The sequence below is a fragment of the Hyla sarda genome, chromosome 7 (assembly GCF_029499605.1).
Source record: "Hyla sarda isolate aHylSar1 chromosome 7, aHylSar1.hap1, whole genome shotgun sequence".
Classification (NCBI taxonomy): Eukaryota; Metazoa; Chordata; class Amphibia; order Anura; family Hylidae; genus Hyla; species Hyla sarda.
The window spans coordinates 54575354-54710126 of record NC_079195.1 but is presented as its reverse complement, the minus strand read 5'-3'; the positions used below and the strand labels follow the sequence as shown (position 1 = coordinate 54710126).

General features: G+C 43.4%; 2 protein-coding genes across 6 annotated transcripts in view; one reads left to right on the top strand and one right to left on the bottom strand.

Moving 5' to 3' along the window:
* Positions 1 to 11273, top strand: part of ZRANB1 (zinc finger RANBP2-type containing 1) — a 79213-nt gene extending 67940 nt beyond the window's left edge. For all 4 annotated transcript variants that reach the window (XM_056528981.1, XM_056528977.1, XM_056528979.1 and 1 more), the window contains exons 5-10: positions 2025 to 2096; positions 2182 to 2380; positions 3927 to 4047; positions 6455 to 6584; positions 7388 to 7617; positions 10526 to 11273. In XM_056528981.1, coding sequence (XP_056384956.1) covers positions 2025 to 2096; positions 2182 to 2380; positions 3927 to 4047; positions 6455 to 6584; positions 7388 to 7617; positions 10526 to 10744 — 971 coding nt within the window. In that variant the 3' untranslated portion in view covers positions 10745 to 11273. The remainder of the gene's footprint in view (positions 1 to 2024; positions 2097 to 2181; positions 2381 to 3926; positions 4048 to 6454; positions 6585 to 7387; positions 7618 to 10525) is intronic.
* Positions 11274 to 13962: 2689 nt separating this feature from the next.
* On the bottom strand, positions 13963 to 63860 carry CTBP2 (C-terminal binding protein 2). 2 transcript variants are annotated; one of them, XM_056529048.1, is made up of 10 exons: positions 61103 to 63859; positions 48669 to 48823; positions 44540 to 44684; positions 38750 to 38956; positions 34438 to 34652; positions 31645 to 31775; positions 30716 to 30843; positions 27022 to 27139; positions 26061 to 26116; positions 13964 to 15054 (listed from the first exon to the last, which is right to left on the bottom strand). In XM_056529048.1, the coding sequence occupies exons 1-9, from the start codon at positions 62889 to 62891 to the stop codon at positions 26077 to 26079; spliced, it is 2928 nt and encodes a 975-aa protein (XP_056385023.1). In that variant the 5' UTR covers positions 62892 to 63859; the 3' UTR covers positions 13964 to 15054; positions 26061 to 26076. The 2 variants fall into 2 exon arrangements, with proteins under 2 accessions (XP_056385022.1, XP_056385023.1); XM_056529047.1 differs by lacking the exon at positions 26061 to 26116 and having other exon boundaries at positions 13963 to 15054; positions 61103 to 63860.
* Positions 63861 to 134773: the final 70913 nt, after the last annotated feature.

Here is a 134773-nt window from a genome sequence, read left to right as displayed (position 1 = left end):
GTCAAGGAGGGGCTGGCAGGTAAGGGTGAGCGAGGAGGCATGCCGGCCTGTGGCACTTGAGCAGCTCCTCCACACTTCCATGACACTTGGCTAAGCAATAAAAGATGATTTTTTATTATTTTCCAACCACCATCAGCTCCAGGAAAGGTCCCATTGCTTTTATACCCGAACACGTAACCAGTGGTGTCTACAGCTCGTCAGGACAAATACATCCGACAGCTGCCCATTAAGGTAATCTGCCTAAGCCTGGCTCAGCAGTGTTAGGAGCTCAATATAACAGAAATAAAATGACTTCCTGACTGACGTTACCTGGCTGGATCCCAAGTGTTAAATGTAAGTATTCCTAATTAGTGTTGAGCGCCAATGTTCGAAATGCAAATTTGTACCGCGAATATTGGCACTTCGCGATTTTGCGAATATTTAGAATATAGTGGTATATATTTGTAATGACAAATGTGTGTTTTTTTTTTTTTTTTTTGTGAATATGCAAATATTTGCGAAAATCGGCACTTCCATTCAGAGGACACTGATCCCTCCCTTCTTTTAGGTGAAAGATATAATAGGCATGCGCACTACACAAATTTTATTATGAATTTTCACATTGGAAAGAAAAAACAAACATAGCGAATATGCGAATTCCGCGAACATAGAACGAATATTCGTCCATATATTCGCGAAATATCCCGAATTCAAATATGGCCCCTGCCGCTCATCACTATTCCTAATAACAGAGCTCTCAGGCTGCCCTATTATTCTGCTCCTGCTCTAGTATAGTCATCGCTCCTATACAAGCCTGTGAAGTATATGTGTTCAGACCCGTATACTGAATTGGTTTCAGGACAATCTTCATATGTAAGCAATGGATTTTTTGTTGTTGTAATAATAACAGATCTTCCTAATGTAGACATAAAGGGGTACTCCGGTGGAAAACCTTCTTTTTTTTATTTTTATTTTTTTTATCAACTGGTGCCAGAAAGTTAAACAGATTTGTAAATTACTTCTATTAAAAATTTTTTAATCTTTCCAGTACTTATTAGCTGCTGAATACTACACAGGAAATTCTTTTCTTTTTGGAACACAGAGCTGTCTCCTGACATCTCTGTTCATTTTAGGAACTGTCCAGAGCAGCATATGTTTTCTATGGGGATTTTCTCCTACTCTGGACAGTTCCTAAAATGGACAGAGATGTCAGCAGAGAGCACTGTGCTCGTGATGTCAACAGAGAGCACTGTGTTCCAAAAAGAAAATAATTTCCTGTGTAATATTCAGCAGATAATAAGTACTGGAAGGATTAAGATTTTTTTTTTTAATGGAAGCAATTTACAAATCTGTTTTAACTTTTTTGGCACCAGTTGATTAAAAAAAAAAAAAAAAAAAATGTTTCCACTGGAGTACCCCTTTAACCTAAAACAGTGGTCTCGAGTAGAGATGAGCGAGCTTACAGTAAATTCGATTCGTCACGAACTTCTCGGCTCGGCAGTTGATGACTTTTCCTGCATAAATTAGTTCAGCTTTCCGGTGCTCCCGTGGGCTGGAAAAGGTGGATACAGTCCTAGGAGACTCTTTCCTAGGACTGTATCCACCTTTTCCAGCCCACCGGAGCACCTGAAAGCTGAACTAATTTACGCAGGATAAGTCATCAACTGCCGAGCTGAGAAGTTCGTGACGAATCGAATTTACTGTAAGTTCGCTCATCTCTAGTCTCGAACTGTGGCCCTCCAGATGTGGCAAAACTTCAACTTCCAGCATGCCCGGACAGCCAACGGCTGTCCGGGCATGCTGGGAGTTGGTTTTGCCACATCTGGAGGGCCACAGTTTGAGACCACTGCCCTAAAAGCTTTCAGTACTAGTGACCCCTTTTTTTTTTTTTTTTTTTTTTTTTTTTACAAAACCTTGTAATCCAGTGCCCTCTTGTGACTGTTTCCCACTGTTATTTTTACAGACTGTTATTGATTTTTAGGATCATTATGTAGCGCTGCTATTATACGGTGTTGCCGACTCACTATTGACTTCTCTGTCTGCAGACATCGAGGATCTGCCTCCCTCTGTTCAGGAGAAACTGTTTGATGAAGTTCTGGACCGAGATGTTCAGAAAGGCAAGTCTCCTGCTGACTGCACACAATTGTCCATGGTATCTAATGTTAGGCTGAATTATTCACTTATCTTCCTGCTCCATTGCAGAGCTAGAGGAGGAATCTCCTATAATAAACTGGTCCCTAGAGCTGGGGACCCGTCTGGACAGCAGACTTTATGCACTTTGGAACCGCACTGCAGGGGACTGCCTGCTGGACTCTGTACTACAAGCAACTTGGGGCATCTATGACAAGGACTCGGTGCTAAGGAAGGCTCTGCATGACAGCCTCCATGACTGCTCCCACTGGTAAGACCACCAGAAACGCCAAACTGAGCAGAGAAAAAGATCCTTTAGAAGTCACCCTGCTTATTAAAGGGTACCTCTCATCAAATAAACTTTTGATATATTTAAGATTAATGAATGTTGAATAACTTTCCAATAGCATGTTAATGAAAAATATGCTTCTTTCTATTGTATTTTTCCCGATCAGTCCTGTCAGCAAGCATTTCTGACTCATGCTGGAGTCCTAAACACTCAGAGCTGCCAGCCTGCTTTGTTCACAGCCAAACAGGCTGTGAACAAAGCAGGCTGGCAGCTCTGAGTGTTCTCCTTTGTCAACAAAGCAGACTGGCAGCTCGTAGTGTTTAGGACTCCAGCATGAGTCTGAAATGCTTGCTGCCAGGACTGGTAGGGAGACCCCTAGTGGTCATTTCTTCAAAGTGGAAAATTAAATAGAAAGAAGCATATTTTTTAATAACATGCAACTGTAAAGTTATTCTGCATACATTAATCTATAATATATCAAAAGTTTTTTTTGATGAGAGGTACCCTTTAATGTGAACATTTTTATAAAAAAAAAATTTTTCTCTCAAATTTGTTTTTATAAGGCTGGGTTCACACTACGGAATTTCCGTCTGCAATTCGACGTTGACATTGCAGGCAGAAATTCCGCTTATTAAAATGTACTGTATTGGGAATGGGTTTCCGTTCACAAATACACACTTTGGCATTTGTGAACGGAAAATCTGCTTTAAAATTTCCGCCTGAAGAATGGCGTTGCTCATTCTTCAGGCGGAAATACTCGCCGAACACAATGCAGTCTATTGGAGACTGCAGTGTCCGCTCGGTCCTAGCGCCGACTGATTCAGTTGGCGCTGGCCGCACTTGGAATCTCCAGGCGAAAATGTTCTGCCCGGACATTCCACAGTGTGAACCTAGCCTAAAAGTCACAATTAGCTGTGTCTTTACCATGCAAATGCATAACAGTCTTAAAGGGGTACTCCGGTATAAAACTATTTATTTATTTTTAATTTTTTTTCTTTCTTTTTTTTAAATCAACTGGTGCCAGAAAGTTAAACAGGTTTGTAAATCACTTCTATTAAGAAAAAAAATCTTAATCCTACATATCAGCTGCTGTATGCTCCACAGGAAGGTTGTTTTCTTTTTGAATTTTTCTGTTTGACCACAGTGCTCTCTGCTGACACCTCTGTCCATGTCAGGAACTGTCCAGAGCAGGATAGGTTTGCTATAGAGATTTGCTCCTACTCTGGACCGTTCCTGACATGGACAGAGGTGTCAGCAGAGAGCACTGTGGTCAGACAGAAAGGAAATTCAAAAAGAAAAGAACTTCCTGTGGAGCATACAGCAGCTGATAAGTACTGGAAGGATTAAGATTTTTAAATAGAAGTAATTTACAAATCTGTTTAACTTTCTGGCACCAGTTGATTTGAATAAAAATGTTTTCCACTGTAGTACCCCTTTAAGGATATGACTTGAGTAGATGATGCATGTTCTCTATATCTCCCCCACAGTTTTTGTTCATGGCCCCATTTTTCCCCTTGTATGTGTTCAGGTTTTACAGCCGTTGGAAGGAGTGGGAGTCTTGGTACTCGCAGAGCTTTGGTCTACACTTCTCTCTAAGAGAGGAACAATGGCAGGAAGACTGGGCTTTTATTCTTTCACTAGCAAGCCAGGTAAGTAGTGGTACCTATTAGAAAAAGACAAAAAAGAGAGGGCCCGTGCCTCGATTTATATAAAACTGTGTCTGTCTGCACGAGAGTAACGCAGGCTAACACAAGTTTTGTTCTTTGTTTTCTGTGAAGTCTGTCAATGAACACAAATTTTGCATTACTCTCCTTTAACCCCTTTACGCACCAGGATGTACATTTACGTCCTGTACGTGACCGTGGGCATCGGACTGATGCTCGGGCCATGTGCAGCAGGTCCAGGCTGCTGTCAGCAGCCAGAGACCCGCCGGTAATGGCCGTCATCCGCGATCGCGCTGATGTGTGACATTAACCCCTCAGATGATCAATACAGATCATGGCATGTGCGGTCACCAAAATGGATGATCGGATGGCCCGCAGTGCTGCCCCTGGGATCTGTGAGCGATCTGCCCTCACCTGCCTCTGACTGTCTCCAGGGGTCTTCTGCTCTGGTCTGAGATTGAACAGACCAGAGCAGAAGATAGCCAATAACACTGATCAATGCTATGCACAGCACTGAACAGTATTAGCAATCAAATGATTGCTATAAATAGTCCCCTATGGGGACTATTAAAGTGTAAAAATAAAAGAGAAAAATCCCCTCCCCCAATAAAAATGGTAAATTGTCCCTTTTTCCCATTTTACTCCCAAAAAACTAAACATATTTGGTATCGCCGCGTGCTTAAATATCCGTAAAATATGTTAATGATCCCATATGGTAAACGGCGTGAGCGTTAAAAAAAGGCCAAAATTGCTTTTTTGTAACATTTTGTTCCAAAAAATTGCTAAAATTTTTTTTATAAAGTTTAATATACGCACATGTGGTATCAATTTAAAAGTACAGATCACTGCGCAAAAAATGAGACCTCGCACCACCGCTTATACGGAAAAATGAATGTTATAGGTCGTCAAAATAAAGGGACTTTGAACGCACTAATTTGGTAAAAAAGTTTGCAATTTTTTTTTTTTTTTTTATTTTTTTTTTTTTTGCGGTACCATAATAGAAATGTATGCAATCATGGGTATCATTTCAATCGTATTGACCCACAGAATAAAGAAAACATGTAATTTTTACCCTAATTGTACAGCGTGAAAATGAAACCTTCCAAAATTAGCAAAATTGTGATTTTCTTTTCAATTTCCTCACACAAATAGTATTTTTGGGTTTGCACCATACATTTTATGGTAAAATGAGTGATGTCATTACAAAGGAAAACTGGTCGGAAAAAAAAAAAAAAAAAGCCCTCATACCAGTCTGTGGATGAAAATAAAAAAAAGTTAAGATTTTTAGAAGTTGAGGAGGAAAAAAGGAAAATGCAAAAATAAAATTGGCCGGGTCCTTAAGAAGATTAAGCTATGTGGGGCTCTCTATTACTGGCCTCCACCTCACAACCCCTTAAGCTATTTTCACATGATGGACTTTCTGTGCGGAATACTGCAAAGGAATTCCACACGGACATCCCGCAGCAGCAGAATACCATTGATTTCAATAGGATTCTCCTGCACTGTTCACACGGCTTAATTTCCAAGCCAGATGTTTCTGGCACAGAAATTCAGATTATGGCGTATGCAGAAAACATAATCCTGTCTGTTCTTTCTGCCAAGATGCATTGAATTCCAGGTGAAGGCATTCCACCTTGTGAACATAGCCTTAAAGGGGCACTCCGGTGGAAAACGTTTTTTTTTTATTAATTAATTAATTTATTTTTTTAATCAACTGGTGCCAGAAAGTTAAACAGATTTGTAAATTACTTCTATTAAAAAATCTTAATCCTTCCAGTACTTATTAGCTGCTGAATACTACAGAGGAACTTTTTTATTTGGAACACAGTGCTGTCTGCTGACACCATGACCACAGGGCTCTCTGCTGACATCTCTGTCCATTTTAGGAACTGTCCAGAGCAGCATATATTTTCTATGGGGATTTTCTCTTACTCTGGACAGTTCTTAAAATGGACAGAGATGTCAGCAGAGAGCACTGTGTTCCAAAAAGAAAAGAATTTTCTCTGTAGTATTCAGCAGCTAATAAGTTCTGGAAGGATTCAATTTTTTTTTAATGAAGTAATTTACAAATCTGTTTAACTTTCTGGCACACCAAAAAAAAAAAAAAAAAAAAGAGTATCCCTTTTAATCTGCTGCTAAAAGGTTGCTAAAGGTGTAGTTGTGGGATTGGCAGCAAAACATTGAACACTTGTGTTACTTTTAGACACGGAGGTGTTACCATCTGCCATCTTTATGGTGCAGTGCAGCAAGTATGTTGTAACAAGATCTGTCTGTGTGCTCAGATGTACATTGATGTGTATGATCTGTTCTACAAATTATTGATTGACCTGTCTTATAGAAAGCGGCTTATTGATCCAGTATGTTAAGTTTTTATCTTTCTTTTTGGTTGTAGCCAGGGGCCAGCCTGGAGCAAACGCACATCTTTGTTCTCGCGCATATTCTCAGAAGACCAATCATAGTATATGGAGTAAAATATTACAAGAGCTTCCGTGGGGAGACATTGGGATACACTCGATTTCAAGGTATCATGCTGTGTCACATACTATTAGTGAAATCTATCTAGAAGACCCCCTACCCTGCTGAAGGATTTAGGTTATTATACTTAGTCAGGCTGGAATTTTGCAGTAATATAGGTCCAAGACACCCTCTGTATAAAATAACCTTTAAAGGGGTACACCGGTGAAAAATAAAATATATATATAAATATATATTTCTTTTAAATCAACTGGTGCCAGAAAGTTAAACAGATTTGTAAATTACTTCTAAAAAAAATCTTAATCCTTCCAGTACTTATAAGCTGCAGGATACTACAGAGGAAATTGTTTTCTTTTTGGAACACAGAGCTCTCTGTTGACATCATGACCACAGTGCTCTCTGCTGACACCTCTGTCCATTTTAAGAACTGTCCATAGCAGGAGAAAATCCCCATAGCAAACATAGGCTGCTCTGGACAGTTCCTAAAATGGACAGAGGTGTCAGCAGAGAGCAACTATGCTTGTGATTCAGCAGAGAGCTCTGCGTTCCAAAAAGAAAAGCATTTCCTCTGTAGTATTCAGCAGCTAATAAGTACTGGAAGGATTAAGATTTTTTAATAGAAGTCATATACAAATCTGTTTAACTTTCTGGCACCAGTTGATTTAAAAACATGTTTTTTTTCCACCGGAGTACTCCTTTAATGCCAATTTGCATGTAATGTAAAAAGAAGTATCCGATTTGTGTGATAGTATAAACCTGTATTTTGATGGTGTCACCTTTTAAAGATACCTAGAGTATTGTACTTGGAGCAGATCACCTTGACCTGGATTCTTCCCTTTTTTTTTATTAGGAGTGTATTTGCCACTTTTGTGGGAGCAGAGTTTCTGCTGGAAAAGCCCAATTGCTTTGGGCTACACAAGGGGACACTTCTCCGCCCTAGTAGCAATGGAGAATGATGGCTATGACAATCGTGGGGCTGGTGCGAACCTGAACACAGACGACGATGTAACGGTTACATTTCTGCCTCTGGTGGACAGTGAACGGAAGCTCCTGCACATTCACTTCCTATCGGCGCAAGAGGTAAGGGCTCGTTCACACGCCCGTTTGCCCCCATAAATTTATGCCTGTTCTGCAATCCGTTTGATATTTTTTAAACGGGTTGCAAATGGCTGTAAAATAATTCCATTGATGTCAATGGGATTTTTTTTACAATCCTTTATCACCCGTTTGCACCCGTTTCCTTCCTGTTCCGTTTTTTTTTTTGACGGGGAAAAAACATTGCATGCAATAATAACGGAATAGAAACAGATATTAAAAATTTTACATTGAAGTCTGTGGCAAATGGATGAGCATATAATGTCATCCGTTTGCACCCAGTTTTTAATATCCATTTTTCAACCGTTATTACTTCTGAGAATGCTTAGAAGAAGTGAAATCAGCAAACTCTTGCTGTGGGATTACTACTACTCCCATCATAGAACAGACTTGTTTCCTTGATGGGAGTAGTAGTTTCCAGGTTGCGGGAGTCTGGGGAGGCTAGATTAATGCTTGTACTACTACCCCCATCATGGAACAGTCTGTTCCAATTTGGGGGTAGTATTCCAGGGGCTGAGGGATTGATCGCACTGGGTCTCACGTCCGAGACCCCATGCGATCAAAAGTTATTAACCAGGGGAGTGGGCGGCATGGTCTGCAACCCTTCGATGTATCGTGTGGGTTTTACTTTCATTTTCAAATACCCCGCGGGGAGCCCTGAATGGCCGGCACCGAGGGCCATTCAGGGCTCCCTGTGGGGATTTTAAGGTCATTATTATGAGGATTGTAATGTTGTACTACACTGCGCTGCGTTCCCCGTCTGCCCTGATCCACTGCAGGAGGGCAAGATCTATAGGTAGCGCAGCAGTGGGGGGGCCAGACATATAGCGCTATATGTATAATGCCCCCCCGCTGCGCTAGCTATGTATAATGCCCCCCGCAGACCTAGCTATGTATAATGCCCCCCGCTGCGCTAGCTATGTATAATGCCCCCCCGCTGCGCTAGCTATGTATAATGCCCCCCGATGCGCTAGCTATGTATAATGCCCCCCCCGCTGCGCTAGCTATGTATAATGCCCCCCCGCTGCGCTAGCTATGTATAATGCCCCCCGCTGCGCTAGCTATGTATAATGCCCCCCGCTGCGCTAGCTATGTATAATGCCCCCCGCTGCGCTAGCTATGTATAATGCCCCCCCGCTGCGCTAGCTATGTATAATGCCCCCCGATGCGCTAGCTATGTATAATGCCCCCCCCCGCTGCGCTAGCTATGTATAATGCCCCCCCGCTGCGATAGCTATGTATAATGCCCCCCGCTGCCCTAGCTATGTATAACGCCCCCCCGCTGCGCTAGCTATGTATAATGCCCCCCCGCTGCGCTAGCTATGTATAATGCCCCCCCCGCTGCGCTAGCTATGTATAATGCCCCCCCCGCTGCGCTAGCTATTTATAATGCCCCCCCCGCTGCGCTAGCTATTTATAATGCCCCCCCCCGCTGCGCTAGCTATGTATAATGCCCCCCGCTGCGCTAGCTATGTATAATGCCCCCCGCTGCGCTAGCTATTTATAATGCCCCCCCGCTGCGCTAGCTATGTATAATGCCCCCCCGCTGCGCTAGCTATGTATAATGCCCCCCCCGCTGCGCTAGCTATGTATAATGCCCCCCCCGCTGCGCTAGCTATGTATAATGCCCCCCCGCTGCGTTAGCTATGTATAATGCCCCCCCCGCTGCGCTAGCTATGTATAATGCCCCCCCGCTGCGCTAGCTATGTATAATGCCCCCCCGCTGCGCTAGCTATGTATAATGCCCACCCGCTGCGCTAGCTATGTATAATGCCCCCCGCTGCGCTAGCTATGTATAATGCCCCCCCCGCTGCGCTAGCTATGTATAATGCCCCCCGCTGCGCTAGCTATGTATAATGCCCCCCGCTGCGCTAGCTATGTATAATGCCCCCCCCGCTGCGCTAGCTATGTATAATGCCCCCCCGCTGCGCTAGCTATGTATAATGCCCCCCCGCTGCGCTAGCTATGTATAATGCCCCCCGCTGCACTAGCTATGTATAATGCCCCCCCGCTGCGCTAGCTATGTATAATGCCCCCCCGCTGCGCTAGCTATGTATAATGCCCCCCGCTGCGCTAGCTATGTATAATGCCCCCCCGCTGCGCTAGCTATGTATAATGCCCCCCCGCTGCGCTAGCTATGTATAATGCCCCCCGCTGCGCTTACATAATTCCCTTGCAGCGCTATCTGTGAATAGTATACTATCAGCAGCACATCTGCTGGCTGGGAAGCGGGCGGCATTGCGCAGCCTTTCCCGGCCAGCAGCATGTCCGCCGCTGAAACTGTTCAGTGCAAAGAAAGAACATGTTCATTCTTTGTGCGGATTCCGCGAGCACTGCATAGCCATCAATGGTGACGGCTCAGTGCCCCCGCGGCCCTAGCGGCGAAGTATTTTCGTCGGCGGCCACCAGATTCCGCAGTGTGAACACACCCTATAAAACATCTACTGGTCAGTTGATGATCTTAATCCCTTTAGGGTAGGTAGGTAACAGATCCGCCAGTGACCCGACCCATATTGTACCTCCAGCTGTTGCTGAAACCACCCGCCCCAGCGGCAATCCGCCAGGGAGTGGGGTGAGGGAGGAGGCTGGAGGCACAATATGGGTCGGGTCACCAGCGGATGTGTCACGTGTGACTTTACCCTTAGACTCCAGTGCAGTGTTTCCCAACCAGGGTGCCTGCAGCTTTTGCAAAACTACAACTCCCAGCATGCCCGGACAGCTGAAGGCTGTCCAGGCATACTGGGAGTTGTAGTTTTGCAACAGCTGCAGACCCACTGGTTTGGAAACACTGCTGTAGTAGAGAACTTTTCAGACTTGTTCTACCAGTACCAATACTTATTCCGACCTATCCCATCTACTTGCTTGTTACAACATCGTGTTCCTTGTCTTTCAGCTTGGCAATGAGGATCAGCAGGAGAAGCTCCTGAGAGAATGGTTGGACTGTTGTGTGACAGAAGGTGGCGTGTTGGTGGCCATGCAGAAAAGCTCACGCCGTCGTAACCACCCCTTAGTGACGCAGATGGTGGAAAAATGGCTAGATGGTTATCGTCAGATCCGCCCGTGTTCGGCTCTGTCTGACGGTGAGGAAGATGAAGAAGATGAGGACGAGTGAGAAGAAGGTCTAGTGCTGAAGGCATAATGTATGAACCGCACATGATGTGGGTCATGACTGGGACCTGAGGTAATGGGACCCTGCCTCAACTACCTGAGGCCTGACACGGAGGAATGCTCGAGCCCACCTAATCCTGAGGAAATGGCACCTGTAGCTCAGAAGAAGACATCCTTGTCATTGGGACTGGACACTGTTTTTCATTTTGTCTCTCCCTCCTCCTCTGGGTTGTAAATCTTGGCGTATAATGCATGTGTTGTGCAATGGTGGGGGGAGAGAGTACTCTGAAGGTGAAAACCTCATGGTCAACCCAGAAGTATAATGGGCTGGTCACTTTTTTATTTTTTGCTTTTTCCCTAGTTCATGATTTTTTTTTTTTTTTAATTGCAAAGTTTGTTTCCTTTTTCACTACTTTTAATCGCCCCTCACATCATTTTAACCCTGGCATTACTGGACAGGCCAAGATCCGTATATTGCACAGTTAAAGACAAAAGGCTTGTGTCTGTCTTAAGCAATAAAGGGGTTAAACGTTCTTTTTTTTTTTATGCTAAACACAAGTGGTAAAAAAACACAGAATTCAGAATAAGCGGCCTGCCTTCCTACACAAGCAATGGTGGTCTCAGATGTCAGACCAAATCCATTTTTGATTTTATTTTTCCTTTTTTTTTTTTTTTTTTTATGTTTTCTGATATTGAAATAGTTTAAGGGTTAAGTGAAGAAAGGTTGAAGACCTGTTTTCGGGTTTTATTCCCCCTATTATGTCGGGTTTTTTTTTTGGTTTTTTTTTCCCCCCGCTTCATCTTTCTTCCGAGTATTTTTTGTTGTCCTTTGCAGAAAACGTTCTATTTATTTGCCCAGAGACACTTGTTCCCTTCCCCCCCACGCAGGAATTAGGTTCTAAAGCGATTGTGTGCAGTTTTCCAGCTTGGACTTTTGCGAATGTGGCACAAATACATCGTCTTGCTGTGAACATCTCGCACTGCTTTCTGTGTAATCTGTACTTACTTGGTTTAAAACAATTTAACTCCAGATATAAAGGCATTTGTCACTAGGAAAGGTCCCATTTACATCTGTTTAACAAGATGTCATACAACACTAAATTACTGCATGCACTACAATGACCACACGCTCAGTCTTGTAGACTCCGTTCCCCCTTGGCCCCACTGCCCAATCATTTAGTGACCCCACCGCCCAATCATTTAGTAGGCCCAGGATGGGCTGGCGCTCCTGCCTCCTATTATGTTAGATCTAGGGTATAATCCAAACACTGAATGTTTTTTTTTTTTTTTTTTTTTTTTTAATTTTTTTTTCTGGTTGGTGTTGCACCATAATTTTGGTGCATGGCCTATCCATTGCATCGCTTTTAGTCCAAACCATCATTGTGGGCAGAAAGCATGACCAAAAAAAAGGGTATTTTTTTTGTAAATGCCACTTTTTTCCTCTGCACATTGTATACAGGTTAACTTGGTTAAAGCTGTTACCCAGGATTAGAATAATAAAAAAATGAAAAAATAAAAATAAAAAATAGATCTAATTTCTTTAGGAAAAAAATTAGGCCAATTTGTAATACCACACACAGGTGTAGCACTGTTTTTTTTATTTTTTTTATTTTTTGGGGGAAGAAATCAGCTCTGTTCTATTTCCGAGTAACCACTTTTTAACAATGTGCTCTGCTTTCATTTATAAAAGTCCACATCTAGGCAGGACAGACTGCCTAACTTTTATTTTTTAATTCCTCTTGGTTTCTTAAATTTGTTGATGGGTGTAATTCTCTTCCCCCTACTGCTATAATGTATAATGTAACAGGAGCCAGTCCTAGTGACACAATAGCTTACATTATTTTGACAATTCTGACAGAATTCAGTAGCACCTGGGGCAGCACCCCCTACAGCAGTGTTTCCCAATAGAGATGAGCGAACTTACAGTAAATTCGATTTGTCACGAACTTCTCGGCTCGGCAGTTGACTTATCCTGCATAAATTAGTTCACCTTTTAGGTGCTCCCGTGGGCTGGAAAAAGTGGATACAGTCCTAGGAGACTCTTTCCTAGGACTGTATCCATCTTTTCCAGCCCTCCGGAGCACCTGAAAGCTGAACTAATTTATGCAGGATAAGCCATCAACTGCCGAGCCGAGAAGTTCGTGACAAATCGAATTTACTGTAAGTTCGCTCATCTCTATTGCCAACCAAAAACTGGAGGCCCCAGCAAAAGCAACAACAAAGAAAATAATTCTTTTCCCAGTTTTACTAGGACTCCTATGCCATGTCCAAATGTGGCAGACATGGGTGCCCATTCTGTGCTGAAGATCTGTGGATTTGCACTGTAGATTTTACCATGTGCATTTGACAAATGCAGATTTTGCATCATAATCGCAGTGTTCACTTAGCTCTACAGTAATTCTGCCGTGTCAGATTTAAACAGAACACTAAGGCTGTGGGTTCACACCATGGAATTTCCGTCTGGAATTCCACTCGGAAATTCCGGTGCAGCAGAATCCCATTGCTTGCAACGGCATTTCACTGCACAGTACAAACGACATAATTTTAGAGGCAGATATTCCGCTGCTGAAATCCTGCTGCCAAAAAAAAAATTAGCTTTTCCATTCTTTAGGGTATGTTCACACTGCGCAATTCTGTGCAGTGAACATTAACATCAGTGTAAGGCTGGGTTCACACCACGTTTTTGCAATACAGGTCCTGTATCAGGTTTTTGACCGGAAAAAAAACAGATTCCTCAAAACCGTACTAAACTGCATCAAAACGTGTGTATACATTTTAATCTGTATACGGCTTGAAAAATGATGTCCGGATGCATCTGTTTTTTTTTTAAAGAAAAAAACGTATACGTTTTTAACTTTTCACTCCATTATGAATAAAGTTTCACTTGTTTGATTGAAATTCCAATAAAAAACTGTGAAAAGTGTTGGAACCGGATGGAACCGTACGCACATACGGTTCTGTATGGTTCCCATTGACTCCCCCAAAAAAAAAAAAAAATTTAATATACGTTTCAATACGGTTTTTCACCAGGACCAACAACCGTGCTAGGCTACGGTTTTGGATACGGGAAAAAAACCTGACAAAACCGTACAGGATGCAAATCAGACACAACCTGATGCATTTTTTTGCATATGGTTTTCAATACGGTTCCGTACGGTTTTCAAATTGAACACGTATACGGGAACTGTATTGCAAAAACGTGGTGTGAACCCGGCCTATAAATGGGTCTTCGAGATCCATTCACACTGAGAAACTTCAGCGGCGGACATTGTTCTGCGCAAAGAAAGAACGTAAGCACTGCATAGCAATCAATGGCGACGCCACATTGCCACGCGGTCCTACTGCCAAAGTATTCCGCCAGATGGAATATCCCAGTGGAGAGTGTGGGCGGAATCCATGCTGAAACTTTGTAGTCTACGAGGATGTCAACGTCTTCTCAGTCCTAACGCTGACTCTTACAGTCGGCCCTGGGTGCACTCGGAAATGTTTTCATCTATTTGTGACCCTAGTCTCACTATACTTCCACCTCATTGACCGAAGCATTAACAGTACCAGATTTTTTTTATTTTTTTTTTTACATTTTACTTCAAAGTGACTGGGCTAGTATTTCCGCTGCCTGAATTTGTAGTCCATTTCAAAAATGAACACACAGTATGAGAGAGGTGAAATGCTAGAGTCATTCTATGAGGAACTAAAGGTAAAGTAGACAGATATAAAGAAAAATAGTGGAATCCAGAATAACAAAATACAGTTACTTTGTATGTAGACAATAGACTTAATATTTCCTGAGCCAGTGGATCATAAGGACAAACGAGAGACAAAAACATCACACTAATAGGTCCCTTCCAGTCTGGTGTCGTACAACACGGACTAATCTGTCGCGTCCCTTGCGTCTTACTCTTGATCCCTCCACAGGTTGCACTGAGCTGGTCTGTGATTCACATTGGTTGTATGGTAAGAATAGATGAGCTCACGCCTGTACCCTGTTGTATCTGGTTCCCGGTATGTAGTGGCTGTGTCGGCTGCTGGTTTAGTTACCTTGTTGACCACGTTGTCTTAGCTGCACCTTTTTTTTTGTCTTTTTGTCCCGAGTTGCAACATGGCCTTGCCTTTTTGGTCAAGTCAGTGGCCTGTGCGATTTTTTTTTTTTTTGCCACAGCTGCTTCCTATTGGTAAATGCAGTGCAGGCCCTTTTGTGTATAAGGGTGCAGGATGGCATGGGCACTGAGGGATGAGATGGGTAAGGTGTATATCCCTTTTGTAGTGAGTTATTCCTTCTGACTGCAGGAGGGCTGGCTGGAGCTCATAAGGGACCTGTAAGGAGAGAGAAAAGTTAACACAAGTTACTGAACAAATTCTATTACACAAATTTACACTCTTGTTGTTCACTTTAATCCCCGCAAAGTTAGTAGCAATCGTTTCAGACAATGTCCCAAGTATTAGATTTGTACACAGGAAGTTGTTAAAGGGTTTTTCTGGAACTTTAATATTCATGGCCTATATGATGTGTTTCCCAACCAGGGTGCCTCTTGCTGTTGCAAAACTACAATTCCCAGCATGCCCAGACAGCCTTCGGCTGTCTGGGCATGCTGGGAGTTGTAGTTTTTGCAACAGCCGGTGGCACCCTGGTTGGGAAACACGGACTTAGATGAATGAGAATTTAAAGGGTACCTTTCATCAAAAAAAACTTTTGATATATTATAGATCAATGTATGCAGAATAACTGTCCAATAGCATGTTATTAAAAAAATACACTTCTTTCTATAAAATTTTCCAATTTGAAAAATTGACCACTAGACGTCTCCCTACCAGTCCTCGCCGCAAGCCCCTTTTTTATTTATTTTTTATTTTTATTTTTTTTTTAAATTATATAAATTTCAGACTCATGCTGGAGACCTAAATCTCAAACTGCAGCCGGGACACAGACAAGCTCAGCTGGCAGCTCTGAATCTTCTCTCTGTTTACAACTGCATGTGCAGAGAGAAGAAAGATCGGAGCTCAGATAGTAAAATGAACGAGGGCATGCAGTAAGGCAGAGTCAGGAGTATGCCCTACTGTGCTATGAGCACAGTGCTGACTCCTGCCTGTCTGATTTGACGGGCAGGGAGAAGTGCTGAGCTTGTCTGTGTCCCGGCTGCAGTCTGAGATTTAGGACTCCAGCATGAGTCTGAAATCTATAAAAGGGCTTGTGGACAGGACTGGTCGGGAGACCTCTAGTGGTGGAAACTTAAATAGAAAGCATATTTTTTTTATAACATTTAATTGGAAAGTTATTCTGCATACATTGATGCATAAAATATCCAAAGTTTTTTTTTTTTTTTTTTTTTTAAATGAAGGGTACCCTTTAACTCCTGGCACCACCATAAAACAGCTGATCGAAGGGGCTGGGGTGCTTAGAAAAGCACCTATTGGACACAGCACCACTCACTTTTTATGGCTGTGCCTGGTACTGCACATAGCTCAATACCTTTTTTTACTTGAATAGGAGTGAGCTGCACTACCAGCCTACTATAGGAGCTAGTAAAACAATGAAGAGGCAGCAGCAAATCCCTTTTAGGCTATGTTCGGAAATAGAAATTCCGCTGTGTGATTGGGACAGCGGCCTCCCCTTGAAGTGAATGTACAGTAAATTCTGTGAAATTTCCGTGACTGCCATTCTCTCGCAGGAGATCTGCTTCCCGCAAATATATAGAAGACCAGTCTCATGTTTTGTGCGATCCCATGAGAACACAAATTCTGTCTGAATTGCGCAGTTCCATTAGTATTTAAACCGAATTTGTGCAGAAATTCCGCTGTCTGAACATAGCCTAAGTCTGAGGTTAATGGGCCGTCAATATCGAAGTACTGAAAAATACCTGCAGCCTTATAAAGCCGACTGAGGAATAACACATTGTGGCCTGGATGTCACAGAACACTACATTTATAGTGTCAGGGTACCTCAGTAGTGCACATTCACTGCCTCAACAGATGGAGTGGTAAGTGTGCAATGTGAAAAAAAATTAGGAATACTTTAATTTTTTTCACACATTTTTTCATTTTGCCCATATATAGCAAAATAGACTAAGCTTTTGCACCTAAGGGGAACTTATTGTATCTGTCCGATCTCCCAAGTATCTGACGCTCCTTTCCTGTATAATACAGATTTGCTCTAAGCTTCCATACCATTGTTTCCCAACCAGTGTCATAGTTTTGGAGGCACCCTGGTTGGGAAACAATGCTTTATACCAGTGTTTCCCCAACCAGGGTGCCTCCAGCTGTTGCAAAACTACAACTCCCAGCATGCCCGGACAGCCGTTGGCTGTCCGGGCATGCTGGGAGTTGTAGTTTTGCAACAGCTGGAGGCACCCTGGTTGGGAAACACTGCTCTATACACTACATTCGCAGACCACAGAGTATACAGGGGATTTATTAGAATAGAGAGTATACATATAAACGTTGAGTTTACAATTGGGAACCAGCTGAAAATAAATCTGATCTTGGTTATATTTTTCTAGTTCAGCTGTGAAAAGGAGAGAACATTTTTAGGCTTTGCCGAGTTTGAGTCAGAAGACGCACATTTGCTAGTGAGTATATCAGAGTTTACTTATATATGAAGTTAATAGTTTTACTTAGAAAATACATTGGATATTCTATGCCCTGGGGGACAGCCCCCGAGCTGCTTTTTTTATTTTGTATTTTATTTTTTTTTATTTTTTTTGCTGTCAACGTAGGGGCATTCTAAGTGTGAGCTAAGTTGTCAGATCTACTGGTTGCCAAGTAAAAATATTCATAGCAACCAGTCTATCTTGTCATTTTAAGACTCTATGGCTGTAATGGTCCAAACTGATGGCATCATTCACTACCAGGCTGCAGTTCGGGTCACTAACCCATGTTTGGGACGTCACCTGCGGCCTAAATACACTTGTCATTTAAAAAAAAAAAAAGTGAAGAATTGTCACTGAGGTGGCTTGTCTAGCCCTTGGCTAACATTAAACCTTTATAACAATACAAGACTCAATCTTGTGTGATGGATCTTATATTCCAAATATGCTTAGACTGTAGTGAAGATCTTCATCAACCCTAATAAAAGGAAATATTACTTTGAAGAATGTGCATATTCACTTTATCTGCTGTATATTTGTGACTAAAAGCTGCAATAGCCCAACCCGCCACAGGGGGGCAGCAGAGTGTTATGAAATGGGATCTTGGCTGCAGCAAATGCTGGCAGTGTAACCAGCAGCAGCTCAGATGTTGTACAAGAGCTCTAGAGAATAAAACACTTAGGGTGCGTTCACACGGCCGTCTGTCCCTGTTGTTTTTTATTTTTTATCCCCGTTTCGGTTCCGTTCTTGCAGGCTGTAAACTGATTAAAAATGTTTTTTGTTTTTTTTTTAAATCCCATACGTGTCAATGGGATTTTTTTACAATCAGTTTGTACCTGTCTGCACTCGCATCCTTTATTTTTTTTTTAAAGCAGAAAAAAGGCACATGCAGTATTTTTTTTCTTCCATGAAAAAAGGAACAAACGGATACAGTAAATTTAACATTGAAGTCTATGGAAAACGGATGAGCCTTTAATGTCATCCGTTTGCATCTGTTTTTTCAATCTGTTTTTTTTATGTTTTTACTTCTGAGCATGCAAAAAATTTTCTTTTTTTGTAAACATCCAATTGCATCCATTGTTATTTTTTTTTCTTCTCAAAGTCCGTTTTTATTTTTGACGGTAGGAGGGCTAGACAGCCATGTGAACGCAGCCTTATTTATATCCAAAGGTGAGAAACCCCATACAGACCTGACACTCTAACCTGCAGAGACTTTAGGCTTTTATATATTACCTGCACTGATACAGGAGAAATGTTACCCATGTGTTTAACTTCTAGTGTGGCAAGCTGTGAGACATACGGTAAGTGCTCCAAGGTGATTTTTGGCTGCCCCCAATTTGCTGTAAAATTTCATTGGTACTGGAAGAAAGTGTCTTGCCAGTTTATTATTTTTTTTTCATAGGAAATTTACTAGGTCACTGCGGCAGGTACTAAATTGTGAAAGCTGCTTGCAAGCAAAACCGTGCCCACGTGCAGAGGCCGGTCACCAAACATTGGGTGATGACTGGCCACCACGGACAGCAGTGATGTTGCCCACATGCAGCTGTCACAATTTAATACCTGCCTGACAACAAGTGAGGGGAACCTATTATGCTGGGTAGGAAGTCAGGGCTCAAGTCCTGCAGGAACTCATGGGAACTGAGTTCCTGCACTTTTTCCACAGCAGGAACGCAGTTCCCATTAGCAGGAGTCCTGCAGGACCAGCCCTTAAAGGGTTACTCCACCCCTAGACATGTTATCCCCTATACAAAGGATAGGGGATAAGATGTCTGATCGTGGGGGTCCCGCGGCTGGGGACCCCATGATCTCGGCTGCGGCTCCCCAGACATCCGGTGCATGGAGCGAACTTCGCTCCGTGCCGGATGACTGGTGATGCAGGGCAGAGGCTTGTGACTTCACACTAATGCCCCCTCAATGCAAGTCTATGGGAGGGGGCGTGACGCCCCCTCCCATAGACTTGCATTGAGGGGCGGTGACCGTGACGTCATGAGCCTCTGGCGCTACACCCAAGGCTCTAAACAAACGCGGGGAGCAGCAGGGAGAACGTGGGGGTCCCCAGCGGCGCGACTCTCGGGATCAGACATCTTATGCCCTATCTATGGATAGAGTATAAGATGTCTAGTACCCCTTAAGAAATCTAGGGTGAGTTCCCAGGACTTGACCCCTGTAGGAAGTGTATCACCAGGGTGTAAGGATTTCCCAGAAAACCCCATTAAAGTGTACCTGTCATTTTAGATATCTTTTCTGGATAAGATGCCATGTGTGACCAGGAGGAGCAGTAGTATTATATAGGTTCTCTAGCTGGCAGCTAAAAGGACATTATAGAGCGGTACTTGGCAGTCTATGCTGTAAAGCCATCTCTGTGGGTGAGAACAGCCTGCAGCATCTATGTTTGTTTCAAACCCAACCCCCTCCATAGACTTCTATGGACAGAGTAACTTGATCCTTTAGGGATGAAGATGGACTTTCAGCTTCACTAAGGAGAATCCATAGAGCAGAGTGAACAGGTAAGAAGTCAGGGTGGGGAAAGGAGCCAGATAAGTGGAAAAGGAAGACTTTATTTGTACTATTGCTTTATGCAAAGCTGTTTTGAGATGACGAAATATGTTAAAGATTCTATTATGACAGTGTCTTTTCCCCAGGGCTGGCGTATAGCAACTGTGGGGTTAAAAAGTGATCATGGAAATCATAGGCATGTAAGTTTATCGGGTGTAAAATGTCTCTACATATGGCAGCCACAGATGCCCAGAACAAGACTCCTCTTTTCTCCCTTAATTTACCTTCAACACCTTTTTAAAGCAGTGGTTTCTAGTGTTTGCAGCTGTTGCAAAACTACAACTCAGCATGCCCAGACAGCCTTCGGCTGTCTGGGCATGCTAGGAGTTGTAGTTTTGCACCAGCTGGAGAGACACTGTTTGGAAAACACTGCCTTAAAGGGGTTTTCCAGGAAAAACATTTTTTTTATATCAACTGGCTCCAGAAAGTTAAACAGATTTGTAAATTACTTCTATTAAAAAATCTTAATTATTGAAAGAATTATCAGCTGCTGAAGTTGAGTTGTTGTTTTCTGTCTGGCAACAGTGCTCTCTGCTGACATTTCTGCTTGTCTCAGGAACTGCACAGAGTAGAAGAGGTTTGCTATGGGGATTTGCTTCTAAACTGGGCGGTTCCCGAGACAGTCATCAGAGAGCACTTAGACAGAAAAGAACAACTCAACTTCATCAGCTTATAAGTACTGAAACGATTAAGATTTTTTTTTAATAGAAGTAATTTACAAATCTGTTTAACTTTCTGGAGCCAGTTGATATATAAAAAAATGTTTTTTTCCTAGATAACCCCTTAAGGACATAGGGCGTATGGATACGCCCTGGCTTTCTGGTACTTAAGGACCCAGGACGTATCCAAAAGCCGGTGGGAATTTCTGTCCCGGACCATATCCATCAGCAGGCACCCTGCGCAAATGCCCAGGGGGGTCATCAGACCCCCCCCCCCCCCCCCATATCGGCGCAAATCGCAAGTGAATTCACACTTGCGATTTGCGCCGATTCGGGTCTATGGTGACCCGATGACCCGGAATAGAAGGGGGATCGCGGGTGTCCAAGACACCCACGATCCCCCTGAAGCGATAGGAGTGAGGTGGCAGGGGTGCCACCCCTCCTATCCCTGCTTTTGATCATCAAGACGCGATGACCCATAGCAGATCGGGGGCGGGGGGCTTTACTTCCGGTTTCCCCGTCCTGCCCACCCACAATAGGCAGGGCAGAACGGGGAAATGACACAGGACCGATGGCAAAGTCCACTCACCCATCGGCGACTGCAGCGGGCGACGATCGACGGAAAAAGAGGACGGCGACGCAGCTCCGTGGATCCTACGGAAGCCGGTGAGTTGCTTAGCAACATCTGGAGGGCTACAGTCTGAGACCACTATAGAGTGGTCTCTAAACTGTAGCCCTCCAGATGTTGCAAAACTACAACTCCCAGCATGCCCAGAGAGCTGTTTAGGCATGCTGGGATTTATAGTTTTGCAACAGCTGGAGAGCTACAGTTTGAGACCACTGCACAATGATCTCTATTCTGTTGCTCTCCAGATCTTGCAGAACTACAACTCCCAGCATGCCCACATAGCAGTTTGCTGTCTGAGCATGCTGGGATTTGTAGTTTTGCAACATCTGGAGGTCCACAGTTTGGAGATCACTGTGCAGTGGTCTCTATAAACTATAGCTCTCCAGCTGTTACATAACTGCAAATCCCAGCATGCCCTAACAGCTCTCGGCATGCTGGGAGTTGTAGTTGTGTACCTCCAGCTGTTGCATAACTACATCTCCCAGCATGCCCTTCGGCGATCAGTACATGCTGGGAGTTGTAGTTTTGCAAAAGCTGGAGGTACACTGGTTGGAAAATACTGAGTTAGGTAACTGAAGGTTTTCCAACCAGTGTGCCTCCACCTGTTGCAAAAGTATAACTCCCAGCATGCACGGTTTGTCAATACATGCTGGGAGTTGGTTTTGAAACAGCTGGAGGTTTGCCGGCCCCCCTCCAAATATGTGAATGTACAGGGTACATTCACACAGGCAGGTTTACAGTTAGTTTTCTGCTTCAAGTTTGGGCTGCGGCTAATTTTTCGCCGCAGCACAAACTCCTAGCGGTAAACTCGCTGTAAACGCCCGCCAGTGTGAATGTACCCTAAAAACACTACACTAAAATAATAAAGAGTAGAACACTACATATACACCCCCTTACACTGTCCCCTCTATTAAAAACTAAAAACGTATTGTACGGCAGTGTTTCCAAAACAGAGCCTCCAGCTGTTGCAAATCACCAACTCCCAGCATTTCCAGACAGCCACTGACTGTCCAGGCATGCTGGGAGTTTAGCAACAGCTGGAGGCACCCTGTTTGGGAATCACTGGCGTAGAATACCCCTATGTCCACCCCTATGCAATCCCCATGAAGTCCTCAAATGCGCATGGCGCTCTCACTTCGGAGCCCTGTCGTATTTCAAGGAAACAGTTTAGGGTCACATATGGGATATTTCCGAACTCGGGAGAAATTGCACTACAAATTTGGGGGGCTTTTTTTTCCCCTTTTACCCCTTATGAAAATGAAAAGTTGGGGGTCTACACCAGCCTGTTAGTTTAAAAAAAAAAAAAAAAATTTACACTAACATGCTGGTTTTGCCCCATATACTTTTTATTTTGACAAGCGGTAAAAGCAAAAAAAAAAATAAAAAAATTTGTAACGCAATTTCTCCTGTGTACGGAAATACCCCAAATGTGGGCGTAAAATTTTCTGCGGACGCACAACAAGGCTCAGGAGTGAGAGTGCACTATGTACATTTGAGGCCTAAATTGGTGATTTGCACAGGGGTGGCTGATTTTACAGCGGTTCTGCCATAAACACAAAAAATAAATACCAACATGTGACCCCATTTTGGAAACTACACCCCTCACGGAACGTAACAAGGGGTACAGTGAGCATTTACGCCCCACAGGTGTTTGACAAAATAGTTGGATGGGAAAATTAGAAAAAAAAATTATTTCGCTAAAATGCTGGAGTTACCCTAAATTTTTCATTTTCACAAGGGAAAATAGGAAAGAAAGCCCCCCAAAATTTGAAACCCCATTTCTTCTGAGTAAGAATATACCCCATATGTGGATGTAAAGTGCTCTGCGGGTGAACTACAATGCTCAGAAGAGAAGGAGCGCCATTGTGATTTTGAAGAGAAAATTTGTCCGGAATTGAAGGCCACGTGTGTTTACAAAGCCCCCATAGTGCCAGAACAATGGACCCCCCCCCCCCCCCACATGTGACTCCATTTTGGAAACTACACACCTCATGTAATAAGGGGTGCAGTGAGCATTTACGCCCCACAGGTGTCTGACAGATTTTTGGAACAGTGATCAGTGAAAATGAAAAATAAAATTTCTCATTTGCACAGCCCACTGTTCCAAAAATCTGTCAAACGCCAGTGGGGTGTAAATACTCACTGCACCCCTTATTAAATTCTTTGAGGGGTGTAGTTTCCAAAATGGGGTCACATGTGGGGGGGGTCGACTATTCTGGCACCACGGGGGGCTTTGTAAACGCACATGGCCCCCGACTTCCATTCCAAACAAATTCTCTTTCAAAAAGCTCAATGGCGCTCCTCCTCTTCTGAGCATTGTAGTGTGCCAGCAGAGCCCTTGATGTCCACACATGGGGTATTTCCATACTCAGAATAAATGGGGTTACAAATTACCTATTACCCCTTGTAAAAATGTAAAATTTGGGGAAAACAACATTTTAGTGAAAAAAAAATTTTTTTTTCATTTACACATCCAACTTTCACAAAAAGTTGTGAAATACCTGTGGGATGTTAAGGCTCACTGTACCCCTTGTTACGTTCCTTGAGGGGTGTAGTTTCCAAAATAGTATGTTATGTGTTTTTTTTTTTTTTTTTTTTTTGCTGTTCTGGCACCATAGGGGCTTCCTAAATGCGACATGCCCCCCAAACACCATTTCAGCAAAATTTGCTTTCCAAAAGCTAAATGTGACTCCTTCTCTTCTGAAGTAATTAAACGGCAGGAGCAGCTGCCGTTCTTCGCCCGTTGCAGGGTCACTTCACGCCTTCACCATAGTTGTACTTGGTCGCAGTACAACTATACTTGGTGAGCAAGTTTTCTTGTCTGTTTACATTATCTTTGCATTACGGTATCACACTAGGAGCGCTCTCCTTGTCTGTACATTGCTGTTTAAGGTCCTTCTCTTCTGAGCATTGTAGTTAGCTCGCAGAGCATTTTACGTCCTAACATGGGGTATTTATATACTCAGAAGAGATGGGGTTACAAATTTTGGGGGGCATTTCCTCTCATTACCCTTTGTAAAAAGGATGAATTTGGGGAAAAAACTGCACTTTATTGAAAAAATTTTTTTTTTCATTTACACATCTGACTTTAACGAAAAGTCGTCAAACACCTGTGGGGTGTTAAGGCTCACTGGACCCCTTGTTACATGCCTTGAGGGGTGTAGTTTCCAAAATGGTATGCCATTTGGGGGTTTTCTGCTGTTCTGGCACCATAGGGACTTCCTAAATGCGACATGCCCCCCAAAAACCATTTCAGCAAAATTCACTCTTCAAAATCCCATTGTCGCTCCTTCCCTTCTGAGGCCTCTACTGCGCCCGCCGAACACTTGACATACACATATTAGGTATTTCCTTACTCGAGAGAAATTGGGTTACACATTTTGGGGGGATTTTTCATCTATTACACCTTGTAAAAATTCAAAAACTGGGTCTCCAAGAACATGCGAGTGTAAAAAAAATGAAGATTTTGAATTTTCTCCTTCACTTTGCTGCTATTCCTGTGAAACACCTAAAGGGTTAACACACTTACTGAATGTCATTTTGAATACTTTGAGGGGTGCAGTTTTTATAATGGGGTCATTTGTGGGGTATTGTTTTTTTTAATAAGAAAGCCCTTCAAATCCACTTCAAAACTGAAGTGGTCCCTGAAAAATTCCGATTTTGAACATTTTTTGAAAAATTGGAAAATTGCTGCTGAACTTTGAAGCCCTCTGATGTCTTCCAAAAGTAAAAACATGTCAACTTTATGATGCAAACATAAAGCAGACATATTGTATTTGTGAATCAATATATAATTTATTTGGAATGTCTATTTTCCTTATAAGCAGAGAGTAGAGATGAGTGAACTTACAGTAGATTCGATTTGTCACAAACTTCTCGGCTCGGCAGTTGATGACTTTTCCTGCATAAATTAGTTCAGCTTTCAGGTGCTCCCGTGGGCTGGAAAAGGTGGATACAGTCCTAGGAGCAGCCCCCAAAGAAATGCCACCCCACACCATTACTGACCCACCGCCAAACCAGTCATGCTGGAGGATGTTGCAGGCAGCAGAACGTTCTCCACGGTGTCTCCAGACTCTGTCACGTCTGTCATGTGCTCAGTGTGAACCTGCTTTCATCTGTGAAGAGCAAAATCGTCCTGCATGGTGTTGGGCTGTAAGCAAAACCCCCACCTGTGGATGTCTGGCCCTCATACCACCCTCATGGAGTCTGTTTTTGACCGTTTGAGTGGACATATGCACATTTGTGTCCTGCTGGAGGTCATTTTGCAGGGCTCTGGCAGTTCTCCTGCTCCTCCTTGCACAAAGGCGGAAGTAGCAGTCCTGCTGCTGGCTTGTTGCCCTCCTCCACGTCTCCTGATGTACTGGCCTGTCTCCTGGTAGCGCCTCCTTGTTATGGACACTACGCTGACAGACACAGCAAACCTTCTTGCCACAGCTCGCATTCATGTGCCATCCTGGATGAGCTGCACTACCTGAGCCACTTGTGTGGGTTGTAGACCCCGTCTCATGCTACCACTAGAGTGAAAGCACCGCCAGCATTCATAAGTGACCAAAACATCAGCCAGGAAGCATAGGAACTGAGAAGTGGTCTGTGGTCACCACCTGCAGAACCACTCCTTTATTGGGGGTGTCTTGCTAATTGCCTATAATTTCCACCTGTTGTCTGTTCCATTTGCACAACAGCATGTGACATTGATTGTCAATCAGTGTTTCTTCCTGAGTGGACAGTGTGATTTCCCAGAAGTGTCATTGACTTGGAGTTACATTGTGCTGTTTGTGTTCCCCTTATTATTTTGAGCAGTGTATGTGACAAATATACAAAAAGACTCCGAATGAAGCAAATACTTCTCCATGTATGACAGACAGATGAGACCACAGAGGGGCAGCAAGGACTTACATAGTGGAAGCAGTGATCAGCGCTTCTCTCCCTGGAGAGGCTGCACACACACGGATCTAGACAAACACAAATGTGACACTTGTCATGGTCATTGCTGCTCATAGAAAATGCAGTCTAAACAAAATGTTCTTCATGAGCGATTGCTTTCTCTCTTATTGTGTTTTATTGACCTTTGCAGTTTAAACATTAGTCAAATTTGGCCAATAAGATATGTAATTTCACCGTCCCACAATGAAAGGGAGCAGTAAGTATTATGCAGGTACAGGTCTTAAAGCAGCTCCTTGCTAGACAACATTTGGGCTACAAGGTGCTGAACCAAGACGATAGAATGTGGATTCTTACTACATGTGTACTTATATGTTAAAGGGGTACTCCGGTGAAAACCTTTTTTCTTTCAAATCAACTGGTGCCAGAAAGTTAAACATATTTGTAAATTACTTCTATTAAAAAAAATCTTAATCCTTCCAGTACTTATTAGCTGCTGAATGCTACAGAGGAAATTCCTTTCTTTTTGGAACACTGATGACATCACGAGCACAGTGCTCTCTGCTGACATCTCTGTCCATTTTAGCAACCGTGCATAGCAGATGTGTGCTAAGGGCAGCATGGTGGCTCAGTGGTTAGCACTGCTGCCTTGCAGTGCTGGGGCCTTAGGTTCAAATCCCACTAAGGACAACAATAAATAAAGACATTATTATTATATTAACGTCAGCAGAGAGCACTGTGCTCGTGATGTCATCAGAGAGCATTCCAAAAAGAAAATAATTTCCTCTGTAGTATTCAGCAGCTAATAAGGACAGGAAGGATTAAGATCTTTTAATAGAAGTAATTTACAAATCTGTTTAACTTTCCGGAGCCAGTTGATTTAAAATAAAAAAGGTTTTCATCAGAGTACCCCTTTAAGTCAGTGCTAGAACAAATTTCATTCTAAATATGGAAGTATAGAAATACAACATCTTACCTGTAGGGGGCACCATTTAGATCCACGTTGGTCCCTGTTTGCTCAATTGTAGGCCACTGTGTTGTTGCCACTAAAAACTCTTTGTTCACACAGTTTCTGAGACTATCTGGAATTCGACCTATTGGAGAGTAAAGAAAAAACATTGAGAGTTTATGTGGGAAGCAGAGGGGTTATTCACATTTGGGGAGATTTATCAAAACCTGTGCAGAGGAAGAGTGGTGCAGTTGCCCATAGCAACCAATCAGATTGCTTCTTTCATTTTCCACAGGCCTCTTTAGAGGCCTGTGGAAAATGAAAGAAGCAATCTGATTGGTTGCTATGGGCAACTGCACCACTCTTCCTCTGCACAGGTTTTGATAAATCTCCCCCCATTGTGACTCTAAATAATAGAGCCTGGAAAAGAAAAATATAAATAGTAAGAAAAAGACATCACTGAAAAATAGCAGCACACCCAGCAATAAACAATTAATAATTTTATTAGTACAAATTAGTACAAAAAAACACAAGTTGCATACACAAGGATTACAAAACAGACACATTAAAATCCATTAAAAAACCTGGCTAAATGAAGCTAGTGCACAACCTAGGGGCGGGGCCATGAACCCCCTCTCCTATTATGGCACCCGTCCTCAACGGTCAAAACAATTGGTAATGTAAGCCAGATCCTGGCATATACCCTATCAATATCAGTGTATAAGCAATAAGGCTAAATGCAACATATAAACACTAATACATTTGGCAGATATTGCAAAGCACACATGCCCATACAGATATTGGGGAACACTTGTGATAAAAATAATAGAGCCCAGTATAATCCCATCATAAGGCGACACCTAATACTTGCACATATTAGGGTATCAAGGCAGAAGCTAGCGTCCCAGGCAAAGGTTAGTAGTTGAGGACGGCGTCACGGGGTTTCCTGTGACGTCGCAAGCTCCCGGCTCCAGCGTTCGGGACAGTTTGTTCCAAATGCTGAGCAGCGGAGTACCCCATTAAAGGGGTATTCTGGGTATCCAAAGAATAGGGGATAAGATGTCTGATCACGGGGGAACCGCTGCTGAGACCCCCTGTGATCTCCCTGCAGCACCCGCATTCTATGCGGAGACTGCGTCTCTAGTTTCGAAAACCTCCGGCCGTCACGTCCCCTCCCATAGACATGAATGGCATGGAATGCGGGTGCTACAGGGAGATCGCGGGGGGTCTCAGCAGCGATACCCCCCCCGCGATCAGACATCTTATCCCCTATCCTTTGGCTTGGGGATAAAACATTTTTGCCTGGAATACCCCTTTAATAACTCCACACGACTTATTGCCTATTTGGACAAATGATTAGGGGACAGTAATGACTGTGACACATTAGGGGAGATTAGGGATTAGGGGACAGTAATGACTGTGACACATTAGGGGAGATTAGGGGACAGTAATGACTGTGACACATTAGTGTCCATTCATCTCCTGCCTGACACACAGGAAGAGATCAGGGGGCACTTTTGACTGATCATGTTACATTGCATGACGTGTGGCACCCTGGCTCCCTTTTTTTTTTTTTTTTTTGGGCGCCTACATTCATAACAAATTTGTCAAGCTCTGCTCTAAGGGCCCATGCAAACTATGGAATTTCCACCCAGAGACAAGGATTTGGTTTGGTTGACACTAGGTTTTGGTATCCAGCAGTAAAAGGCAGGAACTGTCTTGCTCCTGTTCTTCAACAGGAAAGGAGGATTATGCATCAGTTTTGATTCCTGAGACTTGAGTTCACATCTGTACTATAGTTCCAATCATAAAAAGTTTACCGCTAACAGACCCCACTGACTTATAATGGGGTCTGTGAGCATCTGCCACAGTGTCTGTCATTTAGATGGAATTTTTTTTTAACCACCACTAGTAAAGATTACAGGTCTACAGCACTTCTGTGGGTGGTGGGGGTGCACTCACCAAAGTTGCTAAATCAGATGAGGTTTATGATTCCATATTCATAAAATCAGTGGTACAGGATGCGTTTAGGCAATGGCTGTGTCGACAGCTGAAGAAGGCCGCCTGTAACAGATCCTGTACACTGATGTTATGGAATCATACACCTCACCTGGTTTAACAGCTTTGTTGAGTGCTGGATTTAGTTGCATTTGCAATAACCTTAAAGGGGTTATCCAGGAAAAAGCTTTTTTTTTTTAAATTTCAACTAGCTCCAGAAAGTTAAACAAATATGTAAATTATGTCTATTAAAAAATCTTAATCCTTTCAGTACTTTTCAGCTGCTGAAGTTGAGTTGTTCTTTTCTGTCTAAGTGCTCTCTGATGACACGTGTCTCGGGAACTGTCCAAAGTAGAAGCAAATCCCCATAGCAAACCTATTCTACTCTGTGCAGTTCCTGAGACAAGCAGAGATGTCAGCAGAGAGCACTGTTGCCAGACAGAAAAAGAACAACTCAACTTCAGCAGCTGATAATTAATGGAAGGATTAAGATTTTTTTTATAGAAGTAATTTACAAATCTGTTCAACTTTCTGGAGCCAGTTGATATATAAAAAAAGTTTTTTCCTGGAATACCCTTTTAAGCCATGTCACAGAGACATGTCAAATGTCTTAATTGGTCGGGGTCATTGTGTTCAGACCCCACTGAGTAACCAAACGAGCTAGGAGGAGTGTGGCACTTCACTCCCTGGTTGGATACTATATCAGGCTCATGGCTGGTGATGGGCTTCATTGTGTGTCTATGGAGCCACAAATAGGAGTGACTCTCACAGCTGTGCACTTCTCTCAGCTGGTATTGATGGGGAGGTCTAAACACCCAGACTGATCAAAACATTTGACATTATTCTGTGACATGGCTTAAAGCGGTACTCCGCTGCTCAGCGTTTGGAACAAACTGTTCCAAACGCTGGAGTCGGGAGCTCGTGAAGTCATAGCGCCGCCCTTTCATGATATCACGCCCCGCCCCCTCAATGCAAGTGTATGGGAGGGAGCGTGACAGCCGTCACGCCCCTTTCCATAGACTTGCATTGAGGGGGCGGGGCTATGACTTCACGAGCTCCGGCTCCAGCGTTCGGAACAGTTTGTTCCAAACGCTGAGCAGCAGAGTACCCCTTAAAGTTTTTGCAAATGCAACTACCTGGCCAGTAGGGGGTCTGAATGCTGAGAACCCCGCCATGATCACGGGCATGATGGTCTATTGTCCCTTGAGTGAACGGAGCAAAACGCTTAAAAACGTTGCTATGTTCAAATGTCCCATAGAAAGTAAATGGAGCAGTGAGTAAGCATGTGTTCTGCCGCTCGATTCACTTGAGGGACAACCGACCTTGATGGAGGTTTCAGCAATTGGACCAATCAGCTACTTATTTTCTATCCTGTGGATAAGGGATTACCTCTGTAATGTATGCGCGGGAGGAAGAGAGGATTGTTGCTCAGGTTTGCAGTTGCTTGAAAGGGGTTACAGCTTGAAGAGCTTGTCCTTTATATACAATACTTATTTATATGGCTCATATAGATATAATGGATGGGGTCCTATTGATTGGGATCATCCTCTGCAGCCTGGAGCCAACACTGCAGTACCTCTTTATCTGTTAGATATCCCTGATAGTTGTTACCTTTCTTTGATTTGCTAAAGTTAACTTCTGTTTGCACTGAATACAATTTTTAACCCATTATTATTATTTTTTTTTATATTTTGGCACATCCAAGAATAAGAGACTTCATTACCTGTGACTGCTCTGCGCATCTCAGTAGCTGCAGCTTCTCTCATCTCCAGGGATGCTTGCTCACTGTACCATGCTGTATGCGGAGTGCAGATCAGATTGGGGGCGTCCTTCAGTGGACCCTGAGAATATCTGTAGAAACAAGACATTTTGTTAACACTTAGAAATAATGTTGCCTTAAAAAAATAGTCTTGGTACATTTCAACATTGATGATGCACTACTAGAGCATTCAAGCAGTGTGTGAGGTGGTCATAGTACTTGGACCCGCCATGATCACACATTGATGGCACATCTCCCTGTGACCCACCAACAATAAAGGGGTGCTCCGCTGCTCAGCGTTTGGAACGAACTGTTCCGAACGCTGGAGCCGGGAGCTTGTGACGTCATAGCCCTGCCCCCTCATGACATTACGCCCCACCCCTCAATGCAAGTCTATGGGAGGGGGCGTGACGCCCCCTCCCATAGACTTGCATTGAGTGGGCGGGGCGTGACGTCACAAGCTTATTATATTATATTGGTAAGGCCCCTTTCACACTGACGTGCCCCGTTGGCAAACGTCCGTCAGGCACTTATTTTTTATTTTTTTTCCTTTTTGTGCCATAACCATAACGGACATTATTTTTGACAGGGCACAACGGGTCCCGACAGATCCCACTGACTATTATGGGGTCCGTCAGGCGCCGTTGTATTTTGACGGGAGGAAAAAACTTTGCATGATGTATTTTTCCTCCCACTATTCTCCCCGACGGACGTTACACTGCTGTGTCACAACGACAGTGTGAAAGAAGCCTAAGTTGCTTTATTATACTTTTTGACACCATACACAAGCTGTTTCTTTCTCTGGACAACTATTTAATGAGCACGATAGACTTCTGGTATATTATTTTCAATCCTGATTTGGGACATGGATAAGTAAAATAACCAATACTCACATGAAAGGTTCAGACTCGTGAACATCTAGAGCCGCTCCTCTGATTCTGCCTTCCTTCAGTGCCTGAGCCAAAGCCTTTTCATCTACTAAACCTCCCCGTGCTGTATTCACCAGGAATGCTCCCTGCCTCATCTGCAGACAAAAGGAAGCCCATAGTTGTAATGTTCAGTATATTACAAAAAGGGTGTATTGATTTTACAATATTATCCATATAAACTAACTCTTAAAATATTCCAGTATTCACCCTAGCCACACGAGTGCACTTAATCTGTGAGCTTTACTGTGCAGACTGGGACTTAGTAAGGCTGGGTCCACACTACGTTTTCTCCCATACGGGAGCGCATACGGCAGGGGGGAGCTAAAAGCTCGCGCTCCCGTATGTGACCGTATGCGCTCCCGTATGCCATTCACTTCAATGAGCCGACCGGAGTGAAACGTTCGGTCCGGTCGGCTCATTTTTGCGCCGTATGCGCTTTTACAACCGGACCTAAAACTGTGGTCAACCACGGTTTTAGGTCCGGTTGTAAAAGCGCATACGGCGCAAAAATGAGCCGACCGGACCGAACGTTTCACTCCGGTCGGCTCATTGAAATGAATGACATACGGGAGCGCATACGGTAACATACGGGAGCGCGAGCTTTTAGCTCCCCCCTGCCGTATGCGCTCCCGTATGGGACAAAACGTAGTGTGGACCCAGCCTAACACAGATCTGTTATACTGCTGAAGACCTAGATAAGTCATTCTGCACTAAATACCCCATAACTGCAAAATGGAAACAGAATGTAACACTTTTTGCTCATTTATTGAAAAGAAAATACTAAAAATTTGCATTGCCAAAAGTATTCATACTCTTTTCTCAGTACTTAGTTGAAGCTCTTTTGGCAGCGTTTGCAGACTCCATTATGCTTAGAGATAAGGATTTGGGGATTTTCTGCCCTTCTTCTTTGCAGATCCTCTCAAGCTCTGTCAGGTTGGATGGGATCCATTGGTGGAAGCTGTTTTAGGTCTCTCCAGAGGTGTTCCATTAGGTTTAAGTCAGGGCTCTGGTTGGGCCTCAAGGACATTGACAGTGTTGTCCCTAAGCCGCTCCTGGGTTGTCATGGTTGTATGTTTAGGGTCATTGGGGGAGAATTATAAAAACCTGTGTAGAGGAGAAGTTAACCAGTTGCCCATAGTAACCAATCAGATCGCTTCTTTTATTTTTCACAGGCCTCTTTAAAAATAAAAGAGATCTGTTTGGTTGCTATGGGCAACTGGTCAACTTTTCTTCTACACATGTTTTGAAACATCTCCCCCATTGTCTTGTTGGAAGGTGAACCTGAGGTCTGGAACAGATTTCCATTAAAGGAGTACTCCGGGATATGAAACGTATTCCCTATCCTAAGGATAGGGAATAAGTGGGGGGGTCCGACCGCTGGGGCCTCCCGTGATCTTCTGTACAGAGCCCTTGGCTCTTTGCCAAAATAGCGTGTTTTGACCACCGCATGACACAGCGGCCGACACGCCCCTCAATACATTTCTGTGACAGAGGCGGAGAGTGCCTAATGCAGTGTTCCAGCTTTCCCATAGAGATGTATAGAGGGGGCGTGTTGGCTGCCGTGTCATGCCTGGGCCGACTGCCGGGGCCCCATATGGAGTAGGGGATACGTTTTCTTATCCCGGAGTACTCCTTTTAAGACTATCTTTGTACTTTAGTCAGGGTTGAGGAAAAGTTGAATGAAGCAGTCTCCCTGTCCCAGCCCCTTTCATGTTTCTTTTACTTTTCTGGCTGCTCTGTCATAAAGCCCAAATTGGTGAAGGCTGCAGTGATGTTGACTTTCTGAAAGTCGCTCCCATTGCACATAGGATCTTGGCAGCTCAACCAGAGTGGCCATTGGGTTCTTGATCACTTCTCTTACCAAAGTCCTTCTCCCTACTACTTAGTTTGGTGGGGCGGCCATCTCTAGGAAGAGTCCTGGTTGTTCCAAACTTCCTACTTTTAAAAGTATTATGGAGGTCACTCTGTTCTTGTGCTCTCAGTGCAGCAGAATTGTTTTTGTCACACAAAAACACTGAAACCCTCCAGGACTGTGCAGGTCCTGAGAACGTATGCACAACCCTGTGTGTAGTAGGGATAGACCGATATCGATTTTTTTTAGGGCCGATAATCTGTGAAGGTTATAATCTGTGATATTCTGGTATAAATTATCGGCTATTTATCCCCCTCCCCGACACCACTGCAGATCATTAATTTAAAGCGGGCGCTTTAAATCAATGAACTGCAGCGGCTTTTGCGGTGCCAAAGGCAGGCCGCCGCCACCCGCTTCTCTCCTGCTGCCTGTCCGGGGGTCCTCCTGAGTCCTATCACCGCCACTGTGACCGCCCCACCGCGCCGCACCCCCCACCTCCCTGGCCCCATTGCCTCCCCCATCCCTGGTTTTATAATTACCTGTTCCCGGGGTCCACTCTACATCTGGCTCTGGTGGCGTCCTCCTGAGCTGTCACTGTGCGCACTGACGGTGACGTCGCATCACGTGACTCTTCATTGCGCACAGCGTAAAGCAGGATGCAGCAGGAGCCAGAAGTAGCATGGACCCCTGACACAGATATTTATAAAACCGGGGATGGGGGAGGCAATGGGGCCAGGGAGGTGCGGTGGGGGCAGTGCGGGGGCGAGGCATTATCGGATTATTGGCAAGGTAATTGCCGATAACGCCCAAAATCGTGAATATCGGCCAAACCCATAATCTGTCGATCCCTAGTGAGTAGACACCAGACACAATGAATATACAGACAAGATATAGATGGTATTTACCTGTTTGATTGTGAAGTCGTTTATGAGGTGGTGGTTGTGTTCGTTCAGGTTACAGTGCAGAGACACGCAGTCGCTTTGGTAAAGCAAGTCCTGCAGTGTGTACACCCTCTGCACACCCAGCGAGCGTTCCGCCCCGTCCTGCAGGTATGGGTCATAAAAGATAACATTGAAGCCAAACACCTTGGCCCTTACAGCCACTGCCTGTCCTACACGACCTGCGAGAGAAAAACATCACCGGAGAGGAGGTGTCAGCTGAACTATACTCACCGCATACAACAATCCACTATGAACCATGCAAAATTACTGATCTGACTTCTATATGAGTCAATGGACTGAGGAGATCAAGAACACTGAGCCTTGGGAATATATATCTAATGCGCAACGTGACAACGGGTCTGAGCTAAACGTCATGTAAGTGTTCTATCTCCAGTAGTTTAGCCAATTATGTGGCCTGAGTGCTAAGAAGATACCATCTGCAGAGTACAGAGGATTAGAGATTACGGACAGAAAGCCACATTTAATAACTCAACTGTTAGCTCTGGCAGATGTAAACTGAGCCAAGAAAATATCAAGATATAGGTTACAGGGAAGAGAGATTACAGTAGTAATGTAAAAGCTGCAGCCTTAGAATTCAGGAATGCTCATAAACACCATTAACTTGCCTGCTTTAACCCCTTAAGGACCAAGCCCATTTTCACCTTAAAGGGGTAGTCCAGTGGTGAAAAACTTATCCCCTATCCTACGGATAGGGGATAAGTTTGAGATCGCGGGGGGTCCGACCGCTGGGGCACCCTGCGATCTCTCTGTACGGGGGCCAGGCTCTCCGACCAGATAGCGGGTGTCGACCCCCGCACGAAGCTGCGGCTGACACGCCCCCTCAATACATCTCTATGGCAGAGCCGGAGATTGCCGAAGGCAGTGCTTCGGCTCTGCCATAGTGTTGTATTGAGGGGGCGTGTCGGACGCCGCTTCGTGCGGAGGTCGACACGCCCCCTTCCCGCGGGCTGTCGGGGCTCCGTACAGGAGATCGCAGGGGGCCCCAGCGGTCTGACCCCCCGCGATCTCAAACTTATCCCCTATCCTTACCACTGGGTCACCATTGGACTACTCCTTTAAGGACCAGAGCATATTTTGCACATCTGACCACTGTCACTTTAAGCATTAATAACTCTGGAATGCTTTTACTTATGAATTTGATTCCGAGACTGTTTTTTCGTGACATATTTTACTTTAACATAGTGGTAAATTTTCATCGATACTTGCATCATTTGTTCGTGACAAATTAAAAAATTTCATGAAAAATTTGAAAATTTAGCATTTTCTAACTTTGAAGCTCTCTGCTTGTAAGGAAAATAGACATTCCAAATAAATTATATTTTGATTCACATATACATGCATGTTTGCATCATAAGGTTGACATGTTTTTACTTTTGGAAGACACCAGAGGGCTTCAAAGTTCAGCAGCAATTTTCCAATTTTTCACAACATTTTCAAAATCTGAATTTTTTAGGGACCAGTTCAGATTTGAAGTGGAATTTGAGGGGTCTTCATATTAGAAATACCCCATAAATGACCCCATTATAAAAACTGCACCCCTCAAAGTATACAAAATGACATTCAGAAAGTTTGTTAACCCTTTAGGTGTTTCACAGGAATAGCAGCAAAGTGAAGGAGAAAATTCAAAATCTCAATTTTTTACACTAACGTGTTCTTGTAGACCCAGTTTTTGAATTTTTACATGGGGTAAAACAAGGGGTAAAAGGAGAAAAAGCCCCCCAAAATTTGTAACCCAATTTCTCTTGAGTAAGGAAATACCTCATATGTGAACATAAAGGGCTCTGTGGGTGCATTAGAGGGCTCAGAAGGGAAGGAGCAACAATGGGATTTTGGAAAGTGAATTTTGCTGAAATGGTTTGGGGGGGGGGGGCATGTCACATTTAGGAAGCCCCTATGGTGCCGGAACAGCATATCAGCTTAGTCCCGGCGGCCATCAACGGCCAGGACCCGCTGCTAATACTGGACATTAACCCTTCAGAGGGCCCGGTATTAACCCTGATGTTGATCGCCGCATCTGAAGTGAAAGTGAAACTATCCCGGCAGCTCCGTGGTGCTGTACGGGACCGCCGCTGTGAAATCGCGCCATCCCAAACAGCTTGCAGGACACGAGGAGGATCCCTACCTGCCTCCTGCGTGTCTGATTGCCGAATGACTGCTCTGTGCCTGAGATCCAGGCAGGAGCAGTCGAGCGGCGATAACACTGATCAATGCCATGCTATTGCATGGCAGTGATCAGTGTAGGAAATCAGTGTGTGCAATGTTATAGTCCCCTATGGGGGATATAACCTTGCAAAAAAGTGAAAACAAAGTGTTAATAAATTAGATTTAACCCCTTCCATAATAAAAGTCTGACTCACCCCCCTTTTCCCATAAAAAAAATTAAATTTTAAATAAAAATAAACATGTGTTCTGGCCACGTGTGTGAATGTCCGAACTATAAAAATTTAAGTTAATAAAACCACACGGTCAATGACGTACACGTAAAAAAAGTGCCAAAATAGCGTATTTTTGATCACTTTTCATACCATAAAAAATGAATAAAAAGCGATCAAAAAGTCAGATCAAAACAAAAATGGTACCGATAAAAACTTCAGATCACAGTGCCAAAAATTAGCCATCGTACTGCCCCGTACGCAGAAAATGGGGGTCAGAATATGACATTTTTAAACATATTAATTTTCGTGCATATAGTTATGATTTTTTCCAGAAGTACGACAAAATCAAACCTATATAAGTAGGGTATCATTTCAATCGTATGGATCTTCAGAATAAAGAGAATGTGTCATATTTACGGAAAAATTTACTGCGTAGAAACGGAAGCCCCCAAAATTTACAAAATGGTGGGTGATTTTTTTTCATTCTTGTCGCACAATGATTATTTATTTTATTTTATTTTTTGGTTTCGCCGTAGATTTTTGGTTAAATTACAAATTAGAATTGGCGCAAAAAGTAAGCCATCATATGGATTTTTTTGTGGAAAATTGAAAGGGTTATGGTTTTTAAAAGATGAGGAAAAAATGAAAATACAAAAACTAAAAAACGCTGAGTCCTTAAGGGGTTAAATTGTAAATTTGACTCTGTCAAGTGGCACAGACCAGGGAGAGAACACATTTTTCCTATGTTCTAGCGATTGCTCAGTGTCTGAACACTCTAACACAACTTTTGTCTCTTTAACAGTGCCCATTTTAAGGGGTACTCCACTGGCCATTTTTTGGAATATTTAGTTCCGAACGCTGTGTGTGCGCTGCGGGTCGGTCACGCCCCCTCGTGATGCCAGGTCATGTCCCCTCAATGCGAGTCTATGGGAGGGGGCGTGATGGCCTGACATCACAAGGGGGTGTGGCCGACCCCCGTAGCGTGCACACAGCATTTGGAACTAAATGTTCGGAACGCTGGCCGGTGGAATACCCCTTTAAGCTGACCATACACATAAAATAGCTGACAATAGAACAACAGTTCGCCTGACAACTCTCTCTTAATATTTTCATACACATGGATGCTCGGCTTGGCTGAATGTGCAGAAAAGACATTCACATTTAAAGACCCAATCTTTCTTTCCTCTACCATCTGCCATTGTGGAATGACTGGAACTCTTAACTCTCCATCATTATCTATGGTGTATGGTCAGGTTAAGTGATCAGCAGAGTGTATGATCAACAGAAAAAAGTGCAGCAGTTCGGTCACTGTCACATATTCACTTGTGTTGCCTATCCAGAACTGATCCAGAAGAGTTACCTAAACAGGAGTTGTGCTCAGCTTATTGTCAGTGACAGCAAGGACAGTGCTGGAGGGTGGACTAACCCACTAGACACCAGGTGTAAATGAGCCCCTTTACCACCCTAAGCCACCAGGAATGTTATGTTACACATTGTAGCACGGTATTCATAAGACAACCCCTTCAATAGACAACCAGGGGTGACACATTAACCTGTTCACTAAACTAGACCACCAGGGATAGTGGAATTGACCTCTCAACTAGCATAACCAATTAGAGGTTAGTTGCTATTAACCTCTTCATTACTTAAAGGGGTACTCCGCTACTCAGCTCCGAACGCTTAGAGCCGGCATCGGGAGCTCGTGACATCATAGCCCCACCCCCGCATGACATCACACCCCGCCCCCTCTATGCATGTCTATGGGAGGGAGCGTGCTGGGAGTTGAAGTTTTGCAACAGCTGGAGGCACCCTGACTGGGAAACACTACATTTGACTGTATCATTCTGTAAGGCCATGTAAATCTACATTTCATTACTTACCAAATCCCAACAAGCCTAGTGTCTCCCCGCGGACACGAGCTGCACCAGATGCCACCTCTCTTATCTGTTCCACGCTGTGTACCCTTGTACCCTCCCGAAGTGCTTGATACAGCCAGGTGTTCCTCCGATATAGATTCAGAATATGGCAGATTGTAGAATCAGCCGTCTCCTCCACAACAGCTGAAGGGATATTACACACCGCCACTCCTAAAATAAAGATGGGTTCAGGAAAGGTGCACATTAATATACACAATACATATTCCTGACAGAAATGACTAGAACTTCATCAGAACAAGTATTAACATAAAGCACAGAAAAGCTAATAATACCAAAATGTATTCTACTGTGCCCCTCCCCCTCCTTCATCTGTCTCCAATTTACTGATTTAATTCATTTACAACGGATATGAATGAAAAAGTCCCCACAATGCAATGTTGCCCGCCGACACTAGGGCTATACACTATGGGGGACATTTATCATTGCTGCTTTGTGTGACATATTTATAATTATATCACAGGGGTTGATACATTTGGAGCACATAAGAAATACAAAAAAGTCGCAGTTAAGGCTTTTGTGAGACTTTTTTTGCGACTTTTTAAACTTGCTCACGTACGGGAGTTTTGTACAGACATGGAGCAGATTTGCGACTTTTTTGTAAGGAGCTTGCAAGGTTTTTTTGCCTACATGCGACATTCGCACTTCATAAATTCGTGACCACTGCAAAGTGGAAACTGAAATTTGCTTATGTACGGCTGTTTGTAACTTTTCCTTACCCACAAAAGTCGCACAAAAAAAGTGCTTAGGCGCACATGCGACTTTTTGTGCGCCCGGAATAAGCAAAATAAAAGGCTCTAAATGCCTTGGTAAATGTCCCCCCAATATACATATTCTGGAATAATCACCAAATTACGCAATCGCTGCACAACCCAGTGTACTGTAGCGTACGGCTACCTGCTGTTTTATCACGACCTATTTATACTACTTAATTTAGTATTTACAAGATATGGCCCCCTCGTTGCTGTATTGTTACAGCTCTTATCTGTGCAGTTGAGGCGCGGAGCAATGCCCGCCCCAGATGTGAATATTTCATTTTCTTCCCTGCTGTTACGTGAGCTCTCTGCTATTGTAGGTGCTTCTCACTGACTGCACCCAGAAGAGCGACACCTGAGCTCAAGTGAAGGCAGTGAAGAGAATAGAATAAGCCGTTTACCATGTGGGATCATAAACATCATGTTTTAATAGTTCAGACTACCAAATACTTTTATTTTTGTTTACATTATGTGAGGTGATTTAAAGGGGTTCTCCACTGCTCCAGCATTTGGAACATTTTGTTCCGAACGTTGGGTGCAGGCTGCGGGGGTCGTGACGTCACACCACGCTCCCTCAATGCAAGCCTATTGGAGGGGGAGGGGGCGTGGCAGACATTCACGTGCAGGATCAGAAACATAATAATTTAATACTGTAGTTCAGACAATTATGCACATGGCAATATGAAATATGTGTCTTTCTAGTTTGTACAGTGCTTTAATTTAAAAAAATTGATTAGAATTTTTAATTTTTTTTATCCTTTTTTTTTTTTAACACACTTTTTGGTCCCCCTGAGGGTCATATCATAAGCCATCATTAGATGGCTTACATAAGTGAATGTAATGCTATTGCATTACATTGATCCATGAAATCTGTGCTCTATTGCTAAGGGCTGCCTTTGGCAGCCTTAAGCAATCACAGTGCCAGGGAAGATGCCGAGGACAAGGTAAGGCCTCGGGCTTCTCTTAGCAACCCATAGCTTATGGGCAATGGGATCACTAGACACCAGGGAATAGCGGCATTCAATGTTTAAATGCTGTGAACTGTATAGATCACGGTATTTAACCATTTAAATGATGGACAATGTAGCGATCTCCGATGTACGTCATTACCGGCAGATGTCAGCTGCTGATAGAAGCGGAATGTCCGCCCACCCGACCCATGATGTACATGTATGTCATGGGTTGGGGAGGGGTTAAATGTAATTAACACTTTAAAATATAGATAGTAAAATGGAAAATTTAATAAAAATAAACCTGAAAAGATATGTTTAAGATAAAGCCTTGATTTAAACAATGGGTAATTTTCTGATGACACGTTCACTTTAAATACAAGGATAATCTATCTGTTTCTAGTCTTAACCAAGTTATGTGAAGACACCCGGGCAAAAATGTCACTTTTTTTTTTTAGAAGGTGAAAATTTAATAATGTAAAAAAAATGGGAAACAGGAATAAAAGTGTTTCACAGTCTCCAAAGCCATACAGCGTTATACACCATTTAGTGTCCAAACTAACATACAGAAATAACAATACAGAACCCTACAGCAGTCTGAGGGCACATACTTGTTCTACATGACCCTATACCAAGAACATAGTGTAGACTGATGGAGGCCAAGGGGCTACTGCCTCAGTTGCCACTCAAGAAGTTTGACCTTTTTTTGCTTTAAAAAACTTAAAAAGTGGTTGGTGGCGTCACACTCAGAGAGTATATGTGTTGGGTCTGTGCCGAGGTACTAAGTTGCACTATACCCGTAGTGCCAAAATACAATACAATAGAAATATGAGTGTTCAGACCTCAAGGAACGGTGCCCAATAATGGTTCAATTTGTATATATATATATCATAAATGAATAGTATCTAGAGATGTGGCTGGTTTAACAGTTAATCATTTATTTAGGGCTGGACTCTAAGCAGGGGCCTTTCCTATAGAGTCAGCACACTAAATAACAGTATAAAATATCAATAAAATGACCAAATAATATTACTGGTTTGGTATATACAGGTAAGAGAATATTAAAACAATTAAATACAATGAAGATGGCTAAGGATCTGCCGCTTAGGTTGCTATTTAGATTGTCCTGGTTAATAGCTCAAAGAGTTGGTATTAAATTATAAATTGCAGAGTACAGTATTTAAGGTCATAGTTCACAATACTGTACTCTCCAATTTATAATTTAATACCAACTCTTTGAGCTATTAACCAGGACAATCTAAATAGCAACCTAAGTGGCAGATCCTTAGCCATCTCTATTGCATATCATTTTTTAATATTCTATTACCTGTATATACCAAACCAGTAATATTATTTGGCCATTTTATTAGGTCATTTTATTGATATTTTATACTGTTATTTCGTGTGCTGACTCTATAGGAAGGCCCCTGCTTAGAGTCCAGCCCTATACTGCATTATTGTAATAAATAAATGATTAACTGTTAAACCAGCCACAGCTCTAGATACTATTCATTTATGAGATATATCTATAAATTCAACCATTATTGGGTATCGTTCATTGAGGTCTGAACACTTATATTTATTTTTTTTGCTTTACATGGACCAATTTAAACAAATGGGGAGGCATACATTTTTAAAGGGGTACTCCGGTGCTCAGTGTTTTGATCAAACTGTTCTGAACGCTGGAGCCAGCGCCGGGAGCTTGTGACGTCATAGCCCCTCCCCATCAATGCAAGTCTATGGGAGGGGGCGTGACTTCTGTCACGCCCCCTCCCATAGACTTGCATTGAGGGGGCAGGGTGTGACATCATGAGGGGGCGGGGCTATGATGTCATGAGCTCCCGGTGCCGGCTCCAGTGTTCGGAACAGTTTGTTCCAAACACTGAGCAGCAGAGTACACCTTTAAACTTTCTCTACACAAAGACCAGTCTACCACTAAACTTCCATTACTTAGACCGAACCGCCCCCCTGATCACTTCACAGGAACAATCTCTTCCTCTCATCCCTAATATTCTATTCTTTAAAGGGGTTGTCTGGCGAGAGGAACAACCTTTGTATGGTGTCAAAAAGTATAATAAAGCAACTTACCAATATAATGTTATTTATAGGGATGCACCAAAATTTCGGCAAAGAAAAATTTATGAAATTTTTTCGAAAAGAATATATGTGCCTAAAATGGGGATGGGCGTGGCTTGTGCACTAACAGACTCCACTGTTTACTCGAGCTGTATGTAATGGTGCGATTCCAGGCGCGGTAGTCTGCTGTTTGGAGATATCCTGTTCTAAAGTTTTCTGTGACCCAGAAGAATGTGGCACTCCATCACGACTGGTGCTGCCCAAAACTAGTACTACATTTGAAAAAAAAAGTAAGCGGGGCAAGTAATTTTCGGTTTTGGGTTTTGGTCAAGCACAACCTAAATTATCGGTTTCAGACCAAAATTTTCATTTTGGGCACCACTAGTTATTAGCCATACTGCAGAGACAGCTAAGCTGTCTGACTTGTAGCTGTGATGGTCATCACACTCTCTGAATGCAAGAATTCCTGTCTCTGCCGCCCCACCCCCCTCCTCTCCTGTCTCAGGGATAAGATCATTGATGTGAAGAGGGGGGCTCATAGAACTGCATATTAGATTATAAGGCAGAAGAAAGCATTTCTCAATCACAGCAGTTTCCATCAGAACAGGCTCACTGCTGTCTTTTCTCCTCCTCACTGGTCTCTAAGAATACAGAAGGGGAGGGGGAGCAGGGACGGGAGCTCTAAATGTGATGTGATGTCACAGCTACATGAACAGAGCTGATATGGAGAGATCTGTGCCGTATGGCTAATAACATTATATCAGTAAGTTGCTTTATTATACTTTTTGACACCATACACAGGTTGTTTTACCCCTTTAATGGTGTTTTGAAGCTAAACTGTTTCAGTGTTTAAAGGAAATATTGCCTTTTAAACTATCATGAAAGTAATGTGGCAGCAGAGTGTACCGTATTCTGCTAAATTATTAACAAAACCACCAAGGTGAATCCTAATGATCCAAGATTCCTCAGAATACATCAAACAAGAAACATTACTGAGCTACAGGGCATCTGACTAGTCATAACATTATTATTTATGAGACTAGAGCAGTGTTTCCCAACCAGGGTTCCTCCAGGTGTTGCAAAACTACAACTCCCAGCATGCCTGGACAGCCAAAGGCTGTCCAGGCATGCTGGGAGTTGTAGTTTTGCAAAATCCGGAGGCACCCTGGTTGGGAAACAATGGACTAGAGGGTTGTTAGGTTACCCTATTATTTCCAAATCAGTGTGCCTGCAGCTGCTGTGCAGACAGTTTTGCAAAAGCTGGAGGCACACTGGTTGGGAAACACTGGATTACACTAATATCTCTGAGGAATATTCAGTCAGAGGGCATCTATGAAATATTCGGCATACGAAAATTCACTCACAAGAAATTTCCTGTGTCTGTCTTAAAGGGGTTATCCAGGAAAAAACTTTTTTTTTTACATATCAACTGGCTCCAGAAAGTTAAACAGATTTGTAAATTACGTTTATTAAAAAAAAATCTTAATCCTTTCTGTACTTATGGGCTGCTGAAGTTGAGTTGTTCTTTTCTGTCTAAGTGCTCTCTGCTGACACCTGTCTCAGAAACTGTCCAGAGTAGAAGCAAATCCCCATAGCAAACCTCTTCTACTCTGTGCAGTTCCTGAGACAGACAGAGGTGTCAGCAGAGAGCACTGTGGTCAGACAGAAAAGAACAACTCAACTTCAGCAGCTGATAATTATTGGAAGGATTAAGATTTTTTAATAGAAGTAATTTACAAATCTGTTTAACTTTCTGGAGCCAGTTGATATATAAAAACATTTTTTTTCCTGGAATACCCTTTTAATTTATCTAACAATGACATATCCAAAGCCACAACCACCAGCTGTAGTGATGTGATGATGATAAAGCAGGGACACTTCTATACACTGCAGTGAAAGCAGCAAATATACAGAGTGTAACAGGAGATGGCGCACAACCACTCTGCAGCACCTACCCATATCTCCGGCTGCCTTGATGTCAATGTTGTCATATCCGCTGCCTATCCGCACTATGACACGAAGAGACTTAAACTTCTCCAGGTCTTCACGTGTCAGTGTTATGGTGTGATACATCATGGCACCCACTGCTTCATTCAGAACCTAAAACACAATTATTTTCATGAGGCTTTTCAGTATTATTTATGAGCTGGTATGTACATAGTGCGGACTCACACCTCAGAATAGAACAGGTTAAAGAGAACCTGTCACCAAACTAAACTTATTGTTATTATATTGTTCCTTATATAATTATAAGACACTTTGCTATTTACTTGCTGTTAAAATTCTCAACCTTTATATGTTTTCAATAAGATTGAAAAAACGGCCACTAGGTGGCTCTGTTCTGCTCCCTGCACAAATCAAACAGTTAGTTTGGTCTCCTCCTGGCCTGGCAGGAGACCAAACTCAGGAAGTGCTTGTGGGGTATGGTAGGGCACAGCTCTCACAAGCTTCAGCGACGTTGCGCCTGCTGGGGAACGCCCACTTTCTCTTGCCAGGAGCTCACACAATGTGAGCAAGGGGAAATGTATGATACACAGCTTTTTAAAGGGCAGGAGGGGTGTTAGGAGTAGTTAGGGAATTTAATCTGAGTTAATTTAGAAAATATGGTTTGATGACAGGTACTCTTTGACCCCTTGCGCAAAACGCTGTGTTTATACGGCGCTGCCGCACGGGAGGATTATGAAGCGAGCTCAGGAGCTGAGCTCGCATCATACCCGTACAGTCCTGGCTGCTATCAGCAGCCAGGACCCTTGGCTAATGCCGGACATCGCCGTTCCGGCAGATGTCCGGCATTAACTCTTTAGACGCAGCGATCAAAGTTGATCGCCGCGTCTAAAGTGAAAGCTTCCCGGCTGCTCAGTCGGGCTAATCGGGACCATCGCGGTAAAATCGCGATGTCCCGATCAGCTAGGACGCATCAGGAGGATGCCTTACTTGCCTCCTGCGCATCCAAATCGGCGATTGATTGCTCCAAGCCTGAAATCCAGGCTTGAACAATCAACCGCCAATAACACTGATCAATGCATTGCAATGCAAAGGCATTGATCAGTGTATTGAATCATTGTACTGCATGTTATAATCCCCTATGGGGGCTATAACATTGCAAAAAAAAAAAAAGTTAATAGAGTTAAAAAGTTAATTAACGCTTTTCCCATAAAAAAAAATAAACTGTGTAAATAAAAATAAACATATGTGGTATCGCCGCGTGCGTAAATGTCCAAACTATAAAAATATATTGTTAATTAAACCGCACGGTCAATGGCGTACGCGCAAAAAAATTCCAAAGTCCCAAATAGCGTATTTTTGGTCACTTTTTATACCATTAAAAAATTAGCAATAAAAGCGATAAAAAAGTCTGATCAAAACAAAAATGGAACCGTTAAAAACTTCAGATCACGGCACAAATGAGCCCTCATACTGCCCCTTATGTGGAAAAATAATAAAGTTATAGGGGTCAGAAGAGGACAATTTTAAAAGTATAAATTTTCGTGCATGTAGTTATGATTTTTTCCAGAAGTACGACAAAATCAAACCTATATAAGTAAGGGATCAATTTAATTGTATGGACCTACAGAATAAAGATAATATTAAATTTTTACTGAAAAATGCACTGCATAGAAACGGAAGCCCCCAAAAGTTACAATATGGCGTTTTTTCTTCCATTTTATCGCACAATTATAATTTTTCTTCTGTTTCGCCGTAGATTTTTGGGTAAAATGATGTCATTACAAAGTAGAATTCATGGCGCAAAAAATAAGCCATCATACGGATTTGTAGGTGCAAAATTGAAAGGGTTATGATTTTTAAAATGTAAGGAGGAAAAAACGAAAGTGCAGGAACAGAAAAATGCTATACCCTAAGGGGTTAACAATTGGCTCTTGTTCCCGGTCAGGTCCACAATCTAATCTCCTATTCTCTGATTACACAAGAAGCCAAATACCACTAGCAGGGTTCTACAGCTTAGAACTATTGGTGACACAGATGCCACAACCACCTAGACTGTGGCATCTAGGGGGTTAAACAGCCAGGATTAGAGTTAGAGTTATCTCCAATCCTACCTGATGTTAACAGACGTCAGTTCTATAACACAGTAGACACCCACTGTGTATGAAGAAAGCTCCACTCCTGAGCACACTCCCCAGCATCTGCTGAAAAACCACAACTTCCAGCATGCTAGGACAGCCAAAGGCTGGGAGTTGTAGTTTTGCAACATCTGGAGGGCTGAAGTTTGGACACCATTGCTCTATTACCTTAGTATACTTTAAGAAGGCAGTAGAAAGTGGGTTTTACAGCTTAGCCTGGGATGTGCATATGTCTACAATATTACTGTATTTACACTGCTCAAAAAAAATAAAGGGAACACTTAAACACCACAATGTACCTCCAAGTCAATGACACTTCTGGGAAATCACACTGTCCACTCAGGAAGCAACACTGATTGACAATCAATTTCACATGCTGTTGTGCAAATGGAACAGACAACAGGTGGAAATTATAGGCAATTAGGAAGACACCCCCAATATAGAAGTGGTTCTGCAGGTGGTGACCACAGACCACTTCTCAGTTCCTATGCTTCCTGGCTGATGTTTTGGTCACTTTTGAATGCTGGCGGTGCTTTCACTCTAGTTGGTAGCATGAGACACAGTCTACAACCCACACAAGTGGCTCAGGTAGTGCCGCTCATCCAGGATGGCACATCAATGCAAGCTGTGGCAAGAAAATTTGCTGTGCCTGTTAGCGTAGTGTCCAGAGCATGGAGGCACTACCAGGAGACAGGCCAGTACATCAGGAGACGTGGAGGAGGCCATAGGAGGGCAACAACCCAGCAGCAGGACCGCTACCTCCGCCTTTTGTGCAAGGAGGAGCACTGCCAGAGCCCTGCAAAATGACCTCCAGCAGGCTACAAATGTGCATGTGTCCACTCAAACGGTCAGAAACAGACTTCATGAGGGTGGTATGAGGGCCCGACATCCACAGGTGGGGGTTGTGCTTACAGCCCAACACTGTGCAGGACGTTTGGCATTTGCCAGAGAACACCAAGATTGGCAAATTCACCACTGGCACCCTGTGCTCTTTACAGATGAAAGCAGGTTCACACTGAGCACATGTGACAGAGACGCCATGGAGAACGTTCTGCTGCCTGCAACATCCTCCAGCATGACCGGTTTGGCGGTGGGTCAGTAATGGTGTGGGGTGGCATTTCTTTGGGGGCCACACATCCCTCCATGTGCTTGCCAGAGGTAGCCTGACAGCATTAGGTATCGAGATGAGATCCTCAGACCCCTTGTTAGACCATATGCTGGTGCGGTTGGCCCTGGGCTCCTCCTAATGCAAGACAATGCTAGACCTCATGTGGCTGGAGTGTGTCAGCAGTTCCTGCAAGAGGAAGGCATTGATGCTATGGACTGGCCGCCCATTCCCCAGACCTGAATCGGATTGAGCACATCTGGGACATCATGTCTCACTCCATCCACCAACGCCACGTTGCACCACAGACTGTCCAGGAGTTGGCGGATGCTTTAGTCCAGGTCTTGGAGGACTTCCCTCAGGAGACCATCCACCACCTCATCTGGAGCATGCCCAGGCGTTGTAGGGAGGTCATACAGGCACGTGGAGGCCACACACACTACTGAGCAGCCTCATTTTGACATGTTGTAAGGACATTACATCATAGATGGATCAGCCTGTAGTGTGGTTTTCCACTTTGATTTTGAGTGTGACTCCATATCCAGACCTCCATGGGTTGATAAATTTGATTTCCATTGATAATTTTTGTGTGATTTTGTTGTCAGCACATTCAACTATGTAAAGACGAAAGTATTTCATATGACTAGTTCATTCACTCAGATCTAGGATTTTATCTTAGTGTTCCCTTTATTTTTTTTTTGAGCAGTGTAGTACCTTTCATACATACATAAATTTAAGCCATTCATTGGGAAGTGATCCAAAGGCCAAAATCAACATGTCAAAGTTCAATGAATGATTCTAGTTTATATCAGGTGATTTCCATGTAAAGAAAGAATCTATTATTCATTCCATTATTACCACCATTCTCTTCACCACTCACATCCTGAGTTCACTTACCTTTTCATGGATCTCCTGTGTGGACTGGGCATCACAAAAAGCCACAGTGGCCAAGTCTTTTAGGATTGGCATCTCCACTGTACAGTCCCTTCCATCCAACAGAGCAATAAGTGGGCGGGGATGCATTGGACCATTGACTGTCTGGGGCCTCATACCTAGAACAAGATGGAAACAAAGCAGGAAGCTCAGATGAATGACATACAAGCCCACAGAGATATAAAGAATGCCAATGGATGATTACATAATAGTTCCCTGCCAGAAAGTGATGAGACACAGATGAATAAGATGGAATTTGATCTGATATATACAGTGTAAACTATTTTACATCTCACTATTTTCCTTTCTGAATATCACAACAGTTCTTTGTATCCATACAATCACTCAGCATTTACTGCGGTATCTCTATGTAATGGTATCCAGATTATACAGTACTTATTGTCATAGCCCCGTCATGTTCTGCAGTGTCATACAAGAAACCTATCTAATCACATCAATCCTTGTTGCCAATTGGATTCACAATGTAATGTTCTTATCTAAGACATATCACCGATCTGTCATAAAACCAAAAGTGCAGTGTTGTGAGTAACATTGACAATGGTGCCTTCAAGGGATGGGATGGGATACATTTGGCAACAAGTAAACAGTAAGCTCCTGAAGTTGGAAGCAGGAAAAATGGGCAAGTTTAAGGATTCGAGCAACTCAGTCAAAGACCAAATTGTTATGGCGAGATCAATGGGTCAGAGTGTCTCCAAAATGACAGGTATTGAGAGGCGTTCCTGATATGTAGTGGTTAGTAGGTCACAGAAGCCCAAAGTGTATTAATATGCGTGTGTGTGGGGTGGGGGGGGGGGGGGGGGAGGTAAAAACTATAGTCCATCATAGCACAGTGTGTAGCTGTACTGTATTTAGGGGGCACAGTGTGTGGCAGTACTGTATTTAGGGGGCACAGTGTGTGGCAGTACTGTATTCAGGAGGCACAGTGTTTGGCAGTACTGTATTCAGGGGGCACAGTGTGTGACTGTACAGTATTCTGGGGGCACAGTGTGTGGCTGTACTGTATTCTGGGGGCACAGTGTGTGGCTGTACTGTATTCAGGGGGCACAATGTATGGCTGCACTGTATTCAGGGGGCACAGTGTGTGGCAATATTGTATTCAGGGGGCACAGTGTGTGGCAGTACTGTATTCAGGGGGCACAGTGTGTGGCAGTACTGTATTCGGGGGCACAGTGTGTGGCAGTACTGTATTCAGGGGGCACAGTGTGTGGCTGTACTGTATTCAGGGTGCACAGTGTGTGGCAGTAATGTATTCAGGGGGCACAGTGTGTGGCAGTATTGTATTCAGGGGGCACAGTGTGTGGCAGTATTTTATTCAGGGGCACAGTGTGTGGCAGTACTGCATTCAGGGGGCACAGTGTGTGGCAGTACTGTATTTAGGGGGCACAGTGTGTGGCAGTACTGTATTCAGGGGGCACAGTGTGTGGCTGTACTGTATTCAGGGGGAACAATGTGTGGCAGTACTGTATTCAGGGGGCACAGTATGTGGCAGTACTGATATTCAGGGGGCACAGTGTGTGGCAGTACTGTATTCAGGGGGCACAGTGTGTGACTGTACTGTATTCAGGGGCACAGTGTGTGGCAGTATTGTATTCAGGGGGCACAGTGTGTGGCAGTATTGTATTCAGGGGGCACAGTTTGTGGCGGTACTGTATTAAGGGGGCACAGTGTGTGGCTGTATTGTATTCAGGGGCACAGTGTGTGGCAGTATTGTATTCAGGGGGCACAGTGTGTGGCTGTATTGCATTCGGGGGGCACAGTCTGTGGCTGTACTGTATTCAGAGGGCACAGTGTGTGGCTGTACTGTATTCAGGGGTCACAGTGTGTGGCAGTACTGTATTCAGGGGGCACAGTGTGTGGCAGTACTGTATTCAGGGGGCACAGTGTGTGGCAGTACTGTATTCAGGGGGCACAGTGTGTGGCAGTACTGTATTCGGGGGGCACAGTGTGTGGCTGTACTGTATTCGGGGGGCACAGTGTGTGGCTGTACTGTATTCAGGAGTCACAGTGTGTGGCAGTACTGTATTCAGGGGGCACAGTGTGTGGCAGTACTGTATTCAGGGGGCACAGTGTGTGGCAGTATTGTATTCAGGGGGCACAGTCTGTGGCTGTACTGTATTTAGGGGGCACAGTGTGTGGCAGTACTGTATTCAGGGGGCACAGTGTGTGGCTGTACTGTATTCAGGGGCACAGTCTGTGGCTGTACTGTATTCAGGGGGCACAGTGTGTGGCAGTACTGTATTCAGGGAGCATAGCGTGTGCAGCTTTTGTTTATAGTGAGCACACTGGTGGAGATTTATTAAAACCTGTCAAGAGGAAAAGCTGCTGAGTTGCCCAAAGCAACCAATCAGTTAGTTTCTTTCATTTTTCAGAGGCCTTTTTTAAAAATAAAAGAAGAAATCTGATTGGTTGCTATGGGCAACTCAGCAACTTTTCCCCTGGACAGGTTTTGATAAATCTCCCCCAGTGTGCTCACTATAAACAACAGCTGCACACGCTATGCTCCCTGAATACAGTACTGCTACACACTGTGCCCCCTAAATACAGTACAGCCACACACTGTGCCCCCTAAATACAGTACAGTCACACACTGTGCCCCCTGAATACAGTACTGCCACACACTGTGCCCCCTAAATACAGTACAGCCACACACTGTGCCCCCTAAATACAGTACAGCCACAGACTGTGCCTCCTGAATACAGTACAACCGCACACTGTGCCCCCTAAATACAGTACAGCCACAGGCTGTGCCCCCTGAATACAGTACAGCCACACACTGTGCCCCCTAAATACAGTACTGCCACACACTGTGCCCACTAAATACAGTACAGCCACAGACTGTGCCCCCTGAATACAGTACAGCCACACACTGTGCCCCCTGAATACAGTACAGCCACAGACTGTGCCCCCTGAATACAGTACAATACATAAACTCTGCAAAAGCGTGATGTAGTTGAAAGAAGTCATAGTGGTCTGAACAAATACATAGAAGACGTCACCTGTGAGTCACTGATAGCTATGTTTTTCGTCTGTGTGCCATCAGTACTGTTCTCACTTGTAAGATCTGCAACCATGATAGGTGAAACAACTCCCAGCATACCTTTCCACTGCTCAGGTCATACTGGGTCATACTTCAGTTTCAAATGGTAAAAACTTCTATAGTGTAATAAAGGGGTACTCCAGCTGAAAACAAAATGTTTTCAAATCAACTGGTGCCAGAAAGTTAAACAGATTTGTAAATTACTTCTATTTAAAAATCTTAATCCTCTCAGTACTGACCAGCTGCTGTATGCTCCAGAGGAAGTTGTATAGTTCTTTCCAGTCTGACCACAGTGCTCTCTGCTGACACCCCTGTCTGTGTCAGGAACTGTCCAGAGCAGGAACAAATCCCCATAGCAAAACTGGACAGTTCCAGACATGGACAGGTGGTGGCAGCAGAGAGCACTGTGGTCAGACATAAAAGAACTACACAACTTTCTCTGTAGTATACAGCAGCTAATACGTACTGGAAGGATTAAGATTTTAAAATAGAAGTCATTTACAAATCTGTTTAACTTTCTGGCACCAGGTGATTTTAAAACATTCCCAAAATGCTCTAAACTGAGCATACTTTTTATACCACATCCTATGTTTCTATGGTATTTGAAAGCAACTAATCCCATCTATGATGATATTTCCAATGACTATTCTACCACCTTCCTATGTAACAGGGCTAATATACCCCACAATATGTAAATGTTTGTAGCTATTTTCAGTAAATCCCTCCTCCAGTAAATAATACATAGCAGTAGGCCCAAGCTGTGACAGTGTAAGCACCAGCCTCCCTCCATCCCTCTGGAGTCCACAGGCTCTGACAGATATATTGGGAGGTTACTGTGGAGATGCTCATCCTGGGAGTTTGGATACACCCTCTGGTTGCTGAGTTACTTGGTTGCATTACACTTAAAGGTTTCTCATAACCTTCTCTGTCAGTCGCTGAGATGTAGAGAGCGAATAAAGGGAAAACAAGGCAAGGGGGGTATTTATGAAGCATTTACCCTGGTTTTCTTGGGTAAATTGGTCGCAATATTTTGACGCAGTGTGTTTTTAGGGACCTTTCCTGCAACTTTTCATTTACCGGTGTTTTGGATTGTTGCAGTGGTAGACGTGTTTTTAGTTGATTTTTTGCAGTGGTTTGTGAAATTGCAACTTTCTTAAAAAGTTGAATACTTTGGCGCAACCCTCAAAAAAGGGCGCTAATCACCACCAAATAAAACAGAGCTTACAAACTAACTGTGGACAGCGTTAATAAAAAGTCGCATAATTGTCACACAGGTTAAAAAGTCGTACAAAAACTTGCAAAGAAAACAGCATACAAAGTGGAGTACTGATGTAAGAAATGTGATAAATTTGGTGCAGATACACAGTTTCCACTACATGAAATAGTGGAGTCAAAAGACTTATGGCATGCTGGGATTTTAAGTTTTGCAACATCTGGAGAGCCACAGTTTGAGACCACTGCCTTAAATTAACTGAATCACAGTAATAGCATAGAACCTAGGTATTCAACCCTCCAGCCATTGCTGTTGGCTGTCCGGGCATAATGGGCCTGGAGGGCTGCAGGTTAGACTCTAAGAGAACAGTAGAAAAGGAAGGACAACTGACCAGATCTGCACAAAGAAAGAGAAAAAAAGGGATACGCACCCCTAGTGAAGTACAGTCATGCCTTTAAATGTTGGCACCCCTGAAATTTTTCAAGAAAATGATGTATTTCTCACAGAAAAGGTAGTAACACATGTTTTGCTATACACATGTTTATTCCCTTTGTGTGTATTGGAGCTAAACCAAAAAGAGAGGGAAAAAAGCAAATTGGACATAATGTCACCAAACTCCAAAAATGGGCTGGACAAAATTATTGGGACCCTTAACTTTAATTTGGTTGCACACCCTTTGGAAAAAATAACTGAAATCAGTCGCTTCCTATAAAAATCAATAAGCTTCTTACACCTCTCAGCCGGAATGTTGGATCACTCTTCCTTTGCAAACTGCTCCAGGTCTCTCTTATTGGAAGGCGCCTTTTCCCAGCAGAAATTTTAAGATCTCTCCACAGGTGTTCAATGGGATTTAGATCTGGACTCATTGCTGCCACTTCAGAACTCTCCAGCGCTTTGTTGCCATCCATCTCTGGGTGCTTTTTGACATCTGTTTGGGGTCATTTTCCTGCTGGAGACCCAAGATCTCGGACGCAATCCCAGCTTTCTGACACTGGGCTGTACAGTGCGACCCAAAATCCGTTGGTAATCCTCAGATTTCATGATGCCTTGCACACATTCAAGGCACCCAGTGCCAGAGGCAGCAAAACAACCCCAAAACATCATTGATCCTCCCCCATATTTCACTGTAGGTACTGTGTTCTTTTCTTTGTAGGCCTCATTCCGTTTTCGGTAAACAGTAGAATGATGTGTTTTACCAAAAAGCTCTATCTTGGTCTCATCTGTCCACAAGACGTTTTTCCAGAAGGATTTTGGCTTACTCAAGTTCATTTTGGCAAAATGTAGTCTTGCCTTTTTATGTCTCTGTGTCAGCAGTGGGGTCCTCCTGGGTCTCCTGCCATAGGGTTTCATTTAATTTAAATGGCGAAGGATAGTTTGCGCTGACACTGATGCTCCCTGAGCCTGCAGGACAGCTTGAATATCTTTGGAACTTGTTTGGGGCTGCTTATCCACCATCCGGACTATCCTGCGTTGACACCTTTCATCAATTTTTCTCTTCCCTCCACGCCCAGGGAGATTAGCTACAGTGCCATGGGTTGCAAACTTCTTGATAATGTTGCGCACTGTGGACAAAAGTAAATCTAGATCTTTGTAGATGGACTTGGAACCTTGAGATTGTTGATATTTTTCCACAATTTTGGTTCTCATGTCCTCAGACAGTTCTCTTCTTCTCTTTCTGTTGTCCATGCTTATTGTGGCACACACAGACACACAATGCAAAGACTAAGTGAACTTCCAATTTGCTTTTTTTCCTCCCTTTTTTGGTTTAGTTCCAATACACACAAAGGGAATAAACATGTGTATAGCAAAACATGTGTTACTGCAATCCTTTTCTGTGAGAAATACTTTATCTTCTAGAAAAATTTCAGGGTTGCCAATATTTACGGCCATGGCTGTATGTCAATGTTCAAAAAAATGATGGTGAGTGGACTTACACTTACCAAGTAGGGTTGCACTTAGAGCACAACACATCAGCAGACATCTAATGATAGCAGCCTAGGACCTGCAGCCGTAGCTCATCCGGTGATAGCTCTGCTAGTCCGGTCAATGAACACTTGCACGAGACAGGAACAATCTGAGCTGTTCTTGGCACACTTGCCTGATGAAGGGTCCATTCCGGACCAGAAATGCGTTGCTGTAGTGCCAATAAATTATATTTTAGGACATGACTGTGTGTCTTAGTTCCTTTACACACTTTTGGACCAGTGCCAAGAACAGCTCAGATTTTTCCCGTCTACTACAACTGACCAGATCTGGCCTAGAATTTGAAAGGTCCTTCAGTCAGGACTCTCATCTATTCTACATGGTGGAAAGCCAATAAAGGATGCCCATGCTTTACACACAGGTGGAGAGTTATCAAAACCTGTGCTGAGAAACAGTAGAGCAGCTGCCCACAGGAACCAATCAGATCGCTTCTTTCATTTTTAACAAGGCCTGTGAAAAATGAAATAAGCGATCTGATTGGTTGCTATGGGCAACTGGTCAACTTTTCCTCTGCAGCGGTTTTGATAAATCTCCCCCACAGTCCCTTGGTTTGAAGGGGAAACGTTTGATACCTTATTTCTCCTGTGGAAAACTGAATACTTCCTGTGGACAACTTTTGTTTAAATAGTAAATCCATAAGCCTTAGGATTTACTACAACATTTCACAGGCACCCCCAACACAATTGGCATTTCCTTTCCTGTCTTTAAAGAGGCACTTTAAAGGGGTTCTCTGGTAGATTTATTTTATTTTTTTAATCAACTGGTGCCAGAAAGTTAAACAGATTTGTAAATTTCTTATATTTTAATCTTAATCCTCCCAGTACTTATCAGCTGCTGTATACTACAGAGGAAGTTGAGTAGTTCTTTCTGTCTGACCACAGTGCTCTCTGTTGACACCTCTGTCCATGTCAGGAACTGTCCGGAGCAGGAGAGGTTTTCTATGGGGATTTGCTCCTGCTCTGAACAGTTCCTGACACAGACAGAGGTGTCAGCAGAGAGCACCAAAAAAAAGACATACGTCCATCAAATTCCCTTCAGTTCCCTGGTTGAACTTGATGGACGTATGTCTTTTTTCAACTGTACTAACTATGTTACTATGAATAACACACAAATGTTTGAGGACAACTCCGCGACACCTGCAGCCCCAAGGCTGACATGACTACTACCATAGTACAGGCCCCAACACTCAAAAACTGCCAAACCTATGGGCCCCCAATAGGGCACATCTTACTATAGCAGTACCTTATCACCCAGAGTATACCACACATGACCTTCAAGCCCTAGTCTATTCCAGCACCAACAACACTAGCATTTACAGCCATAGTTATAGTGTTATACCATAATCGATAAGGTGAAAAAAGACAAGGGTTTAGGTACAAAAGAGGAAAACGGCTAGCATTACTGCTGCAATGAAAAACACCTCAGCAGTGGTATGGATACTGAGGTGTCGCTCCAGGGTGCAAAAACATAACGGGTACACAAAGAAAGAAAAAGCTAAATGTCCTAACAAAATTTCGTGAAGGAGATATATCATTGGCACTCACCTTGGGTCAATTATATATTTCCTTCACCATATAATGTTCCCAAGCTAATCTAGAGGGAAGCAAAATCTCCAACAAGGATTCCAATTGCCCCATACTAGAGGAAAAATCCCTGGACAAATGTCCTATCACCAGATATTTAGTACACAAATTGTAATATTAGGCCCCCTGATTTATTAAGAGTGGAGTGTAGCTTTCTTTGTGGGTTTTTTTTCTCCCAACAGGTATTTTCCCACAGTATTTACTTATTTTTCCTACATTTAGCATTTTTTTTTTACAACTACTCTAAGCTGTCGGGTTTTCCAGAGCTCAAATTTACCACATTGTGAGTGAACATCAGTAAATTTGTTGAGATTTTCCTAAACTATAAGGGACTTGCCCCTTTTCCGGTGGCCACACCCCCTTCCCCAATGACCACACCTCCTTTTCAAGTTTTGTGAGTAAAATTGAGTAAAGTTGGTCGGGTTTTTGGTGATTTTTGGTTACCAATTCCTCTGCGCAACACAATTTGGGTGCCTGGAGCCACCTCCATGCGTACTCCATGGAAGGGCTGAAGACAGCCAAGTGCTGTAGTCTGCTGTCTTAGACGCTCCTATAAAGAATGCTTGAAGGGGGTGTGTCCATCCCGCTCCATGCACAGGGAAAGCCGGGGAACTGTTCTTTTACCTTATCATGTGTTTTTAAATGCTGGCGTGCCCCTTTAAAGGGGTTATCCGGGAATAGAAAAAACAAAGCTATTGTCTTCCAAAAACAGCACCACACCTGCCCTCCGTTTGTGTGTGGTATTACAACTTGGCTAATTGAACCGAGTTCCAATATCACAGAAAAAAGTGGTGCTGCTTTTTTTGTTTAAAAAAAAAAAAATTGCTTTATTTTTTTTAAAATCATGGATAACGCCCTCTTTTAAAGGGGTATTCCAGGATTTTTTTTTATTTGACAATGCTACAGGGGCTGTAAAGTTAGTGTAGTTCATAATATAGTGTCTGTACCTGTGTGTGACGGTTTTCTCACAATTCTTCTGTGATTTTCACCCCAATATTTATTTTTAACAGCATACAAAATGACTGTTGTCTTGGATTTTTCCCAGCTTGCAATGCGGACGAGACCTGACTCACTAGTCAGCTGATGACAGGGAGCCTGTCTGCTTCAATGGGTGGAGGGATCAATCTGCAACTAATGCAACAGCTGTAGGCACCTGATTGAAAACCACAGGTCTGCAGCTCATTTATGTTTCAATGGGTGGGGTAGCTGATGTGTGGGAGGGAGGAAAATGGCATTGTGGGATTTATAGTAAAAAAAAACATATGTCAAACAGGAAAAACAAGTTCACAAAAAGCTAGCCACAGTGTTATGGTAATCTCACAACATAGCCATTTAGCCCCAAAACAGGCACAGATCCTTCCTAAGCATGTCCATTACTGCCTGCAAGGTACGTACTAAAATCACCTTATGGTGGAGAACCCCTTTAAACCTAGGAAATATTTAGCATTAATAAACTTTCTAACTTGCTCCAGAAACCATCTATTTGGCTCCTCATTGTTTAATAGTTATATTTATATTTTTGCGATAATATTAATACATCAAAAAGTATTCCGACAATTTTTGGAAAATACATTTTTTATACAACAAACCATGTGTGTCCCTCTTGGGCTATTCAAAAAGTTGGGAGGTATGTATCTGAAATCAGACCCCGACAATATCAGCAAATCAGATCATTGGTTTCATTTTTCAATCTAGACTAACAGAACATGGAAACACCCTCCCCGCCTCCGCTACGTTATTCCAGCCATGTGTGTTGGCTTCAGAGCACTAAACAGCACCTTTACCAATATTCTAAAAACTACTACGTCCTGTCCTTTAAATTTTCCTGCCTTTGAATCGAAATTTCATATTTTTTTTATTTTATTTTTTACATTTCATGGTCATTTGTTGTTTATTACTTATTTCTATAATCATTGTTCCTGGCAGTGAATGGGTTACGCAGATAATAATAATAATTATTATTTTTATTACTAATTATGATTATCTGCGTGATCCATTCATTGCCAGGAACAATGATTATAGAAATAAGTAATAAACAAAAAATGGCCAAAAAATTTAAAAATAAAAAAAATATTTCGATTTAAAGGACAGGACAATTTAAAAGGACAGGACAATAGAAACTGCTACATAAATATGAAATATTCCACATTTACATCTTTTCAGTTCATAATGATGACCGTACAACTATATTAGGATGGACAACTACAAATAGCCTAGGGGATAAACCTGAGGGCCTCCAGCTGTTGCAAAACTATGATTCCCATCGTGCCTGGACAGCCTACGGCTGTCCGGGCACGCTGGGAGTCGTAGTTTTGCAACAGCTGGAGGGCCACGGGTTGGACAACCTAACACAAATAGGAACCTTCTCTCACTCAGAACCCAAGAACTCTGAGGCTGTGTTCATATGCAGCAGTAATGAATAAAACCGCATATGCACACAGGTAAAAAAATGTTAACAAATTAAAAAAATTCACATGTAAAATCTACACAACCTAAAAGTATACCACAAAACTGCAGGGATTCCTGTTAAAACATGTCCAATTTATTGGCGCTGCACACTAGAACCCAACCTAAAGTTCTTATGGAAGTCACTGATCCCACACAGGTGAATTGGAGCGGCATACCCAAACCCCAAAGGGGACAAGGTGACAACACTCTGTTGCCTTCCCCTCATGCCCCCATAAAGGGCAGACTCACACGTGGCAGATTCATTGCATTTTCATGCATGTGAATGGTTGCGGTTCCTGCAGCACACCCATGGCTTTCTGCGAGCTTAAAGGGGTACTTCTTTATGGAAAACCTTTATTTATTTATTTATTTATTTACTTTTAAATCAACTGGTCCCAGAAAGTTAAACAGATTTGTAAATTACTTCTATTTAAAAATCTTAATCCTTCTAGTACTTATGAGCTGCTGTATACTACACAGGAAGTTCTTTTCTTTTTGAACTTCTTTTCTGTCTGTGCATGGTGCTCTTTGCTGACACCTCTGTCCATGTCAGGAACTGTCCAGAGCAGGAGAGGTTTGCCATGGTGAATTGTTCCTGCTCCGACATGGACAGAGGTGTCAGCAGAGAGCACTGTGGACAGACAGAAAAGAAATTCAAAAAGAAAAGAACTCCCTCTGTATTATACAGCAGCTGATAAGTATTGGAAGGATTAAAGGGGTATTCCAGGAACAATTTTTTTTTATATATATATCAACTGGCTCCAGAAAGTTAAACAGATTTGTAAAATACTTCTATTAAAAATATTTAATCCTTTCAACAATTATCAGCTGCTGAAGTTGAGTTGTTCTTTTCTGTCTGGCAACAGTGCTCTCTGCTGACATCTCTGCTTGTCTTGGGAACTGCACAGAGTAGAAGAGGTTTGCTATGCAGATTTGCTTCTACTCTGGACAGTTCCCGACAGGTGTCATCAGAGAGCACTTAGACAGAAAAGAACAACTCAACTTCAGCAGCTCATAAGTACTGAAAGGATTAAGATTTTTTAATAGAAGTAATTTACAAATCTGTTTAACTTTCTGGAGCCAGTTGATATATATTCAAAAAAAGTTTTTTCCTGGATAACCCCTTTATGATTTTTAAATAGAAGTTATTTACAAATTTGTTTAACTTTCTGGTACCAGTTGATTTAAAGGGGTACTCCGGTGCTTAGACATCTTATCCCCTATCCAAAGGATAGGTGATAAGATGCCTGATCACAGGAGTTCCGCCGCTGGGGACCCCCGTGATCTTGCATGCGGCACCCCGTTTGTAATCAGTCCCCGGAGCGTGTTCGCTCCGGGACTGATTACCGGCGACTACAGGGCGGCATGTGAAGTCGCGCCTCCGCTCCCGTGTGACGTCACGCTCCGCCCCTCAATGCAAGCCTACGGGTGGGAGCATGACAGCCCCCTCCCGTAGGCTTCCATTGAGGGGCGGAGCGTGACATCACACGGGGGCGGGGGCGTGACGTCATGTTTTCCACCGGAGTACCCCTTTAAATGAAAACAATGGCAAAAAATCTGCAACGTTTGAATATACCCCTAACAGTATATAGTTGACCCTATAGAATTCATCCCCTTTGTGAAATCTATAAAAACCAGCACCAGATGTCACCAGTAGAAACCAGACTGCATTTGTGTAATGCAACTTAAAAAAAATTAATTAAATTAGTTGGGAGTTTTTAAAAGCTTAAGGTTGAGTTCACACATAGTATTTATGGTCGGTATTTTATTTATTTTTTGCCGAAATCAGGAATGGAACCTGATTGGATGGAAACTATAACAACAAGATTGGCACCTTTTCTGTCTTTTGGACCCACTATTGGTTTTGGCTATGAATACTGACCCAATTGTGCAAACTGACTTACAGATAGACAGATAGAAAGACATCTGCTGCATATATCTTAAAGTTAACCTGCAGATCCCAGCCAATAAATAATACAAAGTCATATAATATAATCCTAATAGATCGATATAAGATCTATATAAATAATTAAGAATATAACACATTCTATTACTATATTTGGGAAGGTTACATTTTGTTTAGTAATTTTGGAGCTAAATAAACTAGAATTACTTTGGTCTGGAGATGCCATGGTGGAGACAATGATGGGTGGTCCAGTCCGTCTGGTTACTTTCTGGTACGGAGAGTGGAGAGAGGGCTGACTGGTTATATTAGGTGGAGGCAAGCTCAGTGAGGTCTCCAGATGGCTCCCCTGTTTGCGTAGTGGTTGTGGGCTGCAGTGTGGGCTGTGCACCGGAGAGGTGGGTGGGAGGCGCTCTCTCTTCATCAGCTCCATGGGCACAGTGTAGCTTGTAGGGTAAGCCGTCTTTGGGCCAGTGTTAACATTGGTGTGTACAACAGTCATAGGGATGCCAGACTGAGCAGGGTAGGCGGGAGCAGGTCGAGGGTGCACAGGAATAGAGTAAGCTGCAGTTTGCATGTACTGTGGATTTTGGACACCCATTCCACAAGTTGGGTAGCTGGCAGTTTCCAACAGGTGCTGGGATGGGGCACTAGATGGTCGGCGGTTTAGTTCTGCCAATCGAGGCGAAACTGGCTGCAAAGACAAGGAATGTGGTGGATTAGGAGCCCCATCCATTATAGGACCATTAAAAGGCTGTGCATTGAAATCGCCACGCATAAGATCCCCACGATGACTGAAGCTGTTGGATCGAGCTCGGGATCTCAGAGAATTGCTTTTCTGTTGATCTTGTCTCAGCATCTGCAGATCTGTCCTGTAGCTCTTGATAAGGCCAGAAAGCAATCTTGCCTGGCCAAGATTAGCAGCTACTGATTTAATGTCGTGTTCTTCCATGACGGCCAATGAACTGGGCGTGTCAAAGCCTTGCTGTATTAAAGCGCTAATAGTATTTTCAGAGAGGCCTTCATTTCGCAAGACCGCAAGGAACTCCATATCCACAGCCCTCTTCAGTTCAGATCCAGAGAGTGACATAGGAATTTGGGTATGAGATGGAGCTATGGAGTTATCATAGGTATCATAAGCCATCTTTGCACCGATGTTCTCTCTTGCTGAGCCATGATAACCACGATTTGCTGAAATAGATGAAGTCCCCAGTGTGCCATCCATAGCAGCAGATTCACTGGGCTCCACCACAAGGCAGGTAGGAGCTGCTTGCCTCCCTGTCGAGGGATCAATGGTTCTTTCCATCATCTCATTATAGAGCTGTCTACTGGGGAACGTGGATGCCTCTGAGCCATACCTGGGGTTGGGTGTTTCTATGGTATACCTGGCAGGAGAAGAATCACGACTCCTTGAACGCTGTCCCTCGGTGATGACTCTCCCTGTAGGATCTCTATACATGCGACCCACTTCTTGTGGGTGATAGGGACGTTGTGGAGTCTGATCCCAGGCTGCCCGGCTTGTGGGGGGCACATAAGTGTGTCCTGCACGATTAAGCATTGGGTCTCTATAATATCGAGGATCCTCCAGGGATCTGCCTGGCAAAGAAGACTCATTATAATAATCGTGAGTGTGCACAGATCCACGCCCAGACATTGCCACCTGTCTCTCGTAGGGATTGCTGAAGTCTGGAACAGAGTTATTCCTTACTGGCCTGTGATCCTGATGCACTAAGTGACCTTGCTGACCTCGGATATAAGCGTCTGGGTAGGAAGAAGCGTCCGCCTTTATCTCCGAGCTGCCTGGCACGATAATATCGCGGGATCTGCTCCTTGGCAGCTTGTAGAAAGCTTCCTCTCCGTTGTAGGTCAGAGAATTGTTTATGCCGGCTGCTCTGTTATATCCTGATGAGATGTCTCCCTCCCAGCTGCCTTCATACCAACCTGCAGCATCCCAGCTACGAGAACGGCTGATGTTTGTATGCTTGCTTGGAACTGGCATTGGAAAAAAAAAACCTCTCGGCTTAGATACTGTGCTAGAGGAGGAGGCAAGGAATCCTCTCAGTTAAAATCTTCTGTTACACGTATATAAAAAAAAACCCTACACACAATAAAACAGACGTAGCTGCACCTGAGCTCTCTGGAGGCACAAACAGAAACAGGCGGCTTGAGTTACAAAAGTATCGGCTGAATTATTAATCCCAGGTAATAGAAGATGACACAGTACAACACCCCGTAGATAGTGGTTTCAGCAGGCTTCAGGCACAGACTGGGTACCCGCAACTAATCCTCCCAGCTTTGCCTGGATGTGGAGGGCACATTTTATTTGTATGGAAAACTGTGTGCAGATTAGAAAACCTGCAAAGCCCTAATCCTGTGTGACAGAGTGGGCCCAGCAAGAGACCCTCCCAGCATCGCAGTAGACTGCTGATCTCAGACACCCCTGACTGCTGTGTCTATCATGTCAGAATCCCAGACACAGGGATGGGGGGAAAATAGAAAATAAAACATCTCAGCTCCGACTAAATCTCACCTATGAAAGCGTCATCCAGCCTGGGGAAGGATTTAATAACTGCACAATACAACGCTGGGCGGCTTTTCACTATGAGATTTGGGGATTGAGAAAAAACACTGATGAACGCTGACAAGCTGAGCAGAATCTGCAGTAGAGGAAGGACTGTAACATCACGAGGCACAACCTCATCTTCATCTGTCAGCTCTAATAATATACAGTGTATAATGTGTACAATAAATGCAACAAACATGGCCCTGAGTGAAGATTTACTGATCCAAAAAGTAAAACATAGGAGTTTCAGATGTAACGACCCATTCACACACGACAATCCACAATAAGAAAATCTACAGTCTATAGCAGGGTAGGACAAATTCTGGGAAGATGACATTTTTCCAGCTGTTATGTTCTACATTCGGATTCCTCCCTCTTGGTATTACATAAGATAGATAGGTAGGTAGATAGACAGATACAGTAATATGAGATAAATAGATAGATACCGTAATATGAGATAAATAGACAGATACAGTAATATGAGATAAATAGATAGATACCGTAATATGAGATAAATAGACAGATACAGTAATATGAGATAGATAGATAGATATATACAGTAATATGAGATAGATAGATAGATAGATATAGTAATATGAGATAAATAGATGTAGATGGTAGATAGATACAGTAATATGAGATAAATAGATACTAGATATTAGATAGATAGATGGATATGAGAGATAGATAGATATGAGATAGATATGTGCTGGGGTGGTGGAGATACATCGACGACATCTTCCTCATCTGGTCCGGAAACGTGAACCAACTACATGCCTTTCACAAGTTTCTGAATGACATACATCCAAATATTCAGTTTACACTAACACACTTGACAACAGCAGTCCAATTTCTAGACACTCTTGTAAGCATAAATGGCTACTGTCTAACAACTGATCTGTACGTCAAGCCTACAGATAGTAACTCAATATTGAGGTACGACAGCCAACACCCTAAACACATGCTCAATTCACTACCAACCAGCCAGATGTTAAGGGCTAAGAGGATAATCAGCTCTGAGGAGAAGTTGGAGCCAGCTCTTACCAAGATGGCTTCCAACTTCATGGAGCGTGGTTACCCTCGAAATCTTGTTGATCAATGTAAACAAAAGGTTTTACATATGGACAAGGATGTGATTCACATAAGACAGAAGAGTGATTACCCTCCACGCATTGCTTTTGTTTCCACCTTCTCTGGCGTCTCAGGGAGGATGGCAGGTGTGCTTAGGAGACACTGGCATATCCTAAGAGACGGATATGAGAAGATTACAGAATTTACATCTCCCCCTATAATGTCTTATCGAAGATCAGGAAACCTGAGAGACCGTCTGGTGAGAGCAGACATGTCACTACAGGGTCCCAGACAAGGCTATATCACGAGCGCAAATTATGGATCTTTTCCTTGTAGGTCGTGCATCAATTGCCCCTTGATGCACAGGGAATACATTTACTACCCTACAACTGGGCAAGAATATCTAATCAAACACTACTTAACATGCAATTCCACATATGTACTATATGTCCTGTGGTGCCCCTGCAGACTCCTATATGTGGGAGAAACAACCTGGGATTTCAAGACAAGAATGAATCACCACCGCTACACTATTAGGAAAAAGAGACATGACCTTCCGGTAGCGAAACATTTTGATGAACTTGGACACACCGAAAAAGATCTTCGCTTTATGTTGCTAGACCACATTCCCCCACTGAAGAAAGGTGGGGATCGTGTGAGTCTTTTAAAAAGGAGGGAACTCAGGTGGATTTATACCTTAAATTCCCTGAAACCTGCAGGTCTAAATACTGAATATAAAATTAGCCATAAAATCTGTAACCCTTGATAGAATGTGTACACCTTATGTAGACAAGATGCACTAGGATGCCTCTGTAAACTCTGATGTATGATTTGGTTCTTTAATATTTCGAGTGTGTCATCACGTTTTTTTACTTTCCGTAGATGGAGATTGAGAATGGCGCATGCAGAACCACACCGGACATGGGAAACGCTTTTGAGGGATAGCTTTACTTTTATTATTATTATTTTTTTCATGCTGCTATAATATCAAACCTAATCTGAACATCTGGGATACCTGAGCATCCTTCGACCCTGGAAAACAAGTGTACAGCTACAAGCAAAGATGGGCAAGTGGACACCCGGATGACCCTATCAAGTATGAGCGAACCGGTGTACTGTCACCCGGGCGGGTAACCGCTCGGATTGACACAAATCGGGCAAGTCTGACGGAACGGGTCCCCGCTCTGCGACAAGCGTTCCTGATTATGGGTACATCCCCACCCCCACGATGCGCTGGCATAACCAGTCTGCACGAACACTTGTTATGACACTAAACAGAAGGGCACTGTCAGGTCCCAAGATGGCGCACATCCTAATAGGATTTTAAGTTCACACGCGTGCTTTTTTGTTTACCTATGTCACTTCCGGTTGGGTCCGGAAATGGTGCAGACACCATTGCATTGCATCCTGCAAGGCGCGCTGCGTGTTCCGGTGGGCGATACATGTGCCAAAGCTCCTCCTCCCAGGAAGGTACACTCATTGGGGGAGATTTATCAAAACCTGTGCAGAGGAAAAGTTGCCCAGTTGCCCATAGCAACCAATTAGATGGGCAACTGGGCAACTTTTCCTCTCCACAGGTTTTGATAAATCTCCCCCATTATGTATATCACTTGCACTTTTATTATGAACGTTATGTAAACGGACTGTTGCTGTGGTGTATTTTCACTGATGTTTTAATTTCATATACGGCAGGCATCTTATGTATATGTGGTGATTGTTACATGTCCTGTAGCCTATGATCATACTGTCACTGAACTGTTTTTTTCCTTAAATGGTAAACATGTCACTTCACTACCTGTATATTATAAAGACACTACATTGTGTACTAGTCACTGCTTGACAAAGGCCGTGTGAGATAGCTGAAACGTCGCAATCTCTGATGTTTTGGTGAATAAAAGCCACACATTATTCATGGATTCCTTGAGTACTGCTGTTTTTCTGCATAGATAGATAGATAGATATGAGATAGATAGATATGAGATAGATAGATATGAGATAGACAAATAGATATAAGATAGATAGATAGATATGAGATAGATAGATATGAGATAGACAGATATGAGATAGACAAATAGATATAAGATAGATAGATATAAGATTGATAGATATGAGATAGATAGATATGAGATAGATAGATATAAGATAGATAGATATGAGATAGATAGATATGAGATAGATAGATATGAGATAGATAGATATGAGATAGATAGATATGAGATAGATAGATATAAGATAGATAGATATAAGATAGATAGATATATGATAGATAGATATGAGATAGATAGATATGAGATAGATAGATAGATAGATAGGAGATAGATAGATATAAAAACAAAGACTGCTGCAGTACTTAATGATAATGTAAAAACAGGTGGTTTTATTCCACTTTCAAATACAGAGACATGTCTCTGCCTTTATTTTTGGATTTGCATTTGGGCCTTTGACAAGGGCCATCTGGACTGCGTACACCAGCTTACTCCTGAAACTTCATGTGCTGCTCTTCCCATTGCTTGATAGATAGATAGATAGATAGATAGATAGATAGATCACTTCTGAGCGACTGGAGGTATTTCAATTAAATTTGGTGCACATGTATCTTATATATCAAATGAAAATATAGTAGACTTTAGGGATGTCACAATACCAATCTCCACAGCCTGAGTGTAAAACAGCAGAGCCAAGAAAGTTAAATCATACTTTACCATTACATAGGTCTGGTAAAAGGGTGTTTAAAACTCCCAGGCAATCTCCGCAGACAGAGAGTAATGCAATCAGGAGATGTACCGGAAGTCCCATAAAAATCTATGGGACTTCAGATACATCTCCTGATTGCATTCCTCCCGGCCTGTGGAGATTGTCCAGGAGTTTAACAACTTGCTGTAAGACCAACGTCATAGTAAAGTATGATTTAACTGTCCAGCAGGCAGGTGCAGAGAATAGTGCGAGGGCAGGATGAAGGGACAAGGGACGTTGGAGAGAGAAGATTTATTGAAGGCTCAAAAAAGAGTGCAGGGGGAGACAAGACATCAGTGCGGGGACAAGGAGTGGGCATGGCAGCGCTGCTGCAGTGAGGAGTGCAGGAAGGATGAGCAGCGTATTACTCCTGGGGCTTCAGCTTTTTTTGGTTGCTCTTCCTCTTCCACACGGTTTAGAAGGAAGGCCGGGTAACACCAGGTACTCAGCTAGTTAACAATATAGTAGGGAACAGTATTAAAACACATGTAACCTTTTCCATACCCCAAAATGCCTGGAGCAGTCCCATACCAGAGAATGATTGCAGCATCCCTCATATCTGCCCATACAGTCATTGCTGTAAATGTTGGCACCCCTGAAATTTTTCTAGAAAATTAAGTATTTCTCACAGAAAAGTATTGCAGTAACATATGTTTTGCTATACACATTCTCTTTGTGTGTATTGGAACTAAACCAAAAAAGAAAGGGAAAAAAAAGCAAATTGGACATAATGTCACCAAACTCCAAAAATGCACTGGACAAAATTATTGGCACCCTTTCAAAATTGTGGAAAAATAAGAATGTTTCAAGCATGTGATGCTCCTTTAAATGGGTACTCCGGTGGAAAACATTTTTTTTTAAATCAACTGGTGCCAGAAAGTTAAAAAGATTTGTAAATTACTTCTATTAAAAAATCTTTATCCTTCCAGTACATTTTAGCAGCTATATGCTACAGAGGAAATTATTTTCTTTTTGAATTTCTTTTTTTGTCTTTTCCACAGTGCTTTCTGCTGACACCTGATGCCCATATCAGGAACTGTCCAGAGCAGGAGAAAATCCTCATAGCAAACCTATGCTACTCTGGACAGTTCCTGACACAGACAGAGGTGTCAGCAGAGAGCACTGTGGACAAGACAAAAAAGAGATCTAGGTTTGCCTTTGTTCACAGTGCACAACATTATCAAGAAGTTTGCAACCCATGGCACTGTAGCTAATCTCCCTGGGCGTGAACAGAAGAGAAAAATTTATGAAAGGTGTCACCGCAGGATAGTAAGGATGGTGGATAAGCAGCCCCAAACAAGTTCCAAAGATATTCAAGCTGTCTTGCAGGCATCAGTGTCATCGCGGACTATCCATCGACATTTAAATGAAATGAAACGCTATGGCAGGAGACCCAGGAGGACCCCACTGCTGACACAGAGACATAAAAAAGCAAGACTACATTTTGCCAAAATAAACTTGAGTAAGCCAAAATCCTTCTGGGAAAACGTCTTGTGGACAGATGTGACCAAGACAGAACTTTTTGGTAACGCACATCATTCTACTGTTTATTGACAATGGAATGAGGTCTACAAAGAAAAGAACACAGTACCTACTGTGAAATATGGCAGAGGTTCAATGATGTTTTGGGGTTGTTTTGCTGCCTCTGGCACTGGGTGCCTTGAATGTGTACAAGGCATCATGAAATCTGAGGATTACCAACGGATTTTGGGTCGCACTGTACAGCCCAGTGTCAGAAAGCTGGGTTTGCTTCCGAGATCTTGGGTCTTCCAGCAGGACAATGACCCCAAACATACATCAAAAATCACCCAGAAATGGATGGCAATAAAGCTCTGGAGAGGTCTGAAGTGGCAGCAATGAGTCCAGATCTAAATCCCATTGAACACCTGTGGAGAGATCTTAAAATTGCTGTTGGGAAAAGGCGCCTTTCAATAAGAGAGACCTGGAGCAGTTTGCAAAGGAAGAGAGGTCAAACATTCCGGCTGAGAGGTGTAAGAAGCTTATTGATGGTTATAGGAAGTGACTAATTTCAGTTATTTTTCCCAAAGGGTGAGCAACCAAATATTAAGTTAAGGGTCCCAATAATTTTGTCCAGCCCATTTTTGGAGTTTGGTGACATTATGTCCAATTTGCTTTTTTTCCTCCCTTTTTTGGTTTAGTTCCAATACACACAAAGGGAATAAACATGTGTATTGCAAAACATGTGTTACTGCAATCCTTTTCTGTGAGAAATACTTAATCTTCTAGAAAAATCTCAGAGGTTTTATGGCCATGACTGTATATGTAGCAACCTATGGCCCTGGGGTTACAGTGCCACAAAGTAAGGTATGTGTGTAGACACTGATGTCTGACTATGAATGAATAAAGAGCATGTATAACATTTCCTGCCTCACTGATCTAGTATTTAGGAGGCTGAAGGAAGCCATGCCACCTGAAGAGCCAAATCCATTTACACCTAAATGCATCCTTAACATAATGAATTTCCTCATCCAGCTTGTCACTACTCGAACCAGCGGCTTATTCCTGCCCATCACACTAACTCACACTGACCTTAATCCCTTCAGGATCACGCGGTAATCCCCAAATCTATATGCAGAGGACAAATCTACGGCACGGAGGCACCAGGGTGTAATTGCTTCCAAAACAGGAAGTTACTGTATCCCTGACGAAATATTTGCCATTTCAGGGCCGGAGAATGTCTCTGTGTTTCAGCGGTTGCGGCCCTTGCCCTGAAGCCCATACAGTGCAGAACTTTATCATTGTGGGGATATGTGAAGAGAGCAGATGTGCCTCTTATTAGCTCTCCATGTTGGGATTAGGCAGGATTTAACCGATTCATGGCTGTTTAACCCTTTACCCCATGGGGCACAGCAAATGGCTGTTATGTAAGAACTCCTGTGGTAACCAAGCTTCTTCTTCAACTACTACAGGATTAAAAATAATGGAAGCTAAATAACCTCCTACATAGGAAACCAGCAATAAAGGAGCTTTTGGGAAGGGACGTCATTCAGGAAGTCATAATAGGAAGGCTGGGAAGACAGCAGTAAGGTTTATATCTGGGTACCCTACACCTACACCCTTAAAGAGTATCTCTCATGATCTTATAAAATGTTATAATCCTCCCAGGTCTCTGCCTCCATCATGATAAACCACCCCCTGCCTTTATTTTTATTATTTCTTAATTCTCTACCTTGATATTTCTCTGTATTTTCTGCTCAGTCTCAGTCAGATTCACAGACTGGGAAGGGGCGTTCCCCAGCAGGCGTGACATCATCTGAAGCCATACAGGGGAGAACTTCCTCCCTCTCTCTGCTACACATAGCCCAGAGCAGTTCAGTATGAGATGAGCTATGATTGGCTAAGGCTGCACACGGGGGAAAATGTGCTCTGGACAAGTAGGAAGACACCTAGTGGCAGCTTTTTCAAACACAAATAAAACATAGAAAACTTCTTTTTTTTTTTTTTTTTTTTTAAACAAAGTAAATTAGAAAGATTTTTTATTTACCATATTGAGTGCAATAGCAAACATTTGTTTTAATGAGAGTGCCCATTTAACAGTATACATTCATTGGCCACTATATTAGGTACACCTTGCTATTACAGGGTTGGATCCTTTTTGCCTTCATTTTTTGTACAAGGTTCTGGAAACATTCCTCAAAGATTTTGTTCCATATGGGCATGATGACATCACAACGTTCTTCCATATGGGCATGATGACATCACAAAGTTATTCCATATGGACATGATGACATCACAACGTTCTTCCATATGGGCATGATGACATCACAGCGTTCTTCCATATGGGCATGATGACATCACAAAGTTCTTCCATATGGACATGATGACCTCATACAGTTGCTGCAGATTTGTCGGCTGCACATCCATGATGAGAATCTCCTGTTTTGCCACATCTCAAAGGTGATCTATTATGATCTGGTGACTGTGGAGGCCATTGGAGTCCAGCTACATCATTGTCCTGAATGTGATGTAACATTATGCATTATCCTGCTGGTATATCATGTATCATGAGATGACTGGTCCACTGTGGTCATAATAGGATGGACATGGTCAGCAAAAATACCCAAGTAAGCTGTTGTGTTTATACCATGATTAATTGGTACTAAGGGGCCAAAATTGTGCCAAGAAAATGTCCCCCCCCATACAGGATGGATCCATGCTTTTATGATGTTTACGCCAAATTCTGACCCTGCCATCTGAATATCGCATCAGACCAGACAATGTTCTTCCATTGTCCAGTTTTAGTGAGCCTGTGCAAATTGTAGCCTCAGTTTCCTGTTCTTAGCTGACAGGAATAGCTTGTGTGGTTTTCTGCTGCTGTAGCCCATCTGCTTCAAGGTTGGACATGTTGTGCGTTCAGAGATGTATTCTGCATACCTTGGTTGGCAACTGTGTTATTTGAGTTACTGTTGCCTTTCTCTTAACTCAAACTATTCCCCCATTCTCCTCTGATCTCTAACATCAGCAAGGCCTTTGCCCACACAACTGACACTCACTGGATATTTTTTCTTTTTTGGACCATTTTCAGTAAACGCTAGACATAGTTGTGCGTGAAAATCCCAGAAGATGATCAGTTTCTGAACTACTCAGATGTTCAAAGTCACTTAAAGGAGGAATCCAGCAAAAATGTACTTAAAGGGGTACTCCGGTGGAAAACAATTATTATTATTTTTTTAATCAACTGGTGCCAGAAAGTTAAACAGATTTGTAAATTGCTTCTATTTAAAAATCTTAATCCTTCCAGTACTTATCAGCTGCTGTATGCTCCACAAGAAATTATTTTCTTTTTGAATTTATTTTCTGTCTGACCACAGTGCTCTCTGTTGACACCTCTGTCCATGTCAGGAAATGTCCGGAGCAGGAGAAAATCCCCATAGGAAACATATCCTGCTCTGGACAGTTTCTGACATGGACAGAGGTGTCAGCAGAGAGCACTGTGGTAAGACAGAAGAGAAATTCAAACAGAAAAGAACTACCTCTAGAGCATACAGCAGCTGATAAGTACTAGAAGAATTAAGATTTTTAAATAGAAGTAATTTAGAAATCTGTTTAACTTTCTGGAACCAGTTGATTAAAGAAAAAAATCCACAGTACCCCTTTAAATGATCCCCTATCCATAGGATAGGGATAAGTAGATGATCGCAGGATGTCTGACCACTGGTACCCCACGGGATGTCCAAAACAGCATGCACTCCTTTGATTTCTATGGGATTGCTGAAAAGACCCGAGTAAGCACTCATGCATCATTGGCGCTACCATAGAAATGAATGGAGCTCGTGCCATCTACCGGTAGACAACAAGCGCTTCTCCTGTGGATAAGGTATAAGTTAATTGTTGCTGGAGTTTTCCTTTAAAGGAGAAGTATCACGTACAAAAACGTATCCCTTATCTGCTGGAGATGGCGTGGGTCTGGTTGCTGCCCCCCCCCCATCTCCAGTATGTGGCTCAGAGATGTACATGAATAAATGACAGGTTATCCTAGAATTTTTCACACAACCTTTCTATCAATCCACTCAGCTCCTCCCGCTCTATATTATGAAGGCTGCATTTTCAGTATGACAGGTTCCTTTTAAAATTCAGTTTCACTATAGTAACTCCATGGATTATTTGGATTATTCTGTATGTCTCCTGCAGATTCAGTGTGTACATCATAAATCCTGTCTGTCGCTGCATCTGCTCCACACCACATGGTCTTGTGTAAGATCCTCCTACGCCTAGGAGTAAAGGATATGGTGGAATAGTATAGGACTGACGGCCATGCTCCAAGAAGCCAAATATCTCTCCAAATAGAAGTAATGGATTAAAATTGGACTTCAGTCAGAAAGACGTCTTTCTTTACCAGAATATGGCACAGAAGACGAGAGTTACTTATAAGCTGGTGCTCACTATACTGTAGCTTCATGCTGGTAGGAAGGTGTTTTTGTTTGTTTTTTTAAATCAGAAATTTTTATTGAACTTTTCGCAATATGCAAACTAGGGCTGCACGATATGGGAAAAATGTGCGATTGCGATTTTGGGCCTAAATATTACGATTGTGATATGCGATGCAATATAATAAAAAAAATGGTGAAATCCCCCCATTTCATGTCCAATCGCCTCCAATTCACATCTACCTACCCATTTTATGTCCACCGCCTATTTCACATTTTCCCCCCTTGTCACATTCTCCCACCATCACATCCCCCCCCCTTGTCACACCCCTCTTTGTCACATTCTCCTCCCCCTTCTCACACACCCCTGTCACATCCCCCCCTTGTCACATTCTCTCCCCCCTTGTCACATTCTCCTCCCCGTTGTCACATTCTCCTCCCCTTGTCACATTCTCCACCCCCTTGTCACATTCTCCTCCCCGTTGTCCCATTCTACTCCCCGTTGTCACCCCCCCCCCTTGTCACATTCTCCTCCCCCTTGTCACATTCTCCTCCCCCTTGTCACATTCTCCTCCCCCTTGTCACATTCTCCTCCCCTTGTCACATTCTCCTCCCCCTTGTCATATTCTCCTCCCCTTGTCACATTCTCCTCCCCCTTGTCACATTATCCTCCCCCTTGTCACATTCCCTCCCCCCCTTGTCACATCCTCCCCCCTTCTGTCACATTCCTCCCCCTTCTGTCATTTCAAATCTTCCGCGGGACCCGGGAAATCTAGTGTATTACTGCAGTACAAGACCTTTCCCCATCAGCCAATCACTGGCTTGACACTTGACACCACTGCGGCCAGTGATTGGCTGAAAAGGGAAAGGTCCTACTGTACTAAGAAGAGAGGAAACTCCAGAGCGCACGGAGACGAATCTGCAGGGACCGGGACTAGGTGAGCAGAAGGTTTTTTTATTTTTCTCCCTGCGCCCTTAGCTCAGTGTTTATCTAGCAGGGTGCCTCCAGCTGTTGTGAAACTACTACTCCCAGCATGCCCGGACAGCCTTTGCCAGTCCGGGCATGCTAAGAGTTGTAGTTTTGCAACAACTGGAAGCACCCTGGTTGGGAAACACTGACTTTTAGTATTTAAATTAGTTTTTACCTGCTCTGGCCGGACCCCGCCACGGGAGCCAGCCCGAGCAGACAATCGCATGTTTTCCCGGGGGCCGTATCGCCATATCGCAAAAAGCAAAAATCGCGATTTGATTGCTTTTGCGATATATCGTGCAGCCCTAATGCAAACAAACAACAAAAGAAAACCACAAACCCTGTCCCCCCCCACCCACACAAAACACTCACCCACCACCCCCAAATCCCGTGTCCTACCCTCACATAAGAATAAGTAGAAAATTTCAAATAGAAAAATAGTGCAATATTCATCCATAAGTTGCATAAACATGGAACAGTCAGAGCGGAAAAGATTATATTAAATGATCCACAATAATAGAAAGAGGAGGATCAACACCCCAAAGAGTCTGCAGAAAATGCGGAAGAGCACACCCATAAGAGGTTACAAAAAATTACAGGGAGAGCCCCACACAGAAGCACAGAAAGAATCTCACAACTCCATAACAAAGTAGCGTACCGGACGAACACAGGACCACAAGACACATATGACAAAAGCGACACAGAGAAGACAACGTAAAACAAAGGCAGGCAAATCATCTCCCATCCCCCAATAATACTTCAATAGGGGTCCTCCGGAAATATCCATGGTGCCCAAATAATCTCAAATTTGTGCATGGCAAGATAAACACCCTTCTCCAGCCTAATAATATGGTTTAATTTTGTGACGGGCTTGGATATAGTAGGCGGAGAGGCTCTCAGCCAATGTTGTGCAATCAACTTACGAGCCTGATATAAGATTCTACTGGTACCAATATATAAACCCCCATCCTCATCCAAACCATCTAAGTGTCCCAAGATACACAACAAGGCAGACAACCAAATACTCTCCTTAGCAACTGTCCCACATCAGCCCAAAACTGCGTTAGAGAAGTACAGTCCCACATCATATGAAGTAAATGGGCATCAGACAGAGAGCATCTGGGGCAACAGGAATCCGGTTGCACCCCAATTCTATGTAAAAATACAGGGGTGCGATACACCCGATGTATCAGAAAAATTTGAGACACCCGGTGAGCCTCTGACACAGCAAGGCGCGGGGTCATAGTCAAAATCTGTGCCTATTGTTCATCTGACAGGGGACCCACATCTGCCTCTCATTTTTCCTTATCATGTAGGGGATAAGCCTCATGGTGGTAGGAAAGTGTTAGGACATGGTAACTGTCACTGCTATGGAAGGGCACTGTGGATATCACTGTAATGGGGGCACTGTGGATATCACTGTAATGGGGGCACTGTGGATGTTACTGTTATGGGGAACACTGTGGATGTCACTGTAATGGGGGCACTGTGGATGTCACTGTAATGGGGGCGCTGTGGATGTCACTGTAATGGGGGCACTCTGGATATCACTGTAATGGGGGCACTGTGGATGTTACTGTTATGGGGAACACTGTGGATGTCACTGTAATGGGGGCACTGTGGATGTCACTGTAATGGGGGCGCTGTGGATGTCACTGTAATGGGGGCACTGTGGATGTCACTGTAATGGGGGCACTGTGGATTTCACTGTAATGGGGCACTGTGGATGTTACTGTTATGGGGGCACTGTGGATGTCACTGTTATGGGGAGCACTGTGGATGTCACTGTTATGGGGAGCACTGTGGATGTTACTGTTATGGGGGCATTGTGAATGTCACTGTTATGGGGGGCACTGTGGATGTCCCTGCTGTGAGGGGCACTGTGGTTTTCACTGTTTTGGGGGGCAATGTGGATGTCACTGTTATGGGGAGCACTGTGGATGTCACTGTAATGGGGGGCACCGTGGATGTCACTGTTATGGGGGCACTGTGGATGTCACTGCTGTGGGGGGCACTGTGGATGTTACTGTTGTGGGGAGCACTGTGGATGTCACTGTAATGGGGGCACTGTGGATGTCACTGTTATGGGGAGCACTGTGGATGTCACTGTTATGGGGAACACTGAGGATGTTACTGTAATGGGGGGCACTGTGGATGTTACTGTAATGGGGGGCACTGTGGATGTTACTGTAATGGGGGCAATGTGGAAGTCACTGTAATGGGGCACTGTGGATGTCACTGTTTTGGGGAGCACTGTGGATGTCACCGTAATGGGAGCACTGTGGATGTCACTGTAATGGGGGGGGGGGTACTGTGGATGTTACTGTTTTGGGGAGCACTGTGGATGTCACTGTTATGGGGAGCACTGTGGATGTCACTGTTATGGGGGGCACTGTGGATGTCACTATTATGGGGGGCACTGTGGATGTCACTGCTGTGGGGGGCACTGTGGTTTTCACTGTTTTGGGGGTCAATGTGGATGTCACTGTTTTGGGGGGCACTGTGGATTTCACTGTTTTGGGGGGCAATGTGGATGTCACTGTTATGGAGAGCACTGTGGATGTCACTGTTATGGAGAGCACTGTGGATGTCACTGTTCAAATAATTATTCTCATTGTGGCTTTTAATGGGGTTGATAGCAGATTTAAAAGAGGGATCTGGGTTCAATATATAATAACCTAGAAAAAGCAGCAAAAGGTTATAATAATTATAAAAGAACCATGGATGTAAACTTATGAAGACTCAAACATATTGATCGCTTCAATCTGTCTGAAGAGTAGCAGACTGTGTCAGTGTTAAATAAAGTATCTATTTCCACAGGAACATGATCGCTCCCTGGTAATGTTCACGTCTGCACAGTTTCCAAAGCAAAGGCGTCTCCATCACATACAATGCCCTACAAACCGAAGGGATCGGAGGACAAAAGCCCACAAACAACCAAAGGAGGGCACCGATCTCATGACAGGAAGGTTAAAGGGCACAGGGATCTGTTACTGATCAGCAGGGGCCCCATAAATAAATAACATGAGGATGATGAATGCATCGCTGATCATGTTTCAAAAAGACGCCACAACAAGGTAACCACGAATTACATTAAATGCTACGACATGGAGCTGATCTACAAAAGACGCTAAGAGTGTGAGCTCCAGCACAACTAAGAAAGTCTACAGATCTTAAAGAACCAGAAGAATAGCTACAGAAGTGAGTACATAAGACTATGTAAATAGACACATTCCAACATTTTTTTTTGAAACAACCTGTCATGCTAGACAGCTGCAACCACATAGCAATGGCTGGGACCGGAGAAAACTCAGATCCTGACAATGTAGCAACAACAATGGCAGAAGACTATTTCCACCTCACTCTCCTTCCCCATTGTCAGTTCTGGCAGTTTTGTAGGATCAGGACCTATCTAGCCCTGTAGATGTCTGGACACAGCCAGTAGCTTCATACGTACCATGGGGATCAAAAGTTTGGGCACCCCAGGTAAAAAAATGTATTAATGTGCATAAAGAAGCCAAGGAAAGATGGAAAAATCTCCAAAAGGCATCAAATTACAGATTAGACATTCTTATAATATGTCAAAAAAAAGTTAGATTTCATTTCCATCATTTACACTTTCAAAATAACAGAAAACAAAAAAATGGCGTCTGCAAAAGTTTGGGCACCCTGCAGAATTTATAACATGCACTGCCCCCTTTGCAAAGCTGAGACCTGCCAGTGTCATGGATTGTTCTCAATCATCACCTGGGAAGACCCGGTGATGTCAATCTCAAAGGTTTTAAATTCCCAGAGTCATCTGACCTTGCCCCAACAATCAGCATCATGGGTTCTTCTAAGCAGTTGTCTAGAAATCTGAAACTGAAAATAGTTGACGCTCACAAAGCTGGAGAAGGCTATAAGAAGATAGCAAAATGTTTTCAGATGTCAATATCCTCTGTTCAGAATGTAATTAAGAAATGGCAGTCATCAGGAAAAGTGGAAGTTAAAGCAAGATCTGGAAGACCAAGAAAAATATCCGACAGAACAGCTAGCAGGATTGTGAGAAAAACAATTCAGAACCCACGTTTGACTGCACAATCCCTCCAGAAAGATCTGGCAGACACTGGAGTTGTGGTACACTATTCCACTATAAAGAGATACTTGTACAAATATGGTCTTCATGGAAGAGTCATCAGAAGAAAACCTCTTCTACGTCCTCACCACAAAAAATCAGCATTTGAACTTTGAAAATGAACATATAGACAAGCCTGATGCATTTTGGAAACAAGTTCTGTGGACCGATGAGGTTAAAATGTAACTTTTTGGCCGGAATGAGCAAAGGTACGTTTGGAGAAGAAGGGGATCAGAATTTTATGAAAAGAACCTCTGTCCAACTGTTAAGCATGGGGGTGGATCAATCATGCTTTGTGGTTGTATTGCAGCCAGTGGCACAGGGAACATCTCCCGAGTAGAAGGAAAATGGATTCAATAAAATTTTCAGCAAATTTTGGTTGCTAACTTGATGCATTCTGTGAAGAAGCTGAAGTTAAAGAGAGGATGGCTTCTACAAATGGATAATGATCCTAAACACACCTCGAAATCCACGGGGGATTACATCAAGAGGCGTAAACTGAAGGTTTTGCCATGGGCTTCACAATCTCCTGACCTCAACATAATTGAAAATCTATGAATAGACCTTAAAAGAGCAATGCGTGACAGACATCCCAGAAATCTCAAAGAACTGGAAGACTTTTGTAAGGAAGAATGGGCAAAGATCCATCAAACAAGAATTGAAAGACTCTTGGCTGGCTACAAAAAGCGTTTACAAGCTGTGATACTTGCCAAAGGGGGCCGTACAACTCTGCAGGGTGCCCAAACTTTTGCAGATGACATTTTTTTTGTTTTCTGTTATTTTGAAAATGTAAATGATGGAAATAAAATCTAACTTTTGTTGATATATTATAAGAATGTCTAATCTGTAATTTGATGCCTTTTGGAGATTTTTCCATCTTTCCTTGGCTTCTTTATGCACATTAATACAAATTTTTACCTGGGGTGCCCAATCTTTTGATCCCCACTTTATCAGATGTTCAACAGAATAAGATAAGTCTGTGAAAAGAAGATGTTATTGGAAACAGTCCGGGAACCAACAGAGAGAGCGTCGTTTTGGCTATTATTGCCCTCACTTAGCACTAATATCACTACACATAATGTTCACTGACAAGTAATGGGTTTATTGTATTAAAACATGTTATTCTAGATGCAATGTCTTCTTGAATTATGTATATTCCTAGTTTAAAAAAAGGGAAATATGTAATCTTGTCATACAGTGGACAAACCTTATCTGTGACTGGTCCATGTATGATGGAGGAGCTACTGCAGAGCATGGTGAGGGCTGATGCTGTGTGCATAGTAATCAATGTGAAATCCAACTATAGGGGACTGTGCACACTTGCTGAATTTCCTCAGTGGGTGAACACTGTTTAAAATGGTCCTTAAAGGGGTACTCCCATGGAAAACTTTTTATTTTAAATCAACTGGTGCCAGAAAGTTAAACAGATTTGTAAATTATTTCTATTAAAAAATCTTAAAAATCTTAATCTTTCCAGTACTTATTAGCTGCTGAATACTACAGAGGAAATGGTTTTATTTTTTGAACACAGTGCTCTCTGCTGACATCATGACCACAGTGTTCTCTGCTGACATCTCTGTCCATTTTAAGAACTGTCCAGAGTAGGAGAAAATCCCCATAGCAAACATATGCTGTTCTGGACAGTTCCTAAAATGGACAGAGATGTCAGCAGAGAGCACTGTGCTTGTGATGTCAGCCGAGAGCTCTGTGTTCCAAAAAGAAAACCATTTCCTCTGTAGTATACAGACAGACCCTAAAAAGTACTGGAAAGATTAAGATTTTTTAATAGAAGCAATTTACAAATCTGTTTAACTTTCTAGCACCAGTTGATTTAAAGAAAAAGTTTTCCACTGGAGTGCCCCTTTAATCTGCTGCAGACATAAGCACCGTCCCATTGGCAAACAACACCTTTCTGGCAGATTCCGCCAGAAGATTGAACATGATCAATTTTCTGCCGTAATCCAATTTGGATGGAACTTTGGATGTGTGAACAGAGCAGTCCAAGCATGCTGGGAGGTGTAGTTCTGAAACACCTGGAGGCACGCTGTTGGGCAACACTGGACTAGAGATTGACTGGTGACTGGTTTACCCACCTTTATGTAATTTATCTTATTTATAAAACATAGCTGGACCATTGAATATACAAAGCAATCCATAGCTTTTGTCTTAAAGGTGTATTCCAGGATTTATTTATTTTTTATCTGACTATGCTACAGAGGCTGTAACAATAAAAAACGATGAAGAAATTATAAACGGGGATGAGGAAAAAGCAAATATATTAAACAAATTCTTCTCCTCTGTGTTCACCGAGGAAAATGAAATACCAGGTGAAATACAGAGAGATAAGGTAAACTCCCCAGTACAGGTCACCTGTCTAACCCAGGAAGAAGTACAGTGCAGCCTACAAAAAATCAAAATAGACAAATCACCAGGTCCAGATGGCATTCACCCCAGTGTTTCTAAAGGAATTTAGTAATGTAATAGATAGACCTCTATTTTTATATTCAGAGACTGTTCCCCAGGACTGGCGCATGGCAAATGTCGTGCCGATATTTAAAAAGGGGTCAAAAGGTGACCCCCGGAATTACAGACCTGTTAGTTTAACCTCTGTTGTATGTAAATTGTTTGAGGGTTTTCTAAGAGATGCTATTTTGGAATATCTTAATAAAAATGTATGACTCCATATCAGCATGGCTTTATGAGGGATTGGTCCTGTCAAACTAACCTGATCAGCTTTTATGAGGAGGTGAGCTCCAGACTGGACCAGGGTGAATCATTGGATGTCGTATATCTGGATTTTTCCAAAGCATTTGATACGGTGCCACATAAAAGGTTGGTTCATAAAATGAGAAGGATGGGGCTGGGGGAGAATGTGTGTAAATGGGTAAGTAACTGGCTCAGTGATAGGAAACAGAGGGTGGTTATTAATGGTAGTTATTCTGATTGGGTGACTGTTACTAGTGGGGTACCACAAGGATTGGGTCCTGTCCTATTTAATATATTTATTAATGACCTTGCAGAGGGGTTGAATAGTAAAGTAGCAATCTTTGCAGATGATACTAAACTCTGTAAAGCGGTAAACACTATAGAGGACAGTGCACTGTTACAAATGGATCTGGATAGGTTGGAGGTTTGGGCTGGGAAGTGGCAGATGAGGTTCAACACTGATAAATGTAAGATAATGCACATGGGGAAGAAAAATCCTGGCTGGGATTATGGATTAAATGGGAGAACACTTGGGATGACTGACGTGGAAAAGGACGTGGGAGTCTTAGTTAACAGTAAATTTAGCTGTAGTGACCAGTGTCAGGCAGCTGCTGCCAAGGCAAATAAAGTCATAGGGTGCATCAATAGGGGCATAGATGCCCACGACAAGGAAATAATTCTACCGCTGTACAAATCACTAGTCAGACCCCACATAGAATATTGTGTACAGTACTGGGCACCAGTGTACAAGAAAGATATAGTGGAGCTGGAGAGGGTTCAAAGACGGGCATCCAGGGTAACAGGGAATGGGAGGACTACAGTACCCAGAAAAATTATCAGAATTGGGGTTATTTAGTTTCGAAAAAAGAAGGCTGGGGGGAGACCTAATAACTATGTATAAATATATCAGGGGACCGTACAGAGATCTCTACCATGATCTATTTATTCCCAGGACTGTATCTATAACAAGGGGGCATCCTCTACATCTAGAGGAAAGAGGGTTTCTACACCAGCACAGACGGGGGTTCTTTACTGTAAGAGCAGTGAGACTGTGGAATTCTCTGCCAGAGGAGGTGGTCATGCTGAATTCTGTAAAAGAATTCAAAAGAGTTCTGGATGCATTTTTGGAGAATAATAACATTACTGGTTATGGATACTAGATTTATAGGGACAGAACGTTGATCCAGGGATTTATTCTGATGCCATATTTGGAGTTGGGAAGGAATTTTTACCTCTAGTATGAGGTTTTTTTGACTTCCTCTGGATCAACTCAGTAGGGACTCATTAGGGTTATAGGTTGAACTTGATGGACTCTGGTCTTTTTTCAACCTTATGAACTATGTTACTATGTTAGTTTAGTTAAAGGAGTTCTCTGGTGGAAAATAACTTATTCCCTATCCAAAGGATAGGGGATAAGTTATAGATCGCAATGGGTCCGAGTGCTGGGACTTCCCGCGATCGCCTAAACGGGGCCCCAGCAGTCTGCTGGAAGGGGGCGTGCCGACCCCCGCACGGAGCCTCGGCCGACACGCCCCTCCATTTATCCCATAGAGATACATAGAGGGGGGTGTCGGCCGTGGCTTTCTGCAGGCGTCGGAACGGCCGCTTCCGGGCCCCATTTAGGAGATCACGGGGGGTCCCTTTGGATAGTGGATAAGTTATTTTTTGTGTTTGATAGCTGGTCTCACAATTCTTCTGTGATCTTTGCTCTATTGTTCATTTTTAGCAGTATACAAAATGAGTGTTGTCTTGGGTTTTCACAGGTTGCAGTGCGGCCAGAGACATTACATCACTTGTCAGGAGTTTGCATGTCAGTGCTTTAATGGGTGCTGCGACCGCTGGGTGGGAGGGAGATCATTCTCTACATGGCTGCAGGGAATTGTAGCTTTAACCACAGCACAGCATGGAAGGGCGCTTAGCTGTGCTGCAATGGGTGGGGTGCTCTGATTAAAAGATAAAAACTTTGTTTGCTTTCAGCGACAGTAATATGCTGAGTTTAGTGCGAGAAGTGCTGGGTTTTTAAATAACACTACCTTTAGCTCACTATTATTTTTGTCACCATTAAAAGTTATGTTTTACAGTAAAAGTGAGGGATAAAAAGTGGACTGTTTACTACCCCATGTACAAATTACAGTAGTTATGTCCACCACTCATTTGGGTCCTTTTCATTTTGAGTTGCAATGGGTGGGGTGGCTTATGTGTGTGTGTGTGGGGGGGGGGGGGGGGGAGAAAAGAGACCTAAGGGTGCATTCACACGCTATTACTAGCAGCTGGTTGCTCGCTGCGAGTTACGCTACCATTGATTTAAATGGGACCACGGACAGTCCGCAAATCTGACACTATTGCAGACTGTCTGTGGATCGATTTAAATTAATGGTAGCGTAACTAGCAGCGGGAAACTCGCTGCTAGCTACTAGCGTGTGAACGCACCCTATAACTAAGAAACAAGGGATTCTGGGACTCCAACAATAAATAGCCATTTTACAAGAAGAAAGCAGCAGTGTTATGGTGGCCTCACAAGACATTTAACCCCAAGACAAGCACATGTCCTTCCTAAGCATGTCCATTACTGTGTGGCAGGTTAGTACTGAAGTCACCTTATTGTCGATAACCCCTTTAAGCTGGTCATACGCATTAAAAATGTGTCAGCTGAACCTGTGTTTTTTGGCAGGAATGCCTAAGAATCTTTTTACCGGATTCCACCGTGTGAACATGGCCTTATCACCTATCCTGTGGTTAGGTGCTGCATAACCCCTTTAAGTACACCATTGATGTTGAGTGTACAATGTAGCAGAGCTGGAAGTGTCATTTAAATCTTTGTCGCTGAGCAGACGACAGGTGAGTCAAGCACAAACTCAACTCTGCTAAATCCTCAGGAACTCGAGCAGCAGTACTGACTAGTGTTGCTCGCGAATATTCGCAATTGGAATATTATTCGCGAATATCGCATATTCGCGAATTCGCGAATTTCGCGAATATAGCGCTATATATTCGTAATTACGAATATTCGTTTTTTTTTTTTTTTCTTCACAGTACACATCACAGTGATCATCCCTCTCTGCTTCCAGCTTGTGTGGTGTAAAGAAGGCTGTAATACTACTGTGTGAGACTGACGTGCGGAAATTCACATATGCGAAAATTAGCATATGCTGATTTTCGCATATGCGAATTTCAGCATGTGTTAATTTGTATATGTTAATTTTCGCATACGCGAATATTCGCATATGCGAAAATAAAACGAGGGTATAACGAATATGCGAATATTCGCGAATATATGACGAATATTCGTCCATATATTCGCGAATATTCGCGAATTCGAATATGGCCTATGCCGCTCAACACTAGTACTGACACACAAGCACAGAAAGCAGCACCTGACAGACGGCAGCAGATTTCTTTTCGGCGAACCCTCGCTACTCTTTTTAAAGCAACCCCGCAAGCTAATAGCGTTCCCTTCTATTAATTGCATCATGTGAACACACACATCCTGTAATGGGAGAGATCAGATGTTCATGCGCCTATTTATATACAATATCCAGGTGCAGATCCTATAATAACTCGCATTACGTCACTATTCACAGAGCACATCTGTGGCTTATTCATGTCCCTGGCTGCAGAGTGAGTGGCAGATGGTGTAAGCAGGAAGGATTGGGAAGCAGCCTCTTGTGTGCCCCCTACTGAGCGGCCGCTCGAGGTAAAGACGGGAGATTACAGAGTCCAGATAAGGGCTCGTTAAGTCGAGGCACGGGAACAAACGTCAAGCGGGAATATTTGTAGGACACTCTGACATGGGATGTGATTTTTGCAGCTTAAAGGGCCGACATCATCTTTACAGAGCAATGGCGGCCATTTTGTGGATTGCATCAGTACTGAAGGGAGTGAAGCTGGCTATTCAGTAGCACGTTACTTAAATTGCTAAAAAGAAAAATCCTGGTCAAGAGGTGTGAAAGGTATAATATATATCTATATATATTGCTGGAATCTGCAATATATCACTTTTCTATTTAAAGGGGTACTTCGCTGCTCAGCGTTTGGAACAAAATGTTCCAAACGCTCAGAGCCTGTGCTGGGAGCTCGTGACGTCATAGCCCTGCCCCCCTCATGACATCACACCCCACCCCCTCAATGCAAGTCTATGGGAGGGGGAGTGACGGCAACTGTCCAGAGCAGGAGCAAATCCCCATAGCAAACCTATATTGCTCTGGACAATTCCTGACATGGACAGAGGTGTCAGCAGAGAGCACTGTGGTCAGACTGGAAAGAACTACACACCTTCCTCTGGAGTATACAGCAGTTGATAAGTACTGAAAGTATTAAGATTTTTATATAGAAGTACCGTATATACTTGAGTATAAGCCGAGTTTTTCAGCACAATTTTTCGTGCTGAAAATGCCCCCCTCGGCTTATATTCGAGTGAAAAAAAATAAAATATACCGTTGGGGGGGGGGGGGGTGTTGGCCGGGCCGTCCATCTTCACTGCAGGGACCATCCGACTAGTGACGCTGCATTGACGACAACGCACAGGGACGTCCGTGATGTTGCGTCAATGCAGCATCACTAGTTTGGGGCCGGCCTGGAGCGGAGAAGAGGGCCTCCCGGTGAAGATGGACGGCCCACACCGGCTCACCCTCCCCACCGGATTGTGGACGGTCCCTGCAGCTACTAAGCAACAGGACCGAGAGAACTGGGGAGGTGAGTAGACAACCAGGGGGACCTATTTGATGATGGAGGGGGTGGTCTGACGACAGGGGAGGTGATGATGACTGGCGTCTGGATGATGACGGGGGGGGGGGGTTGACAGGGAATGATGATGACAGGGGGGGGTCTGGATGATGCCGGGGGGGGAGGGTGTTGACAGGGAATGATGATGACAGGGGGGGTCTGGATGATGACAGGGGGGGATGATGTATTTTCCCCCATAGGCTTATACTCGAGTCAATAAGTTTTCCCAGGTTTTGGGGGTGAAAGTAGGGGCCTCGGCTTATATTTGGGTCTGCTAGTACTCGAGTAATATACGGTAATTTACAAATCTGTTTAACTTTCTGGCACCAGCTTTCCTCTGAAGTACCTTTAAAAGAAAACTGTCAGCCTGTTCACCCATACTAAATCCAGGAGTCCAACGAGGGTTCACTTACTTAAATATGTCCAGTACGTTCTGAAATATGTCCCCCAGAAGATCCTCTGAATTCAGTGAATCACGTGCAGGGGGCGGGCCTTTGTGGGCTAAATTTACATATTCATTGTCTGTGACTCCACTTTACTAGGATGTGGAGTCACAGACAATGAATATGTAAATTGGGCCCACAAAGCTCCGCCCCTGCGCGCACTTCAGAAAGTCTCTCATCCAAAACTCTGTCATCCCTCAGACGAAAAACTTTCCTGACGTGTAGCTGAACCGAGTCACTGTCAGCTATACCGGTTCTGCTGTACATGCTATACAATGTCGGCTCTGCAATACAGTGCTGTGCAGCATCGGCTCTGCTATGCGTCTGATGGCATGACGGCGTTTTGAATGAGGGACTTTCGGATGAGGGATTTGTGGCTGAAGGATGACAGCGACTGGTGTGAGGGAGAAGGCGGGATGCCGTTTCGCCTGATAGGAGGACGTAGTTGCGGCTGGCGACTGATGGCGATTGGTCCGAGGGATGAGGCGGGACGCTGTTTTGCCTGAAGTAGGAAGGAGTTGCGGCAGACAACTGACAGCGATTGGTCCAAGGGAGGAGGCAGGACGCTGTTTTGCCTGAGGGAGGACGGAGTTGCGGTTGACGACTGACGGCGATTGGTCCGAGGGAGGAGGCGGGACGCTGTTTTGCCTGACGGAGGTACGGCTGACGACTGACGATGTTCTAAAATGGACACCGTAAAGAGGTTTTGATGTTGTCTTCTTTTACCTCGAAACACAGCATTATGCACTTGTGCTTAAAAAAATACTTATGTCTTATCTGTACATAGAACTTTGTTCCATAGAGCATTAAAAGAGTACTCTGCTGCTCAGCGTTTGGAACAAACTGTTCCGAAAGCTGGAGTCGGCAGCTCGTGACGTCATGGCCCTGCCCCCTCATGATGTCCCACCCTGCCCCCTCAATACAAGTCTATGGGAGGGGCGTGGCAGCTGTCATGCCCCCTCCCATAGACTTGCATTGAGGGGGCGGGACATGACATCATGAGGGGGTGGGGCTATGACATCACGAGCAGCTTTCTACAGCGTTCAGACAGTTTGTTCCAAAAGCTGAGCAGCGGAGTACTCCTTTAGGGAACATTCAGGTGGTCTCAAGGCAACATTTCATGGACCACAATGTTCTTTCTAGTGAACACCATTCTTGTTCAGTCTTTTAATAGTGGACACATGAACAGTTCTGCAGTTTGTACAGTCTTTTGTCGGTTTCTACTTTATACAAAAATAAAAAACTACAAAAAGAACACAGGAGCGCTCCCTTGTGTGGAATCTCAGTATAAGGGTGCTAACGCAAACTCAGCTATTTGCCAAGAAGCTTGCTCACCTTAGAAAAGCACAAAACTCTCAGAGGGCGTAATGTACAGACCATCGGCTTCAGCAGCTTTCCACGCTGGCTAGCGTGTAAACAAATGATACGGACAGAGAGGAGGAGAAAGTAAGCTTCAGTCGCGCTGCCGAAGCATCAACCACGGAGAACTTCAGATATTGTAAGATCAATACTTTTATTAATATACAAACAACGCATTGCGTGTATATTAATAAAAGCATTTATCTTACATTATTACGTGGAACAGCCTTGAAATGCGTTGCGTGTATATTAAGGTAAAGTTGCCATTGGTTCAAATTTTCACATTTACCCACCAGTTCTAATTCTTTCATAGCTGTTGTTGAGGCTGCGCTTGGTCCTCACTGCTGCATGCTTCTCAGCAGGTAATGCCGGCTCAGCCAGTCTGGCCACAGTGGTAACCCACCTCAAAGAGTGATTGCCGGAGAGCATATTTCCTCCAGGGAGAACATGTAAGAACTAAGAGGCAATAAACAGAAGGGAAGCAGGGACCCACACATCTTAGGAGCCCAAATACCCAAGGCAGAGAGCAGGAAGCAGACAGCGCCATACATTGTGTAGTGGCCGTGCTGGGTTACTGCAACTTAGCTCCAATTCTTTTGTTTATGTCTTGTCAGCTTCAGTAACGTGTGCAATGTAATATATATTCATGGTGTTAACTACTGTAACACTGAATATGATGTCCTGTTGCACATTCAGAACCTGTTTGTGAGTGTGCACATCTTATAACTGGCTGCCTATATCTATTGTTTATACAAACTGTATAGTGGTAGCATGATCTGAGCTGCAGATCTTCCAGCATCTATTTGCTACCTTGCAAGCAGTGACATGGAATAGATATGCCAGGGTATTGCACATTAGTGTGTGGTGTCCCGGTACTGGACTTGGTCCCGTACCTTTGACGTAAGTCCCCACAGTCAGAGTTCCTCCATGCTTTCGGGGCTCTACTGGTGGGTTAACCCCTAGTCGCCTCATAATGCTACTCAAAAATGTATATATTTAATATATTTTGTCCTAGTGTAATAAATGTATAGGACCTTAGGTCATGTGATCACTAGTGAATTGTGTTATGCAAGGTTCAAGGACCTTTGGTTCATGTGATGGGGTCATGTGATGTGACCGTAATGCTTTGGGTCAGGACCGACAGGTCTGGGAATCAATAAGCTTTGATCCTGCCCCTTCTGTATATAAGGGCGCTGTATCCAATAATCGCTCTCTTTCCCTTGGGATCTCAGTGAAAGCACATCTATATCTTCAGCTACAAGTCAAGCTAGGCCTGAAGCCTTCAACTTCAGCAGCCTTCTAAACCATGAGCTAATCCAACTCTAATCTTATCAATCCTACGTGACTACTGAACCTAAACATACCCCTAAATTCAGTGGAACAGTGTACAGCAAAATCAAAGCGTATTTCACCACAAAGTCCCAGCCAACCTGTGAGGAGCCTAAATCACGGTCCTCTTGTAAAAGACTGTTTGTTATCATCATCTGCATAAAATCTGCAGTAAAGTTATTTCCAGTTTACTACAACTTCTGCTGTGGACAACCCTTTATTCCTCCTTATCGTTCGTGCGACGGGTGGCGGTAGGACATATACATACAGGAAGCCCGCACCCTGGCGTCACGAAAATCAAGGGTTAATGCTATACCCTGCATCACTACTATGCAACACCCCTGTTCACCCTACATCCCTACAGCTTACCACAAGTGTTTTCCCTTCACTGATCAGAATTAGTGGCTTATCCTGGAAACTGTCATCAATGAAAAAGTCAATGAAAAAAAACCCTTAAAAGAGACAGAATATGTGACAGATGAGAATACTTTAGTTTAAATACTAAACATGCGCCAAACTGCCATATAGATGACTGGAAAAATTGCAGAAATATAGCGCAAACTATCGAATAATGGTCATTCCACCTGTGGTTTGGTGCTTGTTTTCTTGTATTTAAAGGGGTATTCCAGGCAAAAACTTTTTTTTATATATCAACTGGCTCCGGAAAGTTAAACAGATTTGTAAATTACTTCTATTAAAAAATCTTAATCCTTCCAATAGTTATTAGCGTCTGAAGTTGAGTTGCTGTTTTCTGTCTAACTGCTCAATGATGACTCACGTCCCAGGAGCTGTGCAGTTCCTATGGGGATATTCTCCCATCATGCACAGCTCCCGGGACGTGACATCATCATTGAGCAGTTAGACAGAAAACTTCAGAAGCTAATAACTATTGGAAGGATTAAGATTTTTTAATAGAAGTAATTTACAAATCTGTTTAACTTTCCGGAGCCAGTTGATATATAAAAAAAATTTTTTGCCTGGAATACCCCTTTAAACTAGAATTGTTTTGTTTGATACTTGTTCCGCCTCATGTTAGTTTGAAAAATGTTTCTCTATATTGAAACTTGAAACGTGTTGTTTTTACTGAGACCATAATCACTTTTGGAACTCTTTGTGTCGGGATGATATTGATGTGTTGACAAATTATACAGTTTTTTTTCTATGTTTTTTCTGCTGGTAGAGCATAGGGACATCATGGGGGTGGGGGGGGGGGACCTTTGGGGGTGCCTCCTCTATAAATGGAGAGCTATAAGTAAGAGCTGTTGGTGGAATCTGTCCATCTATTACAATGTCGGCCTATCCCTTTTTAAAGCCCAAAATGTAATACCATATATTTCCCTAGATCAAATGGAAGAAAATCCAGCTCACCACTCCAATACAGTGCACGGATCTGTGCCCGGCAAGGCAAACAATGTGCAGAAGAAAACAATGATCCAGCACTTGAAAACGACAGCTTTATTGAAGATCACTTGACGCTGTTAAAACCGACCATACCCTCAGATGCGTTTCGAGCGCATGCGCTCGAAACGCGTCTGTGGGTATGGTCGGTTTATATATGTGCAGAAGAAAACGATGACCCAGCACTTGAAAACGACAGCTTTATTGAAGATCACTTGACGCTGTTAAAACCGACCATACCCTCAGATGCGTTTCGAGCGCATGCGCTCGAAACGCGTCTGTGGGTATGGTCGGTTTATATATGTGCAGAAGAAAACGATGACCCAGCACTTGAAAACGACAGCTTTATTGAAGATCACTTGACGCTGTTAAAACCGACCATACCCTCAGTCGCGTTTCGAGCACATGCGCTCGAAACGCGTCCGAGGGTATGGTCGGTTTATATATGTGCAGAGGAAAACGATGACCCAGCACTTGAAAACGACAGCTTTATTGAAGTTCACTTGACGCTGTTAAAACCGACCATACCCACAGACGCGTTTCGAGCGCATGCGCTCGAAACGCGTCTGAAGGGTATGGTCGGTTTATATATGTGCAGAAGAAAACGATGACCCAGCACTTGAAAACGACAGCTTTATTGAAGATCACTTGACGCTGTTAAAACCGACCATACCCTCAGACGCGTTTCGAGCGCATGCGCTCGAAACGCGTCTGAAGGGTATGGTCGGTTTATATATGTGCAGAAGAAAACGATGATCCAGCATTTGAAAACGACAGCTTTATTGAAGTTCACTTGACGCTGTTAAAACCGACCATACCCGCAGATGCATTTCAAGCCCATGCGCTCGAAACGCGTCTGAAGGGTATGGTCGGTTTATATATGTGCAGAAGAAAACGATGACCCAGCACTTGAAAACGTCAGCTTTATTGAAGCTCACTTGACGCTGTTAAAACCGACCATACCCCCAGACGCGTTTCGAGCGCATGCGCTCGAAACGCGTCTGCGGGCATGTTCGGTTTATATATGTGCAGAAGAAAACGATGACCCAGCACTTGAAAACGACAGCTTTATTGAAGATCACTTGACGCTGTTAAAACCGACCATACCCTCAGATGCGTTTCGAGCGCATGCGCTCGAAACGCGTCTGTGGGTATGGTCGGTTTATATATGTGCAGAAGAAAACGATGATCCAGCATTTGAAAACGACAGCTTTATTGAAGATCACTTGACGCTGTTAAAACCGACCATACCCTCAGACACGTTTCGAGCGCATGCGCTCGAAACGCGTCTGAGGGTATGGTCGGTTTTAACAGCGTCAAGTGATCTTCAATAAAGCTGTTGTTTTCAAATGCTGGATCATTGTTTTTTTTCTGCACATTTACTTCCCTGCAACAAAGGACAATGACAGGAGGGTATTACAAAAAGTTAATTACAAATAGAAGTATACAAATTGCTTGTGACAACGCTTCATTGCTGGGGCAGTTTATGTTCTTTTTCTATTTCTTCTAAAATCCTTCCAAGCCCTGAAACCTTTTATAAGAAGATACAGCCTGGCAGAGATCCTATGTTTGTAATTGATTTACATAAGACAAATGGGATCTGCTCACCTTCACAGATCTGGTCCAGCCGCAGCCTCTTTACTTTCTGTCTGTCCAGCATGTCCATCTTCTGCAGTGGGCAATGTGCTATACCCTGGCATATCTATCCCATGTCACTGCTCGCCAGGCTGCAAAGAAGCAAGGAGTCAAATAGGTGCTGGAAGAACAGCAGCTCATATCATGCTACCACTATACAGTATGTATAAACCATAGATATAGGCAGCCAGATATAAGAAGATGTGCAACAAATCATCATACTGAATGTTACATTAGCTAACACAAAGGCCTCCTTCACACTACACATGTTCCGAGCAGAAATACCAGTGCAGCAGCCTCCATTGTTTTTAAAGGGGTATTCCAGGAAAAAAACTTTTTTTTTTTTATATATCAACTGGTTCCAGAAAGTTAAACAGATTTGTAAATTACTTCTATAAAAAAAATCTTAATCCTTTCAGTACTTATGAGCTTCTGAAGTTAAGGTTGTTCTTTTCTGTCTAAATCCTCTCTGATGACACCTGTCTCGGGAAACGCCCAGTTTAGAAGCAAATTCCCATAGCAAACCTCTTCTAAACTGGGCGGTTCCCGAGACACGTGTCATCAGAGATTACTTAGACAGCAAAGAACAACCTAAACTTCAGAAGCTCATAAGTACTGAAAGGATTAAGATTTTTTAATAGAAGTAATTTACAAATCTGTTTAACTTTCTGGAGCCAGTTGATATATATATATAAAAAAAAAGTTTTTTCCTGGATAACCCCTTTAATGGGATTTTGCTGCAACATTCACACTACGGAATTTCCACTGTGGACATTCCAAGACATGTACTTAAAGGGGTATTCCAGGCAAAAACTTTTATATATATTTTATAAAACCTTTTTTTTATATATATATCAACTGGCTCCGGAAAGTTAAACAGATTTGTAAATTATTTCTATTAAAAAATCTTAATCCTTCCAATAGTTATTAGCTTCTGAAGTTTTCTGTCTAACTGCTCAATGATGATGTCACGTCCCGGGAGCTGTGCATGATGGGAGAATATCCCCATAGGAGCTGGACAGCTCCCGGGACGTGAGTCATCAGAAAGCAGTTAGACAGAAAACAGCAACTCAACTTCAGAAGCTAATAACTATTGTAAGGATTAAGATTTTTTTATAGAAGTAATTTACAAATCTGTTTAACTTTCCGGAACCAGTTGATATATAAAAAAAAGTTTTTGCCTGAAATACCCCTTTAAGATGCTAGATTCAAAAGAATAGGAGCTGAGCTGAAGTAACCCCGCACGGCAACAACACAATGTATGGATAACCAATTCTCATGACAGGCCAAAAGTCCCATAAAACCTGCTGTATTGCTGTTTGTGGAAAAAGGCGGGATGTTTTTTGTAATTTTTCACCAGATTTCTCCTTTTTCAGGTTCCATCTTTCATTTCTTTTTAGTTGTCCCTAAGCTAGTGGGTGGAGACTAACTTGTATGAGAGGCATAGGCAACTTTCGCCATTGCAGATGTTTTGGACTACATCTCCCATGATGCTCTTTTAGCCAAAATCCTGCAAAAGCATCATGGGAGATGTAGTCCAAAACATCTGCAGTGCCGAAGGTTGCGTATGCCTGCTCTATGATGTCTATAGCACATCACTAGAAGCAGAATGGAGGACATTATAGAGCAGTACTGAGCAGTGTAAGCGATCCATTAAGTACTGGAGTGAGGTCTTTGATGTCTCAGTGTCTGCCTCTGTCTCTTTCCAGTAAACCCCCCCCCCCCTCCCATCTCTATAGACTTTTATGAGTTACAGTAATCTGATCCCTAAGTGAGCTGTACCAATTCGAGATAGAATTAGTAGGGTGTGGGAGCTAGAAGAGAACTTGAGAAAGTCTTTTATCTGATATTTATACTGCAAAGCTACATATATTCACATGTACTATTGATTTATACACAGTCTGTTCAAACAAGTATGACTATTTGAGTTCCGCTATAAGACTTTACCATTAGGGGTACACATGCTAGTACAGAACAGGGCAATACTTCTGTAATAAGAGTAATAACACTGTAGACCTGTGGACCTGTAGACCTTTTGCTGCACCCCAGCCGTTATATATCTAAAATAAAATAAAAAATGTGATAAGGTGACACATTCATATATATATATATATATATATATATATATATATATATATATATATATATATATATATGTGACACATTCATATCTAGGGATTACTGGCATTATTTCTGTTGGTCTTTTATTTAAAAATATAAAACATTACAAATATATAGAACAAATATATACAAAAACAGTAAAAACTATACAAACCAAACAACAATGAGACTTTTCAGTCACACACAACCCCTAAAACCCACGTTCAGTGCTTGCAAACCCTATATTTACAGCTCAAAACAAAAAGACTAATGTGTTGGCATCAGCCCACCAACAGGGAAGGAGACAACAGGTACTTTAAAGGCAGAGCCCCTCCACAGACGAGAAGCCCTGCCAGCACCCAGCCTCTCATACTCCAGAGAACGCACCTTCACCAGGTCACCCAGTATGTTCCTAACCGCCTCATCCACAGTGAGGATTTTACACTGCGTCAACACTAAACACAGTGCGTTCTACGTGTAGTGCTTGACGACTGAGCTAACCAGGAATAAAATGCACCGGTCCCAGCCTCCAAGGTTCCTGAATGCCCCATAGGCCCATTCCGCACAGGAGAGACTGGCCAGACTAGGCCAACCAATGGAAATGCCCACCCTGGTGTAAACCTCTGTGTTAAAGGGACAATGAAGCAGAAAATGCTCCATGCTTTCCAGCATGCCTCCCCACTCTTCACGGGGACATCCTCGGTCCACAGAGCTCCTGCACTTCAGATTGTTCCTCACACACAGTTTCCCATGGAAGCAGCGCCAAGTCAAGTCCCAAAACTTCAAGGGGATCCTGATAGAATTCAAAAAGCCCTAAACCAATCTCCAGATCCCGGGCGATCCTTGAGCACCAATGGCCTCTGGAAATGAGAAGACAGGACCCTCTTGTCAAGGAATTTCCTCAACAGAGTCCTAATATCCCACATCTCCAGACCCCACTGACGAATAACCTTCAGAACCGGGGTAGCATAAGCCGGGAGATGCCCGTGTGGTGTGCGAAGATCCTTCACTTGCCCTCCTGTCTCCCGTTCCTGGAAGAAAGGCCAAAACCATCCCCTACACTTCACTAGGAATACCATGAGGTTGACCATACCACCCCCCCCCCTAGTCTCCTCGTACAGTAAGTAACCTCCCTCTTCACTAGGTTCAGTCTATTCCCCCATAACATTTGGAAGAACACACCGTAGACCCGGGTCCAGAGAGGTTCCGGCAACATGCATACACTGCCCAGATATATCAGCAAAGAAAGCAGGAATGTTTATATCAGGTTAACCCTTTCCCGGAGATTCAAAGACCAACCCTTCCACTGATCCACCTTCTGAGCGACGATCTTGAGCTTGCTGTCCCAGTTTTGTTTGGGGTAATCCCCTAGGCCAAATTCTATGCCGAGAACTTCTGCAGATTCCTGGGGCCCTAGAAGGGCATCTGGGAGATCAAAACCAGGATCTACCTCTCCCAGCCAGAGACACTCGCACTTATCCCGATTGATCTTGGACCCGGATGCCTCCGAGTAGCGGTCCATCTCTGAAATCACCCATTGGCCCTCCTCTTGTGAGGAGACAAACACGATGACATCATCGGCATACACTACCCCCCTCAGAGATCTGGGACCGCCAATGGTCCACAATCAATCCTCCTAAGGTAAGGATTAATTTCAAACACATACAGCAACAGGCTTAAAGGACAACCCTGACGGACACCAGAACCAACCTCAAAAGAGCGGCCAAACCAACCATTCATAAGTGGGAAACTCTCTGCCCCTAAATACAAGGTCTTAAGCCAATCAACAAGACACCCCCCTCCCCACCCCATGGGTAGGCCATATTTTAGAAGAACAGACCAGTGGTAGTCATGGTTAACTCGATCAAACGCTTTTGTCTGATCCAAGGACAGAATGTACCCCTTCCAGTGGCCTGTTCAGAGGAAAAGTTGCTGAGTTGCCCAAAGTTTTTTTGAGTTTTCAAAAATGAAAGAAGTGATCTGATTGGTTGCTTTGGGCAACTCAACAACTTTTCCTCTGGACAGGTTTTGATAAATCTCCCCCTATGTCCTTAATGACCTAATACGTTTTTAGGCTCTGTTCACACTAGATATTTTCTAGGTTACATGTTGCACTGTTCGTCTATTAGACCCACTAGATTCAGTGGATTGTTTCCTAATGCTGTGGGAGCTATGGCATAACACCTGGCTCTCTAAAACTACAACTCACATCATGCCCTGATAGCCGTAGGCCACAGATGGAGAGGAATAATTTAGGAATAAGTGACTTCTTATGAATCTGTGTCACTGCCTAGAACAGTGCTTTCCAAACAGTGTGTCTCCGGCTGTTGCAAAACTACAACACCCAGCATGCCCGGACAGCTTTCTGCTGTCCGGGCATGCTGGGTGTTGTAGTTTTGCAACAGCTGGAGACACACTGTTTGAAAAAACACTGTTTTAGAATAAAAGGTTAACAGTGTGATCACCCTGTGTGGAATCCATTTATCCACCTCTCCAAAAAAAAAAAGTCAGAAAAACCGTAATTTCCATTGTCACCACTAGAGGGCAGTAAGTGTACATAACATGGAAAAACCTTTAGCTCACTATAGATAACCTACAGTCCTCTACATGAAAGGTTTAGAAAAAAAGAAAAAGTTTAAAAAAAATAACCCCTAATAAAAACTCTAATCTCTCCCCTTTTTCAACAAAAAAAAGGAAAAAATAAATAAATATAAACAAATAAATTAAATAAACATATTCGCTATCTCCACATGCAGAATTGTCCGAAAATTAATAAATTATCCATTACTGATTCTGTACAGTAAACAACATAAATGCAAAAAAAAAAAAAAAAAAATCCCAGCCTCAAAAATTGCTGATGTTTGCTTCCATCCCAGGAAAAAAGAATTACCGTATTTTTCATCCAATAGGACGCACCGGCGTATAAGACGCACCCAATTTTTAGGGGCAAAATATAAAAAAATAAAGATTTTGAACCCAATAGTGGTCTTCAACCTGTGGACCTCTAGATGTTGCAAAACTACAACTCCCAGCATGCCCGGACAGCCATTTGCTGTCCGAGCATGCTGGGAGTTGTAGTTTTGCAACATCTGGAGATCCGCAGATTGAAGACCACTGCATAGGAGGTAATACTCACGTGTCCCCGCCGCTCTGGACCCGTCACCGCTGCCCTGGATGTCGCTCTATCGCTGTCGCCGCGTCCCCGTCGCTCCGGAACGTCTCTGCTGCCGGCCGGGTATCCTCGCTCTCTGTCGCCGCCATCACGTCGTTACGCACGCCGACGCACGTACGCGATGACGTGATGACGAGGAAAGAGAGCGCCGGCCATACAGGAGATCCCTGAACGGAGAAGACACCGAGGAGGCAGGTAAGGTCCCTCCTGGTGTCCTGTAAGCACTAACCCGGCTATTCAGTCGGGCGGTGAAACCGCGGCGGTCCCGAACAGCCCAACTGAGCAGCCAGGTTAGTGTCACTTTCCCTTCAGACGTGGCGGTCAGCTTTGATCGCCGCGTCTGAAGGGTTAATACAGGGCATCACCACGATCAGTGATGTCCTGTATTAGCCGCGGGTCCCGGCCGTTGATGGCCGCAGGGACCGCCGCGATAGGGGTGTATTCGCCGTATAAGACGCACCGACTTTTCCCCCCCAGTTTTGGGGAAGAAAAAGTGCGTCTTATACGGCGAAAAATACGGTAATAAAAACAACCAAAAAGTCAGTACTATGCAGTAAAAACTACAGCTCACAGTGCAAAATAAACAAACAATCCTCACACAGCTCTCTAGGAGGAAAAATAAAAAGTTATGTAGGGGTGAAAACATGGCAATGGGCAGATTTGTTTTTTATTGTAAGACTAGAATAAAAAATTATCAAAAATTTGGAAATCGTATTGACCCAGAGAATACATTCAGCATGTCAGTTTAACACGGTTACAATTATTGCCCCACAAATGTGCGCAATTTATATATATTTTTTTTTTCCTCTTTCAGGGACATGGTCTATATTGTTTAGATCAGTGTTTCCCAACCGGGGTGCCTCCAGCTGTTGCAAAACTACAACTCCCAGCATGCCCGGACAGCCTTCGGCTGTCCGGGCACGCTGGGAGTTGTGGTTTTGCAACAGCTGGCGGCACCCCGGTTGGAAAACACTGGTTTAGATGGTATGTGTCACAGTAACATCCACATGATCCAGGACCCTAGGTTGCCCATGATGCATTGTTGGCTTGCCACTCATGCTCATCCTTATATGGACAAAGCAAGCTCACAAACGGACAATCCATATGCTGTGAAAAACATGATTTATCAGACAAGGCCATCTTCTTCCATTGCTCCATGGTCCAGTTCTTTTTCTCACACGCTCATTGTAGGTATTTTTCTTTAGGTTGAACAGGGATCAGCATTGATCTGCAGCTACACAACCTTATATGCATCCAGTTACAATGCGCTGTGAACCCTGACACCTTTCTAGAAAAGAAAAAAAGCCAAGACAAACTTTTTCAGCAATTTGGGTTACAGCAGGTCTTCAGTGGGATCAGACCGGACAGCCTAAACCTTCACCGCCTATACTATAAGGCTAAGTTCACACTACGGAAATTACGCTTACTAAAATATATAGTATAGTGATTGGGTTTCCATTCACAAATACACACTTCGGAATTTTTGAACGGAAAATCCGCTTAGAAATTTCCACCTGTAGAATGGCGCTGCTCATTCATCAGGCGGAAATACTTGCGGAACACATTGCAGTCTATTGGAGACTGCAGTGTCCGCGCGGTCCTAGCGCCGACTGATTCGGAATCTCTGGGCGGAAATTTTCTGCCGGAGATTCCGCAGTGTGAACCTAGCCTAAGGGTCTATTCACACGGCGGAATTTCTGCTTGCAGAATTCCGCCTCAAATTAAAGCCCATAGACTTCAATGGGATTCCGCACTCCCATTCACACTTCAGAAAAGTGAAGGGGAGAGTGGAATCCAATAGAAGTCTATGGGCTTTAATTTGAGGCGGAATTCTGCAAGAAGAAATTCCGTTGTGTAAATAGACCCTAAGGCTAGGTTCACGCTGCAAAATTTCTGGGCAGAATGTCTGCCAGAGATTGAGCCGGCGGCGCTAGGACCGAGCAGACTGCATTGCTGCCCCCATAGACTGCAATGCATTTCTGGGTGGATCTTCTGGAAGATCTGTTCAGAAATGCATTGCCATCTATGGGGACGGCAATGTAGTCTGTGCGGTCCTAGTGCCGCCGACTTGATCTCCAGCAGAAATTCTGCCCAGAAATTCCACTGTGTGAACCTAGCCTAAGAGTCTGGGGGACCCATATCCCTGTCGTTGGTTCACCAGTTGTCCTACCCTGGACCATTCTTGGAATATAATAAAAACACTACATACGGGGAACACCCCACAACACCTGACATTTTGGAGATGCTCTGACCCTGTCTTCTTGCCATCACAATTCGGCCCCTGCCTAGGTCGCTCAGATCCTTACAGTTGCCCATTTTTCCTGCTTCCAACATTTAAACTTCAAGAACTGGCTGATCACTTGTTGCCTAATATATCCCGACCCCAGACAGGCGCCATTGTCACTAGATATGTTAATCACTTCACCTGTCTGGGGTTTTAGGCTAGGTTCACACTGTGGAATTTCTGGGTACAATTTCTGCCGGAGATCGAGCCGGCGGCACTAGGACCGCGCGGTCTACATTGCCGTCCCCATAGATGGCAATGCATTTCTGAGCAGATCTCCCAAAAGATCCACCCAGAAATGCATTGCAGTCTATGGGGGGCAGGAATACAGTCTGCTCGGTCCTAGCGCCGCCGGCTCGATCTCCCGCAGAAATTCTGCCCAGAAATTCCGTAGTGTGAACCTAGCCTTAATGTTATGACTGATTGAAGTCAACCCTGCATCAGTGTGAAGAGAAAGGGCCCATTCACACTACAAAATTAAGGTGGAGATTCCGTGGGCAACAGGCACTGTCAAAATCAGACGGTGCTATGACTACCGTCCCCTTTTAAGGCAATGCAGTCTGCGCGTAAAAATAGAACATATTCAAATCTGAAATTTCTGCGGCGAAAATTCTGCAGTGGGCACTGTGCGACCAGTATTGAAAACAATGGGAAGCTGTTACACCAGAATTTCCGAGCAAAAGCTCTACACTCGGAAATTCCATAGTGTGAAGGACCCCTTAGAATTGCAAACAAGTCCACTAAATAAGACGTTTTTGACCACAAATAAAAATAAAATAAACAGCAAATTTCCGATGTTTTGGGATTTCCATTTTTTTTTTACATCACAATCATTTATTTTGCATGTTTTTCACACGACAAATAACGCAGCAAATTGAAGAAAAACCGTTTTCGCCTTTCGGTGCAGTTCTTGACTTGAGTAGGCAAAATCGACTCATGTAAACACATTCCCATCGTAACACGTGGGCAGAACACATGTAAATGATTTCCATTAGTCTGTGTTTACACAATACGATGAACTCTATCTATAGGATTAATAAAGAATGCCATGATGTCACCTGGGTCACCCATAACATACAAACATTTCCGGCACCAAGCACACAAAAGACGGCAATTCTCTGAAGGTCATTATAAGAGAGTTGCTTAGCAACATAATGGAGAATTACAACTTAGATATGCAACGGGAAGCGCGGTTTTATTAGCCTTGACAGCCATGTTTTCTGACAGCTTCTGCCTCATCCTCCTGCTATCAATATGTTCTATTACCTGCAATAAACTGGAGCCAGATCACAAGCTAACATAGGGTAATGTGATGTGTCTGTAAGAGGCTACAGCAATGTTTCCCAACCAGGGTGCCTCCAGCTGTTGCAAAAATACAACTCCCAGCATGCCCGAACAGCCTTTGGCTGTCTGGGCATAGTGGGAGTTGTAGTTTTGCAACAGCAGGAGGCACTCTGGTTGGGAAACACTAGGTTACAGAATACAGATTTATCATTGAGTTCACAAAACGTACCCTGTCAGGGTCAAGGGTATATCGATTCCAGAATCACAAATGCCCAAAAGGCACAAAAACCCCTCATTACAGCCCCCAACTAAAACATTACATTTCAAGTTAAAATGTATACTCGCTGGAGCGTAGTTCCCGAAAGATGCACATGTGGTGCAAGCTTCCCCTTTCCATGATAGGCAGGTCTAACCTAGTTAAAATGATTCTTATGCCCCAATTTTTGTATATTTTGCATAACACTCCTGTTTGGATTCCTATGTAGTTTTTTCATAGGATCCAGTCTCTATTTAGAGAACTTATTTGGAATGGTAAGTCAGCTAGAATCCGTCTTGAAACGCTGCAGCGTCCATTCCTAGCCCATGGTTATATTTTTTGGCCTCACAGGTTCAGCAGCTGAATGGATGGGCTCAGCTAGACACCATGGGTCGCACAGGAGCCCTAGTTTCACAGCGTATCGGAAATGGCAGCGCAGACATGCCCCCCTGACCTCCCTCCTACTTTTATCCTTCTCTGTAAAGTGTGGTTGAAATTTAAGTCTCTCCTGAATTATCCTGTTTTTGTGACATCCTCTCCGTTGTGGTATAACCCACATGTTCCAGAATTGGATTTTCTGCCTGATATTGCTTTGTGGCTCTCTTATGGGATTTTGTATCTCTCCCAGTTGTATGATGGCCGGACGCTGAAGTCATTTGCTCAGCTGCAGGGGGACTTTGATTTACCACATCCTTTTTTTTCCGATACCTGCAGCACTAGATGTGCAGTCACGAGCGGGTGACTTGACTGTCGGTTCCTCGCTGGTAGTGAATGACTTGTTCACTCGGGTCTCTACTAAAGGACTGATATCAGTGTTGTATAAAGAACTGTTGTTTTCTTACCATGAGGCTTACCCCCTCCATGTTAAGGAAAAATGGGAGGCGGATGTGGGTCCCCTGTCAGATGAACAATGGGCACAGATCCTGACTATGACCCCGTGCCTTGCCGTGTCCGAGGCTCACCGGGTGACCCAAATTTTCTTGATACATCGGGTGTATCGCTCTCCTGTATTCTTACATTGAATTGGGGTGCAACCGGATTCCTGCTGTCCCAGATGCTCTCTGCCTGATGCCCATTTATTTCATTTGATGTGGGACTGTACTTATCTAACGCAGTTTTGGGCTCATTTGGCACAGCTGTTACGGAGAGTTTTTGGTTGTCCATTCCATTTGTCTGCCTAGTAGTGTATCTTGGGACACTTAGATGGTTTGGATGAGGATGGGGGTTTGTATATTGGTACCAGTAGAATCTTATATCAGGCTCGTAATTGCACAACACTGGCTGAGGGCCTCTCCGCCTACTATATCCAAGCCCGTCACAAAATTAAACCATATCATCAGGTTAGAGAAGGGTGTTTATCTTAAAAGGAAAGCCATGCATAAATTTGAACTTATTTGGGGACCATGGATCGATACTCCAGGTTTACCTTCCATGTATTTGCGGAGAACCCCTATGGAAGTATTGTTGGGGGTGGGAGATGATTTGTCTGTCTCTGTTTCCCGTTGTTTTTCCTGTGTCGCCTTTGTTGTCTGTGTATCTTAGTCCTGTGTTTGTTCGATATGCTGCCTTGCTTCGGGAGTGTGAGACTCTTTCTCTGCTTCTGACTTGGGCTCTACCTGGGATTTTGTGTAATCTTCTATGGGTGAGCTTTCTATAGACTCTTTGGGATTGTGACCCTTCTCTTTTGTTGTGGATTATTTAATTCTACTTTTTACGCTCTGACTGTACTACGTCTATGCACTCTATCGCGTTATTGCACAATTTTTCTAATTGAAATTTTATACTTATTCTTATGTGTGGGTAGGACACGGGACTTGGGGGTAGTGGGTGGGTATTTTGTGTGGGTGGGGGAGGGGTTTGGGGTTTTGTTTTGTTGTTTGTTTCTATAATGTGGAAAGGTCAATAAAAATTTCTGATTTAAAAAAAAAATGTATACTCTCTAGCAACAATGATTGAATTACCAAATCAACTAGCCCCCCGACATGTTTCGCATAACAGAGCTTCCTCAGAGGTCTAGACTAATGTTTTTTTTCTCTACTCTGCCTCTAGAGAGTTATAAAACAGAGAGATAATTGCTGTGCGGAATGAATCTGTGGAGTTGGAGTGACTTGTGTGAGTACTTACATTTGCACATAGAGGGATCACTGATCCCTTTTCACTTTTTTTTTCTTTACTCTGCCTCTAGGGGGAGGGGTAGATTGGTCACAGGTGCCTAAATCTTAGTCTGGGACTGTTTGAGTGTTGCTTTGGAAGAGAGGTAGCTGAAAGAGAGTTGTAAGACAGAAGTTTGAAAGCCGGAGTTTGAGATCGCTGTGAGTGTTACTTTCCTTACACTGTAGAGACTTTAACTTTTGGCTGTTAATCTGTGAAATACCTGTAACTAGATTGCCTCCATGTTGGAAAATGCAGTCCAGTGTGCATCTTGTACAATGTATGCAATCCTTGAACAGCAGTTTGAGGGTGCATATTGTTGTGTGAGATGTGTGCGAGTTGTTCATTTGGAAGCCCAGATCCTGGATCTAGAGGAGCAACTGGCAATACTGAGAGGCATTGACAACTTGGAGAGGAGTCTCCTGCTCACTGAGCAAGTACTCTCTGTGGTAGAGGTGGGGGAGGATAGTGGGACGGAGGTGCAGGACAGTCAGGCAGATAGCTGGGTTACAGTTAGAAAAAGGGGTAGAGTGAAAAGTGTCAGGGAGGCTAGTCCTGAACTGGTACACCCCAACAAGTTTGCCCGGTTGTCAGATGAGGGGGATGCCATTTCAGAGCTAGTAGTACTGCAGCAAGATACTGCCTCTGACTGCCAGGGGGTATCTGCTACAGTAAGGAGTGAAGGAGGAGTGCAGGGCAGGCCAGACCGGGATCGCTGAACAGTGTGTTGTCTTCCTGGCACTCGAGTTCGGCACATCGCAGATTGGGTTGACAGGTTGCTGGGTGGGGCTGGAGAGGACCCAGCAGTCATGGTACATATTGGCACCAAAAACAAAGTAAGAGGTAGGTGGAGTGTCCTTAAAAATGATTTCAGGGACTTAGGCCGCAAGCTTAAGGCAAGGACCTCTGAAATATTACCTGTACCACGAGCCACACCAGAGAGGCAGCGGGAGATCAGGGAGGTAAACAAGTGGCTCAGCAGCTGGTGTAGGAAGGAGGGGTTTGGGTTCATGGAGAACTGGGCCGACTTAGCTGTAGGATACCGGCTCTACCGTAGGGACGGGCTGCACCTCAATGGGGAGGGTACAGCTGTGCTTGGGGAGAAGATGGCTAGAAGGCTGAAGGAGTGTTTAAACTAGGGACTGGGGGGAGGGTTACCTACAACATAGAGGGGGAAGATAGTGTAGATAGAGGGGGGAACTTATTAATGTACCTGGGGGGTGGAGCGTAGGGAGGGGTTAGAATAGTTAATAGGGATAGGCTTCATAGGAAGAAAAAAAACACACACCATTGAATTGCATGTTGACTAATGCCAGAAGTCTGACCAATAAAACTGACGAACTGGAGTTGATAATGTCTGAGGAGAATTATGACGTAGTGGGTATAACAGAGACTTGGTTGGACGATAGCTGTGACTGGGCGGTCAACATACAAGGTTATAGTCTATTCAGGAAGGATCGGAGAAAACGAAATGGGGAGGAGTTTGTCTTTATGTAAGGTCCAGTCTGAAGGCCGCACTGCGGGAGGATATATGGGAGGGAAATGATAATGTGGAGTGATTATGGGTAGAAATATATGGAGATAGGGGTTTGTTATAAGCCACCAAATATATAATAGGGGACTTTAACTATCCTGATATAAACTGAGAGACTGAGACCTGTGAATCTCATAAAGGAAACAGGTTTCTGACTATAGCTAAAGACAATTATCTGTCCCTTAATATTAACCAACAGACCTGATAGAGTAATTAATGTGCAAGTAGAAGGACACCTAGGAAATAGTGACCATAATTTAATACATTATAACTTGTTCTTCAATAAGGGAATCTCTCGAGGGGCCACAAAAACAATGAACTTTAGGAAGGCAAAGTTTGATCAATTCGGAGAAGCTCTTAACAATATAAAATAGGATATTGTCCTCAAAAACAAGAACATCGACACTAAATGGGAGACTTTTAAAATATCTTAAATTCTCACTGTAAGATGTATATACCTTATGGGAATAAAAGGGTCAGGAATAAATGAAAATCAATATGGATGAGTAAAAATGTTAAGGGGGCAATAAATGACAAAAATAAAGCATTTAAACTGCTAAAACAGGACGGCAGTGAAGAAGCATTAAAAAGCTGTAAATGTAAAATATGTAAAAAAAAAAAAAAAGATAAAGCCACAAAAATAGAGACAGAAAGACTCATTGCCAAAGAGAGTAAAACTAACCCCAAAATGTTCTTTAACTATATAAATAGCAAAAAGGTCAAAAATGAAAGCGTAGGCCCTTTAAAAAATGATGAGGAAGAAATTATAAACGGCATCAGGAAAAAGCAAATGTATTAAACAAATTCTTCTCCACTGTGTTCACAGAGGAAAATGAAATGCCAGGTGAAATACAGTGAGATAAGGTAAACTCCCCAGTACAGGTCACCTGTCTAACCCAGGAAGAAGTACAGTACCGCCTACAAAAAAATCAAAATAGACAAATCACCAGGTCCACATGGCATTCACCCCGTGTTCTAAAGTAATTAAATAATGTAATAGACAGACCCCGATTTTTAATATTCAGGGACTCTATAGTAACAGGAACTGTTCCCCAGGACAGGTGCATAGCAAATGTGGTGCCAATATTTAAAAGGGGGTCAAAAGATGACCCCAGGAATTATAGGCCTGTTAGTTTAACCTCCGTTGTATGTCAATTGTTTGAGGGTTTTCTAAGAGATGCTATTTTGGAGTATCTTGATAAAAATAAATGTATGACCCCATATCAGCATGGATTTATGAGGGATCGGTCCTGTCAAACTAACCTGATCAGTTTTTATGAGGAGGTGAGCTCCAGACTGGACCAGGGGCAATCGCTGGATGTCGTATATCTGGATTTTTCCAAAGCATTTGATATGGTTTTACATTAAAGGTTGGTGCATAAATTGAGAAGGATTGGGCTGGGGGAGAATGTGTGCAAGTGGGTAAGTAACTGGCTCAGTGATAGGAAACAGAGGGTTGTTATTAATGGTACTTATTCTGATTGGGTGACTGTTACAAGTGGGGACCACAGGGGTCCGTCTTGGGTCCTGTTCTATTTAATATATTTATTAATGACCTTGTAGAGGGGTTGAATAGTAATGTAGCAATCTTTGCTATTGATACCAAACTCTGTAAAGCGGTAAACACTATAGAGGACAGTGCACTGTTACAAATGGATCTGGATAGGTTGGAGGTTTGGGCTGGGAACTGGGAAGTTCAACACTGATAAATGTAAGGTAATGCACATGGGGAAGAAAAATCCGTGCTGGGATTATGTATTAAATGCGAGCACACTTGAGACGACTGATGTGGAAAAGGTCTTGGGAGTTTTAGTTAACATTAAATGTAGCTGTAGTGACAAGTGTCAGGCAGCTGCTGCCAAGGCAAATAAAATCATGGGGTGCATCAATAGGGGCATAGATGCCCATGACAAGGAAATAATTCTACCGCTGTACAAATCCCTAGTCAGACCACACATAGAATACTGTGTACAGTACTGGGCACCAGTGTACAAGAAAGATATAGTGGAGCTGGAGAGGGTTCAAAGACGGGCAACCGGAGTAATACATGGAATGGGAGGACTACAGTACCCAGAAAGATTATCAGAATTAGGGTTATTTAGTTTAGAAAAAAGAAGGCTGGGGGCGACCTAATAACTATGTATAAATATATCAGGGGACCGTACAGAGATCTCTCCCATGATCTATTTATACCCAGGACTGTATCTATAACAAGGGGGCATCCTCTACGTCTAGAGGAAAGAAGGTTTCTACACCAGCACAGATGGGGGTTCTTTACTGTAAGAGCAGTGAGACTGTGGAATTCTCTTCCAGAGGAGGTGGTCATGGGGAACTCTGTAAAATAATTCAAAAGGGGTCTGGATGCATTTTTGGAGAATAATAAAATCGCTGGTTATGTATACTAGATTTATAGGGACAGAACGTTGAGCCAGGGATTTATTCTGATGCCATATTTGGAGTCAGGAATTCCTTTCTACCTCTAGTATGAGGGTTTTTTGCCTTCCTCTGGATCAACTCAGTAGGGACTCATTAGGGATACAGGTTGAACTTGATGGACTTTGGTCTTTTTTCAACCTTATGAACTATGTAAAACATGTCAGGGGGGCTAGTTCATTTGATGTTTTAATCATTGTTGCTAGAGGGTGGCAGGTGCACTGTAGGTTAGCAATGTCCTTCATATATTTTCCTTTCATTTTAACATGTGTACACTAATAAAGATTAATACTACAACTCCCATCATGCCCTGACAGTCACAGGTTAGAACAGGATAAGTGATAAGTGTCTGATCGCTGGGAGTCTGACCTCTTGGACCCCCCATGATCTTCTGCACGGGGCCCAGCTTTCGGATCTCCTGGATCTCTTTGGCACTCCCAAAGAGGATAATTTGAGCGCAGACAGCGCACGCTCCTTTCAGAGAGCTGAGACAGGTTCAGGAGATCACATCGGGTCACAGTGGTCGGACCCCCAGCGATCAGGCATTTATCTCCTATCCTGTGGAGTGTGAAGAAGTTGTTTTTCACTGGACCACCCCTTTATGTCAAAAAATTTGATATTATCCCCAATCCACATGCTATCTAATCCGTGGGGTTCTAACAACCAGGAACACCACCTATCATGAGATCAGGAGTCCATTGTACCCCAAGTAGGATGGCGGTCAAATATGTACGCTGCTGCTCCATTCACTCTATGGGACTGCCAAAGAGCGTGAGTGCTACATGAAGGGAAGCATAAGGTTTGGAGATCTGTACAAGCAAAACTTATCACACTCTAAAAAGAGGGGCATATTTTACCAAAATAGTTATACATCACACACATAGTACCATATTTTGGTCACACAGTTCCCACAGAGTGCTATTCTTACCCAGGAATACGGTGCCAACCTAGTGCCAGAGACAAGAGCCATGGAGAGTCCTTATGCCACTTTATCATGATGCAATACTCATAGGATGCCAAATGGTACACAAAGTGCTTAGAACTACACTATATAGCACATACAGTGCCAAACTGTGATCAAATACTGCATACTTTAATAAAATGCCACTAAACAGGTTAATGTAAAAGTAAGAGCGCTCCATGGTGTATTAGAAGAGATAAAACACAATATAAAAGGGAAGGCATGAAAGCCGATCACCCCAACGAGTTGTGTAACAACATACACAACAATGGCAAACACATGAGAGAATTTTAGAGCTGAGGTTAAATGCATAGGTCTGTTGTGAATCTGAGAAAGGGCGTCCTATATCGGCTTCCCATCTGGTACATAAGTGGAGTTGTTCGTTAATTAAAGACTGGTAAATTCTAGATGTTCCCCTTTCAAGATTTTTTGAAGCAAAGAATAAATGCTTAGGTAATAAGGATAAAGCATTTGTTGGAAAAGTAAGAGCAGAGGTTAAGTGTCGTAGTTGCAGATATTTATAGAAGTCAACAGAGAAGAGGTTGTATTTTCGCTTAAGGTGTTCAAATAACATAAGTCCCGTTTCGCCCATCATGTCAGCATATGTGGTAATGCCTTATCTCATCCATTTGTCCTAATTAGAGTTCAATATCGGATTCTGAATGTGAATGACAGTCAAAGGGAGATCACTAATGGTCAAAGGCAAAAGAAAGTCTCTAACCATTGGGAGCGTCCAGGTCTGGAGTGTCGCTGTCACTGTGGGATATGAGGATACAGAGGGGCCAGTGCACAATCTAGATGACCAAAGTGTCTCTTTTAAAGAACCCTCAGGGACTAATTCAGATTAAATTTCCACCCATTGTTTAGAATAGTCGTTATACCACTAATATTGGGTTTGGTCTAGAAGTGTTGCATAGTAATATCTTTATAAATCAGGACATCCATACCCTCCTTTGGGAGGTATAACAACCTTGCTGATACCCTAGATTTTTGATTTTGCTAAATCAATTTAATAATTAGCTTTTGTAATATACGTATTCTATATTTAGAAACAGGTACCAGCAAGTTCCGATAGTAATAAAGAATCTTAGGTAACCATCATTAGTAATAAATTATCTTAGGTAACCACCATCATTTTGACTACAGAAATACGTCCCACCCATGATACTGGTGATTTTAAATAAAAGGCTATTTAGCATAATTTAGCTGAATAATAATGGAAATGGAGGTAGTAAGGGTAATAATTAAATAAGTGATCTGAACCGCAGACCATTGGTACTGGTAGGTCGCTTGTAGTAAATGTTTAAAGGGGTACTCTGGTGGACAACTTTTTTATTTTTTTTTAAATCAACTGGTGCCAGAAAGTTAAACAGATTTGTAAATTACTTCTATTAGAAAATCTTAATCCTCCCAGTACTTATTAGCTGCTGAACACTACAGAGGATATTATTTTCTTTTTGGAACACAGAGCTCTCTGCTGAATCATGAGCACAGTGCTCTCTGCTGACATCTCTGTCCATTTTCGGAACTGACCAGAGCAGCATATGTTTGCTATGGGGATTTTCTCTTACTCTAGACAGTTCTTAAAATGGACAGAGATGTCAGCAGAGAGCACTGTGTTCCAAAAAGAAAATAATTTCCTCTGTAGTATTCAGCAGCTAATAAGTACTGGAAGGATTAAGATTTTTTAATAGAAGTCATGTACAAATCTGTTTAACTTTCTGGCACCAGTTGATTTAAAAGCATAAATAAAGTTTTACACCGGAGTACCCCTTTAAGACGGTGTTTCTCAAGCACGGTCCTCAAGACCCCCCAACAGGTCATGTTTTCAGGATTTCCTTAGTCTTTCACAGGTGATATAACTTTGGTGATGCCGGATTCACTGGCCATAATTTTATCACCTGTGGAAGACTAAGGAAATCCACAAAACATGACCTTGAGGACCGCGCTTGAGAAACACTGGTTTAAGAGAAAGGTGTACCGCAATGTCCAAGATAACTGATTTAGACACATCGACCTTGTAATAACTAAGGGTCCCAAATTTCTCTAAAATAGCTGTAGCTCCTGCAAGGGATTTTACGGGGTTCATAAAACATAGTATGACCTCATCGGCAAATAACTCAATAAGATGTTCCTTCTTGACGAGCACATGGAGGACAGAAACTTCCTCTGGAGCAGAAGGGATAAAGCTTGGCTCACCTAAATACTTTTGCAAGAGCAAATATTGATGGGGACAAGGGGGAATCCTGCCTTGTGCCATTAGTAATTTGTAACTCTTTGGACAAGGCATTCAAGGTGCATACACGTGCCAAAGGGTGCTTATATAAGGCCATTACTGCTGTTTCGTATGACCTTCCCAACCCAAATTTGTTCAATACTTGTGCAAGAATGAACCTATCAAATACCTTCTCTGCATCGAATGTGAGAATCAGAGAAGGTATTCTTCATTTTTCCATTACAGAAAGAATATCCACCATAGGTTTGATGGCCACTTATGAAACCGACCTGGTCATTAGCAATCAAATGAGGAACAATACCATTTCGCCTATATGCTAAAATAAGTGCGTATAACTTCAGGTCTGTGTTCAGCAGTGTGACTGTTCTAAAATGGCTAGGCTCATCAGGAGATTTCCCTGGCTTTGGTATGGTAATCAGAAAGGCCCTAAGCATTTCTGGAGGGAATTCACCCTGGGCCATGACCACATTAAATATCCTAGTTATGTAAGGAGAAAGGTGGGATATGTGAGTTTTATAATAGTCATTTGATTTATGCTGTTTTAAATTCTTGATAGCTACAAGGACGTCGGATTCAGTGATTGGTACAGAAAGGTCATGTAATTGGTCAAGTGTAACTCGTGGTAGGTTAGAAATAGCAGACATAGTAGGCTGGGGAATAAGATAATCGTTTTTTAAATTAATATAATGCGCTATCATAATCTGCCAGTACATTAGCTACACCCTCAGGATCAAAAATGTTTTCTCTGTTATTATTGTAAATGTAGAGGCTATGGGATTTAGCCTGATGGGATTTTATTTGTCAGGCTAAAAAGGCTCTGGGTTTATTACCTTGCCAGTAGTGAGATAGTTGAAGACGTCTTATTACCAAGTCAAACTTTTGGATTTGTAAGGGGTGTAACTTAGCGGTAAGGTCTGAAATATCACAGGCCCTTAGAGAATCCAATGTGGTTTATTGAGAGTGTGTAATTCTGCCAGTCGTTGCTGTATATCTAGAAGTAATTGAGTTGATTGCTTTGTAAAACGGGGACCCCTAATAGTTGCTTTATGTGCACACCATAAGGTAGTGTCAGCCCCAGCCCCATTGTCATTAATAGAAAAATATGCTTTAATCGCTTCCACCGTAGCAGAAAAATACTCCAGATGGTGTAGCACGTACCGGTTAAGGCGCCACACTGAGTCATATGAAAAGGAATTTCGTTCTGTTAATGTAAGTGAAATTGGGCTGTGATCAGACCTTGTGCCAATGGATGTGGACTCCACCATATGTAAGCTGATGCTTTCTAAATGAAGAAAGTGAATCCTAGAATATGTTCGATGACGTGCTGAGAAGAACGTAAGGTCCCTCTCCCCAGGATGCTATCTATGCCAGGGATCTAACGGCTGGTGGAGGCCGAGGGTATAAGGGGTAGATTCAGACCTATTTTCAGGTGAGGTGGAATCCATAGATGGTCAAACTGCCATATTATAATCCCTAACCATAATAAGTACCCCCTGTTTTACTTTGTGTATGTCTTTTAAAATCTTCTTGAGGAACCAATGCTGTTTGTTATTTGGACTATATAGACATACTGGGGTGAACTGAATATTATTTAATGTATATACAAGAATTACATAGCGTACATCTCATCAATTATTTGCCTATGTATTGTAGAAGTCACCGTGTCCCTAATAAGATTAGATACCCCTCCCTTCATAGCCATTGCCGGGGACGACACTATCACAGGAAACAATTTATATTTTAATTGTGGTAGATCTTTCATATTTAAATGTGTTTCCTGAATACAGTACACATTCATAGATTGTACTTTAAAGGGGTATTCCGGGCAAAAACATCTTATCCCCTATCGTAAGGATAGGAAATGAATGGAGGGGGTGTGGCATGACGTCACGTCCCCGTCTCGGAAGCCGGCGGTTTCCGAAACTGCAGATGCAGCTACGCATAGAATGCGGGCTGCTGTAAGGAGATTGCGGGGTGTCCCAGCGGCGGGCCCCCAGCGATCAGACATCTTATCCCCTATCCTATCTTATCCCCTATACGGGCACAGATCAGCGTCCCCCACACTACCAGCCAGTACCGCTGGTTAGTGTGGGGGAAGAAAGCTGACAGTTTTCCTCTAAGATATTAACAGATCTTAAAATCCCACACCCCTGCTGTTAGCTTATGATACATCATTATTATAAAGCACGAAAGTAATCAGCTCACCCCTCGCTAATCTCCTTGGACAGTGCTTGGCGCCACCATGGAACAACAGTACCTGCAACAGCTACAGTAAAAATAGTCACGCGTTTCGGGTGTTGCCACCCTTAGTCATACGTGAGTATGACTAAGCGTGGCAACAGCCAAAACGCGTGACTATGCTCACACTTCTGTGCTGGACATCCCTCTTTTCACATCATTATCATGGTACAAGAAGAATATAATTGGGCTCCTCAAAGAGGTTAGTACCCATGACACGTGCTCAGGTTTGTTACTATCGCCACATGTCTGTAAAGCAGTGCTACATAAGGTCCAACCACTCTGATACAATTACACTGAAGACAACTGGAAGCAGACTATCCTTATTGTCACCACCACTGCCTGACTGTATTATTGACAAAGTAATGATCTTGTTTTCTGAACCTATCAAGAAAAGGTTCATTAAAGATTCAATAAGGGTGATAATTCACCTGGAAGGGGCTATCCACTAAAAAGAACACACATATGCCATCTAACTAAGCCTTCTGTTTATGGCTATGGTCATTGAGATGAACTGACCTTACACCTTTGGCTGTCCAGGCATACTGGGAGTTGTAGTTTTGCAAGAGCTGGAGGCGCCCTGGTTGGGAAACACTGCTGTAAACTCTTACAGGCACATCATGAAAAGTGATCGTGTCTATCCCTACACCAGTATTTCCCAACGAAGGTACCTCCAGCTGTTGCAAAACTACAACTCCCAGCATGCCCGGACAGCCTTTGGCTGTCCGGGCATGCTGGGAGTTGTTGTTTTGCAACAGCTGGAGGCACACTGGTTGGAAAACACTGAGGTACAAACTAATGCCACTCAAATTTGGAAAGTGATGGCATAAACAAGACAGCTGAAAATTGCCTTATTTTTGCTGTGGTGTCCCGCATAGTAGCCTTGGGTGTTCTGGAGAGTGGACAGCATGTGTACCCTCTAAGGATAAAGAGCGTCCAGCACATCAATGCTCCCTGGGGTATATCTACAGTAACCAGAGCCATTATTAAGTCAATATACAGACTGCACCCCTTACAAGATTTAAGTCCAAAGAACAAATGTTTTTTGAGAAATCCATCTCTATAACCACACATCTTTATGACATGAACATCACCATAGATGTTCTCTGGAGACCTATTAAAAGTTACTTAGAAGGGAAAAAGGAGTTCTGTAAATGATACGATAAATTTTCATGAAGGTTTAACTTTAGGAGACGGTTCTAGACGGCTTCCGTTATCAACCTGACATCTTTAGGGGCCCATCTGGAGGACCATTGATAGGGATCAACAGAAAGCATTACTAGTAGAACATCTCTAGCTGTAATGACTGCCTGGCTCCTGTGGTTTGTCCATCCATGGTTGCTTTAAAGGCCACTGTCACTTTAAAAACACTTTTGTGGTGTCCACAGGGTGTTAGTAAGAATACCCGATCACTACGTGACGCCAGGGCCCCGTTATCCTATACACGGTACGAGGCTGGAGGTAGCTTCTCCTGGGCCAGACACGGGGACTAAATGAACACACCAGCGTCAGGTTACGGATAACTGTCCTTACTGAGCAGGTGGAGATGGTAATACACAAACAGCTGGCCTTAGTGTGAGTGCAGCGTAACCCCTTGGGAGCCCTGTTGACTTGCTGGGACTTGTGGTGCTTTCACCAGACAGAATTATACTGACTTGAGACTGAGGATTAAATCCTGGTTGCTAGGGTCCTGCCAAGGTACTGGGGACTGTTCCGCGGAGGCATGAATTTCCTCGTTGTGAGTAATCCTTGCAGGATGACCAGTTGAGAGATCAGATTTGTAGTAGGCCTCTCCTCAGAGCACACGACACACAGTACATCTGAGCTAAGCTGTTGCTCAGGGGCCACTAGACTAGAGACTGACTAACTCCTCCCCTGCACCTCACTGTGTAGGGGAGACTTTTGGGGTCTCATTGGCAGACAGGGTCCCATGGGGTTCACTGCAGGGCCTCATGGGTAGGAGGCACAGCAACATGGAAAACATCTATACATAGAACAATAATAAAAATTAATTTGGGAAAATATATTACTCTGATATTACAGTTCATATATAATTAATCCAACAACAGAACTTTAGTGGGCCCAACACCTTGTGCTGCCAAGCTGGCCGAGACAGTCCAAAACCGCGGGACAGCCACTGGTGCTGGGGCACCACACTTTTAATATCTTGTAAAGACTAGGGAAGCAGCAAAATTTCGGCTGCCGAAAATTGTCTGCGGAAAATGCCCCTTTGAGTGAATTTTCAGCCGATAATTACGGGAAAATTCCCGATCCATATATATATATACGTCATGGGTCGGGTGAGGACATGAAGCAGGCCCGCGGGTCGAGTCGGCGTCATAAATGGGAAATGCCTGCTGCTATCAGCAGCTGACATCTGTCTGTAATGAAAGACATCGGAGATTGCTCCGATGTCCGTCATCGACCATACCCGGAAGCCCCCTACTAATTCTTAACCCTAATACTGTCTAAAGGGAAATGTAAATGCTCCCTGGTGGTCCAGTGGGGGTAATACACTGTGGAGGTTGCTGGAGGTCTTACCTCTGCATCATTAGTGTCCATGGTTCTTCATTTGATTGAGCCTGGCTGAAGCAGGCTCAACCAAATGAGCACAGATCACACAAATCAATGGATTTCTATGGAACTCCATTGATCTGTATAAGGAATCTAATGAGTCCTCCTAAAAGTCCCCTTAGGGGACAAATAAAGTGTTAAAAAAAAAAGTTAAATAAAAGTTTAAAAAACATCCATTAACCCCTTCCATATTAAAAGTGTAAATCACCCTCCTTTTCCCCTTTTATATTAAAAAAATATGAAAAATAAACATATTTGGTATCGCCACGTGTGTAACTGTCCCAACTAATAAATTATAACGTTTCTGATCCTGCACTGTGAGCGGTGTAAAGCCAAAAAAATTCCAAAGCAAAAGTTACTGATTTTGGTCACATCACATCCCCCCAAAAAATTATAAACATTTAGCAAAAACTATATTAAAAAAAGGGGGTGGGGCAATGCATTTTCGGTTTTTGGCCAAGCGCAGCCTAAATTTTCGGTTTCGGCCCAAAATTTCCCTTTCGGTGCATCCCTAGTAAGGACATGTCAAAGTTATTGGTCTGGGTCTAAGTCCGACTGCAACTGATAGCTAGAAACAGCTGGAAGAACGTGACAAATTTACAAAGTAAGTCTATGGGATTGTCTTGGTCAGCTGCACTCAGCCCCCGACTGATCAAGACATTTGGCATGTCTCTAGGACATGTCTAAAGTTTTTTTATTTGAAAGGTATACTTTAAAGTATAAAAATAAACTTGTGACAGGCAAAAGTTACCAATTGGGGTTTTGAGTGTTCAGACCCCGACCAATCACTAGAACGAGCAGGAAGAGAAGTGCACTGTCTCTATGGGGCAGATTTATCAAGACCTGTCCAGAGGAAAAGTTGCCCATAGCAACCAATCATATCGCTTCTTTCATTTTTGAAAAGGCCTGTAAAATGAAAGAAGAGATCTGATTGGTTGCTATGGGTAACTAAGCAACTTTTCCTCTGGACAGGTTTTGATAGATCTCACCCTATGAGTCTATTTGGCAAGACTGCCCTCTAGACTTGCATTATGAGACCGTCTCTCTCACATGGCACACAGCCAGAAGGGAACGCGCTTAGCGCACACTTCTCCTAACTCCTTCTACTGATCAATCTGACCACTAAGACCCCGTCCAATGAAAACTTTTGATATATCTCTGGCATATTACAAATTTTTCGTAATGAGAGTTCCCATTTAACCAGAGGTTTTAAAGGCCATGTCTACCTTCATAACCTTTTTTCTTCTATTATCTTACTACATATAAAACAAAAAAATTAAGAAACCAATGGGTGTTTCTACAGCTACTATGCATCCCCATGGTGACAGACAACAGACATGTGTAGTCTGATCCCGGGGTCATATTCCCCTTCATGTGTCCCCTACTTTATGCTAAAAAAGTTTTGCTAGGTAAGCGAAAAGTAAAATACAGATAAAAAAGGAGTATGATTAAAGGATCAGACTACACACTGTGTGTTTGTTGTCTGTTACCATAGAAACACATAGGTCTGTATAAGAGCTGTAAAAAGAAAATGGTATGAAAAGTTTATTTGTGACCTAAAAAAAAACTGGTTGCGAAGGCAGATAGGGCCTTTTAGGGTAGGGTCACACATAAAGGATCCGCAGTGTATTTTACACTGCGGATCCGCCGGTGACCGAACCCTATAGTGTGCCTCCAGCTGTTTCCCCCGCCCCCGTGTCCTGCTCATAGTAGCAATCTGGCGCTGCGAGCAGTCACACAGGGACGAGTGAGTCATCGCGGCCGCTGGAAAGCTGGAGGCACACTATAGGGTCCGGTCACCGGCGGATCTGCAGCATAAGATACGCTGCAGATCAGGTATGTGTAACATTTAAAGGGGTACTCTGGTGGAATTATTATTATTATAATTTTTTTTTTTTTAAATCAACTGGTGCCAGAAAGTTAAACAGATTTGTAAATTACTTCTATTAAAAAAATCTTAATCCTTCCAGTACTTATTAGCTGCTGAATACTACAGAGGAAATTATTTTCTTTTTGGAACACAGTGCTCTCTGCTGACATCTCTGTCCATTTTAGGAACTGTCCAGAGCAGCATGTTTTCTATGGGGATTTTCTCCTACTCTGGACAGTTCTTAAAATGGACAGAGATGTCAGCAGAGAGCACTGTGGTCATGATGTCAGCAGAGAGCTATGTGTTACAAAAAGAAAATAATTTCCTCTGTAGTATTCAGCAGCTAATAAGTGCTGGAAGGATTAAGATTTTTTATTACAAGTAATTTACAAATCTGTTTAACTTTTTGATTTAAAAAAAAAAAAAAAAAAAGTTTTCCACCGGAGTACCCCTTTAAGGTATATTTACAGGATTTGTCATACATGTCCATTAGATGCATGTCCCACCTATGGGGTTATGGAGCTATGCTGTTTACGAAAATCCCATTAAGGTTAATGGGAGTTGCGCACTATGGTGGAGATTTATCAAAACCTGTCCAGAGGAAAAATTGCTGAGTTGCCCATAGCAACCAATCAGGTTGCTTCTTTCACTTTTGAAAACGCCTCTGAAAAACAAAATAAGCTATGGGATTGGTTGCTATGGACAACTTTTCCTCTGGACAGGTTTCGATAAATCTCCCGCATTGCATATAACAAGCCATTTGGCTGTTTTTGGCTTCCTGACCATCCAATTACGATGTTGTTCTACCCAGCATACATGTTCAATGATTATACATGGGACCAGTGTTTCCCAACCAGAGTGCCTCCAGCTGTTGCAAAACTACAATTCCCAGTATGCCCGGACAGCCGAAGGCTGTCCGGGCATACTGGGAGTTGTAGTTTTGCAACAGCTGGAGACACACTGGTTGGGGAAACACAGTGTATCCCCTGGATAGGGCTTGGTTTATATTACAGAATTTTTCTCCCCTAAAAGAAAAGATCTCTGTAATATGGCATTAAAGGGGTATTCCAGGCCAAAACTTTTTTTTATATATCAACTGGCTCCGGTAAGTTAAACAGATTTGTAAAATACTTCTATTAAAAAAAATCTTAATCCTTCCAATAGTTATTAGCTTCTGAAGTTGAGTTGTTGTTTTCTGTCTAACTGCTCTCTGATGACTCACGTCCCGGGAGCTGTGCAGTTCCTATGGGGATATTCTCCCATCATGCACAGCTCCCGGGGCGTGACATTTTCATTGAGCAGTTAGACAGAAAACTTCAGAAGCTAATAACTATTGGAAGGATTAAGATTTTTTAATAGAAGTCATTTACAAATCTGTTTAACTTTCCGGAGCCAGTTGATATATATATAAAAAAAAGGTTTTGCCTGGAATACCCCTTTAAATGCATGTCCCTATATAAAACTGGAGGCCAAGATTAGGCCCCATACAGGTCGCATATTATACATCCATACATCTGGGAGGTTGTACAGAGCTGCTGGTGTGCACCAGTGTTTAGTATAATATGGTTTAATCACATCTCCTAATGCACAGAAGAAAGAACATACCCTGATAATGATCTGCATGATATAATGAGATAGTGATCGTGGTCTGCTCACAATATAATGCGGTAATCTAGTACGCATTACAGATCCCCATTACGAAGGACATTTTATGAGCACTGTATACGATATGCTGTACGTTTCTCCAAGATACACTATAACTCCGGTGCCATACAGATGCCAGACCCCAAGTCCTTCCTTTTTTCTAATTGTCTTGCTAATGAAAGAGACAGGCAGGAGCTGGCAGCAGGCAGCGCTGTCATCCATTACCGGGGCTCTGGCGGCTCAATTCACTGAACACTAATTGGCAGCTAATGTCCATTGAATACAAGGCAATCTGAGCGCTAATAACCTGACACAGAGCGTTACAGCCTCTCCTGATGATGGGCGCCCAGCAGGCATTGCAGGTCTCAGTGGTAGGGGTATGTAAGGAAGGCTGCAGATGCAGAATAAGTAGCGGCAAGCTTATATTTAGACCTTAAAGGGGTACATCAGGGAAGTATGTATATAAATATATATATATATATATATATATATATAGTTTAAAAAAATCTCCAAAGCCACCACAGTACTTGGATATGTTCCCTGTAAACCATCCTGTCTAATATGCATGGCCCCTGTGGCCCCTGTTGTCTTCTCTAGCTGCTTGATATTCTTTGCCATCCTTCCCTCCCCTTTCTACATTTCCCAGCAATCATTGCAGCTCTGCTCTGCCAGCCCCCAACCTCCTGCTCTGAGCAGCAGAGAGAGAGGTTCAGAGTCTGATTGGCTGAGGCTGCGCACACACCTCCCAGCTCTGAGCAGTAAAGGGAGCATGACTTATCAGTGCAGGACAGAAACCACATGGTTTGTGTCTCTAAGGGGGGCTGCTTTCAGAGAGGGACTTGGACAGAGAGAGTGGATAGCTGGATGATGTATTTTCCTCACTTCCTGCATGTAAATGACAACCAAAGAGGGGAAACTGCTCTATATAGCTAATGAATTATATATATTTAGACAATTAAATAGGTTGCTGAGAGGGAAAGGATGGGCTAAGTTTTTCCTCTTGGTAGGTTCTGAATAAAACCCTCTTTCCTATTATGGTGAAATTTTAGGAGAGAGAACAGGAAATGTATAGTTAAAAGTAATTCTTTAGTCTTGATACTATTTTACGTGTGTATCACTATGGTGCCGCTCATTCCTGGGTACAGAACCATCAAGTGCATTAAGCTGTCACTGACAATTTAACCCTGTACTGTAAGAGCGATCTGAAATACCATTTCCTTATGTCTTGAAGAGATGAAGGACCTAATACCAAATGTGGGCTTTGTCCTTGCAATGTCAGATTTGCGCATATTTGCCATCACTCAGCCCAGAAAAATGTGATTATTTCTTTTCAGGGTGAATATTATTGATGGAAACAACTACTTTACAATGGAACAAGACTTTTTTTTTCTTATATCAGTTTTACAAAATAATACGATAACATCTACAATTTGGGTATATCAGAAAGCCTAATTTGTACTGCAAAAAAGGTAAAACAAGACATAAATAGCATATAAACATGGAAATTCGGAGAAGAATTTCATAGTTAAATTCCACAGTGGATTTGCGTCACTTAAAACACTCTTGATTTGACACCAGGGCTGTGAAGTCGGAGTTGAGGAGTCAGACGAAATTTTGGGTACCTGGAGTCGGAGTGGGCAAACAATGCACCGACTCCAACTAAATTTAGATTGGAATAAAAAAAAAAAAAAAGCAAGTTTAAATGTCCCAATTCACAAAAAGTTATAATTAATGACTTCTCTACTGTAAGAATAAAGACCAATGCATGCAGTGCCTCATGTAACCACAAAACGAACACATTAAGTGACCGTGAAGAAGCATGCTTTTAATGTTCTTCACTATATGGCATGCAACGCACAATTAGGAGCGGCAATACTTATACTTTCCATGGTGTTGTGTTTTGCTGTTACAGGGAACCCATGGGTAACTTAGCCTCTCACTGATAAGGGATTAAGTAAATATGTTTTTTGCAGGACTAGAGACACTTGTATAAGTGAAGGGAATGGAGAGTCAATAGTTCAAGACTGAAGCTGTAAACCATTGGAAAAACTGCTGCCATTAAGCTAAGGCTATAAAAACTTGTAAACTCTGATTGTTAGCTTAAATTTTAAACATGAGTATGGAATTCTACTAGGGAAATCATGTTTTATAATAAATGTCCCTTCCTGGATCCTCCCACTGCCCTATCTTCAGCAGCAAATCAGCACACAAAAAGGAGAAGGCAGCAGCTTCTGCCCAACTACCTCTCTCTGCTGGAAGAGCTTAGAAGAACTTGGTGGAACAGCTTCTTGGATTCAACTGTAAGTGTTTATAAATACATTTGCATATTAATACAGAGAAGTCGGAGACGGGGAGTCGGAGTCGGAAGTGCAAAAAACTGGAGTCGGAGTCGGAACATTTATCTACCGACTCCACAGCCCTGTTTAACACTTATGTAGTGCAAGCCCAAAAAGAATGAACTTGTTAGATCGGACCACGGGACGCAATTCAGCTACGGAACTTCTGACATGTGAACTAAGCAGCACAATCCCATTAAGATCAATGAGAGGCTGCTGCAAGCAGAATATCTGTAGTGTGAATGGGGCCTTTAGAATTCAGCATTCAAAAATTTTACATTTTGCACTTGAAAATTCAAGTGAATTATGTGTCTAAAATCAGAAAAGCACAGCGTCAGTGAGCAATGTGATCTTTAACATAAGCTAGGGTTATTTATAGAGAAACAACTCTTCTCACAGACTAAATCTAGGTTACAATAAGTACAGAAAAAGCTCAATAATTACAGCCGACAACTACAGATGTAACAATTGCACCACAGTGAGAATTCCCCTTTGTTTTGGCCACTGAAAGCCTCACAGTAAGGAGTGGTGCAGGAATACCATATGCATTGGAGCATTTACTATTGTATTATCCCCATGGAAACTATGAGATTAAACTTCTGAGTGCCTCTATTTCCTGTGCATATCCCCAATATGACCATGTACATAAGGGTCCAAGTCGCGGTTGGGACACATAGGCAAATTTGACATGCACTTAACAAAGGCCACACATTTTACAGCCAAACTTGTGCTGCGTAGTTTCATCCACATGTGCCAGCCACAAGGTGGGCAGTCTCACCTATAATATACAAATAAGAAGATTTAACAGGGTTATCCGAAAACAAGCACTACACCTGTCCTCAGGCTGTATGTGGTATTACAACTTCATTCACTTCAATAGAACTGAGCTGTAATACCACACACAACCTGAGGACAGGCTTTTTTCCAAACCAGGATAACCCTTCACTGTGAAGTCATCAAGTGGTCCTTTTCAGTCAAATTCTTCAAAAATCGAATGTAAAACAAATGTATGCTCAGCAGAACCGAGATCAACAATTAACATAGATATAGGGAAAGGGCACTACGTAAGCCCACAATGGCCAATTGGTAACATCCAGCATTAAACAGAAAACTTACAAGAGAACTAGTGCTCGGATGTGCATAAAATATAACTTTCACTACATATACTTAAAAAAAAAAGTAAATACAAAATGCCCAAGTGAAAAATGATAACTCAAAAGTCAAATTACGATCTAATATAAACAAATACAAGGCACTCATTGGGGTTTGCAGGGCCCAGCCAGCCCAGCGGTGCCACACCACAGGCATATAAACCCACTAGGGGTTCTGGAATGGAAATAGACAGCTCCAAAACTCCCGCAAATGCACCTGTGCTCGGGCTGGCGGTTGGCACTATCCGCCATGTACAGCAATGCAAGAAAAGAATGTCGGGCACCAGATGTCCAATGCTTCTCAGGTTTATTGTGGCATAAAATCACAAACATAGAGTGTAGTATCCTACACTTCCGGGTTATGCTACCCTTACTCAACTCATGGCATAAGAGCAATACCCGAAACGCATAGGCTACTACGCTCTGTGTTTGCAATTTTATGCCACAATAAACCTAAGAAAAATTGGACATCTGGTGCCGGACATTCTTTTCTTGCACTAGGGGTTATAGTGAAGTCTCCACACGGGTGTCGTATTTACTATATTTTTTAAGTATATCTAGTAAATTATATATTTTACGCACATCCTGAGCACTAGTTTTCTTGTAAGTTTTCAGCAGAACCGAGGCCTTTAATGATCACCGGAGGGATGGGGCTCTTGTCCCTACACAATGCTGTCAGAACTGGCAAGATGGGTGCTGTGCAGGGAAATGAAGTGAAGGGGTCAATGAGCTTCAGTAAGTGTCAGGCCCCTTCATTCTGCTGAGGGGCCCTGGGATGAACTGCAACTGACTACATAGTATTTGTTATTATATCATTGTCATCTATCACAACCTAAAAATAAACTAGATATGAACTAGTTAACAGAGAAAGGCAATGGAAGGGCAGAAAACATGTAAACAGCAAATGGCTCATTAGGAAATGATTCCACAGTAAAAACTGCATGCCATTCATTTCAGCAGCATTTCCAGCAGTAAAGGAGTCAGACATTGGAGTCATACTGTGTGCAGCCTCTAGTGTCCGATGCTTGCCTACGTCATCTTGGTGGTGTGCTGGGTGACCAGTCGGTGACAGTCTTGCTCCCTACCACCCTAAAGGTTAGCAGGACTTTTGACTTCAGTCAACTCAAAGACCAGGTACACTGCACAGCCACCTTAGGGTTGCACAACACACTGCTTGTCTGTACTCCAGAATGCTTTATCAAACTCCTGAATGGCAAATCTGCTCAGCAGAGAAACCACACAGCCACCATTACTAGCCCAGAACCCGGCAGTTTACAATGAAGTCTGCAGCAGAAAATCCTGTGCATCAAATCTGCGCAGAATACTGTACATGTGAATAGACCATAAAGGGTTATTCCAGGAATTTTTTTTATTTGCCGATGCTACAGGGGCTGTAAAGTTAGTGTAGTTCATAATATAGTGTCTGTACCTGTGTGTGACGGTTTTCTCACAATTCTCATGTGATTTTCACCCCAATATTTATTTTTATCAGCATACAAAACATTTATGTTTCAATGGGTGGGGTGGCTGATGTGTGGGAGGGAGGAAAATGGAATCATGGGATTTGTAGGCAAAGAAGAAAACGCAAACAGGAAGTACCAATTCACAAAAAGCTAGCCACAGTGTTATGGTAATCTCACAACATAGCCATTTAGCCCCAAGACAAGCGCAGATCCTTGCTAAGCATGTCCATTACTGTCTGCCAGGTACATACTAAAATCACCATATGGTGGAGAACCCCTTTAACACTGAGTGACAGTCGGCAGAGATCATAAAAACCATACCATACAGATACAGTATATATAGGAAAATGACATCACTTGAGCGTCTCCTAATAAAGATGTTACCTACAACATATTAAGATCTAATGCCACGAGTAACATAAAACCACATATCTGCCACAACCTCTTTGTCTTGCCGCCAAGCAAACTTTATGTTGTGTCCCGCAAGGACGTCTGAACGAGTGGTGTAATTTTTTATGCAAGCGTAATCCATTACTAACTTGACTCGGAGAGCCGAATATAAATGGTTTCCATAAATTGGGTGGACAGTAAATGTGAAATGTATCCTTAATCTGGGGGAGATAAACAGGTTTCCCTGCTGCCTATCACCTTATTAAACAGAATCCTCATGCATACAAATTAGCAACAAGCAGTGACATTTCCAAGATGAAACCTTCTCATTTACAAACTATTCTGGAGCGCTCTAAAGCTGTCACATTCATTTCCCTCTGCAGATCTTGTAAATGTCACAGACCCCAGAAGAGGGATGGTGGCATTGTTTTTTAAATGCGCTGTTTTATTTGGCCCAAGGTGAATCATCAATGGGTCACGGGGAGCGCCTGACATCTGCAGCGACTATGGCTTCACTTTCTGCTTCTTCTTCACAGAGAACTGATGAATGGTTTTTGTCACAGAAGATAAGGATGCGGCCCTTTCTGGCCAGGACCATAGCCGCTCAATGACATGGGCCAATTGAATTAACTTCTATACACCCGCCACACACCCATGGCCTTTTATCTGCGCCCAAATGTTTTATGCCCTAGTCTAACAATCACAATAGTGTGTAACTACAGGAAGTGCATACCCCAGTCTTCACTAAGAGTTCACTGTTCTCATCTGAATCGACTGCTTCATGCTCTTCCACTCTCTAAGGAACCTATAGAGGGGGGTCCTCATACTGAAGACACTAATGGTATATGGCTATATATAGGTCATCAGTGTCCGATCAATGGAGGTCAGACCACCGTGACCCCTGATGATTGCGGGAATGAAGCAGCAATAAGACTAGGGAAGGACAGTGGGGGACATGTATCATTATTTGTGTATGGTAGAAGCAGTTTACCCCTTTTCCCGAATTCTAAATTATGAGCAGAAGCGCTAAATTTATCAATCAAGCGCAATGAGCTTCATAAATTGCGGATAAATATAGTAATCTCCTAAATCCACTCTTTGGAAAATAGAATCGATGATTTAGAGCATCTTGCTACGTTAAGTCCAAGATGGCTTATATTTGCGCAAAAAAAACAGCTCTTGCGGCAACATTTTTGGTGTAAAGGAAAAGTACGCAATTAATAAATCCATGCGTACTATAGATGTCACTCCAAGGTACCCCGATTCGGCCACATCTGGAGGACATGCTCTACCAAAACGTGCGCAAAAAAATGCGCAAAAAAAGGGCTTGCGCAAAATTTTGCGCAAAAAAAATACACACAAAACAGGGGTAAAATCTTTGATACATGACACTGAATCACATACTATGCAACCAATGTATCTGATAAGCAAACTACGCATGAAGAAAATATGTCATGTAGCCCTGACCCTGAACAGGCAAGGCTGTGTTCACACTACGTACCGAATGTACACTTGCATTTTTTATTCTGTTCTAATATACCCCTTTTATTTAACTTTTTTATTTACTTATTAATTACATAAATTTTTTTAAATGTGGGGGGGGGGAATATACAAGATTATGTGCATTTTTTACATAACTGATGTATATCACGGTATGCTATACAGCAGTGTTTCCTAACCAGTGTGCCTCCAGCTGTTGTAAAACTACAACTCCCAGCATGCCCGGACAGCCGTTGGCTGTCAGGGCATGCTGAGAGTTGTAGTTTTGCAACAGCTGGGGGCACCCTGGTTAAAAAACATACAGCAAGGTTTTCAGATCGCCCTATTAGGCTAGGTTCAGACTACGGAATTTCCGCCTGCAATTCCTCTCTGAAATTGCAGGCGGAAATTGCGCTTGCTAAAATGTATAGTGTAGTGAATGGGTTTCCGTTCACAAATTCACACTTCGGAATTTGTGAAGCGGAATTTGTGAACGGAAAATCCGCTTGGAAATTTCCGCCTGAAGAAAGGGGTTGCTCTTTCTTCAGGCGGAAATCCGTGCGGAACACATTGCAGTCTATGGGAGACTGCAGTCCGTGCGGTCCTAGCGCCGACTGATTCAGTCAGCGCCGGCCGCACTCGGAATCTCCGGGCGGAAATTTTCTGCCCGGAGATTCCATAGTCTGAACCTAGCCTTAGGGTGCGTTCACACGGAGTAATTCAAGAGGAATTTACTCGAGTAATTCCTCTTGAATTCTCCACTCCAAATTAATTCGCATCTCTTCTGCCCATTGACTTTAATGTTTTTTCCGCTGTCCTGTTCACACTGCGGAAATTCTGCTAGCGGAATTCCGACGCTGAATTCCGTTCCGCTTGAAGAATGAGCATGTTCATTCTTCAAGCGGAATCCGCTAGCAGAAATCAATAGAAGTCAATGGTAAAAAAAAATTCCACCCGACATCGTTTTCGCGTGGAATTTGTGCGGAAATGGCTGAAAAACCCTTCACTTCTTTCTCCCCCATTTCCGCACGCAATTCCGCGTGCAGAAAAAAAATACTTTTTTCCGGCCGTAAATTTTTTGTCGTGAATTGCTCTTGATTTACTCCGTGTGAACGCACCCTTAAATGGAGCAGTGGCTGTTTGTTTGGCCCATAGAGTTGAATGAATCTACAGCATGATGTCTAACCACCATTCCATTCAAAAAGGAGGGGACGGATCCTTCATTACCATGGTCAGGGTTTCCAGCAATCGTTACTATACCATTTACCATTAACCCTTTAGAGGCCGCGATCTAAACTGAAAGTAAAACTATCCCGGCAGCTCAACGGAGCTGATCGGGACTATCACAACAGAATCCCGATGTCCTGATCAGCTTACTGGATGACAGGAGGGTCCTTACCTGCCTCCTCGTCATCTGATCGGCAAGGAGGCAGGTTATAATTTTTTTTTAAGTAGTAAAAAATATATAAAACCTACATGAATTGGGTATCCCTGTAACAGTATGGACCTACAGAATAAAGATTATGTGTAATTTTTACCAAAAAGTGTGCTGCGTAGAAACGGAAGCCTTAAAAAATTAGCAAAATGGCGTTTTATTTTTCATTTCACGCCACAAATAATTTTTTTTTCGTTTTGCCGCAGATTATGTTATAAAATAAGTACTCAGAAGAAAAGAGAAAGCTAGCAGCCATATATACATTGCACACCACAAATAGTCAATATGTTCCAAAAAATATATAAATCTTAGATTTATATATTTTTTGGAACATATTGACTATTTGTGGTGTGCAATGTATATATGGCTGCTAGCTTTCTCTTTTCTTCTGGGTCTATAGTTCATTGCAGCCTATTGCACCCTATCTTCATTGAGGTGGTGCCCATCGGTTCTTTTCTCTATTTATAAAATAAGTACTGTCATTACAAAGTACAATTGGTGACACAAAAAACAAGCCCTTATATGGGTCTGTAGGTGGAAAATTGAACGCGTTATGATTTTTAGAAGTTGAGGAGGAAAAAAAACAAAAGTGCAAAAACGAAGATTGTTTTGAGTCCTCAAGGTGAAAATGGGCTGAGTCCTTTTAGGTGGTGTAGGTTTGCGCAAAAAAAGTAGGCTTTGTGCAAAAAAAAAAAAAACTGTTCTAAATGTAAATTGCGCAAACAATAAATATAGCTTAACTGCAGAAAGTGGTGTACGGTTCACCAAACAGTAGACTACTTTGAAATATGTTCTACTAAAAATTGCGCAAAAAATGCAATTGCGCAAAATTTGCAGGGACATTTAGAACACTGAAGTGGTGTAAAGCCAATGATAAATGTCTCCCATGTAGTTAATATCTTAAATATAAAGGCCATAGAATTCTATGGGTTCATACTGTACCTACCTGTGCCTTAATTTTAACACAAGCCCCTAACGTGGGAGCCAGGGGTGCAGCATGTAATGTGAGGGTAGGACATTTTAGATGTGAGTGGCCTGCAACATTGACCATGGTTGGGCAGTGAACCTATTTAGAAGCACAATCTACCCTGTAATAAAAAAAATAAATTAAGATTGTGCATTTTTGCGCTATAAGCATTTATTGATGCAACTAGATGTGTGCTTTAAAAGGGGTACCCCACTGGAAAACATTTTTTTTTTCTAAATCAACTGGTGCCAGAAAGTTAAACAGATTTGTAAATTACTTCTATTTAAAAATCTTAACTCTTCCAGGACTTAACAGCTGCTGTATACTCCAGAAAAATAAGTTCTTTTCTTTTTGAATTTCATCTCTTTCTGACCACAGTGCTCTCTACTGACACCTGTCTGTATCAGGAACTGTCAAGAATAGGAGCAAATCCCCATAGCAACCCTATCCTGCTCTGGACAGTTCCTAAAATGGATAGAGGTGTCAGCAAAGAGCACTGTGGTCAGACAGAAAATAAATTAGAAATTATGTTTAAAAAAGTAGATTTTTTATGCTTACCGTAAAATCTCATTCTTGGAGGATTCATTAGGGGACACAGAGACCGTGGGTATATCTTGCTGCCACTAGAAGGCTGACACTAGGCATACAAAAAGAAAGTTGGCCCCTCCTGGCAGGATATACCCTGCCTACTAACCCTGAGCTAATCAGTTTAGTCCCAAAGCAGTAGCATAGGACCGACAAAGAAAGAAACCAGTAGGTGTCCAAGGAAACCAGACAAAAAGGAACCGAAAACAACCCCTCGGACAGAAAACCGAACCATAGCAACCAAAACAAACGGGTGGGTGCTGTGTCCCCCAATGGATCCTCAGAGAAAGAGATTTTACGGTAAGCATAAAAAATCTACTTCTCTCGGTTGGCTCCATTGGGGGAGACCGAGACAGCGGGACATACAAAAGCGGTCCCCGGGGCAGGAAAAACACCCAGAAGACTGAGCCACTGCAGCCTGCAACACCTTGCGACCCAAACCGGCGTCAGCAGACGCAAAAGTGTGCATCTGGTAGAATTTAGTGAAGGTGTGCAAGGACGACCAGGTTGCCACCTAACAGACTTGTAAGGTCGAAGCCTTATTGCGTAGCGCCCAAGAAGCCTCAACGGAACGCATGGAATGTGCAGTAACCCAAAAAGGTGGGACTTTCCCCTTATAACGGTATGATTCCGAGATGGCAGAACAGATCCACTGCGAAATGGTCACCTTGGAAGCCTGAAGCCCCTTGCGACGACCCTCCAGAATCACAAAGAAAGAGTCACCCTGCCGGAAGGAGGAGGTGGCGGAAAGATAGATCCGGACAGCTCGAACAACATCAAGACAATGCAGGGAACGTTCCTTAGAGTTGGACGGAGCAAAACAAAAGGAAGGAAGGATGATCTCCTCATTCAGGTGAAAGGAGGAAACTACCTTGGGCAAGAAAGAGGGAGGCGCCCGAAGCACAACCTTGTCCTGATGAAGGACCTGAGGGAGCTGAGTGCCAAGCGCTGATCCAGAGTGAATTGCAAGAAGGCACGGAAAGGAAAAGATAACCGGAGAAACGGACAGAGCCTCACACCATCGGAAATAAGCCCATCAAGTGCGATGGTAAATTCTAGCAGAAGAAGGGTTACGAGACCGAAGCATGGTGCGACTCAACCTGGTAGAAAGTCCCCAAGATTTCAGAACAGCAGTTTCAACCGCCATGCTGTCAAATGCAGAGACAGTAAATTGGGGTGGCAGAGAGAATCCCTGGAGAGCAGATCGGGACGAACTTGAAGACACAGAGGTACGTCGGCAACCAGACGAATTACATCAGCGTACCATGTGCGTCTGGCCAGTCTGGAGCTACCAGAATGGTGGGAATGCCCTCTGCCTTGAATTTCCTCAGAACCCTAGGCAGGAGAAGGAGGGGAGGAAAGACGTAAGGAAGGTTGAAGAATGACCAGGGGATCACAAGCGCATCCACTGCCAGAGCCAGAGGGTCGCAGAACTTCACAACAAAGCAAGGAACCTGTCTGTTGTGGCGATACGTGAAGAGATCCACGTCTGGGGTTCACCAAAGATCGCAGGTCTGCGCAAACACCTCCGGATGGAGAGACCACTGCCCCCGGATCCGCAGAATAGCGGCTGAGAAAGTCAGCTTCCCAATTCTCTACTCCTTGAATGTGGATCGCAGAGATGGAGGGCACTTGAGTCTCAGCCCAGAGGAGAATTTTGGAAACCTCCTCCATCGCTGAGCGACTGCGCGTGCCGCCCTGTTGATTGATGTACGCCACCGCCGTGGCGTTGTCCGACTGGGCTCGAACAGGGAGACCCTGAAGGAGCAGTTCCTAATGAAGGAGACAAAGAAAAATGGCACGGAGCTCCAGAAGATTGATGGGGAGGCGAGCCTCCATAGAAGACCAGCGACCCTGGACCGTCCGGTCCCGAAACACACCTCGCCAACCCAGGAGACTCGCATCGGTCATGATGACCTGCCAGTGGAGGGTGAGGAAAGACCGCCCCTGGAGAAGAAGGAAAGACCAAAATCCCCTGGGCTCGGAGGATGGCGATCACCGTCGCCATGACCTTGGTAAAAACCCTGGGAGCCGTGGCCAGGCCAAAAGGAAGAGCCACAAACTGGAAATGGCCCACAGGGACGGCAAAGCGGAGAAACCGCTGATGGGCCGGAAAAATGGATATGTGCAGATATGCGTCCCGAATATCCACGGAGGAAAGAGACTCCCCCCTGATCCATGGACGTGACCACCAGCGGTTGAGCAGTTTGAGGTCCAGAATAGGGCGGGCAGAGCCCCCTTTCTTGGGGACGACAAAAAGATTGGAGTAGAACCCCGAAAAACGCTCCCCGGGGACAATCACTCCCTGAGCAAGGAGGGTACACAAAGTGACCTGAAAAGTAACCGCCAAAGAAGGGGAACGAGGAGGGCAGGATTTTTGGGCTATATAAACCTGCTATTGTTGTACTGTCCTTATCCTGATCTGAGGAAGGGAGGGATCCTCCCGAAATGCGTAATCTTGTCCATTTTATTGTTTTTTTAATAAAATGTCCTGCTGAGGACTTTCCTATTACCTTTGGCATCCGCCTCATCTGTCTACAAGAGTCTGCAGCGCCATACCTGAGGGTTTTTTCCTGCTCTACTTCTAATATTGACTCCCAGGACGACTTGTTTCCTCCTGCAACCCATCGGCATAGCAGCGACTCGTACTACAGTACCCAGATTATATCGTGGGTGATATGCTTTTTTGAATAGATCTCAAGGTGAGCAGCCATCTATAAGCCCCGTGGGGTTGCCCCCCCACCCACCACCCGATCTATTGTCCTCTTTTCTTTTCTCTACAGAAAAGAGGACATGGTTGGGGGGTGTCCCTTCAGGAGGAGGGAGGCTTGCAGTCTTGGCCGCGAAACTGCCAGAACAGTTGGCTGACTTCCAGGAAGGACGCGCCATAAAGGAGGGAACCATGCGCAATTGCGAGGTCACCTGTTTGGAAGAACGACCCGAGGTAAAGGGCTGAAAGGAAGACGATTTCCGGGCAAGGATCGGAGCGGCGAGTTTTGCTCTGCGGCAGTAGAGAACTTTTACCCCTAGTTGCTTTGGATATGATCTCGTCCAGGCGCTTCCCAAAGAGCAGAGTACCGGAGAAGGGCAAGTCCGTGAGAGATTTCTTCAAAGTGGTATCCGCATTCCATGCCTTTCCATGCCTTTAGCCACATGGATCGACGAATCGCCACCAAGTTACCAGAAGCAAAAGCCGTACAGCAGACAGACTCCAGAGCTGCTGAAAAGAGGTAGTCCCCAGCCTGAGAGAGTTGACATGCAAGGCCCGCTAAGTCCTCAGGAGGGGCACCTGACAAGATGCCTTGGCAAAGCTGAGAAGCCCAAACAGAAACGGCCTTGGACAACCAGGCAGAAGCAAAAGTGGGAAGCAGGGACAAACCTGCCGCTTCAAAGGCAAACTTAGCCAGGTTCTCGGTCCTCCTATCTGCCCGATCCTTAAAGGACGTTGCATTCGCTAGAGGCAGAGTAGTAGATTATGATAGATGAGAAATCGGAGGATCCACGGCAGGCGGTGTTGTCCACTTGGAAACCAGATCCTGAAAGAAAGGAAACTGGGCTTGAATATTCTTGTTCCCCTGGAATCGCTTGTCCGGATGCTTCCAAGCCACATCCAGCAAGGCGTCAAATTCCACATGAGAACTGAAAGCCTTAGGGGAATGACGCGAGCGGCGAAAGGAGACTTCCGGATCAGGATCCGAAGTTCCTGGGTGCTGTAGAATAAAGGTGTTCCAGCCCGATATTGCGGTATTTGAAAAATTGATGTCGGAAAAAAAAAAACACACCGTTATCAAGTATGAACCGTATACCGCCCAGCACTAACTGACACCTCTCTCTATTTTAGGCAGGAACGGCCGTAGAGTGTGTGCACCACTGTTCCAGAAATCTCTACTTGGCTATCACTGGTAACTTCTCTAAACAATCACTAAAGCAACAGCGTGACCACTCCTCCATTCCTACAAAAGGATCAGGATTGTGGGCGTTCGGTGATCAGACGTTTATTCCCTACCCTGTGGATAGGGTATACGTGTATTATACTGGAATAGTCATTTAACCAATTTGTGATATGGTATCTCTTTTGTGGGATTACACCAAAAGGGCTAGACTTCACTCAAAGTACCTATCAATGGGCCATAATTGACAATGAACCTTTCACTGGTCAACCAGTTACCCTTTCCAAGACCACTTGTGGTAGGTCTTCATTGCTACATACTGGGAACACCCCAAAAGATGTGTTTTGGAGATGCTCTGATCCAGCCATCTATTCACCACACTTGTCACAGTCGCTCAGATCCTTACTCTTGGCTATTATTCCTGCTTCCAACACATCAACTTCTAGACCTGACTGGTCATTTGCTGCCATATATATCTCACCCTTCCACAAAAGTGGTTTTAACACCTTAACGACCATGGACGTGTATACACGTCCGGGGGGGATGCAAGTTCCCACATCTGGACGAGTATACACGTCCATGGCTCTCCTGGGTGCTGCCCAGTGCACCCACCAGATCGCAGCAGGGACTCAGCTGTAGCACACAGCCAGGACCCTGCTGCACTGCCGGGACCAAAGTAAACTTCTGTCCCGGGAGTTTAACCCTTACAGCCATGGTTGGAAGCGACCGCAAGCTGTAAAGAGTTTTGACAGAGGGTGGGGGCTCCCTCTGTCTATCTCCTGCAGCATCCCGCAACGATCGTAGAGTGCTGCTGGTTACCTGGGTAGCCGAGGGTCTTTACAAGGACCCCCAGGTCTGCCCCGGTTATTGCCTGTCAGGATGTGCCAGTTTTTCAAGATTTTTTTTTTTTTTTTTAATGCCTAGTGATGGATATATTGGCCATGAGTGGGTGCTTATTCCTACAACATGACGGATATATCCATCAGGAACTTTAACTGTCAAAGACAGTCGCACGTCATTGCTAGCCGACCAAGGAGCGATCAGAGCAGTCCCTGGTCCAACCAATACACCTGTAGTGGTACAGTATTGTTCTGACAGCTACGATCCTTTGCAAACCTGGGGGAGGGTCTATAATTCAAATCCGGGACGAACAGCGTAATAAAATATGGGGTGAATTTCCTACTTTTCAGATGCAATGTACAAAAAATATGTCCCACAAAAAAATAAAAAATAAAAATAAAATATAAATTTTTCCACTGACTGTAACCATTCCAGCCACACAAAAAAGGAGTCAAAGTACTCACTTTTGGTCTAGGTGAATACTTTAGGGGGTGTAGTTTCCAAAATTGGGTCAAATTTGTTGGGGTTCTGTATGGTTCTGGCAGCTAAAACCCTTTGCAGGCATGAAGTGCGGACTATAATCCATTTGGCCTAAAATTATGGCCTTAAAGCCAAATGGTGCTCCTCTCATTCTGTGTCCTACCACACGGCCAAGAAACCAAAGATGGACTAAGCGGGGGTATTTCCAAACACGGGCCGAACAGCTCAATAAAATATAGGGTGCATTTCTTTCAATATCAAGCGATGTACAAAAAATTACCGTGTTTATCGGGGTATACCACGCACCGGCCTATAACACGCACCCTCATTTTACCAAGGATATTTGGGTAAAGAAAGTTTTTTACCCAAATATCCTTGGTAAAATGAGGGTGCGTGTGTGTGCATGCGTATACCCCGATACACCCCCAGGAAAGGCAGGGGGAGAGACGAGTGACGTCATTGCGCCGCGCCGTGCAGTGCATAGCAACGACGCAGGGGACGCACACCAGAGGCCTGAAGCAGCGAGGACCCGACCCCGGCAACAGGTAATTATGCAACCGGGGATGGGGGAGGCAACGGGGCAGCGGCGCCGGCAATGGGTGCCGCTGCCCCTTCTCTCCCCCTGTCTGTCGGTGCCGCTGCCCCATTGCCGGTGCCGCTTCTCTCCCCCTGGCTATCGGCGCCGGCAATGGGGCGCCGGCACCGATAATCAGGGGGAGAGAATGGGCAGCGGCGCCGATAGCCAGGGGGAGAGAAGGGCCGGCAGCAGGGCTCTAGACCCCAGAGCAGGCAGGGGCAGAGAAGTCGGCAGCGCTGGAGGTCTCTGCACCTGCAAAGCCGCTGCAGTTCATTGATTTAAAGCGCCCGCTTTAAATCATTGAACTGCAGCGGCTTATCGGCGTATAACACGCAGGTAGACTTTAGGCTAAAAATTTTAGCCTAAAAAGTGCGTGTTATACGCCGATAAATAAGGTATGTCCCACAAATGATGCATTTGTGAAAAAAAAGCACATTTTGAATTTTTAACACTGACTTGGTGTTAAAATACTCACTGCGCCCCCTAGCAAATACCTTGAGGGGTCTAGTTTTTAAAATCGGTCATTTGGGGGGGGGGTCCTATGTTCTACCACCTTGAAATTTCTGCAAACCTTGCATAGCACATTAACAAAAATTACTTTTCAAATTTTCTAAATTTCA

Coding starts and splice junctions, on each gene's coding strand:
- CTBP2 (XM_056529047.1), bottom strand. CDS start 62,891: ATGCCAGTTCCAAGCAAGCATACAAACATCAGCCGTTCTCGTAGCTGG. Junction 34,653..38,749: donor ACTAGGCTTGTTGGGATTTG/GTAAGTAATGAA, acceptor TTTCTCTCGCAG/GTCGTGTAGGACAGGCAGTG. Junction 31,776..34,437: donor ACGACTTCACAATCAAACAG/GTAAATACCATC, acceptor TTTTGTCTGCAG/ATGAGGCAGGGAGCATTCCT.